The sequence below is a fragment of the Delphinapterus leucas genome, chromosome 1 (assembly GCF_059928025.1).
Source record: "Delphinapterus leucas isolate spDelLeu-1000000601 "Yukka" chromosome 1, BTC_Dleu_Yukka2, whole genome shotgun sequence".
Taxonomy (NCBI): domain Eukaryota; kingdom Metazoa; phylum Chordata; class Mammalia; order Artiodactyla; family Monodontidae; genus Delphinapterus; species Delphinapterus leucas.
The window spans coordinates 136,844,587-136,988,765 of record NC_143129.1 but is presented as its reverse complement, the minus strand read 5'-3'; the positions used below and the strand labels follow the sequence as shown (position 1 = coordinate 136,988,765).

At 36.4% G+C, this 144,179-nt stretch overlaps 1 protein-coding gene and 1 non-coding gene across 3 annotated transcripts; one reads left to right on the top strand and one right to left on the bottom strand.

Annotated features, from left to right (window-relative positions):
- The first annotated feature begins 36,809 nt into the window (after positions 1-36,809).
- ATG4C (autophagy related 4C cysteine peptidase) lies at positions 36,810-125,501 on the top strand. Of its 2 annotated transcripts, XM_022581246.2 has the most exons (11): positions 36,812-37,242; positions 61,601-61,739; positions 67,857-67,940; positions 89,194-89,427; positions 91,526-91,856; positions 93,709-93,779; positions 99,685-99,821; positions 104,167-104,245; positions 104,905-104,981; positions 110,353-110,472; positions 125,111-125,501. In XM_022581246.2, exons 2-11 carry the CDS (start codon positions 61,664-61,666, stop codon positions 125,276-125,278), a joined length of 1,377 nt encoding a protein of 458 aa, XP_022436954.1. In that variant the 5' UTR covers positions 36,812-37,242; positions 61,601-61,663; the 3' UTR covers positions 125,279-125,501. The 2 variants fall into 2 exon arrangements, with proteins under 2 accessions (XP_089777716.1, XP_022436954.1); XM_089921590.1 differs by lacking the exon at positions 125,111-125,501 and having other exon boundaries at positions 36,810-37,242; positions 110,107-110,466.
- Positions 115,914-116,020, bottom strand: LOC149750739 (U6 spliceosomal RNA). The gene has a single exon (XR_016391006.1). It is a non-coding gene; the product is annotated as a U6 spliceosomal RNA (small nuclear RNA).
- Positions 125,502-144,179: the final 18,678 nt, after the last annotated feature.

Below are 144,179 nucleotides of genomic sequence, written 5' to 3'. Positions count from 1 at the left end.
CTGTTAGCATGACTACCCATTGGGAGTTAATGTAAATTACTATGTTTAAATTACAATTTTTTCCATGAACTTCTTAGTGTTACCAGCTATAAAATTGTTCTAAAATTTGTATTGTAGACACAGAGATGGCCCCAAATTATCCTCACTTCCTGGTATTCATGCCAGTTTTACCTTGTGTAAAACTCTCTTGTTGGTGTGGGCAGGGCCTGTGACTTGCTTCTAACCGACAGAATATGGCAAAGGTAATGGTATAGCACCTCTGTGATTGCATTACGCAAAACTGTAACTTGATCTTGCTAACAGACTCTATTGGCTCTCTGACTTGATGGCTTTGATGAAGTAAGTTGCCATGTGGAAAGGTCCATGTGGCAAGGATCTGAGGTCTGTCTCCACTCAACATTGCTTCCAGTCCAACCACATGCAAGGAACTGAATGCTGCCAACAATGATATGAACTTGGAAGAAGAACCTTACCCAGATGAACCTCACATGAAACCTCTGCCCTGGCTGACACTGACTGCAGCCTTGTCAGAGACTCTGAAACAGAGGACTGAGCTAAGCCATATCCAGGTTCATGACCCAGAGAAGCTATGAGCTAATGCATGAATAATGTTTTAAGCCCTTAATAAATGAGTGATATTTTATATCACTCAGTTTGTGGTAATATTGCTACACAGCAATAGTTAACTAATAAAACTAAGGTATAGGAAATATCACATTTCATTATTTTTCTAAATTAAATTAAATCCTTTGGACTCTCCCCTATCAGGGTTGATAATTCAATCTAAGTTATTTTTAGAGGGCCCCGTCTCATTCTTCATAAAAGGACCCTAAGGCTTACCTGATTCAGGGAAACTGAGGAGAAGAGGTATATAGAGAGTTCTCAATCCATCAATTTGTTGCTGAAATGCACACTGTCTAAATCTATCTATCCATCTATCTATCTATCTATCTACCTATCTATCTATCTGCCTACCTGTCTATCACCTGTCTATCATCTATTCTAAGGTTGCTACCTCTGCTGAAAACAGCATCTACTCCCTCTGTGCCAGATTTGGCAACTGGAAACTTCACTACAGAGGGATGTTTACAACTTAGTATTCAGTCCCCAGGTACGCACAAAGCCATGCTGTCAAAATTCCTGCAACTTCTAGGCCACTGTGAGGAAGTGGAGTGCAAAGCCCCACAGCTAGAGGACAAAGCACTATGCATCTGCCTACTCTAGATAACTTACCTCTGCCCCAGCCCCTCCTCTTTTAACACCGGAAGCACTTTCTCTTAGGCCAATCCAGCAGCAAGCCTCCAAAAACCTAGATTTCAAAAACAAACAACGTTCTCTTAACTAGGTAAAGGAAGCCTAGATCTTACCAAATAGAACACAAAGTCCTGGCTCCTTCCCCTCTCCCATCCCCATGCTCCTCCCAGACAGAGAGGGAAAATCGTGCGTCATTCTTTTGTGATGGTTCTACAGCAATTGGAAGTCGTTTAATTTGTCATTTAGGTTGCTAGCCACACAGTCTATCGGGGTATGATGAGAACAAATACTCAATCGTGAAATTCTCAATATTGTGAAAGATTCTGTTTCCTCAAGAAAAACAGTACTTTTTTTAGCTCCAGATTCTACAGAGGACTTTTCTTTTAAGAAATAAGAGGGTAGCAGTACTAAGATTTGCAAATTCTAGTCAACTTAAAGTCTGGATGTTGGTGAAACCCTCATGCAGTGACCCCGGGGCCTGGGCTCAGTTAGGGTATAGGGTATAGAGCCCAAATAGTTTGAGGTAAGAGAGGATTGAATGTGTGGTAGTAACCATATTGTGGAGGGACATGTAGGCACCATAAAGGAGATAGATTAAAACTGAACCAGATATACACATGTATATTTCACTAGCTTTAAACAAGATCTATATTATTTACCACCATAGTCTTGACTGTTACGGTTTCTGATGCTCTTTTTATCTTTTTCCTTTGAAATGCATTGGACCACATTCCAAACTATTTATATAACCAAATCTGTGTTCTTCCACAGAGTTATGAATTTAGTTTTTCAGCAGTTCAAAAACATTTTTTTCTCTTTTTTCTTTTGCCATTATCTCTGATAATGCTGTGTTATTCCTCCCACTCAAAAGCCAAGAAAGACAATCCAGCTACTTCTTCCTCCAACCTACTTACAGGAAAGAATAGAAACAATTTTATCAACTCCAGCTTGGGCAGCACAAATGCCAGGAAGATTTTCTTAGATTTTTTTAATCCTTCGTGACTCTCACTGTAGGTGCTTTCCAACACTTTGGTTTTCTTTTTCTTGAATTCTGTTCTTGCTACAGAAACCTTCAATTGTCTAACACTGGTGGCATTTAGTAATCTTTGCCAAGTCTAATTCCAATTCTGTCACTTGGAAGGTTTCAGTGACCCTGGAAGAAGGTTTTTTTTGTGCAATGGGAATTTGCTCAGGAAGTGTGAGTCAGGCCCCCTCCCTCTCCCTCCCAGTAAAATAGATTGAATGATTTCCTCTTTTTTTTCAGGATAGAAACAGAAGACAAACCAAAAAATATGGCCATCACCCTTGCTCCTACCTCAGTACAAATTAAATCTGCCACATTGCAAGAAGCAGTGTTTACCTCAGGGAAGTATATGTATCTCTAATAGTACCCAAGGTCATTTTAGGTAGTAAGCAGGCAAAATTTTTAGTTTAATAATTATGTATTCATGTTTGTATAAATTAGAAAAGTATAACAACATATTTTTTTTAAACATCTTTATTGGGGTATAATTGCTTTACAATGGTGTGTTAGTTTCTGCTTTATAACAAAGTGAATCAGTTATACATATACATATGTTCTCATATCTCTTCCCTTTTGTGTCTCCCTCCCTCCCACCCTCCCTATCCCACCCCTCCAGGCAGTCACAAAGCACAGAGCCGATATCCCTGTGCCATGCAGCTGCCTCCCACTAGCTATCTACCTTACGTTTGTTAGTGTATATATGTCCATGCCTCTCTCTCGCCCTGTCACAGCTCACCTTTCCCCCTCCCCACATCCTCAAGTCCGTTCTCCAGTAGGTCTGTGTCTTTATTCCTGTCTTACTCCTAGGTTCCTCATGACATTTCTTTTTTCTTAAATTCCATATATATGTGTTAGCATTCGGTATTTGTCTTTCTCTCTCTGACTTACTTCACTCTGTATGACACACTCTAGGTCTATCCACCTCATTACAAATAGCTCAATTTCGTTTCTTTTTATGGCTGAGTAATATTCCATTGTATATATGTGCCACATCTTCTTTATCTACTCATCTGATGATGGGCACTAAGGTTGTTTCCATCTCTGGGCTATTGTAAATAGAGCTGCAATGAACATTTTGGTACATGACTCTTTTTGAATTTTGGTTTTCTCAGGGTATATGCCCAGTAGTGGGATTGCTGGGTCATATGGTATTTCTATTTGTAGTTTTTTAAGGAACCTCCATACTGTTCTCCATAGTGGCTGAACCAATTCACATTCCCACCAGCAGTGCAAGAGTGTTCCCTTTTCTCCACACCCTCTCCAGCATTTATTGTTTCTAGATGTTTTGATGATGGCCATTCTGACTGGTGTGAGATGATATCTCATTGTAGTTTTGATTTGCATTTCTCTAATGATTAATGATGTTGAGCATTCTTTCATGTGTTTGTTGGCAGTCTATATATGTTCTTTGGAGAAATGTCTATTTAGGTCTTCTGCCCATTTTTGGATTGGGTTTTTTGTTTTTTTATAACAACATATTAACCCATCATTTCATGGACGTTATTATTTCAGATTAAGCTAACAAATAACAAAAGAAGGTCCAAGGAAAATATGAAGTAAATGATAATATGATTGGCATGCATATCCTGAAAGTGGTACATGAACAATGGTCTATGAACACCTGATGTTTAAGAGCACTGTCCAATTAAAATATAGTGGAATTTGTCTTAAGACAAAGCTGTTTTGAATCCCAGTATTGCTACTTTGCAGCTGTGAGCTTTAGGTAAATTTACAAACCTCTTTGAACCTCAGTGTCTTCATTTGTAATGTAAGGATAATTTCTACCTTGTAGAGTTGTTGAGAGAAACCGAGCTACTGGATTTAAGTGTAGTTTTAAAATGAGCATATAGTGTGTGCTCATTAAATGGTAGACATCATATCTGATTCCTCCTGACTCTATTTATTGTCATTTATCTTAAGTAAAAATCTTGTAGCCACAAGCAAGTAACCAGCTCTCCTATTCAACATTAGTGTCAGAAAATACTGGTGCCCTTGAGAAATAGGGAATCTAATGAATAGGGCACTGTTTTGGGAATCAGAGATCCGGCTTTCACCCTGGACTTACTGCAGCAAGTGACTTAACTTGCAAAGCGACCATGAAAACAAGACTTGTGCCTGAAAAAATAAACCGTCTTAACTCTTTTCCTTGATGCGTTTGATTGTCATGGGATTTTTTTCAGGATTAGGAGACTAAGACTCAAATTCAGTTCAGGTCAGCAAACATTATTTCTTTTCAGCACTTAATCTGTGTCAGGCACTGTGCTACTTCTCAGATATAAAAATGAATAAGGCAAACTTCCTGAGCTTTCGTTCACTCATTCAGTAAATGTTTAAGGAGTACCTACTAGGTAATAAAAACCTTGCAAGACCTGGGGAATCAAACAGAAATAGTTACTGCCCTCATGGAAATTATAGTATAGGGAAAGTTATAGAGAGAGTGATGTGTTAATAATTGTTTAAGAACTAGTTCCCCAAAAAATAAATTAAAAAGTATGTGTATGTTAAATTTTATTAAGACAAAGGATGTGTAGCACACAATTTATAAATAATAATATATACCTTATTGTAAAATCATTAGAGCAAATTGATTCTCACAGAATGATTTTGTAGATTGTGAAACTCTTGTAAGCATGGCCAAACTATGGTTACAACTGACAAAGGAGTGTGGGTCCACCTGAATGTTGGTTGATATTTTCATTTCAGTTAAAGATTAAGATGAAAGTGAAACAAGAAAGAGGAATGTCAGAACTTATTTGTTTGTCAATGACTGATTTCTTTGCTGAATGAGATAATAGTTTTCAAATACAGAAAGATTATATCCTAATTTTTTTGTGCTATTCACGATCTAACCATTACAGACACAGCACACTCTTAAGTTTAATTTGTATTATTAATATTTTCTCCATCACATTCTTAAGTCTAGACAATGAAAAGAATGATATCAATTCCTTATTTGTAGCATTTTATATAAATACTCCCACTATAGCCACTTTTAAGCTACTATGAATATGGAGTTGGGAAGAGATATGGACTTCACTGAATATGGAGTTGGGAAGAGATATGTAGCACATCACTACAATAGATGTAAATAACCTGAAGAACATAGATGATAGTAAAATTCACTAAACTAATGAGGAAGTGATAAATTTTGAGTATTTTTTACCTATGTTTTTAATATAGTATAAAGTATAATATTATAAGTATTATATTATAAAGTATAATAAACATTGCAAGTTTAATTAATTTTTAATAATGATTACCAACTGGCTCACAAATTCGTGAAAGTAAAACCATGTATTCTTGTGAGCCAGTATGAGCTAGCTCCAGTACTGTTGGAAATGTTATAATATCTTGAAATATTAACATTTGTGTTTTCTCTTTTTTCTGCTTTCTTGTACTTGATCTTTTCCCTGTAACTCAGAGGTAGCCATGTTGCCTTGAAAAGAAGCATAACAGTTATAGTGGGAAAGTAACAAAGGTTCTGACTATATACGGTGGATTGAACTCATGTATTCACCACAGGTTTCTCCTGAAATCCCAATAAAGGCATAAGCCCATAAGGACCAAGAGAATGGGAGAGGAGACAACATAACAAAATTTGAAGCATGGAAGCAGGTGAATAAATGAGAACTAATATTTTAGTCTAGAGAAAGCTCAAATCTAAACTTGCAGAGGGGAAGGTAATAACAATCTGATTCATGCTGTGAAACCTCAAAAAGCTCAAGAATTAGAAGAAAAAATTGGAGGAAATCCCTGAGAAAGTAGAATCAAAAAATAAAAATGAAAATGAAAAAGAGATGGAAAATAGAAAATATAAGAAAATGAAAGACAGTTCAGCATCTACATAACAAAAATGTCACGCGAAAAAGAATAGAGAAAACGGGAGGACATTATCAAAGTAGTAATTTAAGAAAGTTTTCCACAGCTGAAAGACATGACTTTCCAGAGTTAGAGAGCCCACTACATGCTGAGCACAATAGATTTAAGAAGACCCACACCAAGGCATCTCATGGGAAGTTTTATTTACTAGGGACAAAAAGAAGCTCCTAAACATTTCCAGAGGAAAAAAAAAAGGCCACAAAGAGCTAGAATAAGGAAGGAATTGACTCTTTCAGCAATGCTCCATGAAAGAAGGTAGTGGAGCAATGTCTCCAGAATTCCAAGGAAAATGGTTTCAACCTAGAATTCTATATTCAGCCAAACTGTCAAGTGTGAGGATAAAGACATTTGCAGATGTTTGTGTTCTTAAAGATTGTGCTTAATATATACCTTTTGTCAGGAATTACTGGAGAATGTACTCCACAAAACAAGGGAGCAAAACCAGGAAGAAAGAAGTGAGGTTCAGAAAACAGGGGATCCAGCACAGGGAGGAGATGGGAATCCTCAGGATGAGCATGAAGGAGATCCCAGAGCAATAACTGCACAGCATTTCTAGAGAACAGTCTGTCCATTCTGGGGACAGGAAAGCAGAGGTATCCACCAGGGATGTTGCCATGAAAAGAATAAAATAAAAACACCCTGATGTATTTGAGCATCATGAAAGGAAATGTATAATTCTGGAGGAATGTTTGAGGATGAATTAGTTATAGGAACATAGAAAACTAAGCTAACAATAAAGACAATTATTTTTATTCCAGGAAAAACAAAAAACTGTACAAGAAATGAAGTATAATTGTTTTATACTGCATGGCCATGTTGAGTTAACCAAAAGTTATGGATTGTGTAATCATAAAGGTAGACATGAAGGTGGAAAAGAATGTATGTGAATGTGTGAGATAGGGCGTGAGGTGGGCAGTGTCGTAAGAGAGCTTAATCTTCACTCTCCGTAGTAGGAAGCTAAAAGATATGAAACTGAGCAAAATCTCAAAACAGCAGCAATACAAGGATGCTATTGAGGAAGATGGAAGCAAGTACCAGAAGAATATTCAGCTAATATAATGGAAAAAATGTTGTGTTTGAGAAGTGGGAATCAAGGGTAGAGAAGGAGGAACAGTGCACAACATTTTTTTTTCATTTTGAGTCTTATAGTATTATTTGATTTTTAAAACTCTGTGCAAAGATAAACTACAGTCTTAAATAAAAGAGCAAGAAACAACTAACATTTTTTCCAAATAATCTTTTGAAAATAAAGGGAATGAAGTGAGGAAAGTAATAGTGATGTATAAGGGAAAGCTTCAGCCCTGATGGTTATATAGTACTGGACAGTGGTAATTACCATCCCTATTACAAAAATAATCACATCCATAATTTCTTTTTCAAGATTTCATTTTATTTTATTTTTTAATTTTTTGGCCACACCCTGTGACATGCGGGATCTTAGTTCCCCGACCAGCGATCAAACCTGTGCCCCTGCAGTGGAAGCGCGGAACCCTGGACCACCAGGGAATCCCCACACCCATAACTTTTATAAAGAAAAACCATAGGGAATTGGGGATACTTGTAGCAGGGGAACTCAATCCCATCTGGAGTATGTGGAGTGTTTCCATATAGAAGCTTACAGTTCAGCCAAAGACACAGATTATGTTTGTTTGGTTTTTTTTTTTTTTTTTAAGACACAGATTATGAATAGATAATTTCAATACAAGGCAGAAGTGGAAATAGTAGAAGTATACATAGAGGGGCTTAGAGCACATAGGAGGGCATTTAGCCCAGCCTGGATGGGTCAGTAAAGACTTCCTAGAGTAAAGAATGACTAAAGATGTGCAGGAGGGCAATGAAGGCTGTAAAACAATAGTCAAGTGTTTCAGAAAGGTTTTGAACCTTTGCATGGATAGGTTGGAATTTTCTAGATAAATGTTTTGACTCAACAGGCAGAATTATATCTCGTTTTGATATTTTAAAATCTCTTTATGGATTTGGTAAAGAGAGGGGAAATAGACCACATAATGGTGATGTTTTTAAACAACTTATATAAAAACTTTATTTGGGCATATTTATTTATTTATTTGGGCATATTTCTTTCAAGTTATATTCCTTGACTTGTTCTGGAGATATAAGAAAACAGGAGAAGGCAGGGGGTGTTGGGAAATATTCACCCTAATCCTTACTCTTTTTTTTTTAACTTTAAGGCACTTATTTTGGGACTCCCCTGGTGGCACAGTGGTTAAGACTCCATGCTCCCAATGCAGGGGGCCCAGGTTTGATCCCTTATCAGGGAACTAGATCCCACATGCATGCTGCAACTAAGAGTTCACATGCCACAACTAAGGAGCTGGCGAGCTGTAAGGATCCTGTGAGCTGCAGCTAAGAAGCCCACCTGTCACAACTAAGACCCAGTGCAACCAAATAAATAAATAAATATTAAAAAAATAAAGCACTAATGACTCTACTACCCAAAGCAATCTACAGATTCAATGCAATCCCTATCAAATTACCACTGGCATTTTTCACAGAACTAGAACAAAAAATTTCACAATCTGTATGAAAACACAAAAGACCCCGAATAGCCAAAGCAATCTTGAGAAAGAAAAACGGAGCTGGAGGAATCAGGCTCCCTGACTTCAGACTATACTACAAAGCTACAGTAATCAAGACAGTATGGTACTGGCACAAAAACAGAAATATAGATCAATGGAACAGGATAGAAAGCCCAGAGATAAACCCATGCACATATGATCATCTTATCTTTGTTAAGGAGGCAAGAATACACAGTGGAAAAAAGACAGCCTCTTCAATAAGTGGTGCTGGGAAAACTGGACAGCTACATGTAAAAAAATGAAATTAGAACACTTCCTAACACCGTACACAAAAATAAATTCAAAATGGATTAAAGACCTAAATGTAAGGCCAGACACTATAAAACTCTTAGAGTAAAACATAGGCAGAGCACTCTGTGACATAAATGACAGCAAGATCCTTTTTGACCCACCTCGTAGACAAATGGAAATAGAAACAAAAATAAACAAATGGGACCTAATGAAACTTAAAGGCTTTTGCACAGCAAAGGACACCATAAACAAGATGAAAAGACAACCCTCAGAATGGGAGAAAATATTTGCAAATGAAGTAACTGACAAAGGATTAATCTCCAAAATTTACAAGCAGCTCATGCAGCTCAATATCAAAAAAACAAACAACCCAATCCAAAAATGGGCAGAAGATCTAAATAGACATTTCTCCAAAGAACATATACAGTTTGCCAACAAACACATGAAAGAATGCTCAACATCATTAATCATCAGAGAAATGCAAATTGAAACTACAATGAGGTAATACCTCACACCAGTCAGAATGGCCATCATCAAAAAATCTACAAACAATAAATGCTGGAGAGGGTGTGGAGAAAAGGGAACCCTCTTGCAATGTTGGTGGGAATGTAAATTGATACAGCCACTATGGAGGACAGTATGGAGGTTCCTTAAAAAACTACAAATAGAACTTACCATATGACCCAGCAATCCCACTACTGGGCATATACCCTGAGAAAACCATAATTCAAAAAGAGTCATGTCTAAAATGTTCATTGCAGCTCTATTTACAATAGGCAGGACATGGAAGCAACCTAAGTGTCCATCGACAGACGAATGGATAAAGAAGATATGGCACATATATACAATGGAATATTACTCAGCCATAAAAACAAACGAAATTGAGTTATTTGTAGTGAGGTGGATGGACCTAGAGTGTGTCATACAGAGTGAAGTAAGTCAGAAGGAGAAAAACAAATACCGAATGCTAGCACATATATATGGAATCTAAAAAAAAAAAAATGTCATGAAGGACCTAGGGGCAAGACAGGAATAAAGACACAGACCTACTAGAGAGTGGACTTGAGGATACGGAGAGGGGGAAGGGTAAGCTGTGACAAAGTGAGAGAGTGGCATGGACATATATACACTACCAAACGTAAAATAGATAGATAGTGGGAAGCAGCCGCATAGCACAGGGAGATCAGCTCGGTGCTTTGTGACCACCTAGAGGGGTGGGATAGGGAGGGTGGCAGGGAGGGAGACACAAGAGGGAAGAGATATGGGGACATATGTATATGTATAACTGATTCACTTTGTTATAAAGCAGAAACTAACACACCCTTGTAAAGCAATTGTACTCCAATAAATATGTTAAAAAATTAAAAAATAAATAAAGCACTTATTTCAACTTCACTCACTTATTATGTTTCTTGGATTGGAAATACATACATTATTTACCAATAAATGCTTAATGCTTTACAATTACTTTTGCAGAAACTTGAAAATAATTCCAATTAAATGAAAAAAAGGTACAAAAATTATCTTTATCTTGCTTTTATAATTCAAAGTATATTCAAAATAACGTTTTAATAGCAGCTAAAACTTTAACCAAAAATTCCGAACTGCCGTTTTATAAACTCAACAAAACTTTAAGTTAAATTATTTTGATGACCCTGACTCTCTTTACTACTCTGATTAATCCAAGGATTTACAGCTGCTGGTCCATAAAAAACAAGCTAAAGAGGAATTCCCTGGTGGTCCAGTGGTTCGGACTCAGCGCTCCCACTGCCGGGGGCGTGGGTTCGATCGGGGGCAAAGAAAAAAAAACTAAAGGAACTCTAGTCTGTTTCTAGCTGTTATCCAGGGCTTCTATGTTTCTGTTTGCTTCAGTCTGGCTCCAATCAGATTCATCATCCAGCAGGTTCTGGACTTTGTCTCCTCATTCTGGCCATGTGTTTCATTGCCTCCAGGATTTGATGATGAAATCTGCCTTCCTCACTTTGACTATTGGCCCCAAACCTCACTTATCCCAGCTCCATGGAACAATGGGAAAGAGATTTCATTCTGAACAACCAGTCACCTGATCAAGTTTGTTTGAAGATATTCTTTGGGGTCTGGAAAAACGTAGTTCCACAAACAGTTCTCTATGTGGTAGAATTATTACTGATTTTTGTTTTTTCTTCTTGTTCCAATTTTTCTCTGATAAACATAAGAAGAAGCAAGAGTAACATACCAAATTTGTATGAAGGGCTCTGCCCTTCATAGCCTCTTCAACCAGAGCAGCTCAGTCTTTTTGTGTTGTATTTTTTAACTTCCATAGTAAGATTTTAACAAAGGACTCTTAGCAAATACAAACAGTGCTTTTTAAATCACTTGTACATTCACTATTACATTTGATTCTCAAACAACCCAGCATCGCTGATAGATCATTTTTCAAAATTCTACTAGAGAGATAAATAGATGAAAGCAACTGACTGACTGAGCGTCTTTTATACAGCTAGTTAGCTTTATATCTGAGACAAGAATTCAAGGTCAGAAGTAATTAAGTTGTAAATTGGGAATTCAAGGTGGTAGTTTCTGGTAGTTACCAAGTGTGAGCCCCAAATTAGATTTTTAATATCCACAACGTTCATATATCTCCCTGATCCTGTTTGGGTCACCAGCACCACATTACCCTATTGGAGGATTAATTGTTCCAATCCTGATGCTTTGTTGGCTCATCTTTCTAAATTAAAAATGGGATTTGTAATCTAGAAAAAATATTTTACTCAAATGCATGAATTTATTTACAGGAAATCTCTTTGAGAGATAAAAAAGTTAAAATCCAATAAAGGAATGACCTTTGCTATGGAAAAACAAAAGTAAGAAATAAACCAGGTCTTTGGAAAATCTGGGACACCGAATCATGAGGCGTAATGTGCTTCCCCCTAGGGACATAGGTCACTTTCAATATTTGCCAAAGCATTAGATCAGCCAGGCACTAGGAAACATTTCTAAGCTTAATAACTGAGCTGCTTTGATGTGTTTTGGTAAAAGTTTAAAACCTCTCCAGCCCCATTTTATCAAACATATATCTTTGGTATACAGCATCTCTCCCTTAGGATATTACTGAGAGAATAACCATCTATCTAACAATTTTTATTGTGCCTCTAGTAAGTGTACTGTGTATACGGTTGTTAAGTTGTAAAAGTGCAAAAATTAGAGCTCTGTAAGAGGGTTTGGGGAAATAGGAGTAATTTGTAATCTGAATAGGAAAAGACTTTTAATTATTCAACTGACTAAAATTATGTCAACCTTCTCTGCTTTGCAAATAAACTGAAAATTGGGGTAAACTTTAGATCAAAAACAAAATCTCAGAGGTCAACTAAGACAGGCAGTAAAAAAAAGAGTTGCAACAAATTTGTTGTAGGATGGGTAATCCAAAAACACAGATACTTTTCTTTTTAAGGATAAAAACTACCTGAAATTCCACCAGCCAGAGAAAAGGATTATTAAAGTTTTAAGAAACATTCATCCACACTTTATATGCATATATCCATATGCACAATAAAAACTGTATATTCTGTTTTATAACTTGGAATGGAAATTTTTAATTTTTTAAAAAACTAATCAATATATCATAAACACATTTCTATGTCAAGTGAGAAACTAAAATGTCCTGTTAGTTATTACATAGTATTTTATTAGATTAATTTACCAATTTGCATAGAAAAATCTTTGGGAATATCAGAAAATCTGAGTTTTGACATTCATAAACATTAAAATGATAGACATTCTTATAACCAAAGTCTTTGGAATTCTTTGTTAGTTTCTGAAGATAACTTCAGAAGTGGAATTTTAAGGTGTATTGGCTAAGATTCTTTGGTTGCAAGCACCAGAAACCCAACTAGAACTAGTTTAAGGAAAAAGGGAGAATGGACTGATTCACATTCATTCAAGAATTTTTTTTAATTACTAGAGCTTTTGTTCATTGGAAACTATAAGAATATATTTATTTTCCAAGTTGGAACACAGATCTGCTCAAAGAAAATTATAGGAAACTTTTTTTTTTACAGCTCCCACTTCAGATTGTTCCTCATATATATCCTCTGATCAATAGTCAGCTAAACAATGAAGAAGAACTCTGCAGATCTTCAGAGCACTCTCTCTGTGCAGCAACATCCTCTCTGGTATGCTGCCCTGAGAACTCTAGCTGCCTTGTCCTCCCACAACCCCAGCTCTATCTTCTCAACTCAGAGAGACTGTGAGACTCCACCAGCATCCCCTCTCTTTGCAATGCAGTATGAAAACTCTCCAGACAATGAAAAGGGGGTACTTATAGGGCTCACTTTGTTTCTTCTCTATCAGAAATCACACTGTTCTGTACTGTCTGATGTCCAATGTCTAAAAACCATTTTTTGGGACTTATCTGGTGTCCAGTGGTTAGGGCTCCATGCTTCTACTGCAGGGGGTGCAGGTTCCATCCCTGGTCGGGGAACTAGGATCCCTCATGCCACGACCAAAAACATAAAAATACAAAAATAAATAAAAACCTTTTTTTTTTCCATGTATTTTCTCTGTCTTTTAAATTGTTTCAGAAGGGAGTGTAAATGCGGTTCCTATCATTCCATCTTGGTCCAAAGTGAAGTCTCTATCTCAACAATTATTCTTGGAGTGGCTGTCATGTGCCAGGCACTTGGGATCCTTGCTTTTCTAGAGCACATGATCGAATTACAGGAAGGTCAGAAGTTGCGATAGCTCCCGGCCAGCAAGACCCAAGTATATAAATGCTACCAGATTTCAAAATCTCTGTCTCTATGTCTCTGTCTCTCTTTCCATATCTTGTGTCTCTGTATCTTTTTGCACAGTGGTGTCAATCTTTCCTTCTATAGATGAACTGCATTCATGAAGAGTACACAGACAAAGCAACCTGTAATTGCCTTCTTTCAAGCTTATTTTTTTTAGAAGAAAGTGAATCTCTTTTTCTCAGCATCAGTTTGAAAAATATCTAGGAAGGAATGATGAGCCCATCCGTTGGATGAATCACTGTGGCTGGGGAATGAGGAATTTAAACTAACTCAGTCTGGATCATATGCCTACCTTTGTGCCCAGTGATCTGGAATTTCTTAGCAGATAGAAAGACAGGGGAATTATCAGATGAGCAGCCATCCCAATCTGTGTCTACAATTTTGGGTATGCTATTTTTTGATACTTAAAGAACTACTCTGAAGTAATTTCAAACTTCATGACATTCACCACTGCTTAATATTAAGGGTCAAATGCTTGCCTAATACAGTGTATAAAGAAGCTAAGGTAGAAGTAGCCTTAACGTTTAATTAATGAATATGGTTCAGACAAGCAGTACGTTATAAAAAGAAGCATATGAGGATCCAGAAGAACAAGAGAGAACTTTAAAGGGCAAAGGAGACATTTATAAGCTTAGTTTAGAAAACACCAAAAAGGAACTTTATGATAAGCTCGGGAAATCTTTTCTCATTCATGGACCCATAGCCAGCAAATTCTTAGGATATCTAGGCTAACTATGTCACAGCCTGAGAAGGAAAAAAATTTAATCTTGGAGTCATCTTTGATTAGTCTCCCCACTCTTTACCTTTTTATCCAATTAGTTATCAAGTCCTGTCCATTCTCTCAACCTTCACTGGCCTCTCCTTATCCAAGTCACTTTCATCTCTCACTTGAATACTGGCAAGGTCTTCTAGCAGCCTCTGTGAATCAAGTCTTCCTCCCTATAAAGGGGTGCTTGTGCTTGCTGCTCAGCACAAATTTCTGCTTTTTCTTTGTAGCTGTACCCAAAAATCTCCTTTGGGAAAAAATCCCCCCTCCATTCTCAATCATGTAATTTGGGTGGGATTAACCTCACCTTCAGCTCCAGAAGGGGATTCTGGTTAGTTTAGCTACTCAGTGAATACCTATTGAGTGAATTCATCTATTCCTCGGACTATACGGATTATTTCAGGCCTAATGAGACACAATAACATGTTTGTTGGGGGCTTCTGGGAGCTAATTTCTACTCTTCCTTCAGTTCTCTATAGAAATGTCACTTTCTCAGGGACGATTTCCCTAATCTCAATTTAGGTTGTGCTATACACTCCCATAATTACCTTTTGTGGTACATATGGCGTTTGTAATTACTTGTTTAAAATCTGTCTTCCTTTTAAAGAATATATACTCCCTGGGGACAGAGCTTTCTGTCATACTCATTGCTATATTCCCAGAGTCTGGCACAGGGCCTGGGACCAAATACACAGTGAACAAATCACTAGACCAAGAATGAACATGGAGCTCAGAACCACAGAAAAGGCAAAAAGTGTATTTTAAGAATAAATGAGCATTCCACCAAACTTAGCTTAAATATCAACCAAAGGCTATGTAATATTGATGAATCTGAGTATCTTGGGTGAAATTCCAACTGAGACTGGGCTTAGAGAAGGAAAGTGAAATCTGATAGGCCAAATATGCCTTTCAAGTCAACATTTGACTATCCTTTCCTTACTTAATGTGCTCTGTGAACTCATCCACATCTATTCCCGTGCATTGTCTATCGTTTTGGTGTTTTCTTTCTTTCTTTCTTTTATTTTACTTTTTGGCTGCTTTGGGTCTTCCTTGCTGTGTGTGGGCTTTCTCTAGTTGAGATGAGTAGGGGCTACTCTTCGTTGTGGTGCACGGGCTGCTCACCGCGGTGGCCTCTCGTTGCGGAGCATGGGCTCTAGGCGTGTAGGCTTCAGTAGCCGTGGCACACGGGCTCAGTAGTTGTGGCTCACGGGCTTAGTTGTTTTGCGGCATGTGGGATCTTCCCGGACAAGGGCTTGAACCCGTGTCCCTTGCATTGGCAGGTGGATTCTTAACCACTGCACCACCAGGGAAGCCCCGTTTTGGCATTTTCTTATTCATTAATTCAACAAATATTTGTTCATTATCTCCTTTACTTACCACTGCCATAGATGCTACAGATAGGATGAATAAAATATGATCCTATAAGAAATTTACTGTCTAATTAGAGAGATAGATGTGTAAACAAGTAAATTATGACATTGTAATTGCTGAAAGAATAGAATAGTGATTATCGCTTTCTTCAAACATGAGGTGTTGTTGATCAGAGATCTTTCAGCTGCAAGTGACAGAAACCCAATTTCAAATAGCCTAAGCAGAAAATGGAATCTATTGGCTCATGTAACTAGGAATTCCAGGGATGAAGCTGAGCTGAGGAACCCAAATAATATTATTGGGTCTCTCCATTTCTTTCTGGATTTATTTCTTGCTTTTTGGGACTTATCTTCTTCTTCTAAAGATGGGCTCTGAAGTAGATTCTGTGGTGCACCACCCAGATGCCACTTTTAGGATGGAAGCACTGGTTTCCCCCAGCTTTGGGGAGTGTTGGCTGCTGACGGCTTAAAGCTGAGTCTCTCTCTCTGTGAATTGCCCTTAGACAAAGAGGGGAGCCTCAATCAGGGAGGGGGTTATGACACCTCCCTGGGAGCAGCTGGCATCCAAAAACTGATCAATGAGGGATACCAAGGCCTGGCCTCTTTTCTTGACTGAAGACATATCTGAAGAGCCATTGCAGCTCTAGGGCTACCCATGGGATCAGCTGAGAAGTCTGTGGAACTTGAGGTCTGACTTTTGGCAGATCTGTTCCATAAAGAAGAGGGTTGAGTTTATTTTTAGAATTCTGGATATATAGGGAAGAAATGGAGAGATGTGATGAAGAGGAGATACGAAGTGAATCAAAAGAATATTCCAACGAGCACCTTGCCCTATGACCCCTCTCTAGGATTCTGCAGATCTTTATCAAGTGCTTGAGTGCAAGTATTTTTTTGTTTTGTTTTGTTTTGTGTGTGTGTGTGTGTGTGTGAAAGCAGTGAAGAAACTGGCCATCCCCCACCAGAATGGCCTAGGAAGGGATGGAACTGTAGAGCACAGGTGTATTCAGGAGTTTAGAGATATAATCTGAGAAAATAAGTTCTATAATTTTGCAGGAACAGTGGGTAGGGTTACGAACACTATAGGTTATAAGGTTTAACTAGTGACTATCTGGATATACCTGTCATAGCAACAAATATTTTGGCGACTAGAGTACAGCTTTGTTAAAGGCCAGAGTTATTGGCCTTCCCCAATCAATAGAAATTGACTAGATGCCAGACCAGAAATTCAGGCAAGGCTTTATTGAGGCCCCTGCTGCAGCAGTGGGGAGCGCGAACAAACAACAGGTTCCCTTGCTTGCGCTTGCTGGGCCAGGGGGTGGGGGCCGAGCAGGTTCCTTCTATGGGGTGAGGGTAGGGGTGTGTCCAGGATTCTGGCCAGAGGCGTAGCTTAGGTGGTTTGCCCTCCCCTTAGGTGGTGCTATGTGCAGGAGCATGCTCAGTATTGTGCTTTTCCTCCTGACACCCTGTTTTTGCTCCAGGCAGAAGTGGCAGTTGGGTTTTTTGGTCTTTTTGTATCTTTTGGGTCCAGAATTTACCCCAGCAGCACATGCATGCAGTTATTTTTAGTCCCATATAGTTTCTTTGCATGTTGTTGCTTGAGGAGAGGTGTGTCCTGGTACAAGCATTGCAGCACTTTAGCAAAGGGTCACAGGTCCCGGCCTGTCTCAGCTTTATTCTCGAAACATTTGATGAACTAATAGTAAAACTAGTAAAAGCTAATAAATCACAATATAATAAAATAAAGGTAAAATGCTATGGGAGGGACTTCCCTGGTGGCGCAGTGGTTGAGAATCCGCCTGCCAGTGCAGGGGACACAGGTTTGATCCCTGGTCCCAGAAAATCCCACATGCCACAGAGCAACTAAGCCCGTGAGCCACAACTACTGAAGGCGGAGCGCCTAGAGTCCGTGCTCCACAACAAGAGATGCCACCATAGTAAGCAGCCTGCGTACCGCAACGAAGCGTAGTACCCCTGCTTGCCAAAACCTGCATACAGCAATGAAGACCCAACGCAGCCAAAAATAAATAAATTTTAAAAAATGCTATGGGACTAGAAAGGTCCTGCACAACTAACTGATATAGTAAAGTTAGAGTTTTATAAGTCATTACTTAGCTTTATAATACGAAGAAAAACTAAGGGAAGAATTAGTCATGTCTAAAGTTATTATTAAAAACTGAGATATCAAGAAAATTGGAAGTCCATTTTCCATGAAAAATTTAAGGTATAAATTACGTTCACCCATCTATCATGACAGATAAAAATAGGCTCCAATGAAAACATTTCCAAAATGGTTTTCATATGTTTTCTTACAAACAAACAAAAAACCCCACAACTACCCACTGAAGAAGTACCTCTGCAAACGAATTTACATTTCCAAAAGGGCTTTCTTATGTTTTCTTAATTAAAAACCAAACAAACAAACAAAAACCCTATAACTATCCACTGAAGTACCTCTGCAAATGAATTTACAACTGCGGATTGTAAATCCTACCAGAAGATAGACAAATAAATTAGATAATTCCTGGAGAGCCATTTCTACCCTGTTAGCAGGGTTTTTTGAAGGTGTGACTCCATGCATAAAAGCACAAATCTGAACTGAAAATAAAATAGCATATTAAGAGAGCCATCTACTGGCAGCTCATCGAAATCTGTTTAATTCAGTAGGTTTCTATGCCAAATATATTTCCATATGTAATACTGTGATCAACTTTCCAGAAAAATTTAATCTGACCAACTTTCATGCTATACTTTGTATGAAGGAGGGTATCTTTAGTATCACAGTTATAATTTGAAACACAGATACCCATGTTAAGGAGTTATTCTTTGAAATTAGCCAACTTGGCTATTACAGTAAGAATGATAACAACAGTGTATACGATGTTTAGTAAAGTGAACATAATAAGAGCAGAAAATATATGTCCAGCACTGTTCCATGCATGTACTTTACTTACATGAATTCTTGTAATCGTCACAAGAACCTTATAAGGTTTGTGCTATTATTTTGTTCTCTTTTTATTTCCCATTCATTCTTCTTTTTTTAAAAATTATTTATTTATTTATTTATTTATTTATTTTTTGCGGTACGCGGGCCTCTCACTGTTGTGGCCTCTCCCGTTGCGGAGCACAGGCTCCGGACGCGCAGGCTCAGCAGCCATGGCTCACGGGCCTTGCCGCTCCGCAGCATGTGGGATCTTCCCGGACCGGGGCACGAACCTGTGTCCCCTGCATTGGCAGGCGGACTCTCAACCACTGCGCCACCAGGGAAGCCCCTATTTATTTATTTTTATTGAAGTATAGTTGATTTACGATGTGTTATTTACTGCTGTACAGCAAAGTGATTCAGCTATATATGTATATAAATACACATTCTTTTCCATTATGGTTTATTATAGGATACTGAATATAGTTCTCTGTGCTATACAGTAGGACCCTGTTGTTTATCCATTCTATTATAAAAGCTTGCATCAGCTAACCCCAACCTCCCATTCCATTCCTTCCCTAAACGCCCCCCCTTGGCAACAACCAGTTTGTTCTCTATGTCCATGATTCAGTTTCTGTTTCATAGATATGTTAATTTGTGTCATATTTTAAATTTCACAGATAAGTGATATCATATGACATTTGTCTTTCTCTTTCTGACTTACTTCACTTAGTATGATAATCTCTAGTTGCCTAGTAGGTGCTGCTATTATCCTCATTTTACAGGTGAAGAAACTGAACACAGAGAAGTTAGATATCTTGGCCAAAGATCAAGCAGCTATGAAGTGTCAGAGCTTGGATTAGGATTCAAGTAATTTGGCTGCAGAGTGGATACTCTTTAACCATAGCCATATACAAACACCTGTTGAGTTCATATTATTTAATCAGCATTGTTATGGCTTACAAAGATAGTAAGTCAAATTTGAGAAGATTACAGTTAGGATGAAAAATGCAAATGTAGATAAAGTTTAACACAGATGATGTGGTAAGTTAATGAAAACATGTAAAGTGTGCTCTGAGACCACAATGAAGAGGCACTTAGCTCAACTTTATGAAGAAAGAATCGGATAGTATCTTAGCTTGTTCTCCTAATCATAGCACCAGCCACACTAAAATATAACTACTTGTTTACTTTCCTAAGGTGCAAGCTCCCTGAAGTCAGGGGCTATCTATGTCTGCTTTGCTCACTCATTTATTCCCTGTATTGAGCACTAAATATTTGTTTAATGAATGAATATAATTCAGTTTGTTGAGAAAAATATCTGAGACACAGAGTGATGAAAGATCAGGCTGAGAAGAGTGCAAAGGCCATTCCTAGAGGGCTTGACATGCTGTATTAAGGAGAGATTTGGTTGAACTGCTCTGCTGTCCATACATGATCTCATATTTCTCGTGGTTTCAAAACTCACCTGACTTTTGGACTGTCTCCAGAACTGTAGTGAAGTAATTCCAAATGCCTGCTTGGGGTATCTACCACGATATTCTGGAGGTACCTAAGACTTCACATGTTAATATCTTCAAACAGAGCACATTTCTCCTCCATCACCAAATCTGTTCCATTACCTACATCCTTTTGTTGTTGTTGTTGAGATATTATTCACATATTATTAAATTCACCCTTTTCAAGTGTACAATGCAGCATTTTTTAGTATATTCACAAAATTGTGTAACCAGCACCACTAATTCTAGAATATTTCATCACCCCAAGAGAAATCCTATATCCATCAATAGTCATTTACCATCCTCTCCTTCCACCCCAGAATCTGCCAACCACTAATTCAGTTCTGTCTATATGGATTTGCCTGTTCTGGACATTTCATAGAAATGAAACAATACGATACGTAGCCTTTTGTGTCTGGCTTCTTAACATAACAAAATATTTTCAAGGTTCATCTGTGTTGTAGCATATGTCAGTACTTCATTCTTTTTTGTGACTAAATACCATTTTATTGTAAGGATTTCTTTATGTACTAAACAATTGATGGACATTTGAACAGTTTTCACTCTTGGGCTGGTATGAATAATGCTGGTACAGATATTTGTATACAAGTTTTTGTGTAGATATATGTTCCCTTTCTCTTGGATATGTACCTCAGAGTGGCATTGCTGGGTTTTATGGTAATTCTATGTTCAACTTTTAGAGGAACTTCTTATTTTCCAGAACAGCTGTACCCTTTTATATCCCCACCAGTAATACCTGAGAGTTCTGATTTTCCATATGCTTGTCAACATTTGCTATTATTTCAATTCTTTTTTTAATGGCTGAGTAATATTCCACTGTATATATATATATATATATATATATATATATATATATATATATATACCACATCTTCTTTATCCATTCATCTATCGAAGGACATTTAGGTTGATTCCATGTCTTGGCTATTGTAAATAGTGCTGTTATGAACATTGGGGTGCATTATCTTTTTGAATTATAGTTTTCTCCAGATATATGCCCAGGAGTGGGATTGCTGGATAATATGGTAACTCTACTTTTAGTTTTTTGAGGAACCTCCATATTGTTCTCCATAGTGGTTGTACCAATTTACATTCCCATCAACAGTGTAGGAGAGGGTTCTCTTTTCTCCACACCCTCTCCAGCATTTATTGTTTGTAGACTTTTTGATGATGGCCATTCTGATTAATGTGAGGTGATACCTCATGGTAGTTTTGATTTGCATTTCTCTAATAATTAGTGATGTTGAGCATCTTTTCATGTACCTCTTGGCCATCTGTATGTCTGTTTTGGAGAAATGTCTGTTTAGGTCTTCTGTGCATTTTTTTTGTTGTTGTTTGGCCGCGAGGTGTGGCATGTGGGATCTTAGTTCCCTGACCAGGAATCAAACTGTGCCCTCTGCACTGGAAGCACAGAGTCTTAAACACTGGACTTCCAGGGAAGTCACCTTCTGCCCATTTTTTGATTGGATTGTTATTGTTGTTTTTGATATTGAGGTGTATGAGCTGTTTGTAAACACTTGCTATTGTCTGTGTTTTAGATTATAACCAACACTAGTGGGTGTAAAATGGCATCTTTGTGGTTTTGGTTTGCATTTCTTTGATGCTAATGATGTAGAACATCTTTCTCCTTTGGAGAAATGTCTATTCAAATCCTCTGCCCATTTTTAAATTGGTTTGTCTTTTTATCGTTGAGTTGTAGTGTTCTTTATATACTCTGGAGACAAGTCTTTTATTAGCAACATGATATGCTTATTTTTTCACTTTCTTTTATTTTTGCGGTACGCGGGCCTCTCGTTGTGGCCTCTCCCATTACGGAGCACAGGCTCCGGACGCGCAGGCTCAGTGGCCATGGCTCACAGGCCCAGCCACTCCACAGCATGTGGGATCTTTCCGGACCGGGGCACGAACCCGTGTCCCCTGCATCAGCAGGCGGACTCTCAACCACTGCGCCACCAGGGAAGCCCTTCACTTTCTTAATGAAAATGAAAACCTTTTGAAGCAAAATACATTTAATTTTGATAAAGTTAAATTTGTACTGTTTTTGTTTAATCATTTATGCTTCTGGTACTGTATCTAAGAAATCTTTGCCTAACCTACAATCATGAAGATTTACTCCTATGTTTTCTTCTAATAAATTTATTGTTTTAGCTTTTACATTTAGGTCTATGATATATTTTGGGTTGATATTTGTGTAAGGCATGAGGTACAGGTCTAAATTGATTGCTTTGCATTTGGTAATACAATTTTCCCAGTACCATTGAAAAGACTATCCTTTCCCTATTGAATTGCCTTAGCACCTTTGTTGAAAATCAATTGGTCATAGATGTAAGCACTTATTTCTAGATTTTCAATTCTGTTCCATTGATGTATAGGTCTACCTTTATGCCAATACCATGTAGTCTTGATTACTGTAGTAAATTTTGAAATTGGGAAGACAAATCCTCTAAAATTTGATATTGGGAAGGATAAATCCTCCAACTTAGTTCTGTTTCCAAGATTGTTTTGGCTATTTTGGTTTCCTTGCATTTCTATATCAATGTTAGAACAGTTTGTCATATGCCCATGCTTGAGTTGATTGACTTAGGGGATGAAGAATTATGGACCAGCCTAGGTCTATGGTCATAGAGGGGTGGGATCTGAACAAGAAGGGAAGGTGTGCTTAGTGAAAAAAGCTAAGACTAGAATAGAGTTGCTGTGTCTTTCTTTAATCTTTATTCCTGGAGAGAAAAAAAGGTTGTGTAATGGAGGAGGGCAGTAAAGAGGAAATTTGAACTTCCTTGCTAAAGATCAACAGGTGTGGATAAGAAATGCCTGATTTAGGATTTTTTGAGGTGGAACCAGTGGAACCTGGAGGCTGAATAGATATTGGAGGCAAGGGAGAGGGGGAAGTAGATTTCTCCAAGGATTCTTGTCTATTCAATTATATAAGATCAGTAATACAGGTAAACGTAATCAGTATACATGTATATCGTATTCATAGAGTGAACGACAAAAGCAACATGATCATCAATCATACATTTGAAAAAAATCTAATGCCCTTGCATGATAAAAAAAAAAACACTCAACAAACTAGGAATACAAGAGAACTTCCTCAAACTGATAACAGACATCTATGGAAAACCCATAATGAACATCATACTCATTGGTGAAAGACTATGGTCACTAGTTGCCTGATACCTGGCCCTGGGATCATTTAGAGCAGGGGAAATATTGGCTTAGTGTGTGAGAGAGTTAGATAAGGAGATGGTTGAGTGCATAGACTCAGTATTGGTTGGTTTACATATTAAACCCATGCTCAATTGGCAAATTGTTATTATCTTTAGGAATTAGCCAGCCCTTGGAGAGATATTCTCTCTCTGGGTCTGTAAGGCCCCCAAATGCCAGAGCATCAAGAATACAGAAAATAGGGACTTCCCTGGTTGTGCAGTGGTTAAGAATCTGCCTGCCAATGCAGGGGACACAGGTTCAAGCCCTGGTCCAGGAAAATCCCACATGCTGTGGAACAACTAAGCCCATACGCCACAACTACTGAGCCTGCATGCCACAACTACTGAAGCCCACGTGCCTAGAACCCATGCTCCGCAACAAGAAAAGCCACAGCAATGCAAAGCCTGTGCACTGCAATGAACAGTAGCCCCCGCTCGCCGCAACTAGAGAAAGCCGGCGTGCAGCAACGAAGACCCAATGAAGCCAAAAATAAATAAATAATACAGATAATAAGAAAATATAAGTAATATATTATTTGCCCTGTGATGAATGGATGCCAAATAGACAAACAGAATCTAAGAAAATACAGTTAGAACAACTTCACACCTACTAGGATGCTATAATCAAAAAGTGAAAAATAGGGACTTCCCTGCTGGCACAGTGGATAAGATTCCGCGATCCCAATGCAGGGGGCCCGGGTTCAATCCCTGGTCAGGGAACTAGGTCCCACATGCATGCCACAACTAAGAGTTTGCATGCCACAGCTATGGAACCAGGGTGCCACAACTAAGGAGCCTGCCTGCTGCAACTAAGACCCAGCACAACCAAATAAATAAATATCTTTTTAAAAAGTAAAAAAATGATGTCATAGTAAGTGTTGGAAAAGATGTAGAGAGGTGGGAACCTTCACACATTTGCTGATGGGAATATAAAATGGCACAGTTGCTGTGAAAAAGAGTTTGGCAGTTCGTCAAAAAGTGAAACATTGAGTTACCATATGATCTGGAGTGGAGTTAATTGAAAACAGGGATGTAAACAGACACTTGTATGCCAATGTTCCCTGCAGCATTATTCACGTATCCAAAAAGTGTAAATAATCCACATGCCCATCAAGAGATGAATGAATAAGCAAAATGTGATATATCCATACAACAGAATGTTTTTCAGCCATAAAAAGGGATGAAGTGCTGATATATGCTACATCATGAATGAACCTTTAAAACTATATGCTAAGTGAAAGAAGCCAGACACAGAAGACCACGTGTTGTATGATTCCATTTATATGAAATGACCAGAATAAGCAAATCCATAGAAACAGAAAGTATACTAGTAGTTTCCAGGGGTCAGGGGAAGGGACAAATAGAGAATGACTGCTTAATCAGTATGAAGTTTCTTTTTAGGGTGATGAGAACATTCTGGAACTAGATAGTAGTGATGGCTCTACAACACTGTGAATTTACTAAATGGAACTGAACTATATATTTTGAAATGGTTGAAATGGTGAATTTCATGCTATCTGTATTTTACTACAACAACAAAAAAAGCAGCACCAAAAAATAGTCCATCTTCTGCTGGGTAATTTAGGTCTGAATGTGATAGCTACAACTTTAAGAGTTACTAAAAGGACAGAATGAGATAATATATGTAAAAGCTCCAGTCACAATAACAGGCACCCAATACATAGTAGCAATTATTATTCTGAAATAAATGAATATTAATATGTAGATATTTGGGTTTATGACACAATAGAATAACTGTCTCTCTACTAGTAGCCATTGTATTACCCACAATCATGAACTTGAAGTAAAAATGCCACTTTAATTTATAATTGTCATTGATGAAGCAGTAGAAATGACTAATTTCATTGAAATTTAACTCTTTTTAAAATAATTAATTTTTGGCTGCGTTGGGTCTTCGTTGTTGCGCCACAGGCTTTCTCTAGTTGTGGCGAGCAGGGGCTACTTTTAGTTTTAGTGCGTGGGCTCCTCATTGCGGTGGCTTCTCTTGTTGCAGAGCACAGACTCTAGGCACACGGGCTTCAGTAGTCGTGGCGCACGGGCTTAGTTGCTCCGCGACATGTGCGATCTTCCCTGACCAGGGATCAAACCCGTGTCGCCTGAATTGGCAGGCAGATTCTTAACCACTGTGCCACCAGGGAAGTCCCTGAATCTTAGCTCTTAAGTGCAAACCTTTTGGGTGATAAAATAGGCAGTATGACTAAAGCACTTCTGATGCATACCAAAGTGGGATGGTTGTCTTGAGGAGAAGCATATGTGTGATTATTTGAGTTGCCAGCTAAACTAGACAATTTTTCTTGGAATGCCATTTTTTCATGAAAGAGTAACAAACCACATTTCATGAAATGTGACAAACCACATTTATTTAGATTTGGCATTTGACAGAAATTTTTTAAAAAATGAGTGAAACGAACCTGTTACTTCAAGGAAAACCACACTAATTTTAAGTGAAAATTAGAATGTTGGAAAACTAGTATCAGCCACTGCAAGCTTGTCAGCTTCCAGATACTTAAAAGATCTTTTCTGACTAGAAAAGTGCACAGGTAAGGCATATGCCCACCTTAGGACTTTTGTACTGCCTGCCCCCTCTACTTGAATGCTCTCCCCTCATATCTGCTTGCCTCATTCCCTTATCTCCTTTAAATTTTCATTCACATGTCACCTTCTAAATGAGATCTACCCTGACCACCATTTTAAAATTGTAATCCATCCTTCAGGACTCTTGGTCCTTCTTTTCATCCTCTATTATTTCTTCCTCTCTCCACCTCCTTATAGGACTTATCACCTTCTAGCATTCTACATAATTTACTTGTTTTATTTTTTGTTTATTCTCTGTCTCAATCCACTAAAATGTAAGCTCCTTGAACAGAAATCCCTGTTTTTGCTCAGCTATAACCCCAACATCTAAAACAATGCCTAGCTCATTGTATACAGTCCAGACATACTCATTGACATTAACAAATGTTTATAATAATAATATTTCATGTTAGCATAGTCATAAAATGTTAAGATTATACATCAAGTTATTATGGGTCATTATTTTGGTTGTGTTATATATTCTTTAATGTTTGAATTTTTATCAAACACCTGGGTTATTTTAAAAATCAGAATATATATATTCTGAAGTATATACATACTTCTATGCCACAATAAGACTTTGTATCTTTATTAAGTCCTGTTCACATTATGCCTTGATTTATAATTTAGTATGTACATACTTTTCTTCCTCAGTAGATTTCTAGCTCCTCAAGGGCAAGATAATATCATGTTCTCCTAGGCACCTGACCAACTGAGTGCATGACGGGCCATGCATCAAAGTCTAACCATTTTCAAAACTAGAGTAAATTCATTAAAAAACTGGCTTTTGGTATTCAGAGGTACAAACTTTGTGAATTATTAAGTAAATAATATCCTTTAACTAAGTACTGAGACTTAATAAACAAGATCCTTGCCAGCTTTCGTGTTTCTGTAGAGAAGTCAAAAAGAATTACAAGAGGTCGCTTCTGGCTGTCTTTTTACTTTAAAATATATAAATTGAAGCTTTTTATAATTTTATTTAAAAACTAAAGTTTTTATGATATCAATATTTAATATTAATATTAAGTTAGTAGTTCCTTTCTGAACATTCTCCCAATTCAGAGTTTGAGTTCTGGTTTTTGGTTCAAGTGACAAACTGCCGGTATTAGACTCTTTCCTCTTCCTCCAAGCTCACTGAATTCCTTAGTTTCCAAACACCCAAAATAGTTTTCTATCAAAAGAAAGAGAGAGAGAGAGAGAGAGAGAGATTATTTTAGATTCAGAAGGATCTGAAATTGGGTCAGGCTGAAATTTAGACTTAACAGAAGTAATGTTTATGAGCAGTATTTAACTTGCTGTTTTTCCCTGGAAAGCAGTGTAAGGTGGAAAAAAGAGCACAGGTTTAAAAAAATAATGTTTAAAAACAGTTCGTAATAACATGGAAAAGTGCTGTATGTTTTAATGGTAAGCGAAAAGAGCTGAATAAAAAATTGTTTGTAAAGTAATCACAACTCTATCAAACAAACACATGAAAAACTACATTTAGAAGGAAAGATACCAAGAAATACAGATCAAAATGTCAACAGTGGTCACCTTTAGATAACAAAAATAATTTATTTATTTATTTTTACAGTAGGTCTTTTTGGGTTATCTATTTTAAATAAAGAAGTGTGTATATGTCAGTCCCAAACTCCCAATCTATCCTTCCCCCGCATCCATCCCACCTGGTAACCATAAGTTCATTCTCTTAAGTCTGTGAGTCTGCTTCTGTTTTGTAAATAAGGTCATTCGTAACTTTATTTTGTTTTTTTAAGATTCCACATATAAGTGATATCATATGATATTTGTCTGATTTACTTTACTTAGTATGATAATTTCCAGGTCCATCCATGTTGCTGAAAATGGCATTATTTCATTCTTTTTAATGGCTGAGTAATATTCCACTGAATATATCTATCTATCTATCTATCTGTCTCACACCTTCTTTATCCATTCATCTGTCGATGGACATTTAGGTTGCTTCCATGCCTTGCCTATTGTAAACAGTGCTTCAATGAACATTGGGGTGTATGTATCCTTTCGAACCATGTCTTTCTATGGATATATGCCCAGGAGTGGGATTGCTGGATCATATGGTAGCTCTATTTTTAGTTCTTTTGTGGAACCTCCATACTGTCTCCATAGAGGCTGTACCAATTTACATTCCCACCAACAGTGTAGGAGGGTTCCCTTTTCTCCACACCCTCTCCAGCATCTATTTTTTGTAGATTTTTTGATGATGGTGATTCTGTGTGGTGTGAGGTGATATCTCATGTAGTTTTGATCTGCATTTCTCTAATACTTAGCAATGTTGAGCATCTTTTCTTGTACCACTTGGCCACCTGTATGTCTTCTTTGGAGAAACATCTATTTAGGTCTTCTGCCCATTTTTAATTGGGTTGTTTGTTTTTATGGTATTGAGCTGAATGAGCTGTTCATAAATTTTGGAGACTAATCCCTTGTTGGTCGCATCATTTGCAAATATTTTCTCCCACTTTGTGGGTTGTCTTTTCATTTTGTTTGTGGTTTCCTTTGCTGTGCAAAAGCTTTTGAGTTTAACTAGTCCCATAGATAACGAAATGTTGAGTGATTCTTTTTTCTTACTGCTTTTCGGCAGTTTACAATGATTTACAATCTATATATATTTTATTTTATAATTGGAAAAAATAGTAACTTTCAAAAGAATGGAAGGAAAGAGAGAAAAATGTGAATTTTGAATTCATGCTTATCTGAGTTCAAATTATCTGGAAACTGAGACATGTTAGACAAGCCAAAGAGTATGACTTTTATTACCCACTGGGTTTCAGATGCCGTAAATACATCAGCTCTGCCACTAGCTCCAAGCAAGAGGAACCATGCCTTAGAGCAGCAGTCCCCAAGTTTTTGGCACAAGGGACTGGTTTCATGGAAGACAATTTTTCCACAGACGGGGGTGGAGGATGGGGGGTGGGGTGGGGAATTGTTCCGGCGGTAATTCGAGCGATGGGGAGAGGCTGATGAAGCTTCGATTGCTTGCCCACTGCTCGCCTCCTGCTGTGTGACCCGGTTCCTAACAAGCCGCGGACCTGTACTGGTCTGCGGCCCAGGGGTTGGGGACCCCTGCCTTAGAGGGCTCTACGTGTAATATGATCACAAAAATCATACTGAAAACACAGGAGTATCTTTCTCATTCTCTAACTGGCTCTCAGCACTAACCTGGTGCCACCCTTCACCCTAAACAGCTGTTCCTGTCACTATCATTGTTCAGGTCCCAGGAAAATGCTTCTCCACATCTTTTGCCCTACAAAAGGCAGCTATATGCAAATGCTGTAAAGTTCTGGGATTTGCTGGGAGCAACATCAAATATAAATACTGCTTCAGAGTATGGAGAGGATTTGAGTGGCAAAATACTTAGGTAAGAAAAAAGACAACTTGTCAAATCTTATGTTTCAAAAGCATGAATGCCATAGATTCCTGTGTAGCAGAGACTCATTCCACAATAGAGCCAGGCATGCATTTTCTTGCTTCTGTTCCTATTCCAATGTGTGGTTCCAAGTTAATTATGAATTAACCTGGTATTTGCAAGAGTTGTGTATGGTGACTGTGGTGAATATTTCTAAAATGGCCTACTGTGATCCCCACCTCCTTGTATGTATGCTTTTGTGTAATAATCTCCCCTTGCATGTGGGCTCAGCCTAGCAGATTGTTTCTACTAAGTAGAGCACAGGAAAAGTGATGGAGTGTCACTTCCATGATTGGCTTTTAAAAGAGTGTGACTTCCACTTTGCTAGCAGACTCTCTCTATTGCCTTCTTGGCTCACATGCTTTGATGAAACAGGCTGCTTTTTCGAGAGGCTCATGTGGCAAATAACTGAGAGAGGCGATGACCAATAGCCAGTGAGAAACGAAGGCCCTCAGTCCAGCAACCTGCAAAGAACTGAATCCTGTCAACAACCACTGAATGAACTTGGAAGCACATTTTTTCCCAGCCATATTTTCAGATGGGATCACAGACCTTGGCTGACCTTGATTGCAGCCTTGGCAGAGACCAGGAAGCAGAGGACCCAGCTAAGTCATGACCAGATTCCTAACCCACAAAAATTGTGATAATAAATATTGTTTTTTAAAACCACTAAGACATGGATAATTTGTTATACAAAATACATGATTAATACAGTGGCTGAGAAACATTTTGCAATTTCAAACATTATATATTACTCTTTAAATGTATGTGTATGCATATTTAAACATAAAATACACTTTTTCATAAAAATATGATTAACAATGTTGAACACCTTTTCATGTGCTTTTCGGCCATCTGTGCATATCCTTTGGAGAATGTCTATTCAAGTCTTTTGCCCATCTTTTAATTGGATTATTGTCTTTTTGTTGTCTATCTTTAAGTTCTTTATATATTCTGGGTACTAGACCCTTATCAGATATATAATTTGCAAATATTTTTTCCCATTCTGTGGATTGTCTTTTCATTTTCTTCATAGTGTCCTTTGATGCATGAAGGTTTTTAATTTTGATGAAGTATGATTTCTCTATTTTTTCTTTCTTGCTTGTACTTTCGGTGTCATCTAAGAAGCTGTTGTCAAATCCCAGTCATGAAGATATACCTGTATGTTTTACTCTAGGGGTTTTATCATTTAAACTTTTATATTTAGATCTTTGATCCATTTTGAGTTAATTTTTGAACATGGTATGAAGTGAGGATCCAACTTTATTCTTTTGCATGTGGAAACCCAGTTGTTCCACCACTATTTATTTGTTGAAGAGACTATCCTTTGGCCATTGAATGGTCTTGGCATTCACTGCTTTTTTTCTCTTCCATTATTTTTATTGTGGTAAAATACACGTAACATAAAATTAACTATTTTAACCATTTTAAGTGTACAGTTCAGTAACACTAAGTACATACACATTGTTGTGTAACCAGCACCACATCTCTAACACCATTCATTCACAGAGTCGAAGTTCTGGTCCACAAACCCCTCCCTATAAGAGGTTCAATGCTTGCAAAAGAATTTGTAATAAACCAGGCCTCCCAGGATGGCTAGCTCCAGAAAAAAAAAAAAAAAAGAATCCATTTTATTTTACAGAATCCATTTTACCTTACAAAACTGAAACTCTATATCCATTAAGTAATGACTCCATTCCTCCCTCCCCCTAGCCCCTGGTAATCACCATTCTACTTTCTATCGCTACGAATGTGACTACTCTAGATACCTCAGGTAAGTGAAATCCTACAGTACAGTTGACCCCTAAACAACATGGGTTTAAACTGAATGGGTCCACTTATACTCAGATTTTTTTCAATAGTAAATACTACAGTGCTACAGAATCCTTGGCTGACTGGCTCTGTGGATGCAGAACTGTGGTTATGTAGGGCTGACTATGAGTTACACGTGCAGATTTTCAAAAGCACGGGGATGGGTGCCCTAACTCCCTCATTGTTCTAGGGTCAACTGTATTTGTCTTTTTGTGATTGGCTTATTTCACTCAGTATAATGTCCTCAAGTTTCATCCATATTGTAGCATGTGTCAGAATTTCCTACTTTTTTAAGGAGTAATAGTTCATTATGTCCATACACCACATTTTGCTTATCCATTTATCTGTTGATGGACACTTGGGCTGCGTCCACCTTTTAGTGGTTGTGCATAATGCTGCTATGATGTGGGTACACAGCATGTGCTGCTTTTTGTTAGAGAGAAGAACTTTTCCCGGAAGCCCCCCATAGCAGATTTTCCCTCACATCTCATTGCCAAGAACTATCTCACATGTTCATGCTTAAACCAAGAGAAATGGGCCACAGTGTTTGATTTAGGGTTCCATTGTAAAAGAAAGATGTGAGTATAAGTCAGTAAGTTACACTCTCTGCTGTCAAGACTAGTGAAGTCTACCTGCACAAGTTAGGGTGAACGTCAGATTTATATAGGATTTCTGTTTTGAGACCTTAAGGCTAGTGAATACTTCCTCATATTCCTGGCATCCTTGGTCATCATCTTTCTTGTGTGTTCTCGCATGCACTTCCTTTCTTATGACCCAATCTCCTGCTACTTTTCTCCATTCAAAATCTTTCCATTGTTTCTCTGATGCTCTAATTCGCTACCTCTGGATTCTCCTCACAGAATTTTTGCCTCACATTCTGGTCTTAACAAATGCTGACACTTCTCTGAAGATTCTGTCCCCCTGCAACTTTCTTGAAAGTATGTCCTTTTGTCTTTTTGGTCTCATTTATTCATGAACATCGGGTCCAGAGGTGAGTTCAGCTCTCTCCTTATTCTTCAATGTTACATCTAAACAAGTAACCCTCTGTTTTTATGTAAAAATCCCGTTCCTTGAAAAATTTCATGATATTTACATATATTGTTCTCCACCCTCCCTCATTTCTCTCACCTTTTGGCTTCCTGGTTACTAGCTCAGATGCCCATCCACCTGGCTTGTAATCTTATCCATGCCCATGGTTTCAACTCTCACCTAAAGCTAGTGAGTCCCAAAGCAATATATTCAGCTCAAATCTTCCTCTTAAGCTCCATATCTAATTGCCTCCTGGGCATAGTCCTCTGATGGTGTTTAAGCATTCCTAACTCAACATGTGGAAAAGTGAAAAAACAGAAACCTGGGAGTCTCCTTTGATTTCTTCCCTCCTTCGCCCCTCCTCTTAGTTCTATTGTCCTAATATCTCTGACCAGTTTTTTGCTCTTCCCTTATTACTATTTATTTCAGGTCTCCCATTTTTTAAAACCTGAATTATGAAAACAATCTCCTAACTATTCTTTCCAGCCCAAGCCATTCTCCATAATCCTGCAAGCAGCAGCCTAAAATGCAATTTAATTATGTCATTCCCTAAATGGTTTCCTTTATAACCAGATTAAAGTTCAACACTCTTATCATAGTATACAAGTACCACTCCCCAACTCTCATGTTCCAGCTATAATAAATTTCTGGGTTATCCTAAACAGGTCGAATCTCCTTCTTCTGAAGCTAGTTAATTATTTTTGTCATTTAAGTTATCTTAGGACTTCCTCCTTCAGGATCCCTCAATTTGAGCATAACTGACACTCCTTGTTCTCTTAATACCCTGTTCTTCCCTCTATCATAATGTTTATCACACTGTGAGCCGTAAGTTACTTCTCTGAATTCTTTTCATATTTCCATGAATTAGCACAGTGCTGGGTGTTCAGTAAATATTAGCTGTGAATAGATTTTGTGCTGCATTTCAAGGCTAAGGTTTACTTTGTAGCACTTGCTGAAGTGTGGTTATGAAAGGAAAGGAAGATGGAATAATATTGCATCTAGGGGGAAACTGAGTCCGCCGAAGTTGCTTTCAGAATTGTGGGGATTCAGTACAGGTTTGTAGGCTGAGGCAAAGGGGGCAGTGGAAAGAGTGAGCTTGAGGATGTAGGAGAGGGGATAGAAATAAGTTCACTTGGAAAGGAGAAAACGTTTTCACCGAGTTTTCCTTAAAATAATTTTAATAATTTCCACAAGGTATTCATCTCATCAAGGCTGAGTTCAATTTATCTCAAAATAACGTTCCTGATCAGTCATACATGGTACATGCTTACTTATTAAACAGGACCTTCATCTTTCTCTGGGTCCTGGAGGGAGATGAATAAGAAGTGTACTTGGTAGAAGTTAAGAATTAAAAGTTTACTAGCAAAAACCTGGAGCTGTGTCACAATCAATGCTACTAGAATGGCTTCTATGTTTTCAAAGTACACACCTGGGATATGATGAATTTTGGAAAGGGCTTGATGCTTAAGATGAATGTTTTAAATATATATACGCACTAAGCAGTGAATTGCTGTTTTTCATGATTTTTAAATGTAGCATTCTATTAGTCAAATATTCTGCTTTTAATAGTTATTTAATTATACAATCTGATTTATTAATTAAAATAATAGGGACCTCCCTGGTGGTCCAGTGGTTAAGACTCTGCACTCCCAATACAGGGGGCCCGGGTTCGATCCCTGGTCAGGGAACTAGATCCCGCATGCCACAGTGAAAAGATCCCGCACGTGGCAATGAAGATCCCGTGTACCGCAACTAAAACCCGGGGCAGCCAAATAAATAAATAAATATTAAAAAAAAATAAAGCACGGGTGTTAAAAATAGCTTATGTATGAATGAGAAAGGAGTTTTCAGGGCCTCCGTCATCACCATGAACTCCCACAAGCATTGATGGAGAACTAATTACTCTGTACAAAGTACGGTGCTTAGAGCTGAGCAGGACACAGATGTTTAAGATGTAGCTCCTGTCTTTTAGAAAGTATATTCACTACTAAAGAGTTCCAGTTAAACAAATGCATAAGTGATTATTGAAAGTTGATGTTGAAGACAGTTTCTAAATACTTAGAATGCTATCTGGTTCAAATATAGTAGCATATTTTTCACTAATTGTATGATTGACATTATTTAGGTACTTTCTAAAAATAGGGTTATGGTTTATTTTTAAAACTTTCAACACCCTGACTCAAATTTTATCTTCGAAAAATATTTTATGTGCCAAGCCCTGTTCTAAATACTTTATGGTGGCTTTTATTATCATCCTATTGTACAGTTGAGGAAACTGAAACACAGAGAGAAGAGTAATTTGCCCAAGTGTAGAGCTGTGACCCTTACACAGGTATTCCACTGCAAAGGTCTTTTAATGTTTAATTAAAAATTTTTTTGACTAGGTAAGGCATTCACATGGTTTAAAAGTAAAAGTGTGTATAATAAAAAAAGTTGATGTTACACATATTTTACTTTCTGTTTTCCATTCTGATAAAGCTCTCTTATCTTCTTTTCACTTCCTTTTAATTCTTTTTTAATTATCAAAACTGTATGTGCTTCAAAAAGGCTATAGTGCCTAGGTAGAGTGCTTTGCCCCTAGCAGCACTTATCATGTATTTGTTGAACTGAAATAAACATCTTGTCCAGTTCTGACTCTGTGTGGTTGGCAATTGGCTGAATTGCAAAGTCAAAGACACATTTAGAGGAGAGAATATTGCTGAGCACTGCAGCTGCAAGAATCTCTTTTAAAAACCTAAAGTCTGTTACATAAATTATGTACTCTTTAGACTCTTTCCCACATTCATTTATACAATTGATCATTGAAACCACTTTAGAAATATGTGTATCAAATATTTAGCATATTTTAAAGCTTCCTTAATAACAACCCTAATAAGTGGATCCAATTACGTGTTTATTTACTACAAACACCTATGAATAACAGATAACCTAATTATAGTTTATTACTACCTCTGAATCATTCCGATGAAAATGTTTTCTCTCACAGACAGTGCTTTGGTGTATGAGTATCGAAAGCAGCAGATTGTTTTCCATGATCGTAGGTTTTAAATATTTACCTGCTTGTGCTGCATAATTTAGCACACTGGAGTTGGAAAGCAGTTTGTATGGTAGCTGATGCCATGCCAATGTTAGAGAATATAATTTCCCTGTGTGACTTCTACGTGAAGTTGTAAAAATGGAAAGTATTCTACTGTTTTACTAACCAATTAAAATTTGTTTTTGCTGTAAATCCATAGACTACCAATGTTTGTGGTATACATACAGTTTTATTTTGTATAATTACCAGGTAGTCTATTTAAAGAATCAAAGCATTGTTTCTCTCGTCCTGTTAATGTATGATATTAAAAATAGAATAGGGCTTCCCTGGCGGCGCAGTGGTTGAGCGTCCGCCTGCCGATGCAGGGGACACGGGTTTGTGCCCCGGTCCGGGAGGATCCCACATGCTGCGGAGCGGCTGGGCCCGTGAGCCATGGCCACTGAGCCTGAGCGTCCAGAGCCTGTGCTCTGCATCGGGAGAGGCCACAACAGTGAGAGGCCCGCGTACTGCAAAAAAAACAAAAAACAAAAAAACATTCATTCTCGTAATCCGAGTCTTGATGAAAGTAACAAAAAAGCATCCAGACAGCTTGTTAAATGCATGTTATCTGCCCTAAGAAATCAAAACAGAGTTCTGTATTTTAAAATGTGGAACCACTGGCTATCCAATCAGGCAAGAAAACAGTTATTTTGTTTACTCACTCTAAAAAATGTTACATCTTGCTATATCCTTTGTATGATAGGTTACTTGGTGGCCCTACTGCATAACAGAAAATAAATAGTTGCAGTTACCTGTTTTTGTGAGAATAATAATAAATATAAGATAATTCAAACCATTAAACACATAAAAAAATTGAAAACCCTTTTCACATCTACTTTTGAACTTTTCAACTCTGTATTCTGAAAGATATTCTTTCCCTTGTGGTTTCATAGTCTGGTACTACAGACTGTTAATTTTTCACTTCTCGCTCTTATTGTAATTTCCTATGCAATTCGGGAGCACGTTTGGTAGCCCTTGTTCCAGCACAGCCTTGCAGTACTGCAAAAACGACACAGGATTACACTTTGCAATAATTTAGTATTTCTCTCAACACCCCTTATGAATGAGGATAAAAATTTCCATTTCATAAAAAGCCTTTGCAGACTGTCCTGTTTCAATTCTGGAAAATAATCTGAACGTGGAAAATGAACTCACATATTCCTTGATATTTAATACCTTCACAAAAGGAAAGGAGAGTATACTGGTATTTTTACCAAAGTGGGTCTTGGTAGAAAGGTCTACATTAATCTAAAGGATTTAATGAATCCTCTGAAATCGCCTTTGAGGTCTGCAGGTGTCAGGGGCAGAGCGAAGACTAAGGGGGGCAATGCATGCTGGATCTTGTAGTTCCCGCGCTGGAGGAGAGGGAGTGTTGCACGGCAAGCTGGGAGTTGAAGTCCAATTGTTCAGCAGGAAGTCATGGCAGGAATAATGTAGTTTGTCTATCGGAGACACCGCTTATAGATGGATACTTTCTCGTGGTTCTGCTCTTGCTATATTGGTGACTTAGAGTCTGAGGCGGCAAACAGGACGAAAAAAGGATGAAGTAAACGGACCGGGGACCTGTAGGCCGCTGCTACTGTTGCTGCCAATCAATAGGCATTAGTGCCCCGGAAGTGGCTGACCTACTGGGTTTGAAGGGGGTGGGGCTTTTCTCTTACTACGGTGGCCGGGGAGCTCGAGGTGCTTGTAGCTGCGGCGCTGAGGTCGGGGCGTCTGCGTGTGTGTCGGCTGCTTTTGTGGCGGCTGCTGGTGGAGCTGGAACATTTCCCGGTTGGTGGCTCCTGCACATTGTTTACATTTCTCCAGTTCTGTTTTCGGTTTTTCGGTGAGGGGTCGACTTGAGTTCCTCTGACTCCGCTAGCCTCAGAGGAGGTTGGGACTTAGTGTCTCTGGTCCTTCCAAATGACCGGGTTTCTCGGGGGTCCCTGCCCTCAGTGGAGACCCAGTAGCCAACAGTTTAGGCTCTCTGAGGGTTTTGGCGCCTCCCTCATCTCTGTTTCTGGTGTAATTTGTTTTCTGACTCCTTGCCCTTCCTGGTCTCCAGAGCTAACGAACCGTAAGCCTTCCTGTGGGCAGCTGTTCCCCCTCTCCTAGAGGCGTTTCGTACGTGTTTCAGGCACGATCGCTAGTCCCCTAAGCTATTGCATCCATTTAACTCCTTCCCTATTTCTCTCCGTTAAAAAAAGAACAGAAAAGAGAAAAAAAAAAATCCCCCCAAATCAGATTCTCAAGATCTCAATCTTCTCATTCCTAACTCCTTTATCCCTTTTTAGGCCTTTGTTACTGCTTCAGACTCTTAACACATTTGCCTGAATATCTTAATGCTTTTCCATTCAGACATTAACGTTTAATCACTTTATTTGTTTCTTACTCATCCTCAACTCTTCGACTTCCATCCACATGTCAGGGCTTTTTAGGTTGGATGTTCAAACACATTCTTATGATGACTGGTGAATACGAGACGAACAGCCAAGCATGACTCTGCTTATGAAGTTTATACTTAAGATCTATTTGGCTTACATTTTTGTTTTGTATTGATTATTCTCCCACAAGGGGTTCACTGCTACCCTATGGTTAGAGGAGAATACCTCATCCTACAGCTCTTTGTATCTGAATTAACTTAGATGGGATTTTTTTCCCTTCTCCTACTCGAAACATATGTCCCCAGTAGAATTTTTGCGATGATTTTGTGTCAATTAATAGCAGATAGACACAAGGGAATGCTCTTTCCTCCTTGGTTGTTTATGATTTGTAATTAGATTGTGAGTCATTGAAAGTACACAGAGGGATTAGAAAAGCTTTAGAAAGGTAAAGTCTGTGTGTGTACCAATTTACAAGTAAATAAAGTGTCTTCCCTGAACAAGGGAGAGTTTCTAATTAGTCGAATAATCTGATGCTGTATTGAATTAATTATCAGTTCTTTCACTGTAAAATTTTGGGACGTGTTTAAAGTCAAAAAGTAGCCAATATGAGAACTTTTATAGTTTAGTAAAAAGAGTTTAAAAACCATTTAACTGATGCTCATTTTTCTGTAAAATGGAATACGAATATATTGAAAAGTTTATTTGTTGCGATTGTTTATGAGATATTTCTATATATATATATATTTAATTTATTTTATTTATTTAGTTTTGGCTGCGTTGGGTGTTCGTTTCTGTGCGCCGGCTTTCTCTAGTTGTGGTGAGCGGGGGCTACTCGTTGTTCCGGTGCGCGGGCTTTTCATTGTGGTGGCTTCTTGTTGCAGAGCACGGGCTCTAGGCACGCGGGCTTCAGTAGTTGTGGCTCGCGGGCTCTAGAGCACAGGCTCAGTAGTTGTGACGCATGGGCTTATTTGCTCTGCGGCATGTGGGATCTTCCCGGACCAGGGCTCGAACCCGTGTTCCTTGCATTGGCAGGCGGATTCTTAACCACTGCGCCACCAGGGAAGCCCCTTCTGCATAATTTGATAGATCTGGTAAAACAGCATTGTTTACTATTCAGTAATGTTTTGTAGACAGAAATTTTTGTACTTCTTGTCTTTCTTGGGGCCATGTAAGTTAAATAACTTTGCAGCTTTCTTCTATTATGAGTATTTTACTATTCTAATAGCAAAATTATTGTTCTTCTTTAGGAGTCAAAGATAATCTCTATGTCAATAAAATATAAATATTAATACATGTACCCAGTCTAAATGAGGTTATTCCTAATTAGTCAGAAATGGTTTTAGCCACGTTTAAGAGTGGGGCTAAACGTATAATATTTCAGAATTAATTCACTCATGAAATTCTTCATTGGATAAATGATAGGCTAGACATTACTCAAATTTTTTATATTTTTCCTGAGATTTTATTCATTTAGTAGGCATTTATTAAATGCTTCTTACTATTTAACTTTTGCCACAATATCATCAAAACATTTATTGAGAACATCCTCTTGCCCTCAGCTCTGTACCAGATGCTTTAAAGCAAGGGTCCCCACCCCCCGGGCCACGGACTGGTACTGGTCTGCGGCCTGTTAGGAACAGGGCTGCCCAGTAGGAGGTGAGTGGTGGGCCAGCGAAACTTCATCTGCGGCTTCCCATCACTTGCATTACCACCTGAACCATATTCCCCTCCCCACGAAACTGGTTCCTGGTGTCAAAAAGTTTGGGGACCGCTGCTTTAAAGCATTATTGCATTAAATCATTATACCAACTCATTGAGCTATTGAGTATTATTTACATTTAGCAGATGAAGAAACTGAAGCTCAAAGAATTCAAGTAATTTAGTCCAGCTCCTTTTGACTCTTCCCACTTACTACAGTTGCAAAGATTTGTTCACTACTCTGGAATATATAAAGAGCATTAATTCAATAAATACTTGCTAAGCAGCTATTACGTACCAGATACTCTTCTAGGTGCTGGGAATAGAACAGTGAACAAGAGACAAAAGTCTCTGCTCTTAGGGAGCTTACATTCTATTAGAATGTTTGACATGTAAACCTTGCCTTGCAAGAAACAAAATATAGGCAGTATGCGTTTGGTTTTATGTGTTTTAGAATGTTAAGGTTGAAAAGAGAGATTAACCAGGGAATATTTCATGAAGAAGATGAGATTTGATCTAGAACTAAAATAGTGAGTATAAATTTGGTAGGTAGAAATTGGGAGGAAAGTAATTCCAGTTTGAGGCATAAAATGAGCAAAATTCTAAATTGCAGGAGAGAGAGATTAGTGGGAGGGACAGTTAACTGGATTGCTTTGTATCTTCATTTCTTTGCATATAGGTGGGCAGTGTTGGCTGAATTTGAAACAAATGTTTAAATGAATGAAGCTGTGGCAAGAGCTCAGATACCAGGCAATGAGGAATTAGATAGATCTAGTGTTATTATTGTGGGATTTAAAGAAAAGAATTAATTGGATAACTGTTGGTGAAAGAACCAGTAAGCACTGTTAATTATTGAATGTTGGGAGTGGCGTGGTGGCCAAAGGAGAAGGGAGGCTAGACTACCAGGTTTGAACTGAGTGGGTCAGGTGTATTGTAGATTTACCTGTGATGAGGATTTTTTATTTGTTTGTTTATTTTATTCCAAGGTGCACCATTATTTTATGAACTGCTGTGAAAGAAAAAAAATATTGCCCATTAAACATAAAAAGATTGTCAACTGTAAGGTGTATTCAGTTTCAGAGTTTAAAATGTAAAAATGTGTGATCTAGAAATGATGAAATAAGGTACTCCTTATGATGGTTCATGAGTCTTGTAACTACTTAATTTTTTTGGACTGTTTATTAATGTTTGTAATCTTTGACATGCATTCAATCATTTAGCATTTATTTATTTACTAGGCACGCTTCTAGGCCACAGTGATATAGTGATGAGTAAATGCAGTCTCTACCTCATAGAACTTATGAGGGGAGGCAGACATAAATCAAATATTCCATCAAAGAAATGTAAAGTTGCAACTATTGTAAATTCTATGAAAAAGGACTTGATGTTATACAGAAGAAAAACTGTTTACAGAGGAGATAAGAGTGTGGATGAGGAGGGGCCAGATGAGAGATGGCAATATCTTAGACAAGGTGGTGGTAAAGACAGGTAAAAGTGGATGGGTTTTAGAGATGTTTAGGAGGTAGAACTGGGTGATGAATTGGATATGAGGAATGAGGGAGAGAAAGGTGCCATCAGCCACCACTACCATTTTGGCTTATGTAGCTGGATGGATTGTGGTACAGTTCATTGAGGTAGAGAACATTGTAAGATGACTGGGTTTGGGGGGACATGCTTTGTTTCTTAATATTTTTTCACCGTGGCATCAGTGTTCAAGGTTTATGTCTTAATTATTCTTTTTTTCCTGTTATGTCGTTGTTTAAGTTAAGTATGTTTGAGGAATGCTGTACCTGAAAAAAGTTTTTTCAGTATTTTTTCCCTTGAGTGGGCAGGGATAAGGTTCTAGATGAAGGCTTTTGGAAATATGTTGGTATTTGTTTTGAATTTATATGTAACATATTCAACCATATATATGAATAGGTAACTGAGTAATACAGCTCTATATCATTTTTATTTGCACTTGGGATTTGGCAGTAAATTGGGCATCTGGTTAAATTCTAACTTCATTCAGTTGGTGTATGTGTAAATATAAGTATGTGTATTAGGGAAAAAAGACATGCTTATGATTTTCTTTGAAATAACTCCATTGTGTAGTTTTTGGTAGATATTGAATTAATACAGTCAGTTATTATTTAAATTTTACGTTTCATAGTAAAGCAGTAGAGGGTACAGAGCAAAAAGCTTGGGCTTGGAGTCAAATTGCCTGGATTCAAGGTGTGTTTTGCTATTTAGTAGCAGTATGATCTTGCAAAAGTTATTCAGCCTTTGTTATTTTTTAAATCTATAAAATGAGGATAATAATAGTACCTGCCTTATAGAGTTGTTGTGAGGATTAAGTGAGATGGTATGTGTGCATAGGTTTACAAAATTCCTGGTACAGAGTTTGTTTATTATTATTGTTATCATTATTATTATTATAGTGATGTGGTGTCTGGGATCATCTGTACTTCTGTAACAACATTTTAATTTAGAGTTCCTTTTAACTAATAGATCTTGATTGGGGAAAAAATCGTTTGGTAGTCATATTTGGATTTGGAGAAAATGTTATACAAGACAGCTTTTGTTTATTCACAATTGTGCTAGGTGAGTCAGCACATGTCATCTTTCACAGAATTCTCATCAGAGATTATGGTTAGTCTATAGCTATAATTGGAAGTTAATGATGGATTGGCTTATAATTACTTATTATTTGTTAGGATTATTACTTTCATTTTTAGTCCAACCTGTCTGAACTTTGTACTGGCTTTTAGGTCTTATGGATAGGGTGAAGAAGTAGTTAAACGTTATAAAGTCTGATCAGCTGCTCTAAAGTCGATTTAATTTCCATCCTACTTTTTTCCCCAACTTTTTTGCTTTTGAAAGTTTCAAACCTATACAAAAAAGTTTAAAGAGTAGTACAACAAATACCTCTATATCCTTTACCTAGACTCACTAGTTGTTAACATTATGCTTCTTTTGCTTTTTTGCTTTTTCTCTAACACACACACACACACACACACACACACAAATGTACACTTTTTTTTTCCTTGCTGAAGCATTTGAAAGTAAGGTGGAAACATCATGATACTTCTAAATACTTCATCATGCATCGCCTAGGAACTAGGACATCCTTCTACATAACCATAATGCCATTAGCATACCCAAATAATTTAATTTTGATATGATAATATTATCTAATGTATAGGCCATATGAAAAAATTCAAATTTACCCGGATGTTCCAGCAATGTCTCTTATAGCTTTTTAGGAAAATAACACTGAATTGAGTAAGAGATTTCATTGAATTGTATTTGGTTGTCATATCTCTCTGTTTTCTTTTATCTAGAACAATCCTCACCTTCTCTTTTTCCTCCTATCTTCCTTCCTTTTTTTTTTTTTTTTTTTTTTTTTGTGGTACGCGGGCCTCTCACTGTTGTGGCCTCTCCCGTTGCGGAGCACAGGCTCCGGACACGCAGGCTCAGCGACCATGGCTCACGGGCCCAGCCGCTCCGCGGTATGTGGGATCTTCCCGGACCGGGGCACGAACCCGCGTCCCCTGAATCGGCAGGCGGACTCCCAACCACTGCGCCACCAGGGAAGCCCCTTCCTTTTTTTTTTTTTTTTGGTGTTTCAAGACATTGACATTTTTGAAAAGTCTAGGCCAATTGTTTTGTAGAATGCCTCACAAAATGAATTTGATTGTTTCTTCACAGTTTCAGGCTAAATAGTTTTTTTTCAAGACTGTTACATGGTAGTTATTGTAAACTTTCCATTTGATCACATCAAGAGTAATGTAATGATAATTTGTCCATTTATTGGTGATGTTAAGATTGATCACTTAGGTTAACCAGATTCCTACATTTTAAAGGTGTCTTTTCCCTTTTATACTTAACAATTAATCTGTGGAGGTGATACTTTATCATTAGCTATTCTGTTTTCCAACAATTTTTTTTCTATACGGTGGTTTTAGTAGCCATTGATAAACCTTGCCTGAATAAATCATTGCATTGGTTGTTGCCAAATAATGGTTTTCCAGTTCTCTCAATCCTTCTACATATGTTTGCTGGCTATTTTCTTTAAAGAAGAGATATTCCTCCTCTCACTTTTTATTTTATTTTAAAGGAAGATACAAAAAAAAAAATTTATTTATTTATTTGGCTGCATTGGGTCTTAGTTGTGGTGCGTGGGCTCTTTGTTGAGGCGTGTGCGCTTCTCTCTAGTTGTGGCGCGTGGGCTCCAGAGCGCACGGGCTTAGCTTCCTGGCGGCCTATGGGATCTTAGTTCCCTGACCAGGGATTGAACCCTCGTCCCCTGCACTGGAAGGTGGATTCTTAACCACTGGAACACCAAGGAAGTCCCTCTCCTTTTATTTTAGTACCTCTATGTACCCAAGGATTCCTTTTTAAAAAATGTATCCGATGTGATGATCTGTTACCATTATTCTTTTTGATGACTGAATTATCTCAAATTTGTTTAGTCCCTTCAAACTAGTTCCTGTGGCCTTTGCATATGTCCACATTGGTATTTGGGCACCTTCTTACTTCTTTGTACAATAAGGTGTTCCAGGCTCACCTTGTATATTCTACTTGGAATCAACTATTTAACAGTGGAGCCCTCGTTCATTTTAGTGGAAAATGGTACTTAGAAACCAAAATTTGGGCATTGAATATACTCACTACTACTACTGTTGTTGCTTCTAGGCCCTTTAAATGGTTACACACATACACCCACATTTTTTATAAGAAATCATGATTTTATAGGATACCTTCAATTCAAGTTCAGAATCACAGAGTTCAACTTTACCTTTCCTCAGTTCATATTTGTATCTCCCTTTTCCTACAGGGAGAATTCTGATTCTCAACCATATCAATATATTTACTCATTTAATCTGCCCTACACACACATGATAGTTTTGGAATTGCTATACTGATACTCCCTCCTGCAACAGATTTACCAAGTAAAGATTTCTTTGCCTCTTTATGTCCTTATAATATATCCCACTAAAGATATATAGTCAAAGAAAGCAGGTGTTCAGAGGTATTTGAATTATTTCTTCTGTGATTATGTTATCAATTTAAAATATAGTTAAGTTCCTACTAAACTACTTTTTAATAGACTCTTTCTGTAAAATCGGTTATCTGTAAAACTACTAAAGTAGACATAATAATTTAAAACTTTATCATAATATATAGTAATAGGGAGCTCTAGGATAGTTATATCAGATAGAGAATATGCAGTTTTTATCTTTATAAGGCTTTAAATTTGTAGCTCTTTTTTCAAATTGATATAATTTTTTACTGTTTAAAATTAGAAATGATGAGAAAAATGTCATCAAACAATTCCATTTGTAAGCCAAAACAATTATGTTTGTGAACATTTTAAACAGTGCTCTTCTTTTGACTGATGATACAATTCAAGCATTAATCTTTAACAATAGACATAATTGTTCAGGGTACTTTAACTCATTCCTAAAAAATATGGCTAGTGTTTTCCTGTACTGACACCCAGAATAGAAAGATTTATGTTATTTGTATGTCCTTGTTCCTTGTATTTGAAGAATGTCAGTTATGACTGTGTGTTACCCTGTGATTTTTTTTTCATGTGTGAATGTTCTCATTGGAAGTGGAAAAATATTTCTCTTAATTATTATAGCATTTTATTTTTTATTATTATTATCATTTTTTTGCGGTATGCGGGCCTCTCACCGCTGTGGCCTCTCCCGTTGCGGAGCACAGGCTCCGGACGCGCAGGCTCAGCGGCCATGGCTCACGGGCCCAGCCCCTCCGCGGCACATGGGATCCTCCCGGACCGGGGCACGAACCCGTGTCCCCTGCATCGGCAGGCGGACTCTCAACCACTGCACCACCAGGGAAGCCCGGGATTGATATTTGTTACTAAAAATACAAGCAGGTAGAAAAGGTTACAGTAGATGAAAAACTTCCTCACAGGTCAATTTATTTGATGGGATAGTTAAAAGCACATCAAAAATTCGAAATCAATATCTATATTTCTTTAGCTGCAGAATACCATTTGGGGAAGATGCCCAACCATACACAAATCCTGGAATCCTGCAGTGTTTTTATTGGTTGTGCTGCGTGACTGAGATATATTCTGTAGAATCAGTCCCCTAAAGTTCTGTCAGTTTTTACTGGCTTTAAATCCTCAGTGGATAAAATATTCTATTTATTTCCATATGAGGGAGGCTGATTATCCTTATCTGCTCTTCAGGGACATCGAGTTGAGTACCTTTTACATTTATCAATTTATAATTTATAGACTATCTTAATGTGTGGTTGTGGTTAGAAAAGTGACTCTCTAAAAATGACATTTGGGTCTCAACCGATGATTTTCATATCAAATGTTGTAGTTCTGTCTTCCAAAACAGCTCTGTTTAGTCTTCACTCTGCACTTCAAATTATTAACAATAAAGTTGAGGAATGAACCTCATCTAGTGGCTTTATCTATGTTTACTGAGGTAAAGAGTTTTCTCCTCTTTAATGCTATTATTTTTAAATTAAAACTGGAATCATTAGAATGTAAACAGCAAACAGAAATATGGAAATGGTGGATGATAAAATTTGTTGTAGTATGCGTTAGTGAAGAATGTCTACTTGAAAAAAGTGTTACCAATTTCTCTGAAGTTTTAAGAAATAAACCATAAATCCCTTCTAAAAAGTATTTGGAAATTGTGGAGAATGTTATTTGGATGGTTTTTTAGACTGAGGCTCTGACAACACTACATAAAATAACCAAGAGTTTTGACATATCATTTTTTTTTTCCTGGAGCAGTCAAACCATGTATTTTAGGTATCACAGGAGATTGAAATATACTGACTGGATAATGGGTATATCACCTCTTCACTTTATAATTGATAGACTAGTGAATTTTAATTCATTTTTAATTTTTTTTTTTAAATCAGGAAAGCTTTTGGAAAGGGAATTTGTAGGTGAGGATAGTTTAGAATTGTGGTTTCTTCATTTGTATGTTTTTTTTTCTTTTATAGTTAAACTAAAAGTACTGTTTGTCTTGCCTTTCCCTGGCAAACAAAAAGAAAAAATTTTTTTCTTCATTGATTTTTTAAATTATTATATACATTTTCTTCCAGCTTTATTGAGATATAATTGACACACAGCACTGTATAAGTTTAAGATGTACAGCATAATGATTTGACTTACATACATCATGAAATGATTATCACAATAAGTTGAGTGATCATCTGTCATCTCATATAGATACAAAATTAAAGAAATAGAAAAAAAATTTTTTTTCTTGTGAAGAGAACTCAGGATTTACTCTCTTAAGTTTCATATATAACATACAGCAGTGCTAATTATATTTATCATGTTAATTACATCCCTAGTACTTATTTATCTTACAACTGGAAGTTTGTAACTTTTTTTTTTTTAATAACTGGAAGTTTGTGCCTTTTGACTACCTTCATCCAACTCCCCCTCTGCCATCCTCTCCTCTGGTAACCAGAAATCTGATGTCTTTTTCTATGAGTTTGTTTGTTTTTGAAGTATAATTGACCTAAACACTATGTTAGTTCCTATTAACATAGTGATTTGGTATTTTTATACATTTTAAAATGATCACCACAATTAGTTACAGTATGTCACCATCCAAAGATATTATGTAATTATTAACTATATTCCCTATTCACACCTGAGACTCATTTAAAGAAAATATTTTAGTAGACTGAATGGATGCAAGTATTAATTTATGCTTTTTCCTCTTTCCAGATCTCACCACATTTATTTTTAGGAGAAAAAAAAATTATGAGTTAACAAGGGGTAGCCTCCAAGTCATTTTACTCAGCTAAAGCTGTTCTGGGGAATTACATTGAGGAAGTTAAGTTTTGTAAATGACCAAATAGCTGAATCTGATGTCTTTGAGAAACACAAGAGTAATGTTGTTTATCTTAAAAAGGAAAAAAGCACTTTGTCTCAGCATTTTTATTTTTCTCGTAGGCTGTTTAGGAACTTTGTAATAGAATGTCTTCTCTGTAGATTTCTTAGTTGAGCAGTTAAAGTTGTTTTTGTTAGAATTTAACATAACCTGGACATACTTGTAATTTCCTGTGTTAAGTTTTTCATTTGAGCGGTTTATTTTTGAATAATTCTGTTATTATTTTAAAAGAGGCTCAATGTAAACAATTTAATAAAGACAAGTACAAAGAAAAAGTAGAAATGACATTGCATAATGTCAGCATAGTCTCAACATAAATCATACCTTGTTAAATAAAGCTTCTCCTAATGTTAAAAAAAATGATATTGCGTCTCTTAGAGATTTCCACTTTTAACATTATGGACTTTTTTTTTAATATTTATTGGAGTATAATTGCTTTATATTGCTGTGCTAGTTTCTGCTGTATAACAAAGTGAATCAGCTATACGTATACTTATATCCCCATATACCCTCCCTCTTGTGTCTCCCTCCCAGCCTCCCTATCCCACCCCTCTAGGTGAACACAAAGCACCAAGCTGATCTCCCTGTGCTATGCAGCTGCTTCCCACTAGCTATCTATTTTACACTTGGTAGTGTATATATGTCAGTGCTACTCCCTCACTTTGTCCCAGCTTACCCTTCACCCTCCCGTGTCCTTAAGTCTATTCTCTATGTCTGCGTCTTTATTCCTGTCCTGCCCCTAGGTTCTTCAGAACCATTTTTTTTTAAGATTCCATATATATGTGTTAGCATACGGTATTTGTTTTTTTCTTTCTGACTTACTTCACTCTGTATGACAGACTTTAGGTCCATCCACCTCACTACAAATAACTCAATTTCGTTTGTTTTTATGGCTGAGTAATATTCCATTGTATATATGTGCCACATCTTCTTTATCCATTCATCTGTTAATGGACACAGGTTTCTTCCATGTCCTGGTTATTGTAAATAGTGCTGCAGTGAACATTGTGGTACATGACTTTTTGAGTTATGGTTTTCTCAGGGTATATGCCCAGTAGTGGGATTGCTGGGTTATACGATAGTTCTATTTTTAGTTTTTTAAGGAACCTCCATACTGTTCTCCATAGTGGCTGTATCAGTTTACATTCCCACCAACAGTGCAAGAGGGTTCCCTTTTCTCCACACCTCTCCAGCATTTATTGTTTGTAGAGTTTTTGATGATGGCCATTCTGACTGGTGTGAGGTGATACCTCATTGTGATTTTGATTTGCATTTCTCTAATGATTAGTGATGTTGAGCATCCTTTCATGTGTTTGTTGGCAATCTGTATATCTTCTTTGCAGAAATGTCTATTTAGGTCTTCTGCCCATTTTTGGATTGGGTTGTTTGTTTTTTTTGATATTGAGCTGCATGAGCTGCTTGTATATTTTGGATATTAGTCCTTTGTCCATTGCTTCGTTTGCAAATATTTTCTCCCATTCTGAGGGTTGTCTTTTCGTCTTGTTTATGGTTTCCTTTGCTATGCAAAAGCTTCTAAGTTTCACTAGGTCACGTTTGTTTATTTTTGTTTTTATTGTCCTATAGATTTTGGATTGTCGTGTTTTTGTTTCCATTTGTCTCCAGGTATTTTTTGATTTTTTTCAGTGACCTCAAAATCATGCTAGTAAACATTGGTTGTTTACTAGCATATTGCTTAGCTTCCATGTGTTTGTGCTTTTTTGCAGTATTGTTCTTGTAGTTGATTTCTAGTCTCATAGCATTCTGGTCAGAAAGGATTCATGATATAATTTGGATTTTATTAAATTTACTGAGACTTGTTTTGTGGCCTAGCGTTTGATTTATTCTGGAGAAAGTTCCATGTGCATTTGTAAAGAATGTGTATTTGGCTGTTTTTGAATGGTATGTTCTCTATATATCTTTGAAATGCATTTGATCTAATGTGTCATTTAAACCCCTTTTTTCAAATTGATTTTCTGTCTGGATGATTTTCAGTTCATGTAAGTAGGGTGTTAAAGTTCTGTACTATTGATGTTATTGTGTTACTGTCAGTTTCTTCATGTCTGTTAATATGTGCTTTATGTATTTAGGTGCTCATATGTTGTGCGCTTATATATTTACAACAGTTATATCTACTTCTTGGACTGATTCCTTGATCATTATGCAAGCTCCTTCTTTGTCTCTTGTTATAGTCTTTGTTAAAGTCTATTTTGTTTGATATAAGTGTTTCTATCCTGACTTTCATGTCCATTTGCATAGAATACCTTTTTCCATCCCCTCACTTTCAGTCTGTGTCTTTAGATCTGAAGTGAGTTTCATGTAGGCTGCGTATGTATGGGTCTTGTTTTTGTATCCATTCAGCCACTCTCTGCCCTTGTTTGGAGTATTTAGTCCATTTACATTTAAAGTAATTATTGATAGCTATGTAATTTTTGCCATTCTGTTAACTGTTTGGGGCTGTTTGTGTAGTTCTTTTTGTTCCTTTCTTTTTCTTTTGCTCTTTTCCTTTGTAATTTGATGACTAGCTTTAGTGTTGTATTTGGATACCTTTTTTCTTTTTTTTTTTTCCTGTGTATCTATTGTAGTTTTTTGCTTGGTTATTACCATGAGGTTTATATATAGCAATCTCTATATATTTATATGATTGTTGTAAGTTGCTGATTTCTTAAGTTCAAACACATTTTAACAACCCTGCATTTTTTCTCCCCCCACCACATTTATTGTTTTTGACATCATATTTTACATCTTTTTGTTTTGTATATCCCTAACTAGTTATTGTGGATGTAGGTGGTTTTACTACTTTTGTCTTTTAACCTTCCTACTAACTTTGTACTTGGTTGGTTTACTACCTTTATTGTATATTTGCCTTTACCAATGAGGCTTTCCTTTTGTAATTTTTATGTTTCTAGTTGTGGCCTTTCTTTTTCATTTAGAGAAGTCCCTTTAACAATTCCTGTAAAGCTGGTTGGTCGAGCTGAGCTCTTTTGGCTTTTGCTTGTCTGTGAATCTTGATCTCTCCATCAAATCTGAGTGAAAGCCTTGCTGGGTAGAGTCTTCTTGGTTGTAGGATTTTCCCCTTTCATTACTTTAAATGTATTATGCCACTCCCTTTTGGCCTGCTGAGTTTCTGCTGAAAACTCAGCTGATAGCCTAATGGGAGTTCCTTTGTAGCTTGTTGCTTCTTCCTTGGTTGTTTTTAATGTTCTCTTTATCTTTAATTTTTGCCAATTTAATTACTATGTGTCTTGTTGTAGTCTTTTTTGGGTTGGTCTCATTTGGGACTCTCTCTGCTTCCTGGACCTGGACGTCTGTGTCTGTTTCGTTTCCCAGTTTAGGCGAGTTTTCAACTATTATGTCTTTCATACATTCTCTGCTTTTTTTCTCTCTCTTCTTCTTCTGGGACCCCTGTAATGTGAATGTGAGTCATTGTGCAGAGGTCTCTTAAACTGTCCTTGTTTCTTTTTATTACTTTTTCTTTTTCCATTCAGGTTTAGTGATTTTCACTACTTTGTTTTCCAGCTCACTGATCCATTGCTTATATCATGCAGTCTTCTCTTGATTTCTTCTGTTGTATTTTTTCAGTTACTGTATTTACCTCTGTTCTTTCTTCTTTGTATTTTCTAACTCTTTGTTACAAACTTCTAACTTCTCTCTCTGTTCATCCAGTCTTCTTCTGGGTTCTTTGAACATCTTTATAATCATTACCTTGACCACTTTATTGGTTAGATTGCTTATCTCTGCTTCCTTTAGTTCTTCTAAATTTTATCTTGTTACTTTAGTTGCAGAATACTTCTCTGTTTTCTCATTTTGTCTAATTTGCTATTTTTATTTTTATATACTTGGTAGGTTGGTTATGTTTCCAGCCTTGGAGAAGTGGCCTTGTATAGGAGACATCCTATGCATCCCAGCAGTGCACTCCCCTGTAGTTACTGGAGCTATATGGTCTAAGGGTGCTCCCTTTGTGGGCTGCATGGGTCCTTCTGTTGTGGTGAGCTGGCTACTGTGGTTGGTCTGGTAGGCGTGACTGGTCCCCAGTCTGTTTCTTTGTCAGGCCTTGTCTTGTGCAGAGGCTGTTGGCTACTGGTTGGTGGGGCTGGGTCATGAGGCACCTGGCTGCAGAGCCCCAGAGGGTCCTGGGGCTAGCGCTGTCCCACTGGTGGGTGGGAACTGGGTTCTGGTGTGGGGCTGGGGGGTCCTGGATCTATTATCAGCCTGCTGGTGGTCAGGTCCATTTTCTGGCATGGCTGGCTGCAGGGTCTGGGGTGTCCCAAACCTGATTTTTTTACCCACTTGTGTGTTGGGCCAGATCCTGGGGAGGCTGGCTGAGGGGCCCAGGGTATCCTAGAGCTGGTGTTGGCTTGCTGGTTGGCAGGGCCAGGACCCAGTGTGTCCTGTGGGTGGTGTTTTTGTGCTGGTTGGTGGGCTGTGTCCTGACATGACAGGCTGTGGGGCTATGGTGGTCCTGGGTCTGGTGTCTGCCCTCTGATGGGTGGGTCCGTAGCCCATGGGATTCTGGTGCTGTTGCCCACCCACTAGTGTCTGAGGTCCTGGGGCTAGTGCCAGCCCACTGGTTGGTAGAGCTGAATCCTGGAATCTCTGGCTGTAGAGCCTGGGGATTATAGAGCTGGTAGCAGCCTGTTGGTGTGGGGGGCAGGGCAAGGCCCAGGTGGTCCTGGGGCTAATGCCTGCTCATTGGTGGGTGAAGCTGGGTCTCAGGGTCTTTGGTTGTAGGGCCCTGGGGGTCCTGGAGTTGAGGTGTTGGCACACTTGTGGGTAAGGCCTGGACCCAGGGAGTTCTGGGGCTGGTGACTGCCCACTGGTGGGTGGGGCCAGGCCCTGGGTTCTCTGGCTGCAAGGCCTGGCAGTTCCGAGGTTAGTGCCGGTGCACTGGTATGTGGGGCCAGGTCCTGGGCCCTCTTCTATACAGCGCAGGTCCTGTGGCAGCTGTGGGCTCGGGGGAGGGGGGTCTTAAGGTAGCTGGCCTGCTGGTGTGTGAGCCTGTGTCTCTGCCTGGCTAGTTGCATGGCTTTAGGAATCCCATTACAGGTGGTGACATGCTGGTAGGAGGGGCTTGGTTCCAGAGATAATAAGCGAGAGGGAGGAGTCCAAAATGGTACTTGACAGCGCTGGGGTCCTCGCGGTAGAACAAGCTCCCCAAAATGGCTGCCGCCAGTGTTTATGTCCCCAGGGTGAGCTCCACTTGCCTCCTGTCTCTCTGCCAAGACCAGCAGGTAGGTCTGACCCAGACTCCTTTGAAATTACTGCTTTTGCTCTGGATCCCAGAGAGTGTGAGGTTTTGAGTGCGTCCTTTAAGAGTGGAGTCTCTATTTTGCACAGTCCTCTTCCTCTCCCGAAAGTAAGCCCCACTGGTTTTCCAAGACAAATCTTTTTGGGGGCTTGTTTTCCTGGTGCAGGACCCCTGGGCTGGGGACCCCATTGTGGGGCTTGGACCCCCTTGCTCCTTGGGGAGAAACCTCTACAACTGTAATTATCATTTTGTTCGTGAGTCACCCACCTTGGGGAATGGGTCTTTACTAAGTCTCTGCCCCTCCTGTCCGTCTTCTATGTTTACTTCTTTATACCTTTAGTTGTAGAAGATCTTTTCTGTTGGTCTTCCGGTCTATAATCAATAGTTGCTCTGTAAATATTTGTAATTTTGGTATGCCTGTGGGAGGAGGTGAGCTCAGGGTCTTCCTACTTCACTAAAGAGGCCACCCAGATGCATCTTCTATGCATTGCTGAATTTGATTTACTAATATTTAGTTGAGGATTTTGCAGCTATGTTGATGAGAAATACTGGTCAGTAGTTTTCTTTTCTTGTAATGTCTTTGGTTTTGGTATTAGGGTAATGCTGACTTCATAGAATGAGTTTGGAAGTATTCCCTCTGCTTCTATCTTCTGGAAGAAATTGTAGAGAATGGACATAACTTCTTTCTTAAATGTATGGTAGAACTCAGTGACGCCATCTGGGCTTGATGCTTTGTGTTTTAAAGGTTATGAATTATTGATTCACTTTTAAAAATAGATACAGCCCTATTCAGATTGTCTTCTTGTGTGACTTTTGGCAGACTATCTTTCAAGGATTTGGTCCATTTCACCTGGGTTATCAAATTTGTGAGCATAGAGTTGTTCATGATATTTCTTATTGTTATTTTAATTTCCATGGGAGCTGTGCTGATGCCTTCTCTCTCATTTCTGGTATTAGTAATTTGCGTCTTCTCTCTTTTTTCTTAGTTAGCCTGGCTAGAGGCTTATAGGTTTTATTGATCTTTTCAAAGATGCAGCTTTTGGTTTCATTGATTGGTTTCATTCAATCTCTATTGATTTTTTTTTCTGCCCTAATTTTTATTATTTCCTTTTTTCTGCTTACTTTAGATTTAATTTGCTCTTATTTTTCTGGTTTTCTAAGGTGGAAGCTTATGTTACTAATTTTATATTTCTTTTCTAATATATGCATTCAGTGCTATAAATTTCCCTGTAGCCATGCGTTTGTTGCATCCCACAAATTTTGATACTACTTTTTCATTTTCATTTAATTCAAAATACTTTTCAATTTCCCTTCTTTGACCCATGAGATTTGAGATTTCTTCTTTGACCCATGAGAGGTATGTTGTTTAAGCTCCAAGTATTTTGGGATTTTTAGGCTATCTTTTCATTTTTGATTTCCAGTTCAACTCCACCATGGTAAGAGCAAACATTGTATGATTTTGATCCTTTTAAATTTGTTAAGGGGTGTTTTATGGCCCAGAATGTGGTCTATTTTGGTGAATATTCTGTGTGAACCTGAGAAGAATGTGTAATCTGCTGTTGTTAGGTGATGTAGTCTGTAGCTGTCTAGTCTGTAGCTGTTTCCCTCCCCCCACCCCCCCCACAGAGGCCCCTTGGAGGGATAGTCTGTAGTTGTTGATTGATGCTGCTTTTGAGCTCAATTATGTCATTACTGATTTTCTGCCTGCTGAATGTGTCCATTTCTGATAGAGAGGTGTTAAACTCTCCAATTATAACAGTGGATTAATCTATTTCTTCTTACAGTTTTGCCTCACATATTTTGATGCTCTCTGGATATCTTTTTTTAAAGCTTTTTATGGATATCTCTTTATTGTGATAAATATAGGTCATAATATGTATCATCAACAGATATTTGTGTCTGCTAGCACTCCTGTGTGCTAGGTGTGAGGATATAGTAGTGAACAAGACACATTCTCTGCCCTCAAGGAGTTTATTATCTGAGAAATAATTTTGTAAAATGCTTGTTACCTCAGGCTTGCCAATATCTCTTGTGAATATGAAAAATATATTAAATTCCTTTAATGTGCATTACTTTGATCTAGTAAGGTTGAAAATATTTTCATATGTTTATTGGTCCTTTTCTTTCAGAATGCTTGTCTTTTTTTCCCCTTTTTTGTGATTGATTTTTAAGAGCTCTTTATATATTATGGACATTAAAGCTTTGTCTATGCAATATGAATTGGATTTTTTTCTTAATTTATGAATTGCAAGTCAACCTTGTTAATGCTTTCTTTTTCTTCTTCCTGTACAGAAGTTTTCTTTTTTATGTGATTACATTTTCCTTTCTGATTTCTAGTATTGCATACCATGCTTAGAAAGGTCTTTTCTACAAGACTGTTAAAAATATTTAAATCAGTACTTCCCTGCAGTATGTGCAAACATGCCATGTGCTTGCATTTGCATTTAATTCTGTGATCAGTCTAGAATTGATAATGTGTGAGGTAGCTTTATTTTTAAACTGGCTAGCTTATTATTCCAGTACTATTTACTAAATCAGCTATCTTTTCTCACTGATGTGAAATATCTCTTGTATCAGTCACTAAATTTTCAAATATATTTGGATTTATTTCTGTACTCCCTGTTATGTTTTACTCAGTGTCATCCTTTGCTAATAAGATCAATAAATTTAAGTATTAACTTAATTACTGTAGTTTTATAATGTGTTTTAATATGCAGTAAGGAAAATCCTTTCCTCATTAGGAATTTTTGGTTCCTTTTTAAAGTGTTTTAGTTTATAGTACTTTCTAATATGGTTCGAGGGATCACCTTTCAAAATCATCTCTGCTCTAAAAAGTTAGGATTTTTAGAAACAGCCATTTAAATTTTTGTTATGGAAATAAAGTGGGTTTCTGTCTTTATAGAAGATTAGAATTCAATTTTAGTTATATGGAAAGTAACTATACTGAATTGTTAAACTAATAACAGCTTAGTTAATTTGACCTTATGATAATAATTTTATTCTTTTCATGTACTCTATATAACAATGACAATAAATGAATTCTTATAAAATAGTTGAGATGTTCCAAAAACATTTCAAATGTTTCAAGTTTGGGGTAAATTACTCTGAGTAAATAGTCTATAAGTAGCAGGAGTTTGAAGTAAAAATAACAGTAAAAATAATTTAACAATTTATTCCACTGTGAGTTCCTTGAGGTTAGTATATTTGTCTCATTAATTTCTGTATCTGTCACAGCATCTTACCTTGGTTATTTATTTATTTATTTAGAAGTCTTTATCTAATATACAGACTTTCCCCATAGAAAATGTCTCATTTTGTCTTCATTTTCCCCCAGCACACTTGAAAGGCATGTTTACTTTCACACTGTTGCTAAGGACTGTCCAGAGTGTTCCTGGTAGCTGGTATTGGGAACCTTTTGAACCAAGGTCCTCCCTGTGGCCTACTTTCTTTCTGACTTAGAAAGAAAATACATGCATGTACATTCTCTTATTTTTATTTTTTAATTTATTCATTTTTATTGAAGTATAGTTGATTTACAATGTTGTGTTATTTCAAGTTTACAGCAAAGTGATTCAGTTATACATACATACATAGGTCTATTTTTTCAGATTCTTTTCTCTTATAGGTTATTACAAAATATTGAGTGTAGTTCTCTGTGCTATATAGTAGGTCCTTGTTGGTTATTTTTTATAGAGTGGTGTGTATAAGTTAATCCCAAACTCCTAATTTATCCCTCCCCCACCCCTTCCCTCTTTGGTAACCATAAGTTTGTTTTCTTTGTCTGTGGGTCTGTTTCTGTTCTTTCTTTTTTTTTTTTTTAATAAATTTATTTATTTTTGGCTGTGTTGGGTGTTCGTTGCTGCCTGCAGGCTTTCTCTAGTTGTGGCGAGCGGGGGCTACTCTTGGTTGCAGTGCATGGGCTTCTCATTGTGGTGGCTTCTCTTGTTGCAGAGCACAGGCTCTAGGTGCGCAGGCTTCAGTAGTTGTGGCACGTGGGCTCAGTAGTTGTGGCTCACGGGCTTAGTAGTTGTGGCGCACAGGCTCAGTAGTTGTGGCGCACGGGCTTAGTTGCTCTGCAGCATGTGGGATCTTCCCGGACCAGGGCTCGAACCCGTGTCCCCTGAATTGGCAGGCGGATTCTTAACCACTGCACCACCAGGGAAGCCCTGTTTCTGTTCTTTATGTAAGTTCATTTGTATCATTTTTGTTTACATTGCACATATAAGCGATATCATATGATGTTTGTCTTGCTTCACTTCATATGATAATCTCTAGGTCCATCTATGTTGCTGCAAATGGCATTATTTCATTCTTTTTTATGGCTGAGTAATATTCCATTGTATATATGTATCACATCTTTATCCATTTATCTGTTGATGGACATTTAGGTTGCTTCCATGTCTTGGCTATTGTAAATAGTGCTGCAGTGAACATTAGGGTGAATGTATCTTTCGAATTAGTTTTGTCCCTATATATGCCCAGGAGTGGTATTGCAGAATCATATGGTAGTTCTATTTTTGGTTTTTTAAAGAACCTCCAGTCTCTTCAGTAAGTGGTGCTGGGAAAACTGGACAGCTACATGTAAAAGAATGAAATTAGAACACTCTCTAACACCACACACAAAAATAAACTCAAAATGGATTAAAGACCTAAATATAAGACCGGATGCTATAAAACTCCTAGAGGAAAACACAGGCAGAGGGACTTCCCTGGTGGCACAGCGGTTAAGAATCTACCTGCCAATGCAGGGGACACAGGTTTGATCTTTCCAGGTCTGGGAAGATCCCACGTGCCGTGGAGCAACTAAACCCGTGTGCCACAACTACCGAGCCTGCGCTCTAGGGCCTGTAAGGCACAACTACTGAGCCCGCGTGCCACAACTACTGAAGTCTGCACGCTCTAGGGCCTGCGTGCTGCAACTACTGAAACCCGTGTGCCTAGAGCCCATGTTCTGCAACAAGAGAAGCCACTACGATGAGATGTCCGTGCACCACAAGGAAGAGTAGCCCCCACTTGCCACAACTAGAGAAAGCCCACGTGCAGCAACAAAAACCCAATGCAGCCAAAAAATAAAATAAAACAAAACAAAACAAAAAAAACCCCCAAAACATAGGCAGAACACTTTTTGACATAAATCGCAATATCTTTTTGGATTTGTCTCCTAGAGTAATGGAGATAAAAACAAAAAGAAACAAATGGGATCTAATTAAATCAAAGTATATGCACAGCAAAGGAAACCATAAACAAAATGAAAAAACAACCTACAGATTGGGAGAAAATATTTGCAAATTATGTGACTGGCAAGGGATTAATCTCTAAAATATACAAATAGCTCATACAGCTCAATATAAAAAAAAAAATAACCCAATCAAAAAATGGGCAGAAAACCTAAATAGATATTTCTGTAAAGAAGACATACAGATAGCCAAAAGGCACATGAAAAGATGTTTGACATTGCTAATTATTAGAGAAATGCAAATCAAAACTGCGAGGTATCACCTCGCACTGGTTAGAATGGCCATCGTCCAAAAGTCTACAAACGTTAAACGCTGGAGAGGGTGTGGAGAAGAATGGACCCTCCTGCACTGTTGGTGGGAATATAAATTGGTGCAGCCACATGGAGAACAGTATGGAAGTTCCTTACATTCTCTTATTTTAAACATTTTGTATTTAGAAGATTCATGGTTGGTGGCTTTTTAAAAATAAACTTTATATATGTTTTTTAATATTCATTCATTTGGCTGTGCTTCATCTTAGTTGTGGCACATGGGATCTTCGTTGTGGCATTCGGGATCTTTTTAGTTGTGGCATGTGGGATCTTTAGTTGCGTCATGTGGGCTCTTAGTTGCAGCATGCGGGATCTAGTTCCCTGACCAGGGATAGAACCAGGGCCCCCTGCATTGGGAGCTCGGAGTCTTAACCACTGGACCACCAGGGAAGTCCCTAAAAATAAACTTTTTAAATTCTAAAAATTACGTGTGTTCTTTGTATAAGATTTGGAAAAGGTGAGCAATAGTGATAAAAAAAAAGTAGCCATACGCAATTTGTCAGGGAAACTATTGTTAGCAATTTGGTATACTTTTTTTTACTCCTTCACCTCCCCCTCAGCCCCCAGATAGTATTGTGTGATACATAAAGTTTTAGATTTTGCATAGTGTTTCCCCATTTTCACAGACTCTTTGTAAGCATTTTTAATGGATATATAACCCATCATGTGGATGCACTATATATAATCACACATTTTATAAACTTTTCTCCTTCTTGCTTTTCCAAATTTTGTTAAATAATGCACTTTTGGGAGGAAATTTTTTTCTTTATTCTAGTTGTCAGTTAAAGAATTCTAATTACAGCAGGTAAGACTACTGCTTATTTTTCATAATTTATCAGTTCACTGATTCATTTAATAAACATTTTGAGAAACAATTGTGTGCCAGGCAGAACTTAAGGACCTTTGAAAAGTTTACTGTCTGTTGTAAGAGGCAGGTAAGAAGCAAGTTATTACAATACAGTGTGATGAGTGCTGTGATAGAGGAAGACATAGGCTCCTAAGGAGCTAAGAAGAGGGGCTTCTGTCTTAGTTTAAGGTTGGGAGGAGGGTAAAAATTTTACTAATCTTACCAGAGGAGGAGAAACTTAAGCTGGGTCTTAGGGACTCATGATGATAAGACAGTCAAAAAGTGAGGGTGAGCAGGAAGGCATTGTACGTGGAGGGAAGAGCACATGCAAAGGCATGGAGGTATTAGCATGTCAAGTTTAGGAAGCTTTAATATTAATATTAAAAATGGCTTTAGTATATAGTGCATGTGAGGGAGTGGCAAGAGAGAAAGCTGAGTAAGTGGGCAGATGTAATTTTATGAAGGGCTTTGAATATCATCCTCAAGGCTGGGGTGCCATCATGGATGAGGCAGAATCCTTGAGAAACATGTTTATAGCTCTAACTCTTCATTTGTGTATCAACAATTCTCAAATTAATAGCTCTCACCCAAACCTCACCTTTGAGCTCCAGAGCTATATATCCAACTGCCTTGTTGGCCTCTCTAGAATGTCTAGAACGTAAGCATCATGAAAGCAAGTATTTTACTCCCTTTGCCCTAAGCTATATCTGCACTACCTAGAACAGTGCCTGGCAATAATTTATCGAGTGATTAAATAAAAATGAATGATTCCCTACTATATCTCAGAGCCATCTCAAACTCCACATAAATCCAATTCATGATCTTCTCCCTCTAACGTGCCCTTCTCCTAATGTTCCCTATTTTTTAAAATAATTTTTAAAAAAATTTTATTTAGTTTTGGCTGTGTTGGGTCTTCTTTGCTGCACACGGGCTTTCTCTAGTTGTGGTGAGCGGGGGCTATTGTTCATTGCAGTGTGCAGGCTTCTCATTGCCATGGCTTCTCTTGTTGTGGAGCACAGGCTCTAGGTGCGTGGGCTTCAGTAGTTGTGGCACATGGGCTCAGTAGTTGTGGCTTGTGGGCTCTAGAGTGCAGGCTCAGTAGTTGTGGCGCATGGGCTTAGTTGCTCCACGGCATGTGGGACCTTCCTGGACCAGGGATTGAACCATATCCCCGGCTTTGGCAGGCGGATTCTTAACCACTGAGCCACCAGGGAAGTCCCCCTAATTTAATGTTCCCTATTTAAGTGATTGGCACCAACTATTTAATTTCACAAGCCAGAAACCTGGGTGTATCTTTGACATATTCCTCTTTCTCATCTTTCACATCCATTTTCTCACCGAGACCTAATGATTTCTTGACGTTTCTTCATATGTCCATTTCTCTCCATCTCCACTGCTCTAGTCCAAGCTACCATCTCTCTCCTCATCCTATACAATAGTAGTAAACTTTCACCCTTTACTCTTGTCCCTTTTCAATCTGTTCTCTGTGTTGGAGTCAAAAAAACCAAACAGACCCACAGAATCTGATTCTGATATTCCTGTTTGGAACCAGTTGCTCTTTGGATAAAGAACAAAACCCTTAACATGGTCTACAAGGCCCTGTGTGCTCTGGCCACTGTCTAACCCAATAGCCACATCTCATGCCACTTTTTTGGATTCTGTTCTTAGTTGCATTGGCTTTTTAAATTCCTCCAGTGGACCATGCTTTCATCTGTCACAGTTATAATGTATAATTAGTAGCTTCTAATACATATTAGAAAATGGAATGCCTATTGTCAGAGAAACAAATGTATCAATACCTTTAAGTTGATATTTATAACCCTGAAAGGGTAATGTTCTGTGTAGCATTCTTTTCTTGAAAAGAAAACTGTCTGTGAATTATTTCAAATAAGCTCAAACATTTTCAGTTATAATTTGTTCGTCTTTCAGATTACATATCACGTATCTCAATTTTCCCTCAAGTAAGTTAAATACTTATAAGCTACATTTATCCTTATTTTAAAGTAAGAAAACATTGTCTTGTAAATTTAAGCCATTTGATTTTTTAAAAAGTGCTGCAGTAGGAAGCAAGGATGTATTGGAAATATAGGAAATGCCTTAATTAAAAAAAAAACTAGGCTTTATATGAAAGTAGTGACTTAATCAATATAAGTGGAAGCCTCCATTCTGAAGATAGTTGCCACTTCTTATATGATTTCAAATCACACTCTCTGATTACAAATGAAACAAGTCTTGAATAGTCTCACCAAAACTGACTTGTGTTACTAAGTTATTGTTCTTAATTGTGAGTGTCTGGGGGAGTTTATTGTTTGGTTTTGTGTGATAATTTTTATTGTTGTATATAAAATATACAACAATAAAATATATTTTGTAATTAAAATATTTATAGAGTATATTGTATTCTATTCTGTAAAATGAAAAATTGGTTTGCTCATTTCCAATTCAAGTTGTATTTAATCACTTAAGTAACTTTAGCAGATAGTGCACCATATAATACGTACTCATTACTTATTTTTCTTTAACTTCTTTTCTTTATGTCAGAACAAAAGTCTAAACTTACAGAAGAATGCAATCAAGTGATGGCTTTTTCTTTAGAATCTGAATATGGAGGCCACAGGAACAGATGAAGTTGACAAGCTGAAAACTAAATTTATATCTGCTTGGAACAACATGAAATATAGTAAGTATCAAGATTTGAAAACTGTATAAATCCAAAGAAATATTTGAAGACATGTATTATCTCCTGTATTAAGTCACTGACAATTGTTGAGATTCTCTTTGAATGAAATATTTCTGTAAGGAATGTAGATAAGAATACTACCTGAAGAAAGAACCAAATACCATCATAAACATTACTTAGAAACTCAGGCATATCATGTGGTCCTTTAAAAAAGAAAATTCCAAAGAAGACAGAATTTATTCAGGCGATGATAATACCTCAGGTTTTCAGACTCAGCATCAGGCAACCTCATGTATGAACCAGGAAGCAAGCAAAATAGACCTCTGAACACACAAAGCAGACCATTTAAAGTTCACATGCTGATGCGTATGACTTTCTTCTAGGAACACACTCAGATCCTTATTTCTATAACTTAGTTACTCTTGGTTTGCATACAAATCCAATAAGGATCATATGGTGGTTTGGAAGTCCACTTAAGACTAGAAACAAATTGGAGGTGAAAAATCCTTCAAAGATGGAGAAATACTCAGCAGAACCAGTTTCAACCGGAAGAAGTTCATATCCATAAGATAGGAATGATAAAATTTAGTAAAACCCCTTAACAGTGCAAATTCAAGTAAAACACAATTGGCTGTTGGTTCCTGGTTCACTGGAAGTCATGGCCAGCTAGCTATTTAGACAGTTAAAACTTGATAATAACTTGACATTGTATTTTGAAGATTATAGACATTAACTTTTTGAAAAATTGAGATTTAAATCATATACTACTAAAATTCACCTTTTTAAAGTGTATGATTCAGTGGTTTTTAGTACACTCACAGGAATGTACAGCCATCATCACTATCTAATTCCAGAACATTTTCATCACCCCCAAAGGCTACCTTGTACCCATTAGCAACTACTCCCTATTCCTCCCCACCTCTCTCCAATCCCTGGCATCCACCAGTCTACTTTTTGCCTCTCTGGATTTGCCTATTCTGGACATTTCATATAAATGGTATCATATAACTTGTGGCCTTTTGTTTTTGACTCCTTTCACTTGACATAATGTTTTGAAAGTTAATTCATGTTGTAGCATGTATATATCAGTACTTCATTCTCTTATACGGCTGAATAATATTTCATTGTATGGATATATCACATTTTCTTTGCCCACTCGTTAGTTGATAGATGTTTGGGTGGTTTCCACTTTTTGGCTATATGAATAATGCTGCTATGAATATTGTATACAAGTTTTTGTGTAAACATATGTTTTCAGTTCTCTTGGGTATATACCTAGGAGTAGAATTGCTGGATCATATGTTTACCCTAAGTTTAACTTTTTAAGGAACTACCAAACTGTTTTCCAAACTGTTTGCACCATTATACATTCCTACCAGAAATGTTTGAGGGTTTGAATTTCTCCACATCGTCAGCAATACTTGTTAATATCTATCTTTTTAATTAGACCCATTCTAGTGAGTGTGAAGTATCTCACTGTGAGTTTGATTTGCATTTCCCTGATGAACATATGAAGTTAATCTTCTTTTTATGTATTTATTAGCAATTTGTATATATTATTTCAAGAAATGTCCATTCAAATCTTTTGCATGTTTTAAAATTGGGTTGTCTTTTTATTATTGAGTTGTAAGAGTTCTTTATATATTCTAGATAAAAATCCCTCAGCAGATATATGATTTGCAAATATTTTCTCCCATTCTTGGATTGTCTTTTCACTTTCTTCATAGTGTCCATTGAAGCATAAAACTTTTACTTTTTGATGAGGTCCAGTTTACCTATTTTTTTTCCCTTTGTTGCTTGTGATTTTGATGTTGTATTTATGAAATTGTTGCTTAAATCAAGGTCATGAAGATTTGCACCTATTCTTTAAAGAGTTTTTATCTTTTTAGCTCTTATATTTAGGTCTTTGATCCATTTCAGGTTAATTTTTGCATATGATGTGAGGTAGAGGTTCCACGTTATTCTTTGTATGTGGCTATCTGGTCTCAGCACCATTTGTTTAAAAGAATATTCTTTCTCCATTGACTGGTCTTGCCACACTTATCTAAAATCAGTTGACCATAGATGTAAGGGTTGATTTCTGGACTCTCAATTCTATTCCATTAATCTGTATGTTTGTTCTTATGCTAGTAGAACATTCTCTTGATTACTTTAGCTGTTTGTAAAATTTGAAATTGGAAAGTATGATTCCTCCAACTTTGTTCTTCTTTTCCAAGATTGTTTGACTGTTCTGGATTCCATGCATTTTCCATATGAATTTTTGATCCTCTTATCAATTTCTGCAAGAAATCCAGCTGGGATTTTTATATAGACTTTAGTGAAATCTGTAGATCAATTTTCAGAATATTGGCATATTAACAGAGTATTGCCATATTAAGTCTTCCAATCCATGGACATGGGATGTCTTTCCATTTATTTAGGTCTTTAATTTCTTTCAATGATGTTTTGTAGTTTTCTGTGTGCAAGTCTTGGCACTTCTTTTGTTAAAGTTATTCCTAAGTATTTTATTCTTTTCAATGCTATTTTAAAATGAATTTTCTTCATTTCATTTAGACTCTTCATTGCTAGTATATAGAAATACAATTGATTTTTGTGATTTGATCTTGTATCTTGTAAACTTGATAATCTCTTTTATTCTAATAATTTTTTTGGATTCTTTAGGATTTTCTGTGTGTAAATCATGTCATCTGCAAACAGAGGCTTATGTTCTTTTTCAGCCATTTAATCTGATGGATAGGTTATGTGGTGAAGATTTCATTTATAAGGTCTGAACATTGTCATACAGGTACTCAACACATTTCAGTAGTGACCTAGGAATTGTTATTTAACCTATTATTTACATATGTGTAGCTTTCCCTATCTAGATATTTAAGTGGACATCATAAGATTATGGTAATCCGTAATCTCTGAAGAACAGATTGTTCAGGGTAACAACATGTTCTAGATAGTTTTAAGTTATAGAGTAGTATTTTAGTTTTATTTTTATTGGTGAAAATTATTCTAAAATGTTGAATGTATTTTCATTGTTTAGAGTTTGTGTAGTATGGATGGTTTAAGAAGGATTAAAATCGATTTGAGCACCCACTAGTATGTTGTAGTTTATGTACCTTCTCATTTAAATTTCATCTTTCTGAGTTAGACATCTTTCTGAGATTTAAATCTAATATGTTTCTAAGGTATTCTTTTTTTGCAAATTAGAAAACTGAGATTAGGTGACATATTCAAGGTCATATATCTAGGTAAGTCTTGAAACTTGTATTCAAACCCAGCCTCCCTTGCTCCCTATTCTTGCTGTTCTCTGAATACACTGAACATAATTTAGGAATACTTTTTATCAATGTCAATATTATTATATAAAGGTGGAACTAGAAATGGCATAGCACTTAACAAAACTGGACCTTACTTTCTTTTCAAAAATGTTTCGTTTTTGCTTCCCCCCCCATATTTACATGACTTTATGAGGTATGTAAACTTGATTTCCTTTTTAAAATATTAAGAAGTAAATCATCCTTCTGGGTGTTTCTGTTCCTCCAGAAAATCATTATTATCTCTACTATTTCTATGCTCTTTGGCTTGTTTGCATCTTTTAAAGCCTGACTTGTGATTTTCAGATTGCTAACTTAATGGACTATCGGTTTTTTGGTAACATTTTGTTTATGGTAGCTAGGCTCCAAAGGCAGTCCTCAGTGAATCACATCTTGTGTTGTCTCTTTTCTCATATGAATCTGGGCTGGCTTGCATCTCATATCAACCAATAGAATGAGTTAGAAATGAAGCTATGTCAATTCCAGGCCTAGCCATTAAGAGACAACTTCTGCCTGCTGTGTGCACTATAACTCATTGCTCGTGTAAAATGTAGATCGTTGTAGAGCCTCAGGCTCTGACTTGTCAGATTCACCTTTCTTTTCTTTCGGAAGGACTGGTGACTGGTAAGAGGGTATACAGTTAGAGGGTAAAGCATAGGGAGAAAGAGAGAAGTTCCTCCTTAAAGGTTTTTTGTTTGTTAGTTTTTGAGGTTGTTTTTATGAAGTTCTTAGGATTTGCTTTGGAAATACTGCCTTTTGGGGAGAGGGGATTGTTATCGTTTTGGGGATTAGAATCATTCTAGTATGGTACTAATAATACTCCTATGAAACAATGTCTATAAAGCACCTAGCTTAGTTCCTAGTGTAAAATAGATGGTCAGTAAATACTATTTTCCCATTGGAGTTCAGAGAAGAGAATGAGAGATAGGTGGGAAAAGGAAAAGATGTCTTAGAAGTGCGTGTTTGAGTCAGAAGAAGAAGATTTAAGTGGATTTAAATGGGCTGATATTGGGGAGGATATTTTTGTTATGGAATAGTATGAACCAAATAGTAAAGCCCACTTTGAGTATAGATGAGAAGTAGTGGAAAAGATGGCTGTAAAGGTAATTTGTATCATATTGTGGAAAGTCTTTAGTATCACAGAGAAGTTCATTATAAATCTGTTAGGTAATGAATCATTGAGGATGGTTTTTGAGCAGACAAGTTACCTAATCAAAGCTGAGCCACAGGGAGATTAATTTGGCAGGGATATGTGGCATATGCTAGGGTGGGGAAAAACTGATTACAGATAAGCCATTTTGGGGGAGTATTGCAGTAATCCAAAGCCTGATTACTGTATTTGACTTTACATTCTTTCTTTTTTTTTTTTGGCTGTGTTGGGTTTTCGTTGTGGTGCTTGGGCTTCTCACTTGCAGTGGCTTCTCTTGGTGTGGAGCACGGGCTCTCGGCTTCAGTAGTTGCAGCATGCAGGCTCAGTAGTTGTGGCACGCGAGCCCTAGAGCATGCAGGCTTCAGTAGTTGTGGCATGTGGGCTCAGTAGTTGCGGTGCGCAGGCTCCAGGGCGCGCGGGCTTCAGTAGTTGTGGCACGCGGGCTCAGTGTTGTGGCTCGCGGGCTCTGGAGCACAGGCTCAGTAGTTGTGGTGCACACGCTTAGTTGCTCCACAGCATGTGGGATCTTCCTGGACCAGGGATCAAACTTGTGTCCCCTGCATTGGCAGGCAGATTCTTAAGCACTGCAGTACCGGGGAAGTCCCTCCATTCTTTATTTTTCGCTACCACACTCAGATACTTGAATGATTTTTATTATAAATACATATTTTAATTTACTTGTTCTTTATGCTTATTTGTATTATAGTACTTAAGGGAGCACTTTCATAAAAATCACTCATTTAAAATTTTGTAACAACTCTGTTAAATATAAATGTTGGCCTGCTTAAGACTAGACCTAAGTCTCTTAACTCCCAATTTCAGATTCTTTTTATTTATATGTTCTTGCATTTTAGGAGCTGCTTCTAAGTCTGCCATTAGTACTCAGAAATTTCATACACTTAGGAATATTCAGGAATGTAATGGACAAGTGCTTTTCTTAGGAAATTGAGAACTATTAATGGCATCATAAAAAACCAAAAGGATAGTTCCTTTTAGATATAGACAGTTTAGTAGGAAGAAAATTGGAAGAATTAGAGTTTGTAACTAAGAGTTGAGGATTGGGGATTGGAAGGTGGAAAATTGAGATGAAAATGTCTGAAAGCTTTATACATCACTTTCAGAAATCCTCATTTGGCTGAAATGATGGGGTAAAAACAGATTCCCTAGGAAACTTCAGAGATCCACTTTTATCATAAGCATTAGTGTACTGTGTGATCTTTTCCCTAAATTACTTCACTGGAATATTCAAATACTTTAAACCTTTAAAATATCTAAAATGGAAGAAGATATAAGAAATTGGTAACATTTGTTGCCTTTGGGAAAAGAGGTTGGTGTCAGGGAAAGTGGAGTAGAATTTGTACCTTTTAATTTTTATACCATAAGAACATTGTGATCTGTTTGAAAATAAATTAAAACTAAAATTTTTTCTCTGCCATGTTCTTTAAGTGGGCAGAATGTGGTTAAAATACTTTGCTTTATTTGAAAGTAGCATAAGTGGCCTGTATTTTCAGTTCATTGTCAAAATACTTTTGCTACACTTGTAAAAAATGCACATCCATAATTGAGAATTGGTGATTTGAAATTAAATAAAAGAAAATGCTGCTGAACTTTTCGTCTGAAATCCTTTAATTGCAAAACTGTTTTTCTCTTTTTCTCATTTAGGTTGGGTGTTGAAAACAAAGACATATTTTAGTAGAAATTCCCCTGTATTATTGCTTGGAAAGTGTTACCATTTTAAATATGAAGGTAAGTGCTAAATTTGTAATCCATTTAAAAATCTTTGTAGAAATTCATTGTGTAATTGTTTTATTTTATTTCCAGATTAACCTACTTTTGACATATTTCTTTTTGTTTTTTACTTCCAGTTATTTTTATTGTGGTAAAATACACATATCAAAACTTACCATCTTAGTCATTTTTAATTGTACGGTTCAGTGGTATTAAATACATTCATAATGTTGTGCTACTATCATCACCATTCATCTGTAGAACTCTTCATCTTGTAACACTGAAATTCTGTACCCATTAAACAATCACTCCTCATTCCTCCCTTCCCTTCAGCCCCTGGCAACCGCCATTCTACTTTTTATGCCTATGTTTTGGAGTATATCTTTTAAAAACCTGTATTTTATGTAACACATAAAATACTGCCATATGGTTTGGGTTTCTTGTGAATTCCTTGAAAATAGAGTTCATACCGTCATACACCATTTGTTATATCCCTCATAATTTTGGACTTACCATATGAGTGCTAAGTAAATATTATTTGAATCAATATCTTAATATTCTTTATCAAGTTCTCTGATGATAATTTTAAAGTATATGATAATAATTTAAAGTATCACGTTAGTTAACGTAAAAAATGGTAAGTTTTCCAATTCTTAAGGATGCTCCAATTTCTGAAATTATTTACTGTATTTGATGTTTCTGAATTTTCATATATGCTCATCCTTTCTGTAATTATCATATATTTTCTTTTAATAATTTATGTCCCCTATTGAGTGCCTACTATGTGTCAAGCATCATGCTAAACTCTTTGGGAAATGTCTTTAATTCTCACAACAAGCCTACAAGGTGGATTTAAGTGTCCCTATCCTATGTGTTTGAAAGCCAGAGTTTAGAGCAGTTAAATAATTCGTCCCAAATCACACAGGTATTAGATGCCAGAGTTGAATTTTAAACCAAGACTATGTTTCGTTTTAATACTGGCATTCTTTGTACTACACGTCTTTGCTTGGTATTTTGTATGTATGAGTGTGTGTGTTTTGTGTGTGTTTGTGTGTGTGTGAGAGAGAGAGAGAGAGGAGAGGGGAAGAATGTATGTGACAGTATGTGATTATCAAGGCTTGTATTCATTTTTTGGTTGATCTTTTTTGGTCACATCAGCAATTGTCTAAAGCCTAAATGGTTTGTAATAGTAACAGCTGACATTTATTGAGTATTTATAATATGCCAGACAGGATTTTTAAGTAGTTTACATGTATTAACTCATTGAGTCCTCACAGTATTCTTGAAAGATGAGTAGGAAGTTGATGGATAAAGAAGGCATGCATTTTAGGTAAATAGAATGGCATGATGAAAGCAATAGCACTGAGATGTTAGACAGTATATATAGGAAACAGAAGTGTCCAGTGTAACTATGGTGGGAGAAAATTATGAAAAGGATCAATTTATGGAGGAGCATCTTGAATGCTGTGCTAAAGAGTTAGGTCATTTGTTTACAGGCAGAGGAGAGTACGGGCTTTGGGGTGAGACATACGTGGGTTTGAATTTTGGCTCTTTTTGCTGATTAGTTGTTATTTTTGGCAAGTTATGTAATTTCCCGAAGTATTAATGATACCTATTTCGTAGGCGTTTAGTGATATGCCTCGTACATGTAAGCATTCTAAATGATATTATTATTCATGATAAAAGGAATGTGAAAAAAAGTTATTAGAATTCTTTTTAAGGATAGCATTATATATTTTTTGGAAGAAATACTTTGAGCAGTAAATGGATTCTTGGGGGTCCTCAACTCAAGAGATGAAAAGTAAATGATATAGGAGATACAAATGAGACAAATAGAAGACTGTTTTGTTTTGGACTAGGAGTAGGGATACAGGGAAAGACAAGGGTATGGGCCTCGGGAGGGAGAAAGGAGAGCGAGCCAGAAAGGTGGTTGGATTCTGCATGTCCACTGAGAAGTTTCCTTGTTGATGTGCTCTGGTCTTCAGTAAAGTCAGGTAAGTTTATGAAATGCTTGGTGTAGGAAAAGTTCTTTTGGAAAGGGGATGGATTTGGCATCTGGAATGAAAAAGGCATCTCATATCATTGTAGGAGTTAGAAGAGGGAGGGGAGGAACCAAGAGAGTTTAAGCTGTGTAGAATTAACAGAAATCTGGGGGGCTAGCTTTGAACTTCTACATGTCACAGAATTTTTGGTTCAAGCAAATTTTCTGAGTTATCAGAGAGGTAGGGGGTGGTGTACCCAGCTTCTTAACTACAATGGTTATTATTATCCTAGGTTTTTGAGCAACAAAATACCAGAATTCATTTAATTATTTTCAGTGATCATGTATTGAGAACATGCTAGCTAGGACATTGATCTTGCCCAGAAGGAGCATATGATAATCATAACTAAATACATGCTTTAGAAAAATAACTGATAGCAATGTAGAAGAACCATTGGAAGTCAGTTATCAGGCAAGATACGATGACTCTGATGTAGGGCAGTGGAAATGGAGAGGATTGACTTGAGATATTTTAAGGTAGACTCGATAGCATCTGATAAATGATTGGATTTGAGGTCATGAGAGAGAGAAGATAAAGAATACTTAAAGACTACTATCTTGGATTATAGGTAGTGTTAGTAACCAAATGTGATATACTAGAGGAAGCGTGGATTTTGCGGGGATATGTAGTGTTTGAAGTAGGCCATTCAGAAGTAAACAGTCTGAATGAAGTAGGTGGTTTAGAATTGGTTGGCTAGTTATTTTTATTTTCAAAGAGGTAGCATTTGAGGCTAATGAATAAGGTCACATTGATGGAAAGCATAGGTGGAGAATATTCATCTTTAAGGATCTACTGATGAAGAAGAATCAGTGAATGAAATTGAGAAGGAGTAGGCAATATATAGGACAAAACCCATGACAGTATTTTATCATAGAGACTGAAGGAAAGAGATTTTCAGGAGAAAAGTTGGGACAAAGTGCCTAATGCTCAAAAGAGGTTAAGCAGGAAAAAACCTGATTAGAGGCTGTAGGATTTGTCAATGAGAAATTGCTGATGACTTTTGAGAGATCAGTTTCACTGCAGTGGTAAGGATAGAAAAGTAAAAGCAGTAAAATTAACAGCAGCTCACCTGCATTTACTGAGTGTGGCTCTTTGTTATGCATGAAAGCCAAAGTGTATTCTATTTATTTATTTATTTGGCTGTATTGGGTCTTCATTGCGATGCACACGGTTTCTTGAGTTGCGGCGAGCAGGGACTACTCTTTGTTGTGGTGTGCGGGCTTCTCATTGCGGTGGCTTCTCTTGTTGTGGAGCGCGGGCTCTAGGCGCACGGGCTTCAGTAGTTGCAGCATGCAGGCTCAGTAGCTGTGGTATGCAGACCCTATCGCACACGGGCTTCAGTAGTTGCAGTGCGTGGGCTCAGTAGTTATGACGCGTGAGCTCTAGGGCACGCGGGTTTCAGGAGTTGTGGCACGGCATTGTGGCTCGTGGGCTGTAGAGCACAGGCTCAGTAGTTGTGGCACATGGGCTTAGTTGCTCGGTGGCATGTGGGAACTTCCCAGACCAGGGATTGAACCTGTGTGCCCTGCATTAGCAGATGGATTCTTAACCACTGCGCCACCAGGGAATTCCCCAAAGCGTATTCTTTTAAAGATTTATTGGTTATGATATCAGGGTAGAGAAGAACTGCTTTTATAAAACATAAAAACACAGCCTATATAGGAAAATATTGATGTATTTGACCAAATAAAATTTTAAAAATCTGCATCACGAAAGACACCATAAAAAAAGTTTAGAAACAAGACAGAGAGAGAAGATATTTGTATATGCTCTCTCATTCTCTTTTTCTCTCTCTCTGTATTGGTATATGTATGTGTGTTTGTGTGTGTGTGTGTGTGTGTACATTGAAGATCTATCTGTCCATCTGTTATCTCTTCATCTATATCTTGGACAAAGGATTAGTCTCCAAAATAATACGAAACTACAAAATAATATGAAAAACATGGACAATTAAAAAAAAATGAGCCAAGGAAATGAACAGGTGCTTTTAAAGTAGAAACTTGAGTGGCCAAACATAAGAAAATGTTCACCACAGTAATAAAGGGAGTGCAAATTAAAATGAGATACTGTTTCTTAGTTGTCAAATTTGCAAAAATTTAAAAGCTTCATGATATCAAATTTTAGCAAGGTTGTGAAGAAACAGGAACTCAAACACTGCTGATGGGAGGCAACTTGGTACAACCTCTTCATGAATTTGAAAGTACTTAGAAAAATTGATAATACATAAACTTAGTATCTAGCAATTCTACCTTTAAGTATTTACCCCAGAGAAGTTCTCTGTATATGTGTAGAACACTTGTACAAGGATGTTTATTGTAAATTTGTTGAAATAACAAAAAATATTGGAAACAAGTATGCTCTACTAGTGGATTAGATGAATAAGGTTATTCATTCATTCCAAAAGTATTTATTAAGAGGCTGTTATGTGCCAGGCACTGGGGTTACTGCTGAAAGTATTGCAGGCACAGTACTTACACTCAAGGAGCTTACAGTCCAGTAGATGAGAGACATTAAACAAATAATTACAAAATTATTAATTTCATTATGATATTCATGATAAAACAGAAGTATAGGTTCTTATAAACAGAGACCAAATTAGAAAGGATGTGATTGGATCAAATAAGCAGAAAGTCCATTTCAAAATAGCTTAAAAGCAGTAAGGGTATTTATTATCATTCACAAGCGGAAGTCCTGACATAGGAATGGCTCTAGGTTGGTTAATCAGTGCCTCTGTGACATCATCAAGGACCCATGTTCTGTCCATCTTCCTACTCTGCTAATCTCAGCATATTGGTCTTATCGTCATCTACCTCTCCTATAGTAACAAGTGCCTATCTTAGTACCATGATAAGACATATGGCAGATATGGCAGAATCCAGTGGAAGAAGGACTTTTTCTTCTTTGTTTTCTTTATTATGAATATGAATTTTTATTATTTTAATAATTTTATATTATTTAAAAGCTTTACATTTTTAAAATTATGAATTACTCATATACAGAGAAGGCAAAAGCCTTGTGTATACACTTTCAAAAATAGTAATGAAATTCTATTAGACAAGAGAAGTACAACATTATGAATAAGTTTTAATCTCCTTGTGCTTCTACCCAACTGTAGTCCTTCCCATGCCAAAAAACTCTACTATCCTAAAGTGGTGGAATTTAGTGTTTCCTATTTTTGACCTTTTTGAAAATGAAAATGAACTATGTTTTGCTTCTGTGCCTTGCTTATGGCTTTTAAGGTTGTGTTTTTAAGATTTGTCCGCGTTCAGGAATAAAGACACAGACCTACTAGAGAATGGACTTGAGGATATGGGGAGGGGGAAGGGTAAGCTGTGACAAAGTGGGAGAGTGGCATGGACATATATACACTACCAAACGTAAAATAGATAGCTAGTGGGAAGCAGCCACATAGCACAGGGAGATCAGCTCGGTGCTTTGTGACCACCTAGAGGGGTGGGATAGGGAGGGAGGGAGGGAGGGAGACGCAAGAGGGAAGAGATATGGGAACATATGTATATGTATAACTGATTCACTTTGTTATAAAGCAGAAACTAACACACCATTGTAAAGCAATTATACTCCAATAAAGATGTAAAAAAAAAAAAAGATTTGTCCATGTTATATGTAGGTTCTAGTTTATTTTTACTGCTGTATAATATTCCATTGTATGAATTACCACAAATTATTCATTCTACTATTGTTAGACATTTAGTTTGCTTTGGCTTTGCCTTTTTAAATAGTGTATAATAGTACATTCTTGTAGAAATAAGACTGTATTCTCAGAAGTTTTTGAAATACGACTTTTCATGTTTAAAAATATCTACATGCAGAATGAAGGGAATGAATCATTAGCCAGAAGAATATCATATTTCTGTTCTTATCATCCACTTTATAGATTCTCTTTTCTAATGAGTTAACCCCAAACCACCTTCTTACACCTTTCTAGGAATTTTTTGGTATCCTCAGAGAGGGGGAGGCCCTTGTACTTAAAAGCATACAAATTTTAGTGAGTCAAGTATAATTCTGAAAATAGGAGGAATAACACTGAATAAGATCAAATACACATTTGCAAAGAGATTTAAATATACATTTTGAAAATAAGAGGAGTCATAATAATCAAGATAAGGTAAAAGGGAATTAGAATATTTGTTCAGAAAAACAAAGGGATTATGACATGGTGGAAGTCACGTATTAAGGATTTTTTTTTTTGTTAATGAAGTTTTAAAACTTTTGAAATATATGACATAAAGGTCTATTGATTATGGGGGGCTAATTTTCTTTATTATTTCTCCTATTGTGGGTATACAAACCCATATTATGTAAAGGTTTATTAATCCTATAATTATGGTATGACTTTGGTGAATTTCTATTTCATAACACTTGTCCTAAGGTTATTGCCCTGTTTTGTCATGACTTTCTTTATAGCTTCAACAGAAATATAATATTCTATTTATCGCATTTGAAATATTTTAATGCTAACCTTTTCTCTCTGTGTGTCATTATGTACTCACAGCTTTTTAGATTTACTGTGCATTGGTCAATCTCCACCAGATTTTCTCTTAGATGGTTCAGGACATGATGGGCCCAGAGACCATTAAGGAAAAACTGTATCTGTGGTTATCTCTAGTATACCAGTTCTATCTTAGGGGCCCAAATGATTTAACATGAATAACAGAGATAAGGCTCTCTCCTTCCTAATTTTGGGGCTGAGGAGCATCTATAGACAATGATTCTAAGCTATGGACAAAAAAACCCCAAAATAGTGCGTGGAAAAAAGGGGGAAAAAAAGCTTTTTAAGAAGTAGAGAGGGTAGCACAGAGGCTAGAAAATAATAAAAGTTTTTTCTGCACTGAAACGAGACCAGGGTGGAGCTTTGCCTAGGGATCTCTTTATAGGACATAAAGGGCATGAAAGTAAGGTATCAAGGGGTCTTCCTTTGCGTGCTCTTGGTTCTTGTACTATCTTTACTATTTTCAGGGATCTTGGTTATTCCACATGTTGCCAAGATTATGCCCAAATGTTGTGGAAATAAGATCCCACAATTTGGAATTTTTTGAAACATGACTTTTGCCATTTAGTAAGAAAGGGTGTGCAGGATGCAATCAATTATTTATAGGCATATTACTTAATTTGGAAAATTTCCAGATCTTGTTCTGTTATTGATTTTTAATTTAATTCCATTGTGGTCAGAGAAAATATTTTTATGACTCTAATCTCTTTGAAGTTATTGAGACTTGCTTTATGGTCTAAATATGGTATAACTTGGTAAATGTTCTTTGTGTGCTTGAGAAGAATATGTATTGTTACTGGAATGTTCTATAAGGGCAGTTAGGTCAAGTTGGTTGAGTTCAAGTCTTCTCTATTCTTGCTCTGTTCTACTTGTTCTACCAATTTTTATGAGAGGGATATTGAAATCTCTGACTATAATTGTGGATTTGTTTATTTCTCCTTGCAATTCTATCAGTTTTTGCTTCTTCAATTTTGAAGCTTTGTTATTGGGTACATTAACATTTAGAGTTTTTATGGTCAGTTAATGAATTGACCCCTTTATAATTATAAAACCCTTCTTTATTCCTGGTGATATTTTTTTGGTCTGAAATCTACTTTGTCTGATATTAAGCTTTCTTTTGCTTAGGGTTATATGGTATATCTTTTTATGTTCTTTTACACTTAATCTATTTTCTTTATATTTAAGGTTTGTTTCCTGTAGGAAGTAAATTGTTGGGTCTTGCTTTTTTATACAATCTGATAATCTCTGCCTTTTAATTAAGTTGTTTAGACTACAGGCATACCTCGGAGATATTGTGGGTTTGGTTCCAGACCACTGCAATAAAGCAAATATTTCAATAAAGTAAGTTGCACAAATTTTTTGGTTTCCCATTGTATATCAAAGTTATGTTTATACTGTATTATAGTCTATTAAGTATACAATAGCATTATGTCTAAAAAAATAATATATGTACCTTAATTAAAAAATACTTTATGGCTAAAAAATGCTAATCATCATCTAACAACACAGGGTTACCACAAACCTTCAATTTGTAAAAAACACAGTATTTGCAAAGCACAATAAAGTGAAGAACAAAAACAAGGTATGCCTGTATTCACATTTTATATGATTATTGATATAGTTAGGTTTGTCTGTTATCTCACTATTTGGTTTCTATTTGTTAAATCTGCTCTTTGTTCCCTTTTCCTCTTTTTCTGCCTTCTTTCAGATTGAATATTTTTTGATTTCTATTTTATCTCTTTGTTGGCTGATTAGCTGTAACTTTTTATTGTGTTATTTTACTGGGTTACTTTAAGGTTTTAGGGTATATCTTTAACTTATCACAGTCTACCTTCAATGATATTATACCAACTCACATATAGTATAAGAACGTTAGAGTAGTGTACTTCACTTCCCTCCTCCTGGTCTTTATGCTACTGGTGTCATACATTTTATTTCTTATACATGCCATAATACATTGTTATTATTTTTGTTTAAACAGTCAATGTCAATTACTTAAGTCAATTACTTAAAGAGGTTTAAGTAATAAGAAAAATAATATACTTGCTCATATAGTTATCATTTTTGGTGTTCTTCATTCCTTTGTGTGAATCCATATTTCCATCTGCTAAAATCCATTATTTTCCTGCTTGAAAGACTTATTTTAACATTTCTTATAGTGCAAGGTGTGCGGGTCATATACTCCTTCAGCTTTTGTGTCTCTGAAAAAGGGTTTTGCTTTCATTTTTGAAAGATATTTTTGCTGGGTATAGAATTTTGGGTTGATTATTTTTTTTCTTTCAGTAGCTTTAAAGATGTTGCCCTGCTATCTTTTTGTTTATTTTGTTTCCAGGGAGAAATCTGAGGTCATCCTTATCTTTCTGTGTACATAATGTGGCTTTTTTTTCTTGACTACTTTTAAGATTTTTTTTTTTTATCACTAGTTTGGAACAATTTGATTATGATGTGAAGTATAGTTTTCTTCATATTTTTTGTGCTTGGGTTTTGTTGAATTTCTTGAACCTGTTGTTTCATAGTTTTCACCAATTTTGAATTTTTTCAGCCATTTTGTCTTCAAATATTTTTTCTGTCTTCCCCTCTCTTCCCTCTCCTTCTGGGTCTCTAATTGAACATATATTAGCATGAATGAAATTGTGCCACATCTCACGGATGTGCTTTTATTTTTAAAAAAAATTCTTTTTCCTCTCTGCGTTTTAATTTGGATAGTTCCTATTGCTGTGTCTTCAAGTTCACTAATCTTTTGATCTTTTCCTCAGCAATGTCTAATCTGCCATAAATCCTAGTCAGTATATTTTTCATCTTGGACGTTGTAGTTTATATATCCATTAAAAAAATCTTCCTTCCTTATCTTCCTTCCTTACTTAATCTTCTACTTATCTTTTTGAACATATGTAATATTGTAATACCTGTTTCAATGTACTTGTTTGCTAATTCCAGCATTTGTGTTAGTTTGGGTTCACTTTTGTTTGGTTGAGTATTCTCATTTTGGCTTGTGTTTTCCTGCCTATTTGCATGCTTGATTGATTGCCAGACGTTGTGTTATTTACCTTGTTGGGAGCTGGATATTTTTTTATTCTGAGTATTGCATTGTGTGAATATGCCACACTTCATCCATTTTACTCTTGGTGGGCATTGGATAGTTTTCAATTTTTGGCAATCGTTAAGAGCCCTGCTTGAATATTCTAGTACATGTGCTTTGGTGAATGAACATGTGTATGGATTTTCATTCAGTATGTATACCTGGGAATGTAATTGCTGGGTAATAGGGTATTCATATGTTCAGCCTCAGTATATACTACCAAATAGTTTTATAAAACAGTTGTGCCAATTTGTATTTCTACCAGGTGTGTATGCAAATTCTGCTTGCTCTCAGCTCACCAGTACTTGGTATTTTTCCATGTTTATTAGAGCCACATTTTATTTTAATTTGCGTTTGTCTAACTTAGGAAATTGAGCATATTTTCATAAATATTTTTTCATTTAAATATGTCTTCTATTAGATTATCTCTCTAGGTTTTCTTAATATATTCTGGATATGAATCCTTTTTTGGATATGTCTATAGGAAGTGTTGTCTCCTACTCCGTTACTTTTTCACTCAGTTTATCTTTTGAAGAGCATAGTTCTTAATTTTAATATAGTCTGGTTAACTTTTTTATCTTCTTAAATGGTTAGTACTTTTTGTGTTCTGCTTAGTAAATCTTTGCTCACTTTAGGACAGGATAGTCTCTCTAGTGTTTTGAAGCTATCATTTCTATGTTTTTTCTCTCTGGTTGCTTCTAAGATCAGCTCTTTGTCTTTCATGTGGATATCACTTTATTCTACTCAGAATCATATATTTCTTAAAATCTGAAGAAATTTCAGCCACTTTTAATTATAGTTTTTCTCCATTCTTCTTGTTCTCTTCTTTTGCATCTCTGATAAGTCTTTCTGTTAGATTTTTTTTCATGTCTCTGAAATTCTTTTTTTTTTTTTTTTTTGCGGTACGTGGGCCTCTCACCGCTGCAGCCTCTCCCGCCGCGGAGCAACAGGCTCCGGATGCGCAGGCCCAGCGGCCATGGCTCACAGGCCCAGCCGCTCTGCAGCATGTGGGATCCTCCCGGACCGGGGCACGAACCTGCGTCCCCTGCATCGGCAGGCGGACCCCCAACCACTGTGCCACCAGGGAAGCCCTGAAATTCTTGTTTTTTATATTTTCTGTTATTTTTTCTCTCTGTGCTGTGTTCTGAGTAATTTCTTTAGTTTTTCTGGTTCCTTGATTATCTTCTGAGGTTTGTATAATTTTCTGTTTAACCTATACCAAATTTCTATTTTCATTTATTATATTTTTCATTTCTAGTAGTTTTATTTGGTTTTCCTTTACATGTGCCTGGTCAATTTTAATTGTTTTATTTGTCCACCTTTCAGTACCTTCTACTTTTTAAACATATGCATACTTATTTTATCGCATACCTGATAATTACAATAGTTATACTCCTTCAGAATTTATTTCTGCAGTTTGTTGTACTTTTGATTATTTCTCATATTAGCTTGTTTAATTGTGATTTTTTTAAAAAATTATTTATTTATTTTTGGCTGCATTGGGTCTTTGTTGCTGTGCGTGGACTTTCTCTAGTTGCGGTATAATTGTGATTTTTGATTGCGATAAGCACCCTTGACTGAGCCCTCAATATTGCTAGCAGGTCTCTTCTATTTCCTTTATCAGCTTTCTTTCTCATTCTTTGTAGTGATTCTTTCAGGCATTCTCACTCTTCATAAACGCCTGCTCAGAAGTCTTTTCCATCATAGAAAACAAAAGCAAAGCAAAACAAATATTTATTGTGTATCTACTATGGACTGAACTCTGTGTTAGGCGCTGAACATTCAGAGGTCTAGAAGATAAACATATTTCTTCTCCTCTAGAATACTTGAAATCTGGAGGGGGAGCAGATATAGATAAAAAGCATTCTAGATATAATTAGTTAATACTGTGAAAAGGAAAGTCAGTCAAAAAGTGGAATAGCAGGAGTAGTATTATAGTGGAAAGTCAACAAGACAACAAAGTTCATTTAGTATGAACAGTTTCACAATAATATTTAGAGTAAATATTAAGAGGAGACTAGATCTTAAAAGGATAAGGAATTAATCACTTTGTCAAGATAGGAGATTAGAACTATGTGTTTGGCAAGCCTCAGGATGAGCTGTGAGAGTTATGTGTTATTATATCCAATTTCAAACAAATTTAAATGTCTCCAAAGTGGAAATTTTGGACTTACTTGTAGTGCCATATTCAGTTTTCAGGTATTTTTATTTTTATTTGGAATTAAATTCAAACTCTAATCTTCAGAGAAATTCATTGATAATAGAGGCTTGCCATGTATTCGTTTTTTTTTTCTTAACATCTTTATTAGAATATAATTGCTTTACAATGTTGTGTTAGTTTCTGCTGTATAGCAAAGTGGATCAGCTATATGTATACATATATCCCCATACCCCTCCCTCTTGCTCCTCGCTCCCACCTTCCCTATCCCACCCCTCTAGGTGGTCACAAGGTACCAAGCTGATCTCCCTGTGCTATGCAGCTGCTTCCCACTATCTGTTTTACATTTGGTAGTGTATATGTGTCAATGCTACTCTCTCACTTCATCCCGGCTTACCCTCCTCACCCGCCATGTGCTCAAGTCCATTCTCTTAGTCTGCGTCTTTATTCCTGTCCTGCCCCTAGGTTCATCTGAACCATTTCTTTAGATTCCATACATATGTGTTAGCATATGGTATTTGTTTTTTTCTTTCTGACTTACTTCACTCTGTATGACACACTTTAGGTCCATCCACCTCACTACAAGTAACTCAATTTTGTTTCTTCTTATGGCTGAGTAATATTCCACTGTATATATGTGCCACGTCTTTTTTTTTTTTGCGGTACTTGGGCCTCTCACTGTTGTGGCCTCTCCCGTTGCGGAGCACAGGCTCCAGACGCGTAGGCCCAGTGGCCATGGCCCACGGGCCCAGCCGCTCCGCAGCATGCAGGATCCTACTGGACTGGGGCACGAACCCATGTCCCCTGCATCAGCAGGCGGACTCTCAACCACTGCGCCACCAGGGAAGCCCTTTTTTTTAATTAAAAAAATTTTTTTTTCACATCTTTATCGGATTATAATTGCTTTACATTGTTGTGTTAGTTTCTGCTGTATAACAAAGTGAATCAGCTATACATATACATATATCCCCATATCTCCTCCCTCTTGCGTCTGCCTCCCACCCTCCCTATCCCACCCCTCTAGGTGGTCACAAAGCACCAAGCTGATCTCCTTGTGCTATGTGGTTTCTTCCCACTAGGTATCTGTTTTACATTTGGTAGTATATATAAGTCCATGCCACTCTCTCACGTCATCCCAGCTTACCTTTCTCCCACCCCGTATCCTCAAGTCCATTTTCTACGTCTGCGCCTTTATTCCTGTCTGCCCCAGGTTCTTCATAACCTTTTTTTTTTTTTTACATTCCATATATATGTGTTAGCATATGGTATTTGTTTTTCTCTTTCTGACTAACTTCACTCTGTATGACACACTCTAGGTCCATCCACCTCACTACAAAAAACTCAATTTAGTTTCCTTTTATGGCTGAGTAATATTCCATTGTATCTATGTGCCACATCTCCTTTATCCATTCATCTGTTGATGGACACTTAGGTTGCTTCCATGTCCTGGCTATTGTAAATAGAGCTGCAGTGAACACTGTGGTACGTGACTCTTTGAGTTATGGTTTTCTCAGGGTATATTCCCAGTAGTGGGATTGCTGGGTCAAAGGGAATTTCTATTTGTAGTTTTTTAAGGAACCTCCATACTGTTCTCCATAGTGGCTGTATCAATTTACATTCCCACCAACAGTTTAGGAGGGTTCCCTTTTCTCCACACCCTCTCCAGCATTTATTGTTTGTAGATTTTTTTGATGATGGCCATTCTGACCGGTGTGAGGTGATACCACATAGTGGTTTTGATTTGCATTTCTCTAATGATTAGTGATGTTGAGCATCCTTTCATGTGTTTGTTGGCAATCTGTATATCTTCTTTGGAGAAATGTCTATTTAGGTCTTCTACCCATTTTTGGATTGGGTTGTTTGTTTTTTTGATATTGAGCTGTATGAACTGCTTGTAAATTTTGGAGATTAATCCTTTGTCTTTTGCTTCATTTGCAAATATTTTCTCGCATTCTGAGGGTGGTCTTTTTGTCTTGTTTATGTTTTCCTTTGCTGTGCAAAAGCTTTTAAGTTTCATTAGGTCCCATTTGTTTATTATTGTTTTTACTTACGTTTCTCTAGGAGGTGGATCAAAAAGGATCTTGCTGTGATTTATGTCATAGAGTGTTCTGCCTATGTTTTCCTCTAAGAGCTTGATAGTGTCTGGCCTTACATTTAGGTCTTTAATCCATTTTGAGTTTATTTTTGTCTATGGTGTTAGGGAGTGTTCTAATTTAATTATTTTATATGTAGCTGTCCAGTTTTCCCAGCACGACTTATTGAAGAGGCTGTCTTTTCTCCATTGTATACTTTTGCCTCCTTTATCAAAGATAAGGTGACCATATGTGCGTGTGTCTATCTCTGTGCTTTCTATCCTGTTCCATTGATCTATATATCTGTTTTTGTGCCAGTACCATATTAACTTGATTACTGTAGCTTTGTAGTATAGTCTGAAGTCCTGGAGCCTGATTCCTCCAGCTCCGTTTTTCTTTCTCAAGATTGCTTTGGCTATTCGGAGTCTTTGTGTTTCCATACAAATTGTAAAACTTTTTGTTCTAGTTCTGTGAAAAATGCCATTGGCAGTTTGATAGGGATTGCACTGAATCTGTAGATTGCTTTGGGTAGTATAGCCTTTTTCACAATGTTGACTCTTCCAATCCCAGAACAAGGTATATCTCTCCATCTGTTTTATCATCTTTAATTTCTTTCATCAGTGTCTTATAGTTTTCTGCATACAGGTCTTTTGTCTTCTTAGGTTTATTCCTAGATATTTTATTCTTTTTGCTGCAATGGTAACTGGAAGTGTTTCCTTAATTTCTGTTTCAGATTTTTCATCATTACTGTATAGGAATGCAAGAGATTTCTGTGCATTAATTTTGTATCCTGCAATTTTACCAGATTCACTGATTAGCTCTAGTAGTTTTCTGATAGCATCTTTAGGGTTCTCTATGTATAGTATCATGTCATCTGCCAACAGTGACAGTTTTACTTCTTCTTTTCTGATTTGGATTCCATTTATTTCTTTTTCTTCTCTGATTGCCATGCCTAAGACTTATAAAACTATGTTGAATAATAGCAGTGAGAATGGGCAACCTTGTCTTCTTCCTGATCTAAGAGGAAATGCTTTCAGTTTTTCACCATTGAGAACGATGTTGGCTGTGGGTTTGTCACATATAGCCTTTATTATGTTGAGGTAGTTTCCCTCTATGCCCACTTTCTGGAGAGTTTTTATCATAAATGGGTGTTGAATTTTTTCAAAAGCTTTTTCTGTATCTATTGAGATGATCATATGGTTTTTATCCTTCAATTTGTTAATATGGTGTATCACATTGATTGATTTGCATATATTGAAGAAACCTTGCATTCCTGGGATAAACCCCACTTGATTATGGTGTATGATCCTTTTAATATGCTGTTGGATTCTGTTTGCTAGAATTTTGTTGAAGATTTTTGCATCTATATTCATCAGTGATATTGGCCTGTAGTTTTCTTTTTTTGTGACGTCTTTGTCTGGTTTTGGTATCAGGGTGATGGTGGCATGGTAGAATGAATTTGGGAGTGTTCCTCCCTCTGCTATATTTTAGAAGAGTTTGAGAGGGATAGGTGTTAGCTCTTCTCTAAGTGCTTGATAGATTTTACCTGTGAAGCCATCTGGTCCTGGGCTTTTGTTTGTTGGAACATTTTTAATCACAGTTTCAATTTCAGTGCTTGTGATTGGTCTGTTTATATTTTCTATTTCTTCCTGGTTCAGTCTGGGAAGGTTGTGCTTTTCTAAGAATTTGTCCATTTCTTCCAGGTTGTCCATTTTATTGGCATGTAGTTGCTTGTAGTAATCTCCCCTGATCCTTTGTGTTTCTGCAGTGTCAATTGTTACTTCTCCTTTTTCATTTCTAATTGGAGTGATTTGAGTCTTCTCACTTTTTTTGTTGATGAGTCTGGCTAATGGTTTATCAATTTTGTTTATCTTCTCAAAGAACCAGCTTTTAGTTTCATTGATCTTTGCTATTTTTTCCTTCATTTGTTTTCACTTATTTCTGATCTGATCTTTATGATTCCTTTCCCTCTGCTAACTTTGGGGGTTTTTTGTTCTTCTTTCTCTAATTGCTTTAGGTGTAAGGTTAGGTTGTTTATTTGAGATGTTTCTTGTTTCTTAAGGTAGAATTGTATTGCTATAAACTTCCCTCTTAGAACTGCTTTTGCTGTATCCCATAGGTTTTGGGTCGTGTTTTCATTGTCATTTGTTTCTAGGTATTTTTTAATTTTCTCTTTGATTTCTTCAGTGATCTCTTGGTTATTAAGTAGTGTATTGTTTAGCCTCCATGTGTTTGTACATTTTACAGATTTTTTTCCTGTAATTGATATCTAGTCTCATAGCATTGTGGTCGGAAAAGATACTTGATATGATTTCAATTTTCTTAAATTTACCAAGGCTTGATTTGTGACCCAAGATATGATCTATCCTGGAGAATGTTCCATGAGCACTTGAGAAGAAAGTGTATTCTGTTGTTTTTGGATGGAATGTTCTATAAATATCAATTAAGTCCATCCTGTTTAATGTATCATTTAAAGCTGTGTTCCCTTATTTATTTTCATTTTGGATAATCTGTCCATTGGTGAAAGTGGGGTGTTAAAGTCCCCTACTGTGATTGTGTTACTGTCAATTTCCTCTTTTATGGCTCTTAACAGTTGCCTTATGTACTGAGGTGCTCCTATGTTGGGTGCATAAATATTTACAATTGTTATATCTTCTTCTTGGACTGATCCCTTGATCATTATGTAGTGTCCTTCTTTGTCTCTTGTAATAGTCTTTATTTTAAAGTCTATTTTGTCTGATATGAGAACTGCTACTCCAGCTTTCTTTTGATTTCCATTTGCATAGAATATCTTTTTATATCTCCTTACTTTCAGTCTGAATGTGTCCCTGGGTCTAAAGTGGGTCTCTTGTAGACAGCATATATATTGGTCTTGTTTTTGTATCTGTTCAGTCAGTCTGTGTCTTTTGGTTGGAGCATTTAGTCCATTTACATTTAAGGCACATTTACATTTACGTTTATCGATATGTATATTCCTGTTATCATTTTCTTAATTGTTTTCAGTTTGTTTTTGTATGTCTTTTCCTTCTCTTGTGTTTCCTGCCCAGAGAAGTTCCTTTACCATTTGTTGTCAAGCTGGTTTGGTGGTGCTGAATTCTCTTAGCTTTTGCTTGTCTGTAAAGGTTGTAATTGCTCCATCGAATCTGAATGAGATCTTTGCGGGGTAGAGTAATCTTGGTTGTAGGTTTTTCCCTTTCATCACTTTAAATATGTCCTGCCACTCCCTTCTGCTTGCAGAGTTTCTGGTGAAATATCAGCTGTTAACCGTATGTGGGTTCCCTTGTATGTAATTTGTTGCTTTTTCCTTGCTGCTTTTAATAGTTTTTCTTTGTATTTAGTTTTTGATCGTTTGATTATATATGTCTTGCTGTGTTTTTCCTTGTATTTATCCTGTGTGGGACTCTCTGTGCTTCCTGGACTTGGTTGCCTATTTCCATTCCCACGTTAGGGAAGTTTTCAACTGTAATCTCTTCAAATATTTTCTCAGACCCTTTCTTTTTCTCTTCTTCTTCTGGGAGCCCTATAATTCAAGTGTTGGTGTGTTTAATGTTGTCCCAAGGGTCTCTGAGACTGTCCTCAATTCTTTTCATTCTTTTCTCTTTATTCTGCTCTGTGGCAGTTATTTCCATTATTTTATCTTCCAGGTCACTTATCTGTTCTTCTACCTTAGTTATTCTGCTATTGATTCCTTCTAGAGACTTTATAATTTCATTTACTGTGTTGTTCATCACTGTTTGTTTGCTCTTTGGGTCTTCTAGGTCCTTGTTAAACATTTCTTATATTTTCTCCATTCTATATCCAAGATTTTGGCTCATCTTTACTATCATTATTCTGAATTCTTTTTCAGTTAGACTGCCTGTTTCCTCTTCATTTGTTTGGTCTGGTGGGTTTTTACCTTGCTCCTTCATCTGCTGCATATTTCTGTCTTCTCATTTTGTTTAACTTACTGTGTTTGGGGTCTCCTCTTCACAGGCTTTGGGTTCTTTGTTTGTTTTTGGTGTCTGCCCCCAATGGGTGAGGTTGGTTCAGTGTGTTGTGTAAGCTTCCTGGTGGAGGGGACTGGTGCCTGGGTTCTGGTAGGTGGGCCTGGATCTTCTGGCGGGCAGGGCTGTGTCTGGTGGTGTGTTTTGGCATGTCTGTGAACTTAGTATGAGTTTAAGCAGCCCTTATGCTTATGCGTGTGGTTGTTTTTTTGTCTTACTAGTTGTTTGGCATGGGGTGTCCAGCACTGGAGCTTGCTGGCCATTGGGTAGATCTGGGTCTTAGCGTTGAGACGGAGATCTCTGGGAGAGCTCTCACCAATTGATATTACGTGGGGCTGGGAGGTCTCTGGTGGTCCAGTGTCCTGGACTTGGCTCTCCCACCTTTGAGGCTCAGGCCTGACATCCGGCCGGAGCACCAAAACCCTGCCAGCCCCACGGCTCGGAAGAAAACAAAGCAGGGGAAAAGAAACCAGATAGAATCCCAAACCAAATGGTAAAAGCAAAACTAGACAAAATCACACAAAGTAACGTACACACACACACTCATAAAAAGGAATAATAGGGGCTTCCCTGGTGGTGCAGTGGTTGGAAGTCTGCCTGCTGATGCAGGGGACATGGGTTCGAGCCCTGGTCTGGGAGGATCCCACATGCCACGGAGCAGCTGGGCCCATGAGCCACAATTACTGAGCCTGCGCATCTGGAGCCTGTGCTCCGCAACAAGAGAGGCTGCGATAGTGAGAGGGCCGCGCACCGCAATGAAGAGTGGCCCCCACTTGCCGCAAGTAGAGAAAGCCCTTGCATAGAAATGAAGACCTAACACAGCCATTAAAAAAAAAAAAGAAAGAAAAAAAGAAATAATAATTAACAAAGAACAGTCAGAACCCTAGGACAAATGGTAAAAGCGAACCTAAACAGACAAAACCACACAATGAAACATATGCATACACACTCACAAAAAGGGAAACAAGGGGGAAAAAATCAATAAATAAGAAATTAAAAAAAGAAGAGAGCAACTAAACCAATAAACAAATTCACCAATGATAACAAGCACTAAAAACTAAACTGAGAGAAACGTAAAAACCAGAAACAAATCAGACGCAGAAAGCAAACCCCAAGTCTACATTTGCTCCCAAAGCCCACTGCCTCAATTTTGAGAACATTCGTTATGTATTCAGGTATTTCACAGATGCAGGGTTCTTCAGCTTGATTGTGGGGATTTAATCTGCTGCTCCTGAGGCTGCACAGAGAAATTTCCCCTTCTCTTCTTTGTTCGCACAGCTCCTGGGGTTCAGCTGTGGTTTTGGCCCCGCCTCTGCGTGTATGTCACCCTCAGGCATCTGTTCCCGCCCCGACAGGAGGGGGTTAAAGCAGCGGCTGATTAGGGGGCTCTGGCTCACTCAGCCCCGGGAGAAAGAGGGTACAATAGTCATAATTGGAGTGTGGGGCGAGCCTGCGGCGGCATAGGCTGGCATGACATTGCAACAGCCTGAGGCACACCGTGTGTTCTCCCTGGGAAGTTGTCCTTGGATCTCGGGACCCTGGCGGTGGCCGGCTGCACAGGCTCCCGGTGGGGGGGTGTGGGTAGTGACCTGTGCTTGCACACAGGATTTTTGGTGGCAGCGGCGACAGCGTTAGCATTCCGTGCCCACCTCTGGGGTCCAAGCTGATAGCCACAGCTTGCTCCCATCTCTGGAGCTCACTTAGGTGGTACTTTGCCTTCTGTGGGCACACAGGAAAGGAGTCCTCCTCATGCACCCCGAAACAATGGTCTCTTGTCTCTTCAGCAGGTCCAGACTTTTTCCCGGACTCCCTCCCAGCTAGCTGTGGTGCACTGGCCCCCTTCAGGCTGTCTTCTCGCAGCCAACCCCAGTCCTCTCCCTGGGATCCGACCGAAGCCCGAGCCTCAGCTCCCAGCCCCCACCCGCTCCGGTGGTTGAGCAGACAAACCTCTCGGGCGGGTGACTACTGGTTGGCAGTGATCCTCTGTGAGGAAATCTCTCCACTTTGACCTCTGCACCCCTGTTGCTGCACTCTCTTCTGTGGCTCTGAAGCTTCCCCCAACGTCACCCCTGCCCCCACCGTCTCCACCAGTGAAGGGGCTTCTAGTGTGTGGAAACCTTTCCTCCTTCACAGCTCCCTCCCAGAGGGGCAGGTCCTGTCCCTTTTCTTTTGTCTCTGTGTTTTCTTTTTTCTTTTGCCCTTCCCAGGTACGTGGGGATTTTCTTGCCTTTTGGGAAGTCTGAGGTCTTCTGCCAGCGTTCAGTAGGTGTTCTGTAGGAGTTGTTCCACATGTAGATGTATTTTTGATGTATTTGTGGGGAGGAAGGTGATCTCCACATCTTACTCCTCCGCCATCTTGAACATCTCCCTGGCATGTATTCTTTTAATTACCACTGACACTATATGCTACAACTTAGCTCCATTAAGCTGAATATGATGAAGTTTGGGTGATTGTAATTTTTTTCAGAATGAGCTTGAAAAGGGATAGGTGCAGGAAAGATGAGGAATAAAAGCATGATAAAACTGCTTTAACATCCTTTAGAAGGGCATTAGAAATTAAACTCCTTGAAATTGAGAGTTATGGGGAGATTTATCTGCCTATGCATCCACCCACCCAAACCAGCCAACATTTATTAGGATCTATTTGTGCTAGGCACTGTGCTTCATGCTGAGGTTGAAAAGATGACTAAGACTTTCTGTCTGGAAGAATCAAGAAATGTTAGTTCCTTTTGAGCACTAGTCTTTTGTAAATTATTGGGCAAATAGTGACCATAGTTTTCACATAGAAATTGCATAGGAGGTAATCAGTTTGGAAAAGCCTTTAAAAATGATATATGTGGGTCACAACAATTTAAAAAAATATATACTTCAACATGAAAGGATATGAATATATTTAAGAATTTTATATTCTTACTGTTTAGCTTGTTAGTTTTGATTTTATAATTTGAGTATAAATATTCATGACAATAAATACAATGCACATTTATTTGATTTTAAGAACTAGTTATGTGATTACATACATTTTTACATATTGACAAATCACGATATTTTATTTGCAAATCTCATTTTAGAGAGCACTAATATCTATATCCTGAGCCAAATGAGGCAATAAGAAAATATATTTTTATATTACGTCCTCATAAGAGAGTTGATTATATTCAGAATACAGGGTATTATTAACAACAGTAGTACTGATAATACCTTATATTAGTTAGCACCAGAGTGTACAGAACATTTCAGCATTCATTCTCATTTGATTTTCATAACAGCCTGAATAGGCAGAATATGAGACTTATCTTCATTTTAATTGAAAAAAAGAATTAGAAAGATTGTGCTGTGCTCCATATTGAGAGTAATGGGAATATAGTACCATTATTGACATTTCTTTGCATTTATTTAGAGTATAGTTTATATTTTTATTTTGTAGATGAAAATGAACTGTTACCTGTAAGCTCAGGATGTACAATAGAAGATCATGTGATTGCGGGAAGTGTAGAAGAATTTCGTAAAGACTTCATTTCAAGAATATGGCTTACCTACAGGGAAGAGTTTCCTCCAATAGAAGGCTCAGCTTTGACAACGGACTGTGGTTGGGGCTGTACACTAAGAACTGGCCAGATGCTGTTGGCTCAAGGACTCGTACTACACTTCCTTGGTAGAGGTAAATCAAATCTCTGGTTTTGGGGGGTTTTGTTATTGTTACTGTTTTTTAAATTTGAACTCTAGCCTGCAAACTGAATAAAATTCCCTGATGTTAATATCCTGAGTCCCCTATGTCTTCTAAAGTTGTAACTAATCTAGCATGTAACATCTTTGTTGGACTGGGCCATTCACCTTTCAAACATACAGGTTAAACATAAGTATTATTCATGACTACCACTATGAATTAATTAAGTTCAAATTTTAGTAGTCTTTGGATTTTTTGTTGCTGTTATCATTTAGTTCTTCTTGATTGAACTCTAGATTATCTCCAGTTCAGTAAATTCTGGGCAGGTCAACAGCAGTGACTTTGAGCAGAAAATTATTGAGCAGTTAATGTTTTTACATTATTTAAATCTTAAGAAATTTTACAGTTTTATGCTTTAAAATTATTTTTATCTTTATAAATGTGATTATAATCAGTTAAATTGATTAGGGCATTTTCTTAATAAGGTCATCTTGCTTAGACTTTTACACTCTCAGAAATGTCATTGATACTAACTTACATATATCTATGTTTTCCAATGTGCCACCTTTCTTACCAGTTCTATTAGTTCATATTTATATAATGTGTACATTTGTAGGAGGATTTTAGTTTACCATTTTAGGCTATCATATCTGGTTATTACTAAGTGTCGTTATATTTTTTTAAGTGTCAGACAATTTTCTGCAATGCATGACAAATATTTAATAACCTTTCTGTAGGGATTATTGATGAGATCATTTGGAGAGAATGTTTATTCAAGAGCAGTGTGGATATTGCAAGGAAAAGGAATTTTTCAGCTTTTTCTGGGATGATTTATTTATAGTCTCATGCAATCATGGATAAGAATTGGAATACTTTTCACACTTCTGACTAGGTCTCTGAATATGTGACTCATTTTGTTAGCTTGAAATTATATGAATGTTTGGGGACTGTTGTGTTATTGAAAACAGTGAGGTAGTGATATAATTGATTTGGGGGGGGATCTTTGATCTCTAATGACTCATTTATTAACTTCATTTACTAGAGAATGGATGTTACTCCCTAAATAATAAAGTTATTTTGAAAGGACTGTATAAGAAAAAAAACACCTTGTAAAGAAATATTAAACTTCCAGGTCAAACTTCTATTTTAACGTATAACCAAAACAAAATCCACTTTCTGAAGTTAAACTCTCATAAATACTATGATTGTTAGTTGAATATGTTTATTGTGCCTTTGGGTAGTCAAGACTGGATGTCTGGTGAGCAGTACTGGTAATGGAATACAAAAGTCTTTATTCCACCTTAACACTGTCAAAAAAAAGAAAAGAAAGGGGCTTCCCTGGTGGCACGGTGGTTGAGAGTCCACCTGCCGCTGCAGGGGACATGGGTTCGTGCCCCGGTCCGGGAAGATCCCACATGCTGCGGAGCAGCTAGGCCCGTGAGCCGTGGCCGCTGAGCCTTCGCGTCCGGAGCCTGTGCTCTGCAACGGGAGAGGCCACAACAGTGAGAGGCCCACGTACCGCAAAAAAAAAAAAAGAAAAGAAAAACATATTCCAGAATTGTCCATTTGTACCTAAGTTTACTATTTTTTCTCTTTCATTACGGTAATTTTTTCCTGATTATATGTAATATATCCCCATTTAAAAAATTTTAGAAACTACAGAAAAGTCCGGAGAATAATATTTCAACTCAAAAGTAAACATCGTTGGTATATTGGCATGTTTCCTCTGCTTGTACCTTTATTTTTTTTTTTACACAGCTTTACTTAGATATAATCAACATACCATAATTTCACTCATTTAAAGTGAACAACAATTCAGTGGTTTTTAGTTTATTTACAGAGTTCTACAATTATCCCCATAATCTAATTTTAGGATTTTCATCTTCCCCCAAAGAAACCTCATACCCATTAGCAGTCATTCCCAATAGCAACCATTAATCTACTTTCTATCACTATAAATTTGCCTATTTCTGACTTTGCTATTTTAGTTTAGTAACCCATAGGACTTTAAATGCTACATGCTTATTTTAGTAGAATTGTTAAAGTCTAACTATTTAAAAGATCTGAACACCTTGTTTTGGAACTACTATAGCTTGGACCTGGCCTGATGCTTTGAACATTGAAAATTCAGACTCTGAATCATGGACTTCCAACACTGTAAAAAAATTTACTGCATCATTCGAAGCATCGCTTTCAGCGGAAAGAGAACTCAAAACCCCAACAATTTCTCTGAAGGAAACAATCGGGAGATATTCTGATGATCGTGAAATGCAAAATGAAATTTATCACAGGAAAATCATCTCTTGGTTTGGTGATTCCCCCTTGGCTCTCTTTGGTTTACATCAACTAATAGAATATGGAAAGAAGTCTGGGAAAAAAGCTGGAGATTGGTATGGACCAGCTGTGGTTGCTCACATTTTAAGGTAAAATTGTTTTAAAATCTTTCATCTTGTGACAGAGGTCCTCAGGCTCAGAGATAGTGATTTTTGCAGTGCATATATATTATTGGAACTTTTAAAGTCTAACTGTATGAGAATATTCATAAAGTAGCTTTCATTTACTGTTAGGGAAAAAACAAGACATATTGTGACTCTAGTTACATTTATCTACTGACAAATTTTTCTTCTTTTGCTCATAGGTATAGATATCCAAGGTCTCTTTCTAACCAGGTTTTCATTAGACTACCTTATTGAAATGTTCTAAAAACTAACAACTCTTTCAACCTTGGAACATGCATAATAACATTATAGTTGTTTTTTTTTTAATAGTGTAACCTGGGGGCTGTAATGTACTGATAGTGTAATGAAATGTCAAGAGCTAAAATTGATGTTTTCAGCATTTCTTTGCACACATCAAATTCTTGTGAATTGTAAATGTATGGGACTATTAATATTATAATTATATCATAGTAAAATAAAGTGTCTGTGACATTCAGAGTAGTTAGAAAAAAGTCAAAAGTCAGATTTCACTATACCTCAGCTTTTTATGTGCCAATTATTTGGATGCTACTTAAGTTTTTAAAAAAGTTGTCATATTTATTGTGTCCCACTATTATTATTAACTGAATCATTAATATTGTCATCCAAGTACAGCATGTTATAGTAAATTTAGTCTATTTAGAATAATATACAAAATCCAAATTAGTACAAAGGTTTTTTTTGTTTATTAACAGGCTTTTATATTTTATAGGTCAGAAGCTTATAGTTGAAAAAGTAGTTGCCTAATATTATTAAATGGATTGTTAATAATGTCAAGTCCAGCTTGGTATGACATGTATAAAAACATAATCATAAAAGCATGGTTTCTACTCTTCAAGATGTTATGTTCTGTATCCCAGGGATCAGAACACTTTTTCTATAAAAGGCCTAATGGTAAATAGTTTAGGCTTTGCAGGCTATATAAGGGCTCTATTGCTCATTTTGCTCTTTTTGTTTCTTTTTTTGTTTTACAGTCGTTGAAAACTGTAAAAACCATTCTTAGCTTGCAGGCTGTACAAAAACAGGCCACAGGTCATGCTTGGACTATGGGCCATAGTTTTCCCATCCCTCTTTTATATTAGCACATACAAACATGCATAATAAGGCATGTTAAGTTAAAAAATTATAAAGATACAGTTAAATAAAAGTATTTTTCCACAATTTGTGTAATTTCCTTTTACATATATTGTTGTGATTTTTTTTCACTTCATGTGCACCATTGAGAATATTATACTCACTTGGAAATACTTTTCAATTTGCAATTTTACTTATAGAATTCTAAGACTTGAAAGTGGGAAATTCATTTGTTCAGGTCATATAGGTTTTTGAATGAAGGAAAAAAGTCATGCTATTGTTTAAAGAAAAGAAAAAATCTATCATAAATGTACCAGAGGACAATCATACTTTGCTAGTCAGTAATGTAAGTTAATATGAAGCAAACCTTGAAGCATATTGTAATACCACTGGGTAGAAAACATTTAATATAGCCAGGTGAGTTTGAGAGAAATTCTTTTTTGGGGGGCAGGGTGGGGTTCACACCTTTGTACCTAAGAATTTTAAAATATGTTTTTTAAACTTATGTTTTAATGTTTTTTGAGTAATTTAGTGTAGTATTCTACTTTGAAAAAATTGACTTGATTTTTGATACCATTCAGATGATAGTTTTGAAAGGAGACACTATAGGGTAAATAGGAAAGTCAAGAAATTGATGGCTTTCTTTTCCCTTAAATTAAATTGTTTGTTATTAACTGGAAATGTTAGTTAGGATTTTAAAGGATAATGCTTGTTATTTTCTTAGAAAAGCAGTTGAAGAAGCAAGACACCCAGATTTACAAGGAATAACTATTTATGTTGCGCAAGATTGTACAGGTGAGGAATGTATTATATAATTCTACTTTTTATCCATTTATTTGGTCAGATCTTTTTAAAAATTGAGGTATAATTGATATATAACATTATATTAGTTTCAGATGTATAACATAATGATTCAATATTTGTATATATTGTGAATGATCACCATAATTAGTCTAGTTAGCATCCGTCACCATACATAGTTAGAAAATTTTTTTTCTTGTGATGAGAACTTTCAAATATACAATACAGTATTATTAACTATAGTGCCTATCCCCATGCTGTACATTATATCCTTATGACTTATTTATCTTACAGCTGGCAGTTTTAGCGCCCTTCACCCATTGTGTCCCCCCATCCCACTTCTGCCAGTCATCAGTCTGTTCTGTGTATCTGTGAGCTTGGTGTTTTGTTTATTCATTTTGTTCTGCTTTTTAGAGTCCACATATAAGTGAGATCATACAGTATGTGTCTTTCTCTGTCTGACTTATTTCACTTAGCATAACGCCCTCAGGGTCTCTCCATGTTGTCACAAATGGCAAGATTTCATTCTTTTTTATGGCTAAATAATATTCCACTGTATATACGTACCACATTTTCTTTATCCGTTATCCATTGATGGGCACTTAGGTTGTTTCCGTATTTTGGCTATTGTAAATAATGCTGCAGTGATTAAAGGGGTGCATTTATCTTTTTGAGATAGTGGCTTCGTTTTCTTCAGATAAATACCCAGAAGTTGAATTGCTGGATCACATTGTAGTTCTGTTTTTAATTTTTTGAGGAACCACTGTACTGTTTTCCTTAGTGGCTGCACCAACTTACATTCTCAGCAACAGTGTACAAGTGTTCCCTTTGCTCCATATCTTCAACAACATTTGTTGTTTCTTGTCTTTTTGGTAATAACCATTCTAACAGGTGTGAGATGATATCTCATGGTTTGATTTGCATTTCTCTGATGATTAGTGATGTTGAGCACCTTTTCATGTACCTGTTGGCCATTTGTATGGCTTCTTTGGAAAAATGTCTCTTCAGATCTTCTGCCCATTTTTTTAATTGGATTATTTGTTTTTTTGATGTTGAATTATGTGAGATCTTTGTATAGTTTGGATATTAACCCCTTATCAGATATATGATTGCAAATATTTTCTTCTATTTGGTAAGTTACCTTTCTATTTTGTTGATGGTTTCCTTTGCTGTACAGAAGCTTTTTAGTTTGATGTATTCTCATTTGTTTATTTTTGCTTTTGTTGCCTTGTGGTGTCAAATTGAAAAAATTATCACCAAGACCAATGTCAAGGAGCTTTCCGCCTGTTTTCTTCTAGGAGTTTGTGGTTTCAGGTCTTGTGTTCAAATCTTTGATGATCGATTTTGATTTAATTATTGTGTATGGTATAAGATAGTGGTCCAATTTTATTCTTTTGCATGCGGCTGTCCAGTTTTCCCAATACCATTTATAATTAGATTTTTCATAAGTATTTAGCTTATCCCAATTATACTGTAAATGATGAAAGTAGAGACCATGTTTTACACATTTTTGTTCCTACATTGCACCCTGTATAGGCACTGATTAAATATTTCTTGATTGAATATATACTATGAATTATTAGTTGCAATATTAAAATAAGTTCTTAAGGAAAATTTCAATATTTAAAATGACTACTTAAAAAAGATAGGTGGGAAAATTTAACATAGGTATATACTTGGGGTGCATGTCTGCCATGTCTCATCTCATTGGGGATGTGTTTCAAGGAAGGAAAATTCTCTGTTTGATTTGTTTCTCACTAGTCCTTCAGTAAATCATCTGATCATGATGCAGCTATTGTCCAGAATGTTGCTTTGTTTTATTGTTATGGGTATTCTGTTTAATGACCAGTATCTATAGTAATTTTCAAACTCTATTGGGGATTAAATAGCGACCTTAATTTCCTAATAAAATAAAAGTGCCTTCAAAGTAAACTACCTCATGTTGTTTATTTTTTACTGAAATGCTGTTAAGAGGATAAAATATGTTAATGTTTGGGGAAAGTTAAATATACTTCAATTATGTTTAATATAAGGGTATTTACAAAATGCTTGAGATTACCCTGGTAACTGACTAGTGTTTATAGTGTGGATATAATCATTACCAAATACACGTGCATTTTGTTCGGCCTTTTGTTAAGGTTAATTGGATTTTTAAGAAAGACTGATAAGCCATGATTATAGCCATATGAACATGAAAGTTTTAAGTTTTCAGATGAGTGTGTGAATTTTGCAGGTACTGTATTTGTTTTTCAGGTAGGAAATCTTACAAGTAAAATGTACTGTGTTAAGAGTTCTAATTAAGCCAGAGGATGTGCTTAAACAATTAGTCATTAAATAATTTATGAATTTGCCTTTTGTGCTTTTATTGATATCAATCAGCCTTGGTCTTATGTGTTACATATTGTTAGTTAATTAAAGAACACAAAGCTACTCAATATCTAAGTGGTTTGTGTAATTTGAAGTAGATCTTAAAATTTTGAACACTGACGTTTAAAATTCTAAAGGGAGAGTTTATATTACTGTAGTGCATTTTGATACATTGTGAGGTTAGGAACTAGGTGAAGCCAGAGTCTATTAATAATTCCCCTCCACACCCCCATCTTCATTAGTGTTTTTAAAAGCTCCACTTTCTATTCATTTTCTCTTCCTCTCATTCTGTATTCTCTTCCTTTGTGATTGCATATTTTTCCATGCCTTTAAGTAGTTAAGACTTCTAAAACTGCATTTCTAGTGCTACTTGTGTTAATATGAGGTAACTCGTATTTTCTGCTGTCCTTCAAATATTTCCATCTGGATGTTCTACAAACACTTCAAATTCAGCGTGTTTAAGATTAAACCTGTCATTCCCCTCTACACCACTCCTTTCTTGCTTTCTATTTTCTCTTCACTAATAGTATCATGTCCACACGCGTGCGTACTTATTCTTGACTCTTTTTTCGTTGCTTATATCTAGTTAGTCAACCAAAGCTTAACAAATTATACTTAAAAAATGCATCTGAAATCTGTTCTCTCTTCTTCACTCTCATTGATTTAGATCAGACCCTTATCTCGAACTTGGACTTTAACTTGATTTCCCTTTCTTTTCTTTTTCTCATTCATCTGATCAAAAGAAATTGATCGTGTCCCTTAATTTAAAACCAATGACTGTCTGTTAACTCTAGTCTCAAGTTATTGTAGCATGTAAAGCACATGAAGTTCTTTACCATTTGTCTCGACCTACATTTCCAGCATCACCTCTCAACACTGTCTTCCATGCTGATACACCAAAGTACCATCAACGTGCAAGCCATTCCTTGGGCATACTATCATTATCTTTTTTCCACGTCTTTGCTGATATTATTGCCTCTGCTTAGAATGCCCCTTATTGTTAAAATATGCCTTTTGTTAACTCTTACTCATTCTTTATGAACACGCTCAAAGGTACACCTTTGGTGAAGCCTTTACCAACTCCCATCAGGTAGAATTAGTTTATTATTCTGTGTTCTGTAACATTTTGGAAATACCTCTATTAAATATTGTGCTTGTAATTCACTTTTAATATCACCTTGTGCTTATCTGTATCTCCTTGGTAGATCAATGATTATTAAGGTAGCAGGGGTAGGGGAAAGGTACCAGAACCATTTGGTTGGCAATCACTGCTGTAGTGAGCCTGTGTTATGGAATTGGATTATTTCATAGCCAACATATTATTTCATAGCCAACATATTTCATATGTTGAAAGTGGAGGAAAAATACCAAAACAATTGAGCCAGACACTGTGAAGTAAGGATCTTATTTGCTTTTATATTTCTCTGGCATAGAAAACTTCAGTAATTAGTTGGCCGTCAATCAATGTGTGTTGAATTAGACTGAAGGGTAAGAAGCATTTGATAAGGAAGAACTTGTTGTATATGCTAGTGGAAATACTATTACTAGTGGAAAGTGGAAGATAGGGATGGTCATGTGTGTACTGCCTCAGAAAAGTGAGAGAATTTAAAGGTTTATAATTAGAAGGCTTTACTGAGTAGTTTAGCAAAAATAAGATGACAGAATTGAAACATGGAAAGAACTGTTTTTCCATTTTTGTGGCTTCGGTTTAGACTGACTATGGGGGATAGGGAAGCAGGTGAACAGGAGACTATGATAGCTCATAATCTCAATTTGGAATTTAGGGAAGAACTGGGACAGCAGTGGCAGAATTTGTTAATCAGCTAACTGTGGAAGCGTAAAAGAGTTTGCTGACAGGGAGTATGGGTGTAAAGTAAGTTTTGAATAAAACTATTTTTTTTGTTGAACAAAACAAAATAAAGTTTTGTCTGTATTTGCTTCTACCAACTCCACCCATTTTCTCTTGAACTATCCACTTAGGCTCTCATACCCATCACTCTACCAAAACTACTCTTGTCAATAATTTAATCTCACTAAATCCAGTTGTCACTTCTCAGTCTTTTCCTCACAATCTGTCAGCAGCATTTGACACTGTTGACTTCTCCCCCACTCCTTGTAATGTTTTGTTTACTTAGTTTCCAGAACACTACTCTTCAGGTTTTCCTTTTACCATTGTGTCTGCTCCTTCACGGTCTCCTGTATGGATTCTTCCTTATCCCCCTATCTCTAAAGTACTTGGTGTGTTGTGCTACGTCTTTAGATCTCAACTTTTTTTTCTGTGTATACAGATTTGGATTTACCCAGTCTCATAGCTTTACAGTACCGTCTGGGTCCTGTCAATTCCCAAATTTATAGCTCCATCCCAGACCTGTCCCCAAATGCAGGCTTTTATGTCCTTACCTGCCTACTTATCCTCCCTGCTTGCATGTCTAATAGATATCTCAAACTTGGCATGTCTGAAACTGAATTCCCACTCCTCCTTTCTATATTTTCCCTTCCTACAGTCTTCTATGTCTTTGTAAATGGCAGCCCGCCTACTCTGTTTGCTTATATGAAAACCACTCAAATCATCTACGACTCCTTTTTTCCTCTCACATCTTACATTTAATGTATTAAGGAGTTCTTCATTTTCAACTGATCAGTTTTCACTACCTGCACATGATCATCCCATGACCGTTCCATATCTTGACAATACTGCCTTTGTTCAAGCCACCACCATCTCTTGCTGGGTTCCTGCAGTGGCTTTCTAACTTCTCTATGCTTCAGCCCTTGCCCTCTGCAGTCTGTTAACACAGGAACCAGACTGGTAAAGTATAAATCAGAGCAGGACATTCCTTTCCTAAAAAACTCTTCAGCGGCTTCCCATCTCACTCAAAGTAAAGACTGAATTCTTTATTAATGGCTTTTAAGATTTCCCACAATCTGTCTTCGTTCTCTCCCCATCTGTAACTTTATCTCCTAACCTCATTTTCTGCTATTGTACTCCTTGCTCACTTCCCTGCAGAGGCACTGCTCTCTTGTTCCTGGAACAAGCTGGCAAAGCTTCTGCTTTAAGACATTTGCACTTGCTGATCTTTCTATGTGAAATCTCTTCCCCCCAGGTATCTGCATTTCTTGGTTTCTTTCTTTCTTTAAGTCTTGACTTCCCTACCACCTTATTTTAAATTGCACCCCTTCTCTACATTTCTTATCCATCCTTTTCTCCCTTGTTTTTCTTGAAAGCACCTATCATCATCTGACACATATTAGGTTTTACTTATTTATTGTCTACTTCCCTGTTAGATGGTATGCCTTGTGAGGGCAGGGGTTTTTCTCCATTTTGCTCACTGCTGAGGACCCAGTGCCATATAGTAGTTATTTGATAAATATCTATTGAATGCATAAATGAGGTAGGTATTTTTTAACTCATTGAGACCTTGTTAGTGATGTCAGAGATCATATGACTGGCCATTGTGGGGGGGAAATTAGGGTACAAATGTTTCTGAAAATCATTTTTATAAAATTTAATACATATTAATTGTGTTTTTCTCAGTTTACAGTTCTGATGTAATTGATAAACAGTGCACTTCCATGGCCTCTGATAATACAGATGACAAAGCTGTTATTATTCTAGTTCCTGTTAGACTTGGTGGAGAAAGAACCAATGCCGACTATTTAGATTTTGTAAAGGTATGAAATAAGAGCTAAAATTTTTTGAAGGCAATGCTGGCTGATATGAAAAATAGAGAAGGTTTGCAATCTTTTTTCTATGAAATGGGTAGTGATGATTTTATAGTTGTAGATTGTAAAGTTTGACATTAGAGATCTTAAATTTCAGTATTACAAGATCAGATGTGATTTGAAGAGTAAGGTGTTCTATGACAAAATAAAAAGGCTTTTAATCTTTGCAGCTAATCAGGGGGATACAGTGCAGCAATAATCATAGTCTGAAATATGTCTACAGTTCCCATCATCCTTATTTGTGATTTTTAGAAGTATGTACCTTTGTTTATTCATAAAACCCACATTAAACTATATCTAGGTAATTATTGAAACAAAATGAGTTTTTTTTTATTGCTGCTGCATTATCTGTTAGTTTGTTTCCTGTGCTTCTATAAGGTCCATCAGTATGTAGAATACTTATTTATATAGACCAAAATGATGAAGATAGTATGGGGAGCTTTCAACTTTGTTTTCTTCATATTAACCAGTTAAAAATCTGTTCTATTTCAGAACACATAATTCTTTTTTCCAAAAGAACCTGTCTAATTAGGTTATCTTGTCACCAAACTTTAACTTTTGAAATACTTAGTTTCTAGTTGAGAGTACAGTATTTATATTATTTTCATAGTTTTAATAAAATCAAGACCAGAGATAGAATTCCTCTTTGAATGGAGTGTTATGGCATATATTAATCTTGAAATAAAGTTTAGATTTGTTCCCTACATGAAGCATTAACCCCATATTGTCCCTTTGTATATAGGTAAAACATATATCCTCGCTCTAGATTGTACCAATTCTAAAAACCTAGAGCAGTTATTTTCAATATGTGGTATATGGAAGTCTTCTAGCTGGTATATTGGCTTTTCCTAATCGTTACTAAACTGTTGCAGGCATACTTGTTACTAATAATACCAGTACTATAACCAATAACATATACACACCCTAGATAAAAGTGGGGTTTTGATTTCTAACATGTGGACTCTTTAGTAGAATTATTGGTGGAATGTGAGAAGATATAAACCATTTCATCTAGTGAATCCACTGAGGGTTTCGAGACTTCTCACATGTTGTCGTGTCTCTGTTGGTTGTAACCAAATCTGAAATGAATTCCCCTGCCTTCTCTACTACCATGAGAAGATCAGAAATTGAGGCAGTCTCGGAACTGACTCTTTTGCCAAACCCCCACTCCTGGTGAAATGGACTGCAGATAGCTTTGAGGCATGCTTCTTCTGGCTGAGGGCTTTGCTGTTTGGTGGTATTGATAGAAGTTATCAGATGAGTGATTCATTGGAGTCTACATTGTAGTGAAACAAACCATGGTTAGCTGTTAAAGTGATCCTTAGTACCTAGCATATAGGAGCTGCTCAGCAAATATTTGTTAACTCTCATATTTGTATAACACTTTTGATACAGATTTATCTCATTTTACCCTCATACTAGCTAGAAACTGGATTGTCTTTATAAAACAGAAATGACAGAAGTTAAGTGATATGTTCAAATTCGGATAACAAACTGGTGACAGAGACCAGAACTTTTGTTGTTTTTCATATTTTCCTCTAAAATATGGACTCTCTGAAATGTAACATTTCTTTGAGCTTCTACTTATTTAATTTATGCTACAGTCCCCTTTTAGAGTAGTGACTACTAATACATTTAAAATTTTCAACTCTCAGGTAAAAATGGCTGAGTGAAGTAGTGTTATGTTGTGCTTGGTCAGGGCGTGGTTGGGTCAGAAGCCAAAAGGAGAGCATGTAAAGAGTCATTCAGTTAGCAGTGAAAAAATAGTGTGTCTAATAGCCCTAAAAGAAAAGTAATCTTTCTCTTCCATTTCTGCTCCCTTTTCTTCTCCTCCTTCTCCACCTCCTTCTGTACCTCCATCACTGCCCCGCCCACTGCCCCCCACTCCACTTCTTCCTCCTCCTCCTTTGTCAGCAGCTGTATTTTTTCCTGCCAAACCATTGTGCATTATACTCTCTAAAATTCACCATTCAATTCTAGTTTTAAAATGTATTGATTGAGGTAATTCCACAATATTTCAGAGATGGTTACCATCTCCTGCTGCATTCTGTGAGGAGAAAGAAATTTGGTGTGGTGCTTTATCAGCTCTTACCACAGGAAGTTTACTTATTTATTTATTTTTAAAAGGACCTGGAATGAGGAAAATCCAATATGTTCTCTTTCTTCAGCAAGACAAATTAGGACTTTCCTTTTTGACTGATTACTTCAGTCTTATTTATTGCTTCATGGATACAGCTCAATCAATTCTCACCACTAGATAACTGTGAAAAAGCTTTTTTAGAACTGAAAAGTGTTTCAGGTTTCCAAAGATACAGCTTCTTATATGTAATGGCATTTTAGCTCCTAATCTACTTATAAGTGTTTATTGCTAAATCTGCTCTAATCTGTTGAAAAGGAAATATAGGTGTCAAGAACCAAAGTCTTTCTTCCATTACCTGAAATCATTCTTTTTCTGAAGAGAGTCTGTGATGATTCTTGCTATACATATATGTATTTTTTCTTTTTTTTCTTGGCTATGAGGGACTTAGAACTTTCACTTCCTCATGAGTCCCTGTATCAGAAACATTGTATTTCAGCTGATCAGGTTGCCTCAGATTAAAGTAAGGCACTCTCTAATTGAGTTAAGGATTTTTATTTAGGGGGAAAGCAATAGAATAATAGAACTGTTAATAGAATGATAATAACAATAGAATAATAATAACTATTATCAAGTTTTTTGGTATAATTTCATCTTAATTTATTTTTTAGTTAGCTCTAAAATTTTAACTTTATATGCCTTCTCTGTTTCTGTAATTTCTTCAGTGCAGTTCTCCTTTCCAAAAAAACCTCTATGATATTTTCACAAGACTGAAAATATACAAAATTTACAGCCATTAAATATTATAATATAGATCTATATTTATTGATAGGAAAAGATGTTTATGAGATAATGAATGACAAAAGTTACAATAGCATATGTTGTATGGTGCCATATATATAACATTGTATTTATAAATCTATATGTGAATATATGTAATATAGACAGATGTCAAGAAGGTATTCTCCTAAATGTTAATAATGATGAGTGTTGGGGTTTTGGGAAATTTCTGTGTGTGTTTTTTCAATAACCACCACATATTATTTTTAAGAAAATAATTAAGTTTAAACAAAACTGTGGTTTGTTTACTTGTTAAAGGAAAAAAACATTTGTTCATACAGTATTTTTGTATCTTCTAGATTTTGAAACATCCTCTCACTTAAGAGAAGGAAAGTTTATTGTTTAATATTTTGGGGTTTTATAACATATACTTTATCATACTAGTGTTTTCTAACATAATATATGCTAAAATTAATGTAGAAACTATTGATAGGCTATTGATTGATTCCACTGGACTTTTTTTTTTTTTTTTTTTTTTTTTGCGGTACGTGGGCCTCTCACAGCTGCGGCCTCTCCCGCTGCGGAGCACAGGCTCCGGACGCGCAGGCCCAGCGGCCACGGCCCATGGGCCCAGCCGCTACGCAGCACGCGGTATCCTCCCAGACTAGGGCACGAACCCGCGCCCCCTGCATCGGCAGGCGGACCCCCCAACCACTGAGCCACCAGGGAAGCCCTGGACATGTTTTTAATTGACTCCACTCCATGGACATGTTTTTTTTAAAAGTATAGAATTACTTGGCCGAGCTTAAATAGAGTTCTGCTTAGAATAGATGCTGAGGGAAATATTAAACAATTTATTGAGGTACCACTGATATTTTATGATTAGTAAAATAAACTGAGTTTAAATACAGTAATAATTATTATTTTCCTTGGATTAAATTGTTTTCATTAGTCTCTATATTTATTCCCAATGAAGTACCGTAAAAATTTTGTCATGAATGCCATTGATTAAAAATGGTTTTTAGTTTGTGATTCTAAGACTCAGGTTTCAGTGAAAACAGTGACAATGTCCAATAATTATTTCTAGCATTTCAAAAAGCCTGATGAAAATACTACATTGATCACAGCAAGGCTGCACCAGCTAACTGAAAGGCCAAATGTTTTTACTTTGGCAGGCATTTTTATTGCCTTTCCATGGTTAATGTTGTTTATCTCTATAACTGGCACATAATAATTGTTTAATGTTGTTGAATGGTTTAAAGAAAATGGAAGATTGGTGGACAAAAGGATTTCAGAACATGGGGAAAATGTAATAAAAATAAAACTGGTGGTGAAAAATTTGGGAACTACTGCTACTATTAGTAATACAAATTTGGTTGTTTTGAATAATTATCATTTGTCTCTTGACTCTAAATCTGAATTAATTTATTTTGGCAGGGTATTTTAAGCCTTGAATATTGTGTGGGTATTGTTGGTGGCAAACCTAAACAGTCATATTACTTTGCTGGATTTCAAGGTTAGTGATTTAGTAAAATATATTTCTTCTCTGTTTTCTTTTAAAAGTTGGAAAGTTAATATAGGATCATCTAGAAACAGGATGATTAACGGAGCAAAATGAGTACCTTATAAATTCATCAGTCCTACCATAGCCGTTCATTTGTCATTTGGTCCACAACATAATTGGATTCTGTAAAATGTATATTTAATTTCTGTTATTGCATAAACAAGGCATAATTTATTGGTTTTACTAAACTTTAGAAGACATTGCTGCCACATTCTGGCAGTTGCTATTTATATATTTACCTTTTACCAGTTTTAGTGGTGCTAGTTGATGATAAAATGACAAGCAATATGTTCTTCCTGTCAGGATAAAGTAGTGCAATACATTTTTCATATGCAAACTGTAGAATACAATTGTGTGTTTGTGAAAGTAATTTTATCACCAAAAATTAAATGACAGTCTCATCACTTTATAAAAATTCTGCTTATACAAGCATATTTGATTATGCAAAAGTTAATCTGTCCTGTGCAAACCTATGTTTCAGTCAATGAATATCAGTCTGGCAAGCTGTTACTCCCAGATTTTTTTCAGCTATTCTACATAGAAATTGGATTGTAAGCAGTGTAATAATAAGGTGTTTTTTGAATTACTTGTCTTCTGTCTTGTCCTTGTAGATGACAGTTTGATTTACATGGATCCTCATTACTGCCAATCTTTTGTAGATGTCAGCATAAAGGATTTCCCTCTTGAGGTACTGTGGATAAAGAGCTGGTACTGTTTTCTTACCATATGAAGCAAATTCTAATTATTTAGAGATGTGCTAGGCAGCTACGCTTTTATGGTATCACAGTTACAAGTTAATAATAAATATTTTACTAATTTATAAAACCATAATACATACAACAGTCAAAGGTTAAATAATTCGTTGCTGAATTTTAATTTACTATACACTTTCTTCTTCATTTATCTTTGTCTCTAACTTGTTAGATACCCTAGCCCTACCAAAATAAATTATCAAGCCTCCAAGTAACTTTGTACATATACAGATGAATAGTACTGAAGAATTTAAAATGTTAGGTATGTTTAAAAAAAAAGGGAGAAAAAAAGAAAAATAAAGAAGATGATGGAGTTGGGTTAGAGTGACAAAGTGATTGAAGGAGCCTGCAAAATTATTTTGCTTTAATTATAGTAATTAAGTCTTAGCCTCTAGTTAAGTTTTCACGAGTATTAATTGGGTTTCTAATATTTGTTTTAGCTTTGATTTCTTAGTCTTCTTTTCATTTATGTTAATCATTTTCTGATCCAGCATTTAGAAAAAATTTTTTATTGCATTATAGTTGGTTTACAATGTTGTGTTAGTTTCAGGTATACAGCAAAGTGAATCAATTATACATGTGCAGCACCTTTTTTTTTTTTTTTTTTTTTTTTTTTGGCGGTACCCGAGCCCGTCACTGTTGTGGTCTCTGCTGTTGTGGAGCACAGGCTCTGGACACGCAGGCTCAGCGGCCATGGCTCACGGGCCCAGCCGCTCCGCGGCATGTGGGATCTTCCCAGACCGGGGCACGAACCCGTGTCCCCTGCATCGGCAGGCGGACTCTCAACCACTGCGCCACCAGGGAAGCCCCATGTGCAGCATTTTAATTCAGAAAATTTTGAGAGTGCATAAGTGAGACATGTTATTATTACATGGTTTTGGTTCTTGTTTTCCCAGGTGATGCTTTTACAGGCTTTTAAAATAATCACTTGAGTGGCATGGATCACTAATTCTCAAGGGCTTGACAAGATGGAAATGTGGTTTAGTACTTTGTTTTAGTAATAGCTTGCTAGCTAATATTAATACCTAATAAGTATTTAGGGGGTAGATTATGAAAGTGGATAAACCACAAGATTAAAAACTGGTTTTAAAAGGTACATTATAAAACAGCCTAGCATTTTTTGTAGACTGTTACCTCAACCAAAGTACAAGCGTCTTGAGGCCAGAATCAGCTTTGCTTTCTACTTCCTTCCTTCATAATATTTTGCATGTAAGCTTTAATAAATATTTCTAGTTGGCTGATGGATACTGTGGGAGGAGGCACATAGAATTGTGCTACGTGAACCACACTGTAATTCTTTTGCTGCTGTGTTGTGGTCTTGTGGCATTGATTCCTATGTCTAAGTTACATTTCCAGTGTGTCTGTGTCAAACTGACTCCTTAAAAAAGTAAATACTTGAGATTCAGATGGAAACTAGTTCACAGTATTCTAGGATTATCTAAAATAGGCAAATTAAAAGATTATTAGTGTTGGTTATTTTGACCAGTAGAAAGAGACTATTCTTCTGATATTTTGAGAGACTCTACAAAGATGCCAGGTCAGCGAATATCCTGGTTATGTCTACACAGTCAATATTAGGAAGGTCGCAGCTCATTATTGGGAGACTGTTGCAACACTTCAGCACTTCAGTAAAAGCTTGAAGTGGGGTGAAAGTGAGAATGGAAAAGAAGAATTGATTTTAAGAGACTTTGTAAAGTAAAATTTGGTGAAATTAGGTAACTTCTTGAATGCACAGAAGCATTTATTTCTTATATATTGGGACACCAAGAAAGTGGGTTTAAGATGAGCTTCAGCAGTGAGGGTCTGTTGAACTGTGGGTTCACATTGTTAGTGGTTAGGACAGGGCAGAGTGTCAGTTGTTGGGATGAGAGGACTAGTGGATATACATTTTCTTATACATATTTATGAAGTGTGTGTGTGTGTACATGCATGTATGTGTGTGTATATATTTAATAAGTTAAAATTTCTTAAACCAGAGGCTATTGCTTCATGCTATTTATGATATACTTTCAGAATGACTGATTCTATCTCTTTACAAATACTGAATTTATTCTATTATTAAGGTAATATTGTATTACCTTAATATTAATATTCTATTAATAAGGTAAGAAAAACCTTATTATAGATATGTTAGTCTCTTCTGATTCCTGGGCCCCCAATTCCAAGTTTCAGGTTTTAGGAGGTTTATACAGTGGTGACTATTTTAATATATCCTAGTAAGTTCAGAGAATAGTGGCATTAAAGCTATTAGAATGATTTGATGTGATTATGTAGATAGATGAGTGAATTCATCGGTGAAAGATGTACGCTTTATGAATTACACATGTGAACTGCAGTTCATAGGAGGTGCTTTTTAGTAAGGATGTATTCTCTAATTAGTTATCTTAGGAAGCTTTATCTAAATCACCAGAATAACACAGCTACACCTAAAAGTATTTGTTTCAGTATTATTTGTATGTTTAGGTAATAGAATCCACTATTCCATATAATAAGCCTAGAACAGGCCTAGCATTTAGTAGGTGCCTGATATCTAACTGTTTGTTTAGGCAGTGAATAAACAGTGTGTTGAAAAATGAAATAAATGGGAATTGACTCACTCTGGCCAGTTTTTTCAGAAATATATTTTATTGTCACAGAAGTGTATCTAGTGATACTTGCTAAAATGTGTTTGTGAAGTAGAAGCTGCTACTCTTAGCAGTCATCAGAATTTTAAAAATTAAAAAAGAAATCTAAGTGCATAGCTCAGATAATTATCACAAAGTGAACATAGCTATGTAATGCCACTTGGGAAAATATTTTAAAGTCTAACTTGTTTTACAGTAAACAGAAATGATTCTGAATTATAAATTAATGTTGGTTTGTGTCAGAATCTTCTTGGGTGAACAAAAGATTATAATTTAAATGGTATAAAATGCCTCTCTGTAATATGAGTCCTAGTACTCATGTAGGAACACCCAATAACAATTTCACTTTTCAGTCATCAGAGATTTATATCTGTGTTTTGGTGAATAATTTCAAAGTTCTTTGTAGGTATCAAAACAACTATGATTAACTAGTGTTTGTCATTATTATCTCTGATGATTGAGGCAATACAGTGAAATAGCACTAAGCCTATTCCGGTTTAGTCTCAGTGGTTCTTACATGAAAACTTGAATCAATGCTTTAGTATAATTTAGGGCACCCATGTAGACAGGTTAAAAAAATACTTTGTTTGACCGTACAAACTTTTGGTTGTTCTTTCTTATCTCCAAGTAGCAAAAACTAAATAAACATTCCTTATTATTGGCTTTGGAAGGAGTTGGGCAAATGACTATTGTTAGATACCTTGTATGTAGAATAACTTTATTGTAACTGTGACCTGGAACTGTCTGAGCCTTAAACAGTAATACTCCTGTATATTGTTAACTAACAAGTTTACCTAGCTCTTCTGTGCCTTTCCAGATCTGTTTTTAATATCTCTTTATAAATAAAACAGGTAAAACAATGTTAGAAAAAGTCCAACTAAGACAATACGTGTGTTGATTAGAACACTGGACGTTCCAGTTTAGCTAGGTTGGATCTCACTGTAAAGTAAGTGTTAGCTAAGCATTTCATAGAAGTCATAGTTTTGAAAACACATTTGTTTGGTCTATGCTTACTAGCATGATGTTGGATTTGAATCTAGTATGTGACTGAACTATCCGTAAGGGAAAAAAAAGCAGCTTGGAATGTATTCATTTTGCATATCCTCTGATGATAATATGGGATATTAACTGGATAACTAGGATGTATGTAAAGGGAGAGAAAAGAGTGATTTTGACTGATTCACCATGAACACAACTGTGAAAGCCTATATTTTTCTGCGTTTTAATAGATAGTTTCAAGTTGAAATCCCTTAGTTTCAGGCATTAAATGTAGGGAAATTTTAAGTTTATGGGTTCATATCCAGCCTAGATTATTTCTTGAGCTGCTTCTTTAATTCAGAAATATAAAATGTGCAATGAAGAATTTCCCATACCTGTCTCCCATCTGCCCAGTTTTCTTCCTCTCCTTAAACTTGTTAATTTTTGATATCTTTACGCAAATATAAGCAAATATGAATATATATATATTTTTTATGGCCCTTCTTTTTTTTTTTTTTGCGGTACATGGGCCTCTCACTGTTGTGGCCTCTCCCGTGGCGGAGCACAGGCTCCGGACGCGCAGGCTCAGCGGTCATGGCTCACGGGCCCAGCCGCTCCGCGGCATGTGGGATCTTCCCAGACCGGGGCACAAACCCACGTCCCCTGCATCGGCAGGCGGACTCGCAAACACTGTGCCACCAGGGAAGCCCTGGCCCTCCTTTTTAACATAAACTTTTTTTTATACATACAAAAAAAGATTTGGTAGCATCAATAATTTTTAAGGACAAGTGTCTGAGCATTCACGCAGTTCAAAAAAAAATCTTTTGAACAAAGTACCAGAGTGTAGTGGTGAAGACAAAAAACCATTGGAATGATTAGCTTTATATTCTGCCCTTTTCCTCCTTTTGCTTTCTCTAAAGATACCAGACTCTACTAGTAGCCACAGCCTATTGACAAGAGTAGAGAGTCTAGAGCAGTCTCCTTAGCTCATTTATATCTTTAGCACTGTGACCACTTGAGAAAAGTGAACTAAGGGACAGGAGGACTGGTAAGGAGAAGGGCAAGGACCATAATAGAACAGTTTTCACCTGTATCCTGTGTGGGACTGAACAAGAACTTGAGGTAAAGCTCAGTAGAAGAATGGGTTGGGAGAATGTGTAATTATGTGCTAATTATGTCAGTTGCTAAAACTCTCATGTTGATCTCTTTTTATATCATTATGGAACATTTTCATGAACCAGCGTATTTGTTTACAAAGTCTTCGTATTCTTATTCAAAGGTTTATAAACACTTAAAAAATCTCTAACCAAACAGACTTAATTACACTTTCTTAGAAATAGCTAACTTGATTCTAAACCTTGTACTAGCTTATTCGTGTCTTTTTCAGAGACACATTTTTCTTCCCTTCTGCAAGTGTTAGAAATGCACACCACTTTGACACACTTCCTTTCTTTTGCAGAATGGCACTAATGTTGCATAAGGTGGAGATCTGGTGAATTGAATATACACAATGTTGGCGCTTACGTTTTACAGCTTTGGAGATTGGGAGGGATCATCTTCAGAGGAGAGACTAAAACACCATTTGAAAGCATGTTTGTAGTTTGGAGGAAAGCTAGATAGCAAATTTTAAATTAAGTAATATTTTTGTATACTTAAGTCCATCAAATAAAACTAAATTAATCCTAAAGAACTTTTAAAATTACAGACATTCCACTGCCCTTCTCCCAAAAAGATGTCATTTCGAAAAATGGATCCTAGCTGTACAATAGGATTTTACTGTCGAAATGTTCAGGACTTCAAACGAGCTTCTGAAGAAATCACTAAGGTACTTTTATTTTAAATATTATAATAATATTTGTAAATGACCTAATTTTTATTAGAGGTAGCCTATCAGAAGATAAAAATATATAGATTATGATTCGTTTATAAAATTTCCCCTTGAATGTTAATATTATTAAGAATATTTTGAACCAGAAAATACAACTATTTGGGGATTCCTAGCTTTTGAGGATGATGAAATCACTTAGTGACCAATTGAAAGTATTGATTGCTCCACTAGGTGGCACTGTTGAAATAAAAATCTCTGCAAACTAGCCATGTGCAAGCAATTAGGTTATATTTTATTTGAAGAGGATTTTAAAAGGGCAATACCTTAGGGGGTAGAAAAAAAATTAATGAAGTATTTGATCAAGCCAAATTGTGCATTATTTCTTGTTAGTCCAAGTGTTTTGATTTTTGTAAAGAGAAATGGTGTTTTTGGATTTCTCAGAACTGTTTTATCAAATGAGCTGTATTGTTACCTTCCAATAAACTTGTTTAATTTGATCTATTCTACTTATAGGATCTTGGAAATAGGTTTATTTAACTCCTCTTATTACCTTTAAACTTCTGCATTTTTCTGGCCCTTGAGTACTGCTAAAACATTTATAGGGCCATAAACTCTGTCTATATATAGTACTTTAGAAAGTAAAAAAATTACTTATTTAGGAAGTAAGCCTAATTGGATGGCTCTCTTTATTAGTATCAATATTATAGGTTATCATTTTTTATTGTAAGTAAAACTAAAACTAGAATCATTTTTGGGAATTCTTAACTTGAGCTCAGTTGTAATATGTATACCTTATTACTGCTTTACTTCTGATTAATTTTATTCAGGAAAATAGACATAGTGGGTTGAAATTTTAGTTTTATAGTGTAAAAATACAATGAAAAAAAATAAAAAGTTTCATTTAAGTTAGGCTTAGTTTACTTGACCTGCCATGTAAAAGAGGAAATTTAACAGGAACATGACAGAAGAATGAATGAGGAGAGGAGAAAATGAGATATGTGAGAACCTTTTCTTATTCCTCATTTCTCACAGTTGTCATCTTTTCATTCTTCTTTTCAACCTGAAAGGCCAAGTGAACATAAGAAAATATGTTTTCTCCATTTTCCCCTCTTTTATTGCTTGAAATTAGTATATACATTTGTATATTTTAGTTTGACAATTCTCTGGCTTTATGGAGTATCATGTATGTGCTAAAATATACAAATACAGATATATGGTAATATAGATTGATGTTGATGAACATTTTCCATTAAAAAGTCCCATTTATGTTTCCATTAGTTTATTTTTTATCTAGGTTGAAATAAGTATATTTAGAGCAGTGATGTAGTCTACCTCTGGAATAGAAAAAAGCCCAAATTACTGTTACCAAATTGAGAAAAACAATATTCATAAATGAGTTGCATGTTGATATTTTCTGATTAAAAACAGATAGTTTCGTGGTTTTATACTAATAGTTTTTACACTGGAAAACTACTTAGAAGTTATTGCTATTGATGCATCTAAGTAATATGCAGTATTAAAGCAATGAGAAACCATGTTGAAATATAATATGGAAGTACTGAGAATTTTGCCAGAGTCAATTAACTTTGCTTTAATTATACTGTTGTTCTTAAGTTAATAGCTTTTTGGTAGCAGTATCAAAACCTCACTTTGTCAGTTAATAACTTGATCATTTACTTTTGCTTGGAAGATGGTAAGTTAAGCAATTTTCCTTCTTAAAAACTGAATTCAGCATTTTTAGTTAAACTGTTATTTTGTTCTTTGAAAATTAAAACATCTTAAATTATTTGTTTCTATATAGGATATATTTTCAGTTTTCTCATTTTGAAATTGAGGCCAGGTAGTCTAGATTCTCATGTTTAATTTGTAATGCTATATGAATGAATATTCTAATGCTTATGCCACATGAGTTTTAAAATGTTAATAAAAATTGTTAAATTAATTCAGTGTTTAGCAGAGCTCAGTCCAGCAAGTATCTGAATAACTGTCATGTTGAAAACACAAAATGACCAAGGCTTTGCCCTCAAGTAGCATTTATAGTTCAGGAGGCGGAATAAGACAAGTAGACGTGTATTACATTGAATATGATAAGCATTCATACAGAAATAGAAATAAATTGATAGGGTAAGGAGGAGTGTTAAAATGAGAGCGATGTCGCATCCAAGTCAAAGTTCTTTATTGTGATGGTGATATTTAATATGAGCCCTAAAGTGTAGGCTTAATTTCTGTTGGCTAAGGGAGAAGGGGGAGGGTACGTCAAGCAGAGGAGATAACAAGAGGAAAAGTAGTGGAAAAGAAAAATGTAGAGCTTCTCTAGAGAATGGCAAATAGTCCAATTTGTTAGGTGCCATGGATACATATAGGGCACGATTTTTTGTCTTCTGATCGCACGAATCAGAATCCCTAGAGGTATGGCCTGGGAGCCTCCATTTCTAACAAACTTCACAAGTAATCTTGTACACCAAATTTGAGAACCACTAGTATAAGACAGTGCAACCTAAAGTGTGATACTTGATGTTTTAAGTGACCCTGGGACAAATATTGATACTTATATATGTATATTCATATTAGAAAAGAATAGCTGGCTTATTAAACATGTGGTTTCCTACTTATCATTGACCTGTACAAGGCTACTGGGGTTAAAATTATGAAAAGAAAATTATTCATTAATTGTAATAGAGATGGCATATATAGTGAAAATAAGGAAGGAGGTATATAAATGTCCAAGGCTTGGGAAACACTGCTATAGGAAATAGTGAAGGATGAGGCTAGAAAAGGAGGTTGGAATAATATTGTGGAGAGTATTGAATGCCAGACTGAAGAAGTTTGTACTTTGCAATATGTTCATTTTATTAAATTAGTTTTTTAAAATTTCAAGCATACGGAAATATAGAGGATAGAATAATAAATAGCCATGTGCTACCTCTAAGCTTAAGGGAGAAAAAAATACCCCACGTATATAATCGAAGTGTATTACCCTTCCCCAATCTTATTCCCTTATTTCCTTCCCAGTGGTAGCCACTATCCTAAATTAGTGTAAATTAGTATACTTGATGTAACTGTAAACAACGTACACTGTTTTTTTTTGTATGTTCTTAAACTTGTCATCAATTATATATTCATATAAAAATGTTATGTATCCCTTTGCAATTTGCTTTTTCATTTGATAGTGACTTGGAGATTATATCTATTCATGTTGGTCTAGCTTATTCATTTAAACTGCTAAATAGTAGTACATTTTACAGTATACTACATTTTTGTTTTCATCTTTATCGGAGTATAATTGCTTTACAATGGTGTGTTAGTTTCTGCTTTACAACAAAGTGAATCAGTCATACATATACATATGTTCCCATATCTCCTCCCTCTTGCGTCTCCCTCCCTCCCACCCTCCCTATCCCACCCCTCCAGGCCGTCACAAAGCACCGAGCTGATCTCCCTGTGCTATGCAGTTGCTTCCCATTAGTTATCTACCTTACGTTTGGTAGTGTATATATGTCCATGCCTCTCTCTCGCTTTGTCACAGCTTACCCTTCCCCCTCCCCATATCCTCAAGTCCATTCTCTAGTAGGTCTGTGTCTTTATTCCTGTCTTACCCCTAGGTTCTTCATGACATTTTTTTTTCTTAAATTCCATATATATGTGTTAGGATATGGTATTTGTCTTTCTCTTTCTGACTTCACTCTGTATGACAGACTCTAGATCTATCCACCTCATTACAAATAGCTCAATTTCGTTTCTTTTTATGGCTGAGTAATATTCCATTGTATATATGTGCCACATCTTTTTTATCCATTCATCTGATGATGGACACTTAGGTTGTTTCCATCTCCGAGCTATTGTAAATAGAGCTGCAATGAACATTTTGGTACATGACTCTTTTTGAATTATGGTTTTCTCAGGGTATATGCCCAGTAGTGGGATTGCTGGGTCATATGGTAGTTCTATTTGTAGTTTTTTAAGGAACCTCCATACTGTTCTCCATAGTGGCTGTATCAATTCACATTCCCACCAGCAGTGCAAGAGGGTTCCCTTTTCTCCACACCCTCTCCAGCATTTATTGTTTCTAGATTTTTTGATGATGGCCATTCTGACTGGTGTGAGATGATATCTCATTGTAGTTTTGATTTGCATTTCTCTAATGATTACTGATGTTGAGCGTTCTTTCATGTGTTTGTTGGCAGTCTGTATATCTTCTTTGGAGAAATGTCTATTTAGGTCTTCTGCCCATTTTTGGATTGGGTTGTTTGTTTTTTTGATATTGAGCTGCATGAGCTGCTTGTAAATTTTGGAGATTAGTCCTTCGTCAGTTGCTTCATTTGCAAATATTTTCTTGCATTCTGAGGGTTGTCTTTTTGTCTTGTTTATGGTTTCCTTTGCTGTGCAAAAGCTTTGAAGTTTCATTAGGTCCCATTTGTTTATTTTTGTTTTTATTTCCATTTCTCTAGGAGGTGGGTCAAAAAGGATCTTGCTGTGATTTATGTCATAGAGTGTTCTGCCTGTGTTTTCCTCTAAGAGTTTGATAGTGTCTGGCCTTGCATTTAGGTCTTTAATCCATTTTGAGCTTATTTTTGTGTATGGTGTTAGGGAGTGATCTAATCTCATACTTTTACATGTAGCTGTCCTGTTTTCCCAGCACCACTTATTGAAGAGGCTGTCCTTTCTCCACTGTACACTCCTGCCTCCTTTATCAAAGATAAGGTGACCATATGTGCGTGGGTTTATCTCTGTGCTTTCTATCCTGTTCCATTGATCTTTCTGTTTTTGTGCCAGTACCATACTGTCTTGATTACTGTAGCTTTGTAGTATAGTCTGAAGTCAGGGAGCCTGATTCCTCCAGCTCCGTTTTTTGTTCTCAAGATTGCTTTGGCTATTCGGGGTCTTTTGTGTTTTCATACAAATTGTGAAATTTTTTGTTCTAGTTCTGTGAAAAATGCCAGTGATAGTTTGATAGGGATTGCATTGAATCTGTAGATTGCTTTGGGTAGTATAGTCATTTTCACAATGTTGATTCTTCCATCCAAGAACATGGTATATCTCTCCATCTCTTTGTATCATCTTTAATTTCTTTCATCAGTGTCTTATAGTTTTCTGCATACAGGTCTTTTGTCTCCTTAGGTAGGTTTATTCCTAGATATTTTATTCTTTTTGTTGCAGTGGTAAATGGGAGTCTTTTCTTGATTTCACTTTCAGATTTTTCATCATTAGTGTATAGGAATGCCAGAGATTTCTGTGCATTAATTTTGTATCCTGCTACTTTACCAAATTCACTGATTAGCTCTAGTAGTTTTCTGGTAGCATCTTTAGGATTCTCTATGTATAGTATCATGTCATCTGCAAACAGTGACAGCTTTACTTCTTTTCCAATTTGGATTCCTTTTATTTCCTTTTCTTCTCTGATTGCTGTGGCTATAACTTCCAGAACTCTGTTGAATAAGAAAAATATGGAATGCTTCACAAATTTGCGTGTCATCCTTGAGCAGGGGCCATGCTAATCTTCTCTGTATCGTTCCAGTTTTAGTATGTGTGCTGCCAAAGGGAGCACTACAGTATACTACATTTTAAAACATGTATTTATTGAATTTTTTGAAGTATAGTTGATTTACAATGTTACATTAATGTCTGCTGTACAGTTGTACATATATATGTATATATATTCTTTTATACATGTATATTCTCAGTTGTACATATATATACTTTTTTGTATTCTTTTCCATTATGGTTTATCACAGGATATTGAATATAGTTCCCTGTGCTGTACAGTAGGACCTTGTTGTTTGTTTATTTATTTATTGAGGTAGAGATGTTGAACATCTTTTCATATACCTGTTGGCCAATCGGCATGTCTTCTTTAAAGAAACAGCTATTTAGGTTTTCTCCCCAGTTTTTGATTGGGTTGTTTGTTTTATTTGATATTGAGTAGTATAAGCTGTTTGTACATTTTAGATATTAACCCCTTGTCAGGTGCATCGTTTGCAAATATTTTCTCCCATTCTGTAGGTTGTCTTTTAATTTTGTTGATGGTTTCCTTTGCTGTGCAAAAGCTTATAAGTTTGTTTAGGTCCCATTTGTTTACTTTTGCTTTTATTTCTTTTGTCTTGGGAGACTGATCTAAGAAAATATTGCTATGATTTATGTCGAAGAATGTTTTGTCTATGTTCTCTTCTAGGAGTTTTATGGTGTCATGTCCTGTATTTAGGTCTTTAAGACATTTTGATTTTGTTTTGTATATATGGTTTGAGGGAGTGTTCTAATTTCACTGATTTATGTGAGGCTGTCCAGCTTTCCCAGCACCACTTGCTGAAGAGATTATCTTTTCTCCATTGTATATTCTTGCTTCCTTTGTTATAGATTAATTGACAGTAGGTGTGTGGGTTTACTTCTGGGCTCTCTATTCTGTTCCATCTATCTATGTGTCTGTTTCTGTGCCAATACCATGCTGTTTTGATTACTGTAGCTTTGTAGTATTGTCTGAAGTCTGGGAGGGTTTTTCCTCCAGCTTTGTTCTTTTCCCTCAGGAGTGCTTTGGCAACTCTGGGTCTTTTGTGGTTGCATATAAATTTTAGTATTATTTCCTCTAGTTCTGTGAAAAATGTCTTGGATAATTTGATAGGGATTGCATTAAATCTGTAGATTGCTGTGAGTAGTACAGCCTTTTAACAATATTAATTCTTTCAATCCAAGAGCATGAGCTATCTTTCCATTTCTTTAAATCATCTTCAGTTTCCTTTATCAGAGTTTTATAGTTTTCAGTGTATAGGTTTTTCACCTAGGATGCTGCCATTTTAGATTAGCACTACAGTTCATTTCCTTCTAATCTTTTTTCTTTCTTTTTTTAATAATTGTGTTTTTTCTTTTTTATATTGAATTATAATTGACATACAATATTAGACTAGTTTCAGTTGTACAACATGGTGATTCAATATTTTTAAACATTATGAAGTGATCACCATGATAAGTCCAGTTACCATCTGTCACCATACAGAGTAATTACAATATTATAGACTATATTCCCCATGGTGTAGAATACATCCCTGTGACTTTTTAATTTTATTTATTTAATTAATTAATTTATTTAAGCATCTTTATTGGAGTATAATTGCTTTACAGTGGTGTGTTAGTTTCTGCTTTATAACAAAGTGAATCAGTTATATATATACATATATCCCCATATCTCTTCCCTCTTGTGTCTCCCTCCCTCCCACCCTCCCTATCCCACCCCTCCAGGCCGTCACAAAGCACCGAGCTGATCTCCCTGTGCTATGCAGTTGCTTCCCATTAGTTATCTACCTTACGTTTGGTAGTGTATATATGTCCATGCCTCTCTCTCGCTTTGTCACAGCTTACCCTTCCCCCTCCCCATATCCTCAAGTCCATTCTCTAGTAGGTCTGTGTCTTTATTCCTGTCTTACCCCTAGGTTCTTCATGACATTTTTTTTTCTTAAATTCCATATATATGTGTTAGGATATGGTATTTGTCTTTCTCTTTCTGACTTCACTCTGTATGACAGACTCTAGATCTATCCACCTCATTACAAATAGCTCAATTTCGTTTCTTTTTATGGCTGAGTAATATTCCATTGTATATATGTGCCACATCTTTTTTATCCATTCATCCGATGATGGACACTTAGGTTGTTTCCATCTCCGAGCTATTGTAAATAGAGCTGCAATGAACATTTTGGTACATGACTCTTTTTGAATTATGGTTTTCTCAGGGTATATGCCCAGTAGTGGGATTGCTGGGTCATATGGTAGTTCTATTTGTAGTTTTTTAAGGAACCTCCATACTGTTCTCCATAGTGGCTGTATCAATTCACATTCCCACCAGCAGTGCAAGAGGGTTCCCTTTTCTCCACACCCTCTCCAGCATTTATTGTTTCTAGATTTTTTGATGATGGCCATTCTGACTGGTGTGAGATGATATCTCATTGTAGTTTTGACTTGCATTTCTCTAACGATTAATGATGTTGAGCATTCTTTCATGTGTTTGTTGGCAGTCTGTATATCTTCTTTGGAGAAATGTCTATTTAGGTCTTCTGCCCATTTTTGGATTGGGTTGTTTGTTTTTTTGATATTGAGCTGCATGAGCTGCTTGTAAATTTTGGAGATGAATCCTTTGTCAGTTGCTTCATTTGCAAATATTTTCTCGCATTCTGAGGGTTGTCTTTTTGTCTTGTTTATGGTGTCCTTTGCTGTGCAAAAGCCTTTAAGTTTCATTAGGTCCCATTTGTTTATTTTTGTTTTTATTTCCATTTCTCTAGGAGGTGGATCAAAAAGGATCTTGCTGTGATTTATGTCATAGAGTGTTCTGCCTATGTTTTCCTCTAAGAGTTTGATAGTGTCTGGCCTTACATTTAGGTCTTTAATCCATTTTGAGTTTATTTTTGTGTATGGTGTTAGGGAGTGTTCTAATTTCATTCTTTTACATGTAGCTGTCTAGTTTTCCCAGCACCGCTTATTGAAGTGGCTGTCTCTTCTCCATTTTATATTCTTGCCTCCTTTATCAAAGATAAGGTGACCATATGTGCGTGGGTCTATCTCTGTGCTTTCTATCCTGTTCCATTGATCTATCTTTCTGTTTTTGTGCCAGTACCATACTGTCTTGATTACTGTAGCTTTGTAGTATAGTCTGAAGTCAGGGAGCCTGATTCCTCCAGCTCCGTTTTTCTTTCTCAAGATTGCTTTGGTTATATGGGGTTTTTTGTGTTTTCATACAAATTGTGAAATTTTTTGTTCTAGTTCTGTGAAAAATGCCAGTGGTAGTTTGATGGGGATTGCATTGAATCTGTAGATTGCTTTGGGTAGTATAGTCATTTTCACAATGTTGATTCTTCCAATCCAAGAACATGGTATATCTCTCCATCTCTTTGTATCATCTTTAATTTCTTTCATCAGTATCTTATGATATTCTGCATACAGGTCTTTTGTCTCCTTAGGTAGGTTTATTCCTAGATATTTTATTCATTTTGTTGCAGTGGTAAATGGGAGTGTTTTCTTAATTTCACTTTCAGATTTTTCGTCATTAGTGTATAGGCATGCCAGAGATTTCTGTGCATTAATTTTGTATTCTGCTACTTTACCAAATTCATTGATTAACTCTAGTAGTTTTCTGGTGACATCTTAGGATTCTCTATGTATAGTATCATGTCATCTGCAAACAATGACTCTTTTACTTCTTCTTTTCCAATTTGTATTCCTTTTATTTCTTTTGCTTCTCTGATTGCCATGGCTAGGACTTCCAAAGCTGTGCTGAATAATAGTGGCGAGAGTGGACATCCTTTTCTTTTTTCTGATCTTAGAGGAAATGCTTTCAGTTTTTCACCATTGCAAATGGTGTTTGCTGTGGGTTTTTAATATATGGACTTTATTATGTTGAGGTAGGGTCCGTCTGTGCCCACTCCCTGGAGAGTTTTTAATCATAAATAGGTGTTGAATTTTGTGAAAAGCTTTTTCTGCATTTATTGAGATGATCATTTGGTTTTTATTCTTCAGTTTATTAATATTGGTGTATCACATTGATTTTTTTTAACATTTCTATTGGAGTATAATTGCTTTACAATGTTGTGTTAGTTTCTGCTGTATCACAAAGTGAATCAGCTATATCACATTGATTGATTTGCATATATTGAAGAATCCTTACATCCCTGGGATAAATCCCACTATCATGGTGTATGATCCTTTTAATGTGCTGTTGGATTCTGTTTGCTAGTATTTTGTTGAGGATTTTTGCATCTATATTCATCAGTGATATTTGCCTATAGTTTTCTTCTTTGGTAACATTTTTGTCTGGTTTTGTTATCAGGGTGGTGGTGGCCTCGTAGAATGAGTTTGGGGGTGTTCCTCCCTCTGCTATATTTTGGAAGAGTTTGAGAACCATAGGTGTTAGCTCTCCTCTAAATGTTTGATAGAATTCGCCTGTGAAGCCATCTGGTCCTGGGCTTTGTTTGTTGGAACTTTTTTTTTTTTTTTTTTTTGCGGTACACGGGCCTCTCACTGTTGTGGCCTCTCCCGTTGTGGAGCACAGGCTCCGGACGCGCAGGCTCAGCGGCCATGGCTCATGGGCCCAGCCGCTCCGCGGCATGTGGGATCTTCCCGGACCGGGGCACGAACCCGTGTCCCCTGCACCGGCAGGCAGACTCTCAACCACTGCGCCACCAGGGAAGCCCTGTTGGAACATTTTTAATCACAGTTTCAATTTCATTGCTTCTGATTGGCCTGTTTATATTTTCTATTTCTTCCTGGTTCAGTCTGGTAAGGTTGTGCTTTTCTAAAAATTTGTCCATTTCTTCCAGGTTGTCCATTTTATTGGCATAGAGTTGCTTGTAGTAGTCTCTTAAGATGCTTTGTATTTCTTTGGGGTCCATTGTAACTTCTCCTTTTTCATTTCTAATTTTATTGATTTGAGTCCTTTCCCTCTTCTTCTTGATGAGTCTGGCTAAAGGTTTATCAATTTTGTTTATCTTCTCAAAGGACCGGCTTTTAGTTTTATTGATCTTTCCTATTGTTTTCTTTGTTTCTATTTCATTTATTTCTGCTCTGATCTTTATGATTTCTTTCCTTCTGCTGACTTTGGGTTTTGTTTGTTCTTCTCTCTCTAGTTCCTTTAGGTGTAAGTTTAGATTGTTTATTTGGAATTTTTCTTGTTTCTTGAGGTAGGATTTTATTGCTATAAACTTCCCTCTTAGAACTTCCTTTGCTGCATCCCATAGGTTTTGGATCGTTGTGTTTTCATTGTCATTTGTCTCTAGGTACTTTCTGATTTCCTCTTTGATTTCTTCAGTGATCTCTTGGTTATTTAGTAATGTATTGTTTAGCCTCCATGTGTTTGTGTTTTTTTATATTTTCTTCCCTGTAATTTATTTCTATTCTCATAGCATTGTGGTCGGAAAAGATCCTTGATAGATTTCAGTTTTCTTAAATTTACCAAGGCTTGATTTGTGACCCAAGATGTGATCTATCCTGGAGAATGTTCTGTGCGCACTTGAGACGAAAGCGTAATCTGCTGTTTTCAGATGGAATGTCCTATAAAAGTTAAATTGTGTGGTCTGTTGTGTCATTTAAAGCTTGTGTTTTCTTATTTGTTTTCTGTCTGGATGATCTGTGCACTGGTGTAAGTGAGGTGTTAGGTTACCCCGCTATTACTGTGTTACTGTCAATTTCCTCTTTTATAGCTGTTAGCATTTGCCTTATGTATTGAGGTGCTCCTATGTTGGGTGCATATATATTTATAATTGTTATATGTTCTTGGATTGATCCCTTGGTCATTATGTAGTATCCTTACTTGTCTCTTATAACATTCTTTATTTTAAAGTCTATTTTGTCTTATATGAGTATTGCTACTCCAGCTTTCTTTTGATTTCTATTTGCATGGAAAATTTTTTCATCACTTTACTTTCAGTCTGTATGTGTCCCTAGGTCTGCAGTGGGTCTCCTATAAACAGCATATATATATGCGTCTTGTATTTGTATCTATTCAGGAAGCCTGTGTCTTTTGGTTGGAGCATTTAATCCATTCATATTTAAGGTAATTATCGACATGTATGTTCCTATTACCATTTTCTTAATTGTTTTGGGTTTGTTTTTGTAGGTCCTTTTCTTCTCTTGTGTTTCCCACTTAGAGAAGTTCCTTTAGCATTTGTTGTAGAGCTGGTTTGGTGGTGCTGAATTCTCTTTGCTTTTGCTTGTCTGTAAAGCTTTTGGTTTCTCCATCGAATCTGAATGAGATCCTTGCTGGGTAGAATAATCTCGGTTGTAGGCTCTTCCCTCTCTTTAAATATATCATGCCACTCCCTTCTGGCTTGTAGAGTTTCTGCTGAGAAATCAGCTGTTAACCTTATGGGAGTTCCCTTGTATGTTATTTGTCATTTTTCCCTTGCTGCTTTCAATAATTCTCTTTGTGTTTAATTTTTGTCAATTTGATTACTATGTGTCTTGGCGTGTTTCTCCTTGGGTTTATCCTGCCTGGGACTCTCAGCGCTTCCTGGGCTTGCTGGCTGTTTCCTTTCTCATGTTAGGGAAGTTTTTGACTATAATCTCTTCAAATATTTTCTCTGGTCCTTTCTCTGTCTCTTCTTCTGGGACCCCTATAATGTGAATGTTAGTGCATTTAATGTGTCCCAGAGGTCTCTTAGGCTGTCTTCATTTCTTTTCATTCTTTTTTCTTTATTCTGTTCTGTGGCAGTGAATTCCACCATTCTGTCTTCCAGGTCACTTATCCGTTCTTCTACCTCAGTTATTCTGCTATTGATTCTGTCTAGTGTATTTTTGATTTCAGATGTTGTGTTGTTCATCTCTGTTTGTTCTTTAATTCTTCTAGATCTTTGTTAAACATTTCTTGCATCTTCTCAGTCTTTGCCTCCATTCTTTTTCCAAGGTCTAGGACCATGTTCACTATCATTATTCTGAATTCTTTTTCTGGAAGGTTACCTCTATCCACTTCATTTAGTTGTTTTTCTGGGGTTTTATCTTATTCCCTCCTCTGATACATAGTCCTCTGCTTTTCATTTTGTCTATCTTTCTGTGAATGTGGTTTTCATTCCACAGGCTGCAGGATTGTAGTCCAGTATTTATTATGTAATGTTAAAGGAAAAACAGGATAAACACTATATATAAAATTTAATCTCAGTTTTGTTAAAGTAATTTTAAACGTACTTTAAAAAGTCTAGACGGAAATACAACAAAATATTAAATATTTCCCCAAGTTATTAAATGTCTTTCATTATCTTTATTTTGTATAATATCTCAATTGATATAATACCCCAAGTCATATAGATAACCTAATTTGGAATTTTCTTTGTGTAGATTTTATATTATCCATTATGGAGGGACCTTATTGTTTTGACAGTGCATCCTATTTTGTAGTATAAAAAAGAAAACTAAACTTTTCCCTTCTAATAGAAGTTCAAATCAATGGTTATTCTTAAAAAAAAAAGTCTAAAAAATTCTTGATATGGTGCTTAGAGCTTTGAAAAGCATTTGAAAGGCGTCTTGATTTTGAAAGAAAGGATGAAGACATGATAATGTTAGCTTTGCATGTTGAGTTGAAAATGATACAATGATACCTGCTTGTTAGATACTGGACTTTTATAAGTGATGTTAAATGAATATAAAATGGTAACAATTTTGGACTGTATTCCACCCATTGGCTCGAGGTGAAAGATGATTGATCAGATGCCGGCCCCCTCTGTCTCTTACTTTTCATTTCCACATTTTTGCCCTTCTCTCTACCTTTTTTATTTTTAGAATGTAAGTTAAATGAATTTGAGAAGTGTAAAAAGTAGGAGCACAATATGAATTATAGGATCAATCATATTTCATCACATCTGGTTTTTTAAGTACTTGATTGTTTTTATTTAAATGGTTCACTTCCACTCAATTAGAAAATGGATTTCATATTAACTGTCTCATTGAAATATTTTAAATTTAACATTGTATCTGTATCCTAGGGCTACATATTTATTTTAGCCAAGAGAATCTATAAATGTAGTATATAAGAATTTGATGAGCCTTCAGTTGAATATCAACATTTGGGAGAATTTAGTTTTTACTGCTAAAATTATCCTTAAATTATATTTAATTGATCATGATTAATGATGTATAAGTACTATCGATATTTTTTCAGCATTCTTTGAAACTCACATAAACTTTTCAGAATCCTTCTTGTAAGTCCTGGTTACCTATAGAAATGTTTATTTCTATAAAAACATCCTTCACTCAAAAATTTTTATTCACCTTAAAATGAAAATTGTTTTAATTTTTTAATAGACTTTGTTTAACAGAAATATTTAAATGGTTTAGAATGGGTTGTTGGCTTGTCAACGAATCCCAAATTGACAGAGGTTATATAAAGGTTGTTGGTGTTCTCACAAAATTCCAGGTATTACTTATTTTACTTCTAAATTGTGTAATGTAACTTTAGAAGGTAATATGTAAAGTGTGGATTGTTACTGTGTATAAGAATACTGTTTTTCATCTTAACTAGATTATTGCAGAAATATATTTTTTTAATATAGAAATCTTTGAAAAGACCAAACTTGATTTTAAAAAATAACTTTTTATTGCTTTTGGTCATCCTAACATTTCTCTGAGATAAGGAGATTCAATAACTTTTTCCCAGTTTTATAGGTGATACTCAGGTAGAGTGATTTGTCAAAGATCACATCAAAGTTAAGTTGTAGAAGTGAGATTAGAATGGACCTTTTGACTTAGTTTAATTTTTTTTTCTGTGTTATGGTACTAAACAGTCATTCACAGTATTTTACCATAATCAGTGATACCATTTTGTTTTATTGTCTATTACCACCAATAGAAGATAAATCTTAACTCACTAGTAAGCCTTCAAACAAATGTGACCAAAAGACTTTACTTTTGGGGGTTTTGGGTAGGAATGATAATATAGTTAATTTCTGATGGTCTAATCCTAATGGGGAAGTAGGTATTTAGCGATAAATAAACTATACAATGCTGATCAACTTTTGTCTTTTAGCCAGAACAGTAAGGCAGTAGCACTGGCTAAATGTAAATGAGAGAAGCTAACAAGAGAGATTCAGGGCTAAAACATTAGATTTCATCATGTGGTCCTACTGTGTACTATTGCATCCAATAAGGGATTCTTCTGTTCTTTCTGTTACAGATGCTGAAAATTTCTTCTAAGGAGAAATATCCCTTATTTACTTTTGTAAATGGTCATTCCAGAGACTATGATTTTACATCTACTACAACCAATGAAGAAGACCTTTTCTCAGAGGATGAAAAGAAAAGATTAAAAAGATTTAGCACAGAAGAGTTTGTCTTGCTGTAAAGATTAGCACATTTGTGCTTGATGAGAAGAAATCCTTTGAAGGAAGCAAAATGAAGAGAAACAAGTATACTTGAAACTGGTTTATTTTCACAAATACCTTAATTTTATACGTTCTTTAAAAAAAGAACATTTGAAAATATACAAGTTTTAAAGATATTTTTTTGAAAGAGAAATGATTCAGTGAATCTTGATTTCTAATAAATATCAAGTGATTCTGGCTGCATTCCTGTTTCCCTAAGATCTGCTAATGATAACTCTACCTTAACTGCAAGTCTTCCAGTCTTCAAATTCTTCCACCTGGGTCCAGTATTCTCCTGAAGGTTTTGTGATATTGGGCCCCAAAATAGGATCACCAAATAGTTTCAAAAGCTTCAGATTATACTAATGACCAGAAGAGCAGAGAATGAATCTTCAGTGCTGCCTAAGCCTCCTGATATTAATGCAACCAAAGGATGCTTTTGGATGTATCTTGATATATTAAATAGTAATTTTTAGCTGTGATATGATACAATTACATAAGCAGAATTTTGAGTTAAGGTAATACTTAGCAATATGATTTTACAGTGGCACCTCATTTTACTTGCTGTTGTTGAGCCTTGTCTGAGCAGTGAAGGTTAAGTATTGGTTTTCCCTACAGATTTAAAGTTTATGTTATTAATAATAACTACATCCAATCTAACAGATAAAGGCAAAATTTTTTGTTTCCTATCTCAAAAATGAAATTTTATGGAAACTCTACTTATTATGCAGTTTTAAAATCTAAAGGTAAGTACCAGGAAAGGTATCAGTAGATGCTCCCCATGTGATTTTTGCTATTTGTATAAATCAGTGCAGTGGTGTTTAGAAGCTGAGGCCATCTATAAGGTAAATCTGCCTTAAGTGTGTTATGTATTGCTTAAAGGCAAATATGTGATATAAAAGTATGAGTTATTATTGAGCCAGGTTTATAAAATAAGTACTTTAATAAAGATGTAAGAACATAAAATGCCTTTGTTTTGGTTTTAATGGGATTATTTTAATCCTTTCATTTGAAAAATCATTGTCTCAAATGAATTCTGTTTATTTATAATGAAGGCAAATAATATTGTTGCTTTGAAAGCAAGTATTAACTTATTTTATGAAGCTTCCATGTTTCAGTGTGAAAAGGTGACTTATAAAGACATAAAATTGTGTATCATTTAAAGTCATTGATTTTTTCCCTTCAGGAAGCCTATTTGTTAGGTTTAGAGTTACATGCAAAACTGAAAGAGGGTGGGCAGATAGATTGCTTTGGTATGCCTGATGAGAGAAATCAGGTTTGGCATTTCCTGGTGAAGATAGTTTATTGAATTCAAAAAATAGTCAGTAATCTAAAATTTTCCTTTACCCTAGATGAAATCTGGACAAGTTAAGTATGGTACTGATTTTCGTAGAATGCGAAAGCAGTACAGGTACAACAAGAAGCCAGTGGTATGCCTGATTTTATACACTGCAGCTCCCTCGTCTAAAGTACTGCAATTTGTTGTTCCTATACACCTGCAGTAGTCACAGGATTCTACAACAAACACATCAAATGAGAGCACCATATCTTCAAACAAATCAGAACTGACTGTAAGTGTTCTCTTACAAGGACTATATACAAGCTTAGAATTACAGGATAGCATTCTGTTATTTTCACAGCATATTTGGGGATGAGACAAAATTACACCTGGACAAAGTTGAGGTGAGAGGAGGGAGAAGCTTCCTTTACATTGCGTTATATTGAAAATACTCAGAATATTGCACAGACAAGACAGATCTTACAATACAGTCATCCCCATGACTGAGAATAAATGGTTAGGATCAGAAATTATTAGAATAATATGCATATAAAAAGTATTCAACAATATGTATGAATGAATGCATGCATTCATGAAAATTGAGAAATAGGCTGATGGATTTATCTTGTCTATTAATAATAAAAAAATCAGCTTCAGCCAAGGACCAGCCAAAAGTTGTGCTAATCTTTTACTGGAAAGACAGCAACAAAACTACATCATTAGATTTAGAATAGAGGTTTCAGACTTTGTTTTGAACACAGATTTCATTTAAAGTTCTGATAGCCAGTAAACTCAGTCAATAAAGCTATTGGATGATCTCTTTCAGCCTGGAATAAAAGAAAGTAAAAAGAGACAAGATTCTAAAGTGGGTGTTCTGATAGGAGGATCCTCCATCATTAAGATACTAGATTTTACCATTAACATATCAGAAATGAATTTAAAAAATTTTTGATGTGACTTTTTGGTGGCAAAGGTTTCTTTTCTCTCTTCTTCATAAAATTTGACACTTTGAATCCCCTTTTGTCAATGTATTAACCACCAGCAGGCAATCTTGAGTCATCATTTGGTGAATGACTGAATGAAAAGATCCTTTATAGTGTAAGTCTATGCAAAAGAATTTCCCAGAGGTATCCATTTTTCTGTTTTTACATTAAACCAACTCCATTGAATTTGTATTAGTGAGAAGACAACATTAGAAGATTAAAAATTCTGTTAACCTTAGGATTTAGCATTGTCCAAGGGCAAACATATCTAAAAATATATATGTTAATGTCATCTTATTTTTAGGAGAATGGAAACAAACTACATCTTTGTATTAGGTAGAAAAATTATTGTGCTACCCTCTAACCAATTCCTCCAGAAATTTAGAAACTCAGTTTTCCCCTATTTTAAGTCAATAGTCCAGATACCGCTGTCATTCAAGAATGAATCCCCCAAAAATTCTACAGAGAATTATCTTTCATTTATAATGTTATTGAAAATTAAATTAATAAATATAATACTTATATTTTATACTAAGACAATATAATAAGAATTGGGAATTCATGGGTTTTAAAAGAAGTTATTTTATAAGCAGGAAAGGTAAAGAGAGGAAAGTTAGAAGTCCAATAGAAGTCTGATAACAAAAGGATGAGAGAATTATTGACAGCAAGTTTTGAGTGTGCCTAGGCAAATACACCATATCAAACTGACACAGGTAAAAAGTATGAATTTAAAAGGCTTGAAGGCTGGGATGATTTAAAAATTTTTTTTTAAATATTTAATTTATTACTTTCTTTTTTTTGGCTGCGTTGGGTCTTAGTTGTGGCACGTGGGATCTTTTGTTGTGGCGCATGGGCCTCTCTCTAGTTGTGGTGCACAGGCTTCTCTTTAGTTGTGGCGTGCGGGCTCCAGGGTTTGTGAGCTCCGGAGCAAGTGGGCTCTGTAGTTTGTGGCACAGGGCTCTCTTGTTGAGGCATGCAAGCCCAGTAGTTGTGGTGCACGGGCTTATTTGCCTTGCGGCATGTGGGATCTTAGTTCCCCGACCAGGGATCGAACTCACGTCCCCTGCATTGGAAGGCATATTCTTTACCACTGGACCACCACGGAAGTCCCTGGGATGATTTAAAATTTGATGTAGGCATTGGAAGAAAGTAAATACTGACTGATACCAAAAGGTAGCTATGTGGCTGCCATGTTGCACAACTCCAGGGGGGCACCGTTTTCAGTGTAATGTGAATGGCACTCCTGGAGTTGTACAATGTGGCATCCTTGTAGCTACTTGCTATTTATACAGCACTGTTCTGATCAATTCAGTTGTATCAAACTATAGCTAATGAATCTAAGATGGGGAATTAGATCTGGGATTAAGGAGGCAATTAAGGAGTCCTGAGACTTGGAAGATCCTATAATGGAGCAGGTCAGGAGAGTCCATAGTTAGGACTCTATCTAGTAAGTTATCAGGGAGTTTTAATGGAGAGGTACACATACATATTTAAGTTATTTCCAAGTTACTTTAGATATCATAGAAAAAAATCCACCCTACACTTCTGCTACCTCAACATAGTATTTTCACTTGTCAATATTGTCTTCTATTTTGTGTTTAATAGGTTGAATTTTGATTCTTATTTTTAAAATTTAACTGCATTCTATTTGATGGAGAGAGCCGCCACTTACCAGTCTTTCAACTTTTGATTTGTGTAATGACATTGTCTCTCTGACTTGCATGGTAGTCTTTCCTGTGTCTTGTATCTGGTTCCTAAACCTGATTCACTGTGCTTGGCCAGTTTTGTGGCTACCAGCCCATGTCTAGAGAGAGAGACCTAGAGAGAGACTCTTATTTTCGTACATAGTATGTTCCTGTAAACACTTAAAACAGCTGAATGTGAAGGAACTGAGCCATAGATGCTTTCAAACAATATTTTAAGGAAGGTTCTGTCCCAGAGAGTGTAAAATATCATGGAAATATTAAAAACATTATAAAATTATTTTAATCATATAGTCTTGACATAATCTTAGAGTTCTAGCATTTCATAGATGTTCTTTATTTTGTTCTTTTATAGTCAAACATACAGTTGATTGACTTAAAGTTCAGTGAGCATTTCATTGAGGCTGATGATTATTTCTATCTTTATATTAATTATATGAAATTTGAGACCTACATTTCTTACCGTGAGTTTTAGCACTTTCTTTTTTCTATTTTCCTGTCATGTTTACAAAATAAGGGGAAATGAAATATAAAATCCAATATTGTATAAGCTGCTACACAAAGATTGTGGTATTAGCTGGCACACAGCATCAGCTCAGAGCTCATAGGGCTTCTTTGTCAGCTGATGTTCAAAAGTCCAAGTTTTATAATATTAAAGGCCATTTAGAGTATCAGATTATATGAAAGTCTAATGTTTTGATTTATAGTCATCCTAGTGGGCATAAAGTGGTATCATGTTTTTTTAAAAAAATAACTTTATTGAGATGTAATTCACCCTTTTCAAGTGTACAGTTCATTGGTTTTAGATATATTTGCAGAGTTATACAGTGATCACCACTCTCAAATTCCAGAATAGTCTCATTACTCCAAAAAGAAACCCTGTACCTATTAACTAATTTACTTTCTGTTCGTGTGGATTTGCCTATTCCAGACATTTTATATACATGGAATCATATGTGGCCTTTGGTGGCTGACTCCTTTCACTTAACATAATGTTTTCAGATTTATCCACATAGTAGCATGTATCAGCACTTTATTCTTTTTTGTGACTGAATAATATTTTAGTAGATGGGTATACTACATTTTGTTTATTTATCAGTTGATGGGTATTTTGGTTGTTCCTACTTTTTGGCTATTATGAATAACACTTCTATGAACACTTGTGTATATGATTTTATGTGGACATTTATTTTCCTTTCTTCTGGGAATATGCCTAGGAATGGAATTGCTGGTCATATGGTAGCTCTGTGTTTAGCTATTTAAGGAACTGCCAAATTGTTTTCCAAAGTGGCTGCACCATTTTGCAATTCCATTAACAATGTATGAAGGTTCCAATTTTTCTACTTCCTCACCAACCCTTGTTATTGTCTTTAATTTTAACCATCCGATGTGTGTAAAATGGTACATTATTCTGGTTTTGATTTGCATTTTCTTAGTGACTAAGGATGTTTAGCATCTTTTCATATGCTTGTGGTCATTTGTATATCTTCTTTGGAGAAGTGTGTATTCAAGTTCTTTGATCGTTTTAAAATTGCTTATTTGTCTTTATATGTATTGAGTTATAAGAGTTCTTTGCATATTCTGGATACAAGTCCTTTATCAGATATACATGATTTAAGAACATTTTCTCCCATTCTGTGGATTTTTTTACTTTCTTGATGGTATCCTTTGAAACACCAATAAAGTCCAGTTTATCTATTTTCTATTTTTTATTTGGTTGCTTGTGCTTTTGGTGTCATATTTAAGAAACCATTGTTTAATCCACGATCACAAAGATTTATGTACTTCTTTCTAAGAGTTTTATAGTTTTAGCTCTTACATTTAGGTTTTTAAATCCATTTTGAATTGATTTTTGTATATGGTGTGAGATAGGTGTCCAAATTCCTTGTTTTGCATGTGGACGTCCAGTTGTCCCAGCACTATTTCTTGAAAAGACTATTCTTTCCCCATTGAATAGTCTTGGCATTCTTATTGAAAATTAATTGACCATAAATGTAAGAGTTTATTTCTGGACTCTCAATTCTATTCCATTTATCTATATGTTTATCCTCATGCCGTATGTATCTGATGTATAGTTGATTTACAGTGTTGTGTTAGTTTCTGCTGTACAGCAAAGTGATTCAGTTATACATCTCTATACAATTTTTCATATTCTTTTCCATTATGGTTTGTCACAGGATATTGAATATAGTTCTCTGTGCTGTACAGTAGGTCCTTGTTTATCCAGTACCACGCTATCTTGATTACTACAGCTTTGTAGTAAATTTTGAAACTGAGAAGTGTGAGTCCTCTAACTTTGTTCTTTTTCAAGATAATTTTGGCAATTCTGAACACCTTGTATTTTCATATTAATTTCAGCTTGTCAATTTCTGCAAAATTTTTCTTCTTTTTTTTTCAGTCTTTATTTTTAAAACATAAAGTGTTATTGAATTTCCACATAGTATGGAGTTGGCCCCAAACACCAAAGATACTTGTTTGCAAAGGAATAAAATATGCAAAACATAGGTCGTATAGGTATGGTCATATTGTAAAAGAGCATATCAAATTACACTAGATTACAGCCAGAACAAGTGTTTCAAAACTAAGACTTTACATATTCACTTAATACTACTAGTTTGGAAAGAATTATGAATCCTTATATTTAGGGAGAAACCGATACTTAATTTCCCTGTCAAGCTCCAGTGTTCCACCGTGAAGATGGCATAAATGAACTGGTTAAACTATAGAGTCAGACTGGCTCTGTTCAAATTGTGACTTTAGCACTTACTAGCTATGTACATGGCCTTGAGCAAGTAACTTAATCTCATCTATAAAATATGGATAATAGTAACTATCACATTGGGCAATTGTGAGGATTAAGTGAGGAAACATGTAAAAACACTTAGAAAAATGCCTGGCACATAGTGAGTACTCAATAAGTGTTAGCCTTTAAAACTGTTGTCAAGATTTCATTCATCTCTGTCTTAATATTTGAAAAGGCTTTAAGAGTAGGTTTTTTGTTTTTGGAACTGGCATTGAAGAACAAGAGTTAGAAAAGAAAAGAAAAAAAATCAAAGCCCCTAAAACTTCTTAATTCCACTCCAATATTGAGTGTCTGTCGGGCTCTATAGAATACCTTGAGGTAAAAAAGTGACACTTCTGTCAGGAAGCTTACAAATTTACTTAAGGGTGGGGAAAATACACCAAAAGATGGTCACACTTTGTAGGGGAAGAGAAGAATTATAATAGAAATTCTATAAAATAAAATTGTATTTGATTTCAAAAGAGAGCTCACATCTGGTTATGGAGGTTAGGAATGTCTTCATGGAGGAGGTGTCAGTTGAGATGAACCCTAAAAGTCTGGTATATAGGCAGTGGTGAAGTAAGTAGTGGGGCTAATAAGGAAACAACACAAAGACTCAGAGACAGGGTCTGTGGACATGTTTTCTAAATGAAAATGCGGTTGGGGTGGAGGGTTATCCCCATAGGGCACGTTTGAGGTGAATGTGGCTGCTTTTGGTTGTTCTACTGACCAGGGAGCACTGTGGCATTTAGTGAGGGAATGATGATAATAAACATCCTGCAATGATGTGGATAGAATAAGTGATAATAATGAAACATATGTCAAAGCTACATTACTGAGGATCTTGAGGGTCAGGCTGAAATTTACACTTAAGTAGGTAGATGCCTGGGAGGAGAGCCACAGGAGCAAGGATGTATGAAGGAAGAAACAAAGGGTATAGAAGTCAGAAGAACTGGGGTTTAGTTCTAACACTTTAAAACATGAAGATTTGGGCTTCCCTGGTGGTGCAGTGGTTGAGAGTCTGCCTGCCGATGCAGGGGACACGGGTTCGTGCCCCGGTCCGGGAAGATCCCACATGCCGTGGAGTGGCTGGGCCCGTGAGCCATGGCCGCTGAGCCTGCGCATCCGGAGCCTGTGCTCTGCAACGTGAGAGGCCACAACAGTGAGAGGCCCGCATACCGCAAAAAAACCCACAAAAAACAAAACATGAAGATTTAAAATTGAAGATGATTTCTCAAGCCCTATCCTTAGAGTCTGTTTTACTTTGATATAATTCTGTAGAGTCTATGGATGAACTTAGTGAATTTAGGTGGGGCTGAGGAAGAGTAAGTCATTTAATGTAGAGGTTCCATGATGAAACCATGAGTAGATGAATCCATGAGTAGAAATCAAGGGTCTGTGAACTTGGATGTGAAAAAAATTACATCTTTATTTTCATTAACATCTAACTAAAACAGCATTTCCTTCCACTAAATATGTAGGCAAAAAAGTATAGTAATATTAGCAGTACCTGGGACTTTGCAACTCATAGAAATCATAACTCTTTCGTACCATGGTTAATGCAGTTATCTTGAAATATTTACACTGCCTTGAAATTATGGTAGGACTTGCTGCTAGGACTTATTAATGTGTTGATAAAGAAGCCAATATATTACTGTATATCAAATTTTAAAATATTTTCATAACTATTCCCTTTGTAACCATGTGCATTTCATTTACATTTTAAAATATTTTATTGAGAATGGGCCCATGGACTTTACCAGGCTCCCAAAGGCTTTAAAGTGAGGAAGTGAGAGAAACGGAATGACAGAAGGTCGTGAGGATGATAGGCAAGGCAGAAGTTCAGGCTGAAATCCGGAGCTGGAGCATTTTTAGTGTTGAAGTAGATGGATGCACATCAGGAGGAGAGGGTGTGAGATGATGACAGAGCAGCACCTGGAAGCGGGAATGCAGAGCCACCCTCACCACCCCCACCCCAATGGGAGGGATTCAGATAGAAGGAGGAGTCTCTGCTGGTTGAGTTTGGATGGGAATCAGTATCGTCAGGGAAAGAAAAGTTTGAGTCAGTGTGAAGAGAAAGAGGGTTAATGATTGCAATGATGATAACAATTGCAACAGCTGCCATTTATTGGGTACTTACCAAGTATTTTATAAAAAACATTATTTCATTTAATCTACACAAAGATCCTGGGATATTAGTTATTTTTATCATCTTTTACAGATGAGGAAACTGACATTTCAGATACAGTAACTTGCCAGGTTAGCACCGTTGATAATTTGCAGATCTGGGATTTAAACCTCTCCTGATTCCAAAGGCTGTTCTAGTTTTCCCTGGAGGGTAGTGAGTTAGAGGTTCCAAAGGACCAAGAAGCAGGCGCTAGTGAAAATGGCACATAGAGTGGAGGAAGGCTGGGCTGGATGGGGATGAAAATGGGGCCACCTGTCGAAGGGTAGCCGTTGACCTAATGTAGCCAGAATTTTGGAAAACTGGGAATAAAGACACAGGCAGTTTGAAGAGGTTGAAGAAGAGATGAGAGACACTTGACAAATTTGCTTATGTTTTACTGGTGTTGAGAATCAGATTCCCGTTGTTTGAGAAACTGCTAAAATAGATGGGAAGTTTTCGTAAGATGCTCCTTTTCTCTCTTCCCTTCGAGTAATACATCCTACTTACCCTGAGGTGAAGAGTCTGATCTTAGTAGCCTTATGAGGCAACAGTTTGAGCCCTCTCTTCTTTGCCTGGCCTTCAGACCCCAATTTTCCAGAGACCACAATTGAGAAAGACCTTTTGTTACTGTACAATAGGGGGAAAACTCCCAGTGGTAGAAAACAGACTGAGGACTTTGCAAAATATAGCAAGTTCATGTCTGCTAATATGTTAAGTTATTTGGCCTCCCTAGTTTAAGTAGTGATTTGTTGTTTTCATGCTAATACAAATTCTTGTATTAATAGGAGCATGGCCTGGGTTTCTTCATCCGCCTGGGAAAAAATTACTTGTTTGATGGTAAACAGAGAACAGAAGAATTGATTCACTGTCCTCATTTTAAAAAAAGATGGTATGAAGCAATAGTGGAATAATTTTAATTGTAACCCTCTAACACTTGCCATCAGTAAGATCATTTGTGTTCTGTTTTTAGGAAATGGAGTATTAAAGAGTACATAGTGCATTAGAAATGCAAAACATGACCGCATGTTCTCAGGATTTTGTCAGTGTTACATGAAAGAGCACTTGTATTGGGATACTCAGCTCTGAGGGTATTCTCTGTTCAGTGTGTATTTACAGAGATGTATGAATATTTGATTAATGAGTCATGGTCTCTGGAGAAATTTAATAACTGTATTGCTGTACAAAGCCAGGCCCTTAACTGTTAACACAGCTGCCAATAGTGTCATTGACACTGCAACTCTTTCTGAATCTAATATATTCTGTGGAGTAAATTCCTTGGTCTAAAAAAGATCTGTGAGAGACATTATTCAGTTATCTGTTTTGAACTTTACTCAATTTAGAGGCTCTGATTTGTAAAGATTTTTCCAGTGAAAACAAGCAGTGATATGGAAACTTAAAAATGACCTATTTTAAATGATTACTTTTCCCAGAAATTAGTTGAAAAATCATTGATAAATAAAAAGTGGTTGATAATTCTCTTCAAGATTATCTGTTAGGGATTCAGCAATAATGTCTTGCTTATCATATTAAGAAATATCCATAAGAAGTAGAAACATGAGGTATACCTGTGATTTAGATATAGATCTCACATCTATTTGAATGCCATAATCTAAATTCATTATTAAACATAATATAATGCTTCTTCAGGAATTATGGAAGGCTAATTTATCCCTTCATCTATTTTTTGTTTGTTTTTAATATCTATGGAGAAATCAATTGTAACTTTCAAAGTTAGGTCGGTATTTTATTATTGTTACCTCATTTAACTGCTTGGGTAACAGGGAGAAATGTCAAAAAAAGATAAATTTAGTGCAGAAGCTTTTGCTGGAAGCTGTAACTGCATGTTAGAATTATCCATGCTATGCAGAATTTCCTGCAACACTTCTCCTTAGGGCCACAATGCATTACAGCAGACGTATAATGAAGCTGCTATAAAATCTCTGGTAATTAAAGGGGATTTGACAGTAATTGCAACAGTGAATCAACTTAATTATTACCTACTTCAAAGAGAGCTAACCTGATGTTATAATCTAACCTTTTCTACTTTTAAAATGGGAGATTAAACAAGTATATGTAGCATTTAAGAATTAAATCTGAGATAGAATTGCATTAATACACTTCTAATATACATTTTATGCACATGTAAACATCAACTTCTCAAGAAGAACTAGCATTAGGGTCTCTGTGATCCTCTGAAGTTATTTGGTATACTCTGGAAGTTGAAGCAAACCCACAATCTCTGAATGGAGTCCGCTTCTCCTCAAGCCCCGACAGACCTTGATTATGGTTTGCCTGACTTCCGCAACATAAAGAAGGATGCTTTCTTAATATTAACACGTAAAGAAAAGAAACACCATTATTATTATTGTTGTTTGCATTTAGGTAGACTAGCTCTTAGAATCTTAAAATCTCAAGAGCTACAAGCAAGCTGATATGAAAGTGAAGGTTTAGAATCAAATGAACACTCTTCTGTAACTTGGTATATTCAGCCCTGAGTGCAAAGAACAAGACACCCAAGTTTCAGCCCGAGTTCTGTCCGTGGTAATGCTTCTTATAAACTCTATGCTCCTATTTCCTGTAGCCCGCTGTCTTCCTTCTCACAGGAGTGGGAATGGAGAAAGATGAAAGTAGTCACTGATTTGGATGAGTTCATGTCATATACCATGTGCTATCAAGGACTTAGAACAATTAATACCAGGTTCCATATTTATGATTTGACACGCTCCATCCCCCCCACTGTGGCAGATACCCCTCTTTTTTCTGCTTTTAAGTCTTATATCTTCATTGGCTTTAGCTTTACCTATCGCCATATTACTTCTCCGTAATTATAGAAAGATTGGACTTCAGTAGTTTTGTTTTGGAGTGTGAATCTTTTTGTATTTTGTGTCTGCCATATGTAGAGACACAGTAAACTGACTCATTTCATAAGAGATGATCGATTAGGCATAGATTTGGTACAGTTTGGGATGGAATAATCTTATCCTCAATTACTGTTTGCCACACTAGAAGTAGGTTCATATGAAAATGAACCAGAATTGATTCTCCATCTGGGGCAGCAGGACCCCTGGGCAGGCTTTGATCATCGATCTTTGTAAGATTTCTTCTGGTATGTTGCAAATTCAGCCTGAAGGAAGGATTCCTTGAAGGAAGATTGAGAACATGTGTTATATACCTTGTTTTCTAATGTTGCTTCATATCACTAAGCAGATGGTTTCTCAATATAGGAAGCAAATAAGTATGGTCAATAATGAATAACGATTGGAAAATTAAGCAATGTGAGTTATAATTTCAATTTGGTCACTGATTGACTTGGGGAAAATTGTCGAGAACCTCTTTTCGTTTTATTCCTCTACTAGACTGAATTTCAGCTACTCCACAGGAATCCCCTAAAACCCAATCCGCTTGTTTGTTAGAAAACTTTTACCAAAGCAGAAGCTCACCTAAGGTGTGGCCTTTGTAAAGGTAGTTAGTACAGCTTCCAGAGGTACCTATTTTGTGATCAGGGATCCTCCTATTCCACATGAGCCATTGTTGTCTTCAGTTCATGCTCATAACTTTTAATTTACCAGGGATCAGTGATCTATGCAGAGTTTATCCCTCTGATTTTTATCTTTTAGATGGTTCATTCCTTGTTTTAATGAGCACAGGAGGTTACAGGGCATGAAACTCAAACAAAATGATTTCTACTTGATAAACAATGTAACAAGGCCACGGAAAGAAGTTGGAACTGTTGGCCAGAGAAATAATCCTTTACTTACACAGCTTATCTATGTACTTGAGATAGAAAGGTGAACAAAACAGGCAAGGTTTCTGCTCTCATGGAGTCCACATTTAGTTGTAACTTCTGTTTACTAAGTGCTTACTATTCTAGGCACTTTATACATATTATCTCATTTTTATGCCATAGACAGAAATCTGTGCTTTATACGGAAGAAACTTGAGACTCAGAGAGATTAATCAGATTGCCCAAGGCTACCCAGCTGGTAAATGATTCATTCAGGATTCCACCCCAGATCTATTTGACTGCATAAATGGTTGAAACTGCTAAATTTTGGGATTGTATGTAGAATTAATGAACCATGTTGTTTTTTCCTAGATATTATAAGTTAAAACTAACTTTACCATTATCTACCATGCCAAATATTTACTACAGTAATGCAATGAGGTAGAGAGCCCTAAGTTTTTTATTTTTGCTTGTTTTTTTAATTAGATGTATATGACACATTAATATCCTGTTTCTGACAAAACCCAGAAGTTAGCAAGGTTTCATGAAGACCCCCTGAAATACAACAGAATTTTCAGTGTCAGCATTTTCAGTGTCAGATATGACATAAGAATCAGTAAGTTTTGAAGCTGTTACCTTCCATGCAAAAGCTATTACCCTCTCTCAGTTCCTCTCAGATCTTTCCCACAAACAAAACACGTACTGACTTCTTATGAACTTTATAAAGAATGGGTATCCATTTAGAGAACTGCATTGTAAGACAAATTGTCATACTTCTTTGTTCTTATAGAATGATGGAGTAAAAAAAAAAATAGGATTATGCTTTCTGAGAGAAAGTTAATTATACAATCACCTCAATTATTCAGGGGTAGAATATTAGATTAGGGATATATTCACTCCTGCCTTGGGCGATAGAGAAGGACTTTTTAGTTGACACTAACATGATTGCAATAAGGGATTACAAGTGAGCTGGCATCACCTGAAAAATGACATACATCTTTGAAAGGTGGCCAAGTTTTTGGGACCTTAAAGATTATCTAGTCCATTGTCTTCTTTTTACAGATGAGGAAACCAAGGCTGCCAAGTTGTAACTTATTTGCCCAAGTTACACAGCTATGTAGGACAGAGCTCTAATTAGAATTCAGTTTGTTCTTTTAGCTGAGAGAAAATTCATTTTAAAGAGTTAATATTTGGTAGCTTTAATATAGATAGCAGAACATCTACTGATGTCTTTTTAAAAGTCTACTCTTATTTAAGTAAATTGGGTCGTTCAGTTGACTTTCAAGACTAGAGTCCTGAAAAGGGATGGAGTTCTTGTTACAGAAGTTGCCTTTCCTTTGGTGTCAAATTTGAGCATTGATGTAGACTCGGGATAGTGAGTGAAACCATCAAGAGAGAAAATAGAAAACCAAGAGCAGAGGGAATCAGTCTATGTTCTTTTTTTTTTTTAATTATATTTATTTATCTTTGGCTGCATTGGGTCTTCGTTGCTGCACATGGGCTTTCTCTAGTTGCAGCGAGTGGGGGCTACTCTTTGTTGCGGTGCGTGGGCTTCTCATTACGGTGGCTTCTCATTGTGGAGCAAGGGCTCTAGGCACGTGGGCTTCAGTAGTTGTGGCACGCAGGCTCAGTAGTTGTGGCACACAGGCTTAGTTGCTCTGCAGCATGTGGGATCTTCCCGGACCAGAGATCGAACCCGTGTCCCCTGTACTGGCAGGAAGATTCTTAACCACTGCCCCACCAGGGAAGTCCCAGTCTGAGTTCCTTTTTGAAAAAAAATTCTACCCCTCCCTCCCAATTCATATCTTGGCTTTTTGTGATATTGTTATTGAGTCACTTCTGCAAGAGGAATAGGAAAACAGGTGATGACTGCCAGTTGGCAAAACTTCAAAAGGAAAGTCAGATGTGAGAAGAAAACGAATGGAGATTTCTAGTATAAAATCTGTTTCACTTATCTATTGACATGTAACATAACACCTGAAAATGTCACAGCTTAACCTAAGAAGGATTTGTTTTTCCTCGTGGTTCTGTGGGTGGATTGAGTTCAGCTATAAGGTTCTTCTGCTCCTCGTGATGAAGCTGTAGTCAGTCATGTCTTGGGCTGGAACAGCCAAGATGGTATCATCTTCCAAGACCACTCTCCAAGTAACCTCTCATCATTTGCTAGTCTAACCTGAACTTTTTAGTGCATGGCAACTCCTAAGAGAGCACGAATGCCGTAGCTTCCAGGCCTTCAAAAGGCTCGTGCCGGGATCTTGCACAGTGTCACTTCTGCTAAATTCTATTGAGCAAAAGCAACTCAAAAGTCCAGCCCAGATTCACAGGTAGAGGAAATACACTCCATTTACTGATGAGAGAAATGGCAAAGAATTTTGTGGTCATCTTTATTATCATCTCAATTTTTTAGAATGTCAATTTTTGTTTCTCAACCAATCTTATATCTTAACTTTCTTACCTTTTTAATGCCCATATCAAACATCCAACAAATGCCAGTATTTCCTTAGCCCAGGCAATAACCTATATCTTTCCTCAATTTCCCCTAAAGACAAAGAAATTCACAGACATACACAACTCAGGAAAATGCTAGGATTATGACGTTGTGAAATTCTAGATTTCAGAGATTACAAAAATATCCCTGATTATCTGCATGAAATCTGAGGTGAATTTTCCAGCCCCTTTTATTCTCTAGGGGTATAAAAAGAAGACTTCAAGTCCCAGGAAATTTAAGTTTTGGAATAAAAAGAAATATGAACATGTGAGAGTGAGCCAGAGGGAGAATTTTGGCTGGGAATTTAGATGTGTAATTTGGTTCAGCAAGAAGACCAAATCCATTTTCCCTTTGGCTGCTGCATTCTAATTTCTCTAATAGAGTCTGAATTTAGAGAATCATCTTCTCCGACCAGGTACTTCTCTGCCAGAACAACAGAAGGTGCCAAACTGGCGTGGCAGTGATGGCCAACTTGACCTAGAGACACTGGAAGAATAAGAATGAGGGGTCAGCTTTGATTTCCCTAAACTTTATTTTTAAAAATACTTACAAAGGTGCTGCGCACAAGCACTCAGGTCTGCTTTTCTGCTGAAAAGGCAGTGATTGCACTGCCAGAAGGGCCCTCTTACTGAAGCCTGTAGACAATGGTGGGAATGGGTGTTACGGAGTGGATTACACTGTAAAGACAGCAATGTGATTTTAAATCCCCTTTTCCCTGAAGGCACCAGCAGAATCACCAAGAGGTAGCCTCTTCCCCCTCAAATGAGATACAGCAGTTTATCATGTCAGACTACGCCACGGAGGGTTAAGGCTATCGGGCTTCTGGCTGTCAGGAACAGGATTTCATTTTGGGACCCCTCAGGCCATATGGAGGAAGCCTAAAAAGTTCATTTTCCTTTTCCCATTGTCTAGCATCTTGCCTCCTTTTCCCATCCCAGTGTCCTCTTGACCAACCTTATAGTCCAAATCCAAATCATGTCTGTGAAATAAGCATTGTAAGATTTTCCTCTTAAGAGAGGGTTCCCAACTGTATCTGAATAAATTTAGTAAAAAGAAGTAATGGGTTTTTAGTCTTAATTTACGAATTTTCATAAGCTTCCACAAACTTAGAAAACCATCTTTTAACATTTGGAACAATTCTGTGAAAAGAATCCGAAATTATTTCTGCCTAATAGAGAGTAATCTATGGAGGCAGGATCATGAGACAAAAATATACATATGGAATTCTTTTGCAGAGCTACTGTATTAAGATTCTGTTCACAGCTCCTATTAGAGCTCATCACCACCTATTTCAGATTTTGCTCATAGTAACTGTTTCATTGTAAAAATCTTTTGTGTCTGTTTTCTGAATTGCTATGTTGTCTATAAATATTTAGTGATAATTCATGATTGGGTTGTATTTACCCCTGTAGTTATGTATTACAAATGAAACGGCAGCATCTGCTGAAATGAAAAGTGGCCACATTTTCACTGGAGCTTAATTAAATGCCAAAATTTATCTACATTAACAACAAAGTACTGAAATTTATTGATCAACTCACATGGTATAAGTTGACAAATGGCTTAAGCAATTTCCATAATTTTCTACACGTGTTAAAATTTGTAATGAAAACGAACACTATATTAACATTAAATGAGAAATGAAAGGGAGATTTTGTACTGGGACCAGTGCCCTGGAGCAGTGTACTTTGTTTCCCAGGCCCTGTCCAGGCTTGCTGTTTGAGCTGTGTACAGATGGGTCTCTGACAGTCCTACAGCTGTTCTCCTAATTGTCCATTAAGTGTTCTATTGATTCTCTGATTCAAAGTACATGTCTTTCAGCTCAAGCTATCCTGTGAAGTGGCAGACACATTCCTTGTAGAATGACAGAGCTCCTTGAAACCTAAAAATGTGGTCTGCCAGTTTCAATTGAGGATCCTGCTTTCGAAGGAAAAGGCTTGGGGTTAAAGGCGCTTTGTAATAGCTGGTTAGGTTTTATTTTCTAAACTTTTAGCATCAATCAATTAAAGCAGCAGCAGCATGAAGAGTTTTAATTCCTGGTTAAGCATGTACAGATTGCACCTGGCTGATTCAAGGTAGGGCAAGGGGATCAGTATTGGTAATAGAAGATCAGCCTTCTTTAGCTGTTATGCAGATATTTTCCCCCTGTGCACCTGACACGCGCAGTCATTTTCATTTGACTTGCAAGTTCACTTTTAGCATTTTTTTTAAAAAAATTGAGATCATCTGCAATTCCAGATTATGCCAGTCAGAAGCCTGTTTAAAATCATCTTTCTTTAATCTGGAAAGTGAAAGATAAGATGCATATCTGTTCTGAGGACCATAAATCTTCAGAGAAACAAATAACCGTAGATAAAACTGTAAAAGTTATTTAGTTCTCCACTGGAAGAGGTTTATTAATGTAAAATTTCCAGTCCACTGTGTCATGATTTGGTTAGCACTCTGTATCTCATTTGAGCAATGGTACCTCAAGCAAAGAGCTGATCGCTTCAGAGTTTGAACTTTATCAGTTGTGTAGTTCAGTTGTAATCTAAGTGCAAGGAATAAAACAAAAGCCGCTCTCCAAAAAAAGTCCAAAACTATGGTTTAGGTCACCCCCAATACTGTTTGCTTTCTTTTCTTAATGAGGTGATATATCCTAATGTTTTTACCACTTCAGTTTAGCTGTTAATTGCTTTGTAATATATTATTTCAATAGAAAGCAGTCTTATTATCTGGTAATCTTTCAGCTATAAATGAACTGAACAAATAATGTTTGTGGCCTCCGGTGTATCAGTTTAATTAGGAGCTACCCCAATGGCCCTAATCACGGTTGAGGTTCTCTAGTGTGATTTTAGCTATTAAGTTTTGAGATTCAGTTAGATTTTCAAAGGGAAAAAAGACTGTCAAGCACACATTTAAACGTGTTTAATGTGTTAAATACACATATTTAAATGTGTAAAAATGAAAAATATAGGTTATATTAAGGAAAATCACTTTAAGGGAGTGATTAATCAAAAACTGCTCTGTTTCTCACCATTAGCTGCTTGTTCTTTTTTTATGTCTCCTTTGTATCTTCTCACAAGAGCCCCTTTTGAAGAATACTCCCTTTTCTTTTCCTCTCATTATTGTTGGGTAAAGGAGCATGGCCACTAAAGGAGCATGGCCACTAAACTAAACCATGTTCTCTTTGTCAAAAGCAAGTGATTTGTATCCTGATGCTCTGTCTGAAGTATGACTCTCTTTGCTCTGACCCTCCCAGTCTATAAGCCTCTGCGTTGTAGCATCCTAAGTAGGAGTGAGTGACCTGCAGTAAGAGTTGCTGAAACAGGGAGACAGAATTTAGATACTTAAAATTTTTTTCTAGTGTAATGTGTTTGGGATTTGGAAACATTAGGAGTTGTATAGTCTATTTGCTTTTAAAAATATTTGTTTTGAAATTACACAAAATACGTAAATGAATGAACTATATGGTACATACTCCAGAATCAAATCTGAATTTAGGGATTTGTATTTTTTCAGAATATGGAAACTTCAAGCAAAATGTCCTTTTACCAAAGGATGATAAATATTCCCTATCTGCTTTTTCTTGGGAAATAAGTGAAAAATCTATTTCTAACATAGTAATATAGTATATATTGATACCTGCAAAACATTATGCGAATCTAGTTAGACGCCAGCACTTTCAATTACACTGTTAGCCAGTTTTTAAAAAAGATTTTTAGAAGCTTTCAACTGTAGACTTTTGCCATGTTGAATGAACTTCAGCTACACTAA

Coding starts and splice junctions, on each gene's coding strand:
- ATG4C (XM_022581246.2), top strand. CDS start 61,664: ATGGAGGCCACAGGAACAGATGAAGTTGACAAGCTGAAAACTAAATTT. Junction 93,780..99,684: donor TGTTGCGCAAGATTGTACAG/GTGAGGAATGTA, acceptor TGTTTTTCTCAG/TTTACAGTTCTGATGTAATT. Junction 104,982..110,352: donor TAAAGGATTTCCCTCTTGAG/GTACTGTGGATA, acceptor TTAAAATTACAG/ACATTCCACTGCCCTTCTCC.